This window comes from Cryptomeria japonica, chromosome 8 (genome assembly GCF_030272615.1).
Source record: "Cryptomeria japonica chromosome 8, Sugi_1.0, whole genome shotgun sequence".
NCBI lineage: Eukaryota > Viridiplantae > Streptophyta > Pinopsida > Cupressales > Cupressaceae > Cryptomeria > Cryptomeria japonica.
The window spans coordinates 421807597-421951775 of record NC_081412.1 but is presented as its reverse complement, the minus strand read 5'-3'; the positions used below and the strand labels follow the sequence as shown (position 1 = coordinate 421951775).

Below are 144179 nucleotides of genomic sequence, written 5' to 3'. Positions count from 1 at the left end.
CACCTTACTCTCAATCAATACCTTCTTTCAATAACATAACACCTCCATCACAATCTAACACGTCTAATATGAACTCTTCGATTGAAGTGACCATTAACAATCTTGCACAAACTGTCTCTTCTTTACAACAACAAATTGCCTCTATGAATCAATCTAAGTTTAGTGTGCCCACATTTGATGTTGCGAGCCCACTTTCTCTTGACATTGTTCGAGCTATCCCCCCTAAACATGTTGAAATTCTGCATTTGGAGCTTTATAATGGTAAGGGTGATCCTCTAACACATGTTAAGACCTTTCAAACAATATGTACTAATTTTGCTTATGACCAAAGGTTGCTTGCAAAACTGTTTACTAGAACATTAAGAGATAAAGCCTTACAATGGTATTGCTCGTTGCCTTCCTATTCTATTTCTTCTTTCAAACAACTTGCAAATGCTTTTATTCAACAATTTCAAAACAATATAAGTCCTAAAGTTACTTTGATTGATTTAATGCATTGTAAACAAGGTGTTAAAGAAAAAGTGACTGATTTCATTGGTAGATATAAGCATTTGTATGCTCAAATTTATTTTCCAGTACCTGACAATGACATTCAAAGAATCTTTATTTCTAATTTACAAAAAGATATTAGAGAAAAACTTCTATTTTCTGAGTTTACTTCTTTCCACCAGTTGTGCGCAACTCTTCACAATTATCAACTGACCGTGAGTCAAATGGAACAAGCAAATCCTATGGCTCCGAGGGATAAGGGTGATAGTAGTCAACAACCACTTGGGAAGTTTAAACCGAACAGAGAGTCCATTAAATTCAATGAAAACATCATCAACAACAATGTGAATGCAGCATCAGGTGTGCCTCCTATTTCTAAGTTTTTCAAAAAAGAAAGAAAGTTTACTCCTTTGAATGAATCATTGCATAGTATTATGAATAAGTTATTGGAACAAAATTTGCTTACTCTTCCTCCTATAAGGCAAATAGATCCTACAAAGATTAATTTGCCCTATTTTGATAACAAATCTTTTTGTCAATTCCATCGTCATCCTGGGCATGATACTGAAAAATGTTTTGCTTTAAAGGGTAAAATTCAAGATTTGATTGATAATAATACTATCTCTGTTTCTAGTGTGAATGATAAAGGCAACACATCTGTAGCTCCTCCTAACCAAAATCTTAAGATTTTTACTGATCCATTGCCTTCTCATACCTCTAATGCGATTGATACTAATGATTCCTCTGTCTCACCTGATGATCTTGTGTCTATGACTCCGAATGTGATTAACTTTGTAGAGCAGTAGAAAATCCCTAAAGAACCTTCCATCACATTTGATTCCAGTGAAACTATCAGGGCACCTGATGGTTCTTTATATATAGTTGCAAAAGTCAAGAATACACCTTGCCGTGGAGTGCTTATTGATCCTTCTTGTATGGTTAATGTCATTACTGAAGAATTTCTTTTTAATTTGCAATTGAATCAAGTGATCTATGATGAAACAAATGTGGTTGTGAAATTATTTGATGCATTTTCTTCTCCTGCAATTGGTTCTATTACATTACCTATTGAGGTCCATAGCAAATCCCTTGATGTGGACTTTGCTATTATTCCATCATCTGAACAATTTCATGTGAAGCTAGGCTATCCTTGGCTATCTTCCATGAAAGCTATTGCTTCTCCTATTCACAAGTGTTTGAAATTTCCCCATAATGGTGAAGTTATTACTGTCAATCATAGTCTCTTTAAACCAGCTGAAAGAACTTCTAGCGTTCCTATTGATTACTTTTGGCCTAAACAATTCCAATCTCTTCCTCCGCGAAGTGATCATCTTTTCAAATCTTATCAAAAGTGGAAAAAAGATATGATCCTATCTCTAAGTGAACCTAGAACACCCAAACTTGACATTCCTATCATCCTTGAGAAGGAAGTTCTTCCTTTGAAAGATAAAACTAATGTCTTTCCTCAAGAAGATTCCCAACCCATCCCTATGAATGTGACTATGCCTATATCTAATAAACTTTCTAAAAGTAGACCTATACCTCCTCGTCATGATGGACTTGGTCTCCTTCCTAAACCAAATATTCCTCCCTTATATGGAGTAGTTCCTCCTCCTTCCTCTTATGGAGAGAAGAGACCTTCCTCTTCTCCTATTGTTCAACCTAAGAGACCACAACCTAAACACCCAAGTGATAAGGATGAGAACATTCCTCCTCCTCAATCTTCTCAACTTCCTACTAAGACTAGATGAAATCGTTCTACACATGAACGCCGATGAAAATGTCATCTTAGAGCTCAGGCAGCTGCTTCTCAAACTTTGCAATCCCCAAAAACACCTTCAGCCAGTATTATACCATTTTCTCCTCAGCCGACGATTGAGCCAAAATCTCCTAAACATAAGATGCATGATGGTCTTGATCTTGTGCGAGTTAAAGATCCTATTTTTATAAATCTTGATGATGATATAGATGAAAATGTTATTCATGATGAAAATGTTATGCATGATGAAAATGTTACTCCTGTTCATTCTGATAGTGAATATGAATATGTTGATGTTGATATCCATTTATCTAACAAATTTTCTAAAGCACTTATCCTAGCTCCTAGACAAGAACAATGTGGCTCGGAACATGAACATAGCCCTTGTTTGGATCTTGTGATAGCTCCATCTGCTGTGTTGGATGTTCCTCCTCTAGCCTGTTTCTTGCCTTCTTGAAATATTGATCAGCAAGATCGGGGTGTAGATGACGTGCTAGACTAGTTTCATTAGCATAGCAGATTCTCTCCTCCTCTCTTGATCTTTTGTTACTTCTTCTATGTGTTATTCTCATTCTTCTATTTGTTGTCCTTAGTGTTGTCTACTTGAGGACGATGCAAAGCATTGAGATCTCTTTTGGTCTCTCTCATGTTGACTCAAAAGACACATGTGTTCCCTTCTTCTAGGTGACCTTCCTTGATTGGGGAATGAAGAACAATTATGCATACATACATATGATATACATGAATTATCATACAGCATACTGACCTCGAGGAAAGCGAAGTCACCTTGTGCTTTGTGTTTTGTGTCTCTTATCCTTGGGCTTATCTCACACTTGGGGGCTAAATCCTTGTGATAACATGCTCCTTTCTCATTTCTTATATGTATCACTACCTTAAAGAAATCACCCCCGGTGAGGCATGTGCGATCGCTTTAACGTAGGGGGGCATACATCCCGTTCATATCTTTTCAAGATACTTGAAATTTTCTTGGTGAATTTAGCTTTGCCTTGAAATTTTTTGATATCTTTCTTACATGACTCATAGTGAGGGAACCTTACTACTGACAGTCATGGTTCTCCCTCATGATCTTCCCTTTTACTTTGTCAATCGAAGTCGTAAGATCCTTAGTCCACTGGGGGCTTGGTGTATCTTGCCTCCTTGATGTGGTGAAAGTTTTTCAATGTTGTTTCCTTGTACTTTACCGAAAGTATGAGCATACACTTATACTCCCGCTAAAGTGGGGGCTAAATGTAGTGTCCTAAAATTGTGACACTTGCAATTTTGACTGCATTTGGGTCTTCACGACGGCGGCACAATGTTGAACCTGAATGGAGACCCCGAAACCTGCTTGTGACACCAAAAACTGCATTTTTCTGCACCCTGGCTTGATCCCTTCTTGCACCCTGCTGTCCCGGGAGGTGGGACCATGGCGCCCAGCGCCCTGGTCCCTAGCCCTATTTTGGGCCCGGTCTCTTTTGCGCATCGGGTCTTTAAGTTTGCAATTTGGGAAATAATGTTTCCTGGTTGGCCTAAGGTCAGAAAAATCAGTCTATCAGCCCTAATTGACAAGTATATAAACTACTTTTCCTCTCCTAGAAAGGGAGGAGGAAAAGAGGAGGACATATGTGCAAAAGGCGGAAGCGACATTCAAACATTCAAACATTCAAGCATTCAAGCATTCCTTCAAGCAATTGAGCATTCTAAATCTCCATTCAAGGCTAGGTGTTGCATTCAAGACAAGGATTCAACCATTGAAGAGGAGATCACTTACAACATACAACATACAACATACATTACACCTTCACATGTAAGAATACAAACATTCTTACAACAAGGTATCAGTACTTGTTTACATTACAAACATTTACATTTACAGCATTCTCATTTCTTGGTTAATTCCAAAACCGGGGTTTGACCTAAAGGCAAACCCCTCATCCCTAACCCCCCAATCGTCCTCTCTTTTCTATGTGTAGGTGGCAGGTACGCGGCTATAATTGAAGATCTGGAATCCTTGTGCAGAGACGAACATATCCCCCTTCGTTTTGCGGATTTTTCAGAGGACCATGTGCACGCCGGGCGCCATCGTCCTATCAACTTTCGCTCAAATTTGCAGAACAGCACCGTCTCGGCATTTTACTGCTAATTCCAGGTCCGCAGCTTCATCCCGTATCCCTATCTCCATTTATAAGTGAATCTTTCCTACTTTACATGCATTCCTAGTTCAATCATCCTATCTATATTCTTTACAAAAGAGGGTATCCTTGCTATCACAACCCTTGAAACTCATTTAGAATCCAATCTTGCATTGCGTGGGATTGGATCTTGTGGGTTTCAACCCCTCTTTTGAATGTAAAGTCTCTCCTAAGTGAAAACCATCAACCCTAGTGACTCTCCCTTCTCTCTCCTTGGAGTTGGGGAGGGGAGAACAACTAGGGTTCGATTTTTCCGCTTTACATATATAAGAGGGATTTCCCCTCTCATTTAGAGAAGGGAAATAAAAAGGCAATAACACGCACACATAAGAGATCAAGCATTCTAGCATTCAAGAACAATTGAGCATTTTTAGTCTTCCTTCAAGCTTTGGAGCAACAATAGAGTCAATATTTCAAGCGTTGAAGAGGAGATCATTATCCTAATTCATGAAGTCCTAATTCCATGTGGAGGCAAGCAAAAATTCACAAGGAGGTATAAGCATTTCATTTTCAGTCAATTCAACATCCCCTCAAAGAGGAGGATTTCCACTTTCACTCATTTCAATTACATCACTTCAACTACTTGGTTAATTCCAAAATGAAGGTTTGAATATAAGGCAAACCCCTATCCCCAACACATTTCCCTTTCCTTTAATGTGTAAAAAATAGGTTTGTAGATGTAACTCCTGGGATAAGCTTCAGACAAAGATGAAAAAACCCTTTTTGATGATTTGAAATTTCAGAGGACCAAGAGGGGGTATCTTGGTCCCTGCACTCGGTCCCTGCTACTTTTGGCATTTTTTGCAGAGCAGTTCCAAATCATCTCATACCTCTTAGATCTAGGTGCATGACAAAATCCTAAATTTACAACTCATTGCTTTCTCATATTTGTCTTCATTTCCAACACTTAGTCTGAATTCAACTAATCAACTTATAAAAGAGGGTCAAACACATTCCATTTCAATCAATCTACTTAGTATTTAGTCCTAATCTGATTAGTGACTGAATCTAGTGGATTTACCCCCCTCTTTTAAATGTAAAGGCATCTCCCCATTCAAGCAAAAATAAGCGATTGGGTGATTTCTCCTTCTATCTTGCAAATTCCCAAGTCACCTAATTTTCCCCTTTATAATTACTTTGACCTTCCAAAGTGGTGGTTGGGGTTGTAAGTCCGACCACCAGTACTTCTAATTTTTATTAAAATGGTTATCATGTTTTAAACCTTGATCACCACTTTCAATGCATGATTTCATCAATCAAGTGTAAATCGATGTTATACCCCTAAATTACGCTGATTTTTGTTCTTCCCAAGTGTAAATCGAGAATATAACCCCGATTTGCACTACTTTGGTTTTTATCATTCGTAAGTGCATTTCAGGAATATAAACCTGATATGCACTTAGCTTTGAGTTTTAGCTAATTTGCTAGGTGCAAATCAAACCTATAGGTTGAAAATGTAGTTGTTTTGATTTTACACTTAATAGTGTCAATCGGACTTATAGGTCCGATTTGCACCTATTTCACACACATACAAATTGGTTATTTTTAATCAATTTGTGATGGATCAATGTTTTTTTTTTTTTTTTGTATCAAGTGAGGTTTTATATGGTGTCTAATCATTTCCAATGATGATATTTTCACATTGCAGTGCATTTATTGCAAATGTCAGAGCCTTCTTCTAATAAGAGATCAATGAAGTTTAAAAAGCAAGAAATACATCTAGTGTTTCCATCTTCTTCAGTGAAGTCAACTATTGACAATATTAGGGATAGGGAGATCGGTCATGTGGATCTTGAAGAGTTTCTTAAGAGAGTAAGAGAGCCACCAATGTCATACCTAATATAACCTACTATAAACAGTGAGATACTGATGTAGAGTGGATTGTCTCTCACCGGTTTGTGCTACCTTGTCTAGGTATCTCCTCCAAGCTACAGAAGAACCATCCAATGATTCTACATCTCACAACCTCCAAGGGTCTACAAGACTTACCCTCTCTAACCTTCCCAAGGTCCTTAGGCTAGGATAAGCTATTTTTGTTTTGTGAGTTCCATTTTCTTGCCTCAAAGACCTTGTTTTCCAACTATCTTTCACACTGAAACTGAGAGTTCAACCCCTCTACCATAGGATCTTCATTCCCCATAATACACACATTAGGATGGATGAATAAGGATGGAATCCCAACCCTATTTCTTACTTAGGAGATTTTGACACTTACCCATTTGGTGTTTTACAAACAAACTGCACTTTTAGGCCTAACCAGTTCTAGTAGCCCTATCAACGAGGTATTCTGCATTTACCGGTTAAAAATCCTGAACAACCCTATGAATTATTTTACATTACAGATACCCTTTTGGGGTTTACATTAAATATCTCAAAACTTGAGGTGGGTTTGGTCACTAACATATCTAACCCTTATCAGTTAACTAGGTCTAATTTCCCCTTTTCAGGCCTTAAAGATAGGGATTGATCAAAAGTCATTCACTGGTCTGATTTCTTGAGTAAATTGAAGATAGTTTGGGGTATGTACTTCCATATGGAATTACAAACCAATCATACTTCTCCTTCACCCACCAGACTCACCCAATTAGGGCCTGTTATCCATGATTCCTAATGCTTGCCAACTCAACATGCCAAGATTAGGGTATGGTGGAAAATATCTGATTTGGCTTCCTTTGACTCAAAACCAAAAATAAAACATAAAATACATTGCAAACTAAAATTACACATGGTTTTAGAGACTAAATCCACCTTGGAACATTAGGCTGGAGCCGTTTTACTCTAAAACCTTGGTTTTTTAGGGCTCTTGGACCCGCCTGCAACAAAATGGAGTTTATTCACAAACTACAACACTTCAAGACTCCAAATCAAAAAAAAAATGAAGTTAAGACACCAAAATAATAATCCATGCCCCCATTTTGAGATGCTCGATCCGTACAGGTCATACAAACTTGCAAAGAACAACAAAAACTCGGTAGAACACACACAAATGGGAAACCAAAACTTGTTTATTTACTTCAGATCTTCAACAACCTCCAAACACTATTTGTTATCAGTCTTTCCAAGCCTTATACTGGCCTTGGAGTAGTTACAAACACTCACAACGAACTGTGACAACCAACTACCCATTGGTATATGAAAAATGTTGCAAAGTTGTTGTGAGAAACTTTTGCAACTTTTTTAATTTGTTGCATAGGTGAGCAACTTTGCTCAAACCCAAACTTGGTCACTTTCACACAACTAATATGACCTTAAAAACTTCAAAACAACATCAACCAACCTACATTAACCCAAAAACAACTTATCCTATTAAGTGCTCTACCTGGCACCCTTAAGAGCTCACATGCCAACATTGGCCAAACAAAGACTCTTAGGGCCCTTACAATCATTTGAGAACACACTCTATGGCCTCTTGGCCTTGTTACAAAACTAAAAAAATGATTCCAACATCCTGGAAACAAACTCAACAAAAAAATTGCCAAGTTCCCCTGCACCATACTCCCGGGGTAGGAAAATATCAAGTCCCTTGAGTGGATAGGGCTTGAATAATGGTTCCATGCTTCATTATATCTCCTTTAGACATCTATGTAGCTTCAAATTTAGGGAGACCTATCCATTTAACCAAGTAGTCTCTATAAACTCCTTTCCTAGTCCTTTTGACAATCTTGGAGTCCAAAATGTAGTCCAATGTCACTAGTTGTCTTGGAGGTAGGTCTTGTATCCAATCTACCGCTTTAGTAGGCTCTTATTTGTTTGTAGCTAACTGAGTTCCCTTATACTAGAACAAATAAAAAACATTAAAGATTGGTGATATACCAAATTTTGGTGGTAGTTCCACCTTATAGTCATTGTTGCCAAATTTATGCACAACCTTAAGATGTCCAATCTTCTTCATGCATAGTTTGCTAGGCTATCCCTTAAGAAGTCTTTCCTTTCTCATACAAGCCATAACCAGATCATCTAACTTGTAGTGTACTTCTCTACTTGTTTTGTTTTCTTGTGTCTTGCATTTCTCATTGTTTTGCTACAATGTTTTCTTGACTTGTTCATGGATCTCCTTCATATTCTCCGCAAAGTTTTCACCTTGAGCACTCCTATCGTCCATAGTGTTGGTATTTGCATGAAGATTGTATTAATGATATATTATGTTGTCATTGATGTTAATTGAACTGATAATGATATTTCTTGTATTGTTGTTATTATTGATGTTATCTTGTAATTGATATGAAGAGATTTGTGAAGGATATTGTAAACTAGTATGTAAGTTTGTGAGTTGAATCAGTAACCAGTGTAAAAGGTTAAACCCTTCTATGTAATGTAACCGATAAACCCTACAAGATGTTTTTGCTAAACCTTAACCGATTAAGGTTGTTGAATTAGTTATGTTGGTTTATGATTTGATGGTGACACGTATGGTCATTGTATGAAGACAAGTTCAAATTATTTTGGCGCATTTATTTGTTTGTCTAGGGATTGAGCAAAGTGTCTTGCATCTAATGCAAAGCGCGTGATGAGTTATTGAGATCGATAAAGCGGTAATCAAGGAGCGGTTGAGGTTTTCTTGATTGATTTGTAGAGATTGCTATAAAATCCAATGATCATACTTGAACTGACTTGTTTGTAATCTCGATGAGAGGATTATATTTTTGTTGTGTTACCGACCTAATTGATTTGTATTTAAGGTTGATGAAGTTGTGTTTTTTAGTGTTGGCAAGAGTTAGCTGAAATCAGTTGAGTGTGTGGTTGCCGAATCAGATAATGAGTCTGTAGTTTGAGTAAAGGCAGATAGAAGCTTAAATGGAATTGATCAAGCAAGTGTAGTGCTCTTCAGACAGATCAAGCAAACTCCTATTGTTTTCTAACAATTACAACAGAATTGAAATCCTCTAACCAGGTAAGTTCTAACAAGATTGGTTACTTTTTAAATCCTCTAACAAGGTGGTACATTATATTGGATTTTCAAATCCTCTACTGAGGTTACTCCTTATAGGGTATTTTCTTCTAATAAGGTATTTGTAGTCAATCCCTTGCCCGGGTGATTCCTAACAGGACGAGTTCTTAACATGACTTTTGTAAAAGCTTTATAAGGCTTGGCTCCTAACAGGGCGAGCTTCAGAAGAGCTTGGATATTATCTTATGAGTCCCATCTCACCATGGTTTTTACCTATTTGGATTTTCCACGTATAAATACTTGTGTCATGTGGTGAGTGTTTTTGTGGTTATGATCTTATGATTGATTTGATTAACTACTTTACTATTTCCGATAAGGCATGATAACTAGAAGCATTGAGAAATGAAGCATTGGCATATGATAAAGCATTTGGATGTTTACAAGTTAAATGTTTACTATTAATTTGTTGTAACAGTCAACTGATATTCTTATGAGTATTGATCTTCACAGTTATATTTCATTGATAAGTTTACTTTGTGTGATTCAGTTTGAGTTTGGAAAGTTTGTATCAGTTTTTATATTTACTGATTCACCCCCCCTTCTCAATAATCTACTGGATACTTATTATTTCATCATCCATCAATTGGTATTAGATCAACTCAGGTCCTCTAAGGTCTAGTCCTAACAACTTTAGGAAAAGATCTGCTCGATCATGATGAATAAGGAATGTCCAAAGTTCAACAGAGAAAACTATAGGATATGGAGCGATAGAATAAAGATTTACATTAAGAGTCCAGGAAGTCAGTATTGGGATCATGTAGATACTAAGTATAATGCACCTACTGGGACTCTGACTGATGATCAGAAGAAAGAACAACAAGAAAATCATCAAGCATTGGAGGCTATTAGCAGTTCCCTGTTTGATGCTGAATATGTAGACGTTCATGGTCTTGAAACTGCATATGAAGTATGGAAAAAAATGAAGAGATTTATAGTTGTGATGAACATGTTAATATTTCTAAAGAAGAGAGTCTAAGAGGAAAGTTTGATGACATGAAAATGTCTGAAGGTGACGATATCCAGTAGTATGGTCAATGGATAAAAGAGATAGTTGGTGAAATTAAGAGTGCAGGAGGGAAAGTGGAAGATGCCATAGTGATCAGTAAGGTACTGAGAACCCTGCATGGTTAAAGGTAAGGGATTTGTTTCTCTTAATGGGAAGAGCAGTGCAGATGATGTCTATTGGGTTGAAGGTCTAAAGCACAATCTTTTGAGTGTGGCACAACTCAATGACAAAGGATACCCACTAGAGTTTAGAAATGGTACGTGCAAAATCTTTGACAACAAAGGTGAATTGATTGCGACCGGGAAACAAACTAAATGTAGCCTGTTTCATCTTAATTATAAAGTTAGCAACTGTTTTATTGTAAAAATAGATGATAGCTAGATTTGGCATAGGAGATTTTGTCATATAAACTTTGATAACATTGTTAAAGTGAGTAAGTCCAAGACAGTGAGAGGTTTGCCTCAGTTAGACAAACCGGTTAATTCTCTTTGCAAAGAATGTCAGTTAGGAAACATGACATCTTCAACTTTCAAAAGCAAATCCTTTTTAGCAGAGCACTTGTTAGATTTGGTTCATATAGATCTTTGTGGACCAATAAGAACAAAAAGAATTGAAGGTGATCGATATTTCATGATTCTCACTGATGATTGCTCAAGGACGATGTGGGTCACATTCTTGAATGATAAGAATGAAGATTTTGGTAAGTTCAAGGCATTTAGGGCCTTAGCTGAGAAAGAGAGCGGTAAGAAGATAAAATGTCCGAGGATAGATCAAGGCGGTGAATTTACTTCTCAGGAATTCACTAGGTATTGTGAAGAGAATGTTATCAAATGACAAATTTCTGCACCGAGGACACCACAACAGAATGGTATCGCATAAAGGAACAACCAGTCAGTTGTTGAAGTTGCTAGGACAATGTTGATACATGGAGGTGCAGCGAAAACCTTTTGGAGAGAAGCTACCAGCACAACTGTCTACACAATGAACCAGGTTCTGGTAAAGATAGGCAAGGAAAAGACTCCTTATGAATATTGGTATGGAAGATCACTTGATGTAAGCTATTTTAAGATATTTGGAAGAAAATGTTTTATTAAAAGAGGTGATTACATTAGCAAATTTGAGGCTAAGAGTGATGAAGGTATATTTCTTGGGTATTCCATCGAGATTAAGGCCTACACATGTTTTAACAACCAGATAAAGAGAATTGTTGAGAGCGTTGATGTTTGAGTGGATGAATTTCCTAAAGTCTCAGAAGGAACTAGTTTAGAGAAAAAGGATGAAAATCCTTGCATTTTGTTTTTGGAACCAGAAATTGTGAAATTTGAAACTGGCAAAGCAAATTTTGATGCACCAGTCCAATCGAAATAGATAAATTTCAAAGAAGATGATGACAATGAAGAAGTTGAACCTAAAGATAATGATCATGTTATTCCTAGATATGTGAGACTGAATCACAATCCTGAGCAGATTATTGGAGATAAGGATGCTGGAGTACTAACTAGAAGAAGAATCAGAGAAAATTCTTGCATGATCTCCACCATTGAACCAAGAATTGCTAAGGAAGCATTTGGTGATGATCATTAGGTTAAAGCTATGGAGGAGGAATTGGATCAAATTGAGAAGAAAAAACATTTGGACCCTAGTACCCCGACTGGTAAATAAGAATGTTATAGGTACTAAATGGGTATACACAAACAAGTTGAATGAAGATGGTGTTGTAGTTTGCAACAAGGCAAAATTATTTTGCAAGGGTTATGCGCAAGAAGGAGAAGATTATGGTGAAACTTTTGCACCAGTAGCAAGATTGGAAGGTGTCAAAACTTTACTTGCATTTGCAGCCCATAAGAAGTTCAAGGTATATAAGATGGATGTTAAGTCTACATTTTTGAATTGGACATTGGAAGAAGAGGTATACATAGAGAAACCAAATGGTTATGCTTTGACTAATGAGAAAGACATGGTATGCAGATTGCATAAGGCTTTATATGGATTAAAACAAGTACCTAGAGCATGGTATGAAAGGCTTCATACACATCTGATGAAGATAAGCTTTCTGAGAACGAATGATGATAGTAACATATATCTCAAGTCTGAAGGAGATGAAATACTGCTGAGTGAAGTATTTGTTGATGATATTATATTTGGAGGTAATGATGTCATGAACAATAGTTTTGAAGAGGAAATGAAAAATGAGTTTGAAATGTATTTAGTAGGGGAAATAAATTTTTTCATAGGCTTGCAGATACAAAAATTGAAGAATGGTATTTTCATTACACAGGCTAAGTATGTGAAAGAGGTTTTCAAGACATTGGCATAAGTGATTGTAAACTAGTTGGGACACCAATGGCTATAGGTTGTAAGTTGTTCAAGAAAAATGAATCTAAGTCTGTTGATGAGAATGAATATAGGTCAGTGATTGTAAAATTGCACTATGTTGTTCACAACAGACCAGACATAGCCCATGCGGTTGGCATAGTTGTTAGATTCCAGAAGAATCCTAAGGAAACACACCTGATAGCAACCAAACCTCTACCTAAGACTACTTTTGAGTATCTTAGAAGTTAGTTAGGGGTTATCCCTCTTCATGAAGTTAGTTGAGCATGATGTTGACTATATCAGTTCACAAATTACTTGCAGAATTTTACAAGCGTTGATGTAGAAGTGGATGTATTCCACAGGGGGAGCATCAAGTTGTAGTATGTTGTTGATGCATAGTGAAAATTTAACATTACATGTTTTACTTTCAATTTAGCATTGCTTTCAAAGGGAGAGAATAATTATGTGATAATGGGAAGGAAGACCAGTGACAAACTGAAGACAGAGAGAGCATGTGAATACTTTCTAATGTAAACCAGGATTCCTATTCACAATCACAACAATAAGAAATGGTGTTGATATTTTTATTGCCATCAATGCCAAAGGGGGAGATTGTTGGTGTTTGCATGAAGATTGCATTAATGATATATTATGTTTTGATTGATGTCAATTGAACTGGTAATTATATTGCTGATATTGTTGTTATTGTTGACATTGTTTTGTAACCAGTAGGAAGACCTTTGTGAAGGATATTGTAAATCGGTATGTAAGTTTGTGAGTTAAAGCGACAACCATCGTATAAGGTTAAACCCTTTTATGTAATGTAACCGGTCAACCCTACCAGTTATTTTTGCTAAACCCTAACCGATTAAGATTTTTAAATTGGTTATGTTGGTTTATGATCTGATGGTGACACATATGGTCATTGTATGAAGGCAAGTTCAAATTGTTTTGGTGTGTTTGTTTGTTTGTCTAGGGAATGAGTAAAGTGTATTGCATCTAATGAAAAGCGCGTGATGAGTTACTGAGATCGATGAAGCAGTAATCAAGGAGCGGTTGAGGTTTTCTTGATTGATGTGTAGAGATTGCTATGAAATCCAATGGTCATACTTGAACCAACTTGTTTGCAATCTCGATGAGAGGATTATATTTTTGTTGTGTTACCGACCTAATTGATTTGTATTTAAGGTCGATGAAGTTGTTTTGTTTAGTGTTGGCAAGAGTTGGCTGAAATCAGGTGAGTGTGTGGTTGCCAAACTAGATAATAAGTCTACAGTTTGAGTAAAGGAAGATAGAAGCTTAAATGGATCTGATCAAGCAAGTGTAGTGCTATTCAGAAAGATCAAGCAAACTCTTGTTATTTTCTAACAATTAAAACAGAATTGAAATCCCCTAACAGGGTAAGCTCTAATAAGCTTGGTTACTTATTAAATCCTCTAACAAGGTGGTCCATTAGATTGGATTTTCAAATCCTCCACTGAAGTTACCCCTTATAGGGTATTTTCTTCTATTAAGGCATTTGTAGTCAATCCCTTAATTGGGTGACTCCTAATAGGATCAGTTCTTAACAAGACTTTTGTAAAAGCTTTAACAGGCTTGGCTCCTAACAGGGCAAACTTCAGAAGAGTTCAGATATTATCTTGTGAGTCCCATCTCACCGTGGTTTTTACCTATTTGAGTTTTCCATGTATAAATACTTGTGTCATGTGGTAAGTGTTTTTGTGGTTATGATCTTATGGTTGATTTGATTAACTACTTAACTATTTCTGATAAGGCATGATAACCAGAAGCATTGAGAAATGAAGCATTGGCATATGATAAAGCATTTGGATGTTTACAAGTTAAATGTTGTTTACTGTTAAGTTGTTGTAACCATCAACCAATATTCTTTTGAGTATTAATCTTGACAATTATATTTCATTGATAGGTTTACTTTGTGTGATTGATTTTGAGTTTGGAAAGTTTGTATCAATTTTTCTATTTACTGATTCACCCCCCCTTCTCAGTAATCTACCAGATACTTATTCTTTCATCATCCATCAGTTGGTATCAGAGCATCTCAGGTCCTCTAAGGTCTAAGCCTAACAACTTTAGGAAAAGATCTGCTTGATCATGATGAAGAAGGAACGTCCGAAGTTCAACAGAGAAAACTATAGGATATGGAGTGATAGAATGAAGATTTACATTAAGAGTTTGGGAAGTCAGTAATGGGATCATGTAGATACTAAGTATATTGCACCTACTAGGACTCTAACTGATGATAAGAAGAAAGAACAACAAGAAAATCATCAAGCATTGGAGGCTATTATCAGTTCCTTGTCTGATGCTGAATATGTAGATTTTCATGGTCTTGAAACTGCATATGAAGTATGGAAAAAACTTGAATAGATTTATAGCGGTGATGAACATGTGAATATTGCTAAAGAGGAGAGTCTAAGAGGAAATTTTGATGACATGAGAATGTCTGAAGGTGAGAATATCCAACAGTATGGTCAAAGGATAAAAGAGATAGTCGGTGAAATTAAGAGTGCAGGAGGGAAAGTGGAAGATGCCACAGTGATCAGTAAAGTACTAAGAACCCTGCATGGTTAAAGGCAAGGGATTTATTTCTCTTAATGTGAAGTGCAGTGTAGATGATGTCTATTGGGTTGAAGATCTAAAGCACAATCTTTTGAGTGTGGCACAACTCAATGACAAAGGATACCCACTAGAGTTTAGAAATGGTACGTGCAAAATCTTTGACAACAAAGGTGAATTGATTGCGACTGGGAAACAAACTAAATGTAACCCGTTTCATCTTAATTATAAAGTTAGCAACTATTTTATTGCAAAAATAGATGATAGCTGGATTTGGCATAGGAGATTTTGTCATATAAACTTTGATAACATTGTTAAAGTGAGTAAGTCCAAGATAGTGAGAGGTTTGCCTCAGTTAGACAAACTGGTTAATGCTCTTTGCAAAGAATGTCAGTTAGGAAACATGACTTCTTCAACTTTCAAAAGAAAATCCTTTTCAGCAGAGCACTTGTTAGATTTGGTTTATATAGATCTTTGTGGACCAATAAGAACAAAAAGAATTTAAGGTGATAGATATTTCATGATTCTCACTGATGATTTCTCAAGGATGATGTGGGTCACATTCTTGAAAGATAAGAATGAAGATTTTGGTAAGTTCAAGGCATTCAGAGCCTTAGTTGACAAAGAGAGTGGTAAGAAGATAAAATATTTGAGGATAGATCAAGGCGGTGAATTTACTTCTCAGGAATTCACTAGGTATTGTGAAGAGAATGGTATGAAACGATAACTTTCTGCACCGAGGACACCACAACAAAATGGTATCACATAAAGGAACAACTGGTCAGTTGTTGAAGTTTCTAGGACAATGTTGATACATGGAGGTGTAGTGAAAAACTTTTGGAGAGAAGTTGTTAGCACAACTGTCTACACAATGAACCGGGTTCTGGTAAAGAGAGGTAAGGAAAAGACTCCTTATGAATATTGGTATGGAAGATCACCTGATGTAAGATATTTTAAGATATTTGGATGCAAATGCTTTATTAAAAGAGGTGATTACATTAGAAAATTTGAGGTTAAGAGTGATGAAGGTATATTTCTTGGGTATTCCACCAAGAGTAAGGCCTACAAATGTTTTAACAACCAGACAAAGAGAATTGTTGAGAGTGCTAATGTTTGAGTGGATGAATTTCCTAAAGTCTCAGAAGGAACCAGTTCAGAGAAAAAGGATGAAGAACCTTGCATTTTGTTTTTGGAACCAAAAACTGTGAAATTTGAAACCCACAAAGAAAATTTTGATGCACCGGTCTAACCGTAACAGATAAATTTTGAAGAAGAAGATGACAATGAAGAAGTTGAACCTTAAGATAATGATCATGTTATTCCTAGATATGTGAGATTGAATCACAATCCTGAGCAAATTATTGGAGATAAGGATGCTGGAGTACTAACTAGAAGAAGAATCAAAGAAAATTCTTGTATGATCTCCACCATTGAACCAAGAATTGCTAAGGAAGAATTTGGTGATGATCATTGGGTTAAAGCTATGGAGGAGGAATTGGATCAAGTTGAGAAGAACAACACTTTGACCCTAGTACCCCGATCGGTAAATAAGAATGTTATAGGTACTAAATGGGTGTACAGGAACAAGTTGAATGAAGATAGTGTTGTAGTTCGCAACAAGGCAAGATTGGTCTGCAAGGGTTATGGACAAGAAGAAGGAGAAGATTATGCCAAAACTTTTGCACTAGTAGCAAGATTGGAAGGTGTCAGAACTTTACTTGCATTTGCAGCCCATAAGAAGTTCAAGGTATATCAGAGGGATGTTAAATTTGCATTTTTGAATGGGATATTGGAAGAAGAGGTATACATAGAGCAACCAAATGGTTATACTTTGACTGATGAGAAAGACATGGTATGCAGATTGCATAAGGCTTTATATGCATTAAAATAGGCACCTAGAGCATGGTATGAAAGGCTTCATACACATTTGATGAAGATAGGCTTTTTGAGAACCAATGATGATAAGAACATATAGCTCAAGTTTGAAGGAGATGAAATACTGGTGAGTGAAGTATTTGGTGATGATATTATATTTGGAGGTAATGATGTCATGAGCAACAGTTTTGCAGAGGAAATGAAAAATGAGTTTGAAATGTCTTTAGTAGGGGAAATTCAAATTTTCATAGGCTTGCAGATACCACAAATGAAGAATGGTATTTTCATTACACAGTCTAAGTATGTGAAAGAGGTTTTGAAGAAATTGGCATTAGTAACTGTAAACCAGTTGGGACACCAATGGTTATAGGTTGTAAGTTGTCCAAGAAAGATGAATCTAAGTCCGTTGATGAGAAGGAATACAAGTCAATGATTGGAAAATTGCACTATGTTGTTCACAATAGACTGAACACAGCCCATGCGGTTGACATAGTTGTTAGATTCCAGAAGAATCCTAAGGAAACATACCTGAAGCAACCAAGAGAATCTATAGATACCTAAAAGGCACTGTTGACTATGGATTATGGTATCCATATGGAGGAAACCTTGATTTGAAGGCATACACAGATGATGTTTGGGTAGGAAATTTTGATGATTGGAAAAGCACAACCGGTGGAGCATTTTTTCTTGGAGGAAGGCTTGTTTCCTGGAGTAGTAAAAAGCAGAGTTGTACTTCACAATGTATTGCTAAAGCTGAGTATGTTGCAGCTTATATAAATTGCACACAGGCTATTTGGATGAGGCACATTTTGGAAGGTTTTAAGATGAAGATTTCAAAACCTATAAAGATATTATATGATAATACAAGTGCCATAAATATTTCCACGAATCATGTTTTGCACACATGAACTAAGCACATTGAATTGAATTATCATTTCTTGAGGGAGAAAGTTTAGAGTAAAGATGTTATCTTAGAGCATGTTTTTACCAAGGAGCAGCTTGCAGATATTTTTGCCAAACCTCTACCTAAGAATACTTTTGAGTATCTTAGAAGGCAGTTAGGGGTTGTCCCTCTTCATGAAGTTAGTTGAGCATGATGTTGACTCCATGAGTTCCTGAATTACTTGCAGAATTTTACAAGGGTTGGTGTAGAAGTGGGCGTATTCCATAGGGGGAGCATCAAGTTGTAGTATGTTGTTGATGCATAGTGAATTTAACATTACATGTTTTACTTTCAATTTGGCATTGCTTTCAAAGGGGGAGAAGAATTATGTGATAATGGGAAGGAAAACCCATGACAGACTGAAGATAGAGAGAGCATGTGAATACTTGGTAATGTAAACCAGGGTTCCTATTCACAATCACAACAACAAGAAATGGTGTTGATATTTGTATTTCCATCAATGCCAAAGGTGGAGATTGTTGGCATTTGTATGAAGATTGCATTAATGATATATTATGTTTTGATTGATGTCAATTGAACCAGTAATTATATTGCTGATATTGTTGTTATTGTTGATATTGTCTTGTAACCGGTAGGGAGAGCTTTGTGAAGGATACTGTAAACCAGTATGTACCTTTGTGAGTTGAACTAGTAACTGTTGTACAAGGTTAAACCCTTCTATGTAATGTAACCGGTAAAACCCTACTAGTTATTTTTGCTAAACCCTAACTGATTAAGTTTGTTGAATTGGTTATGTTGGTTTATGATCTAATGGTGACATGTATAGTCATTGTATAAAGACAAGTTCATATTGTTTTGGTGCGTTTGTTTTTTTGTCTAGGGAATGAGAAAAGTGTATTGCATCTAATGCAAAGCGCATGATGAGTTACTGAGATCGATGAAGTAGTAATCAAGGAGCAGTTGGGGTTTTCTTGATTGATGTGTATAGATTACTATGAAATCCAATGGTCATACTTGAACTGACTTGTTTCTACCCTCAATGAGAGGATTAGATTTTTGTTGTGTTATTGACCTAATTAATTTGTATTTAAGGTCGATGAAGTTGTTTTGTTTAGTGTTGGCAAGAGTTGGCTGAAATCAGTTGAGTGTATGGTTGCCGAACCAAATAATGAGTCCACAGTTTGAGTAAAGGTAGATAGAAGCTTAAATGGATCAAATCAAGCAAACTTATATTGTTTTCTAACAATTATAGTAGAATTGAAGTCCCCTAATTAGGTAAGCTCTAACAAGTCTGGTTACTTATTAAATCCTCTAACAAGGTGGTCCATTAGATTGGATTTTCAAATCCTCTACTGAGGTTACTCCTTACAAGGTATTTTCTTCTAACAAGGCATTTGTAGTCAATCCCTTAACCAGGTGATTCCTAACAGGATGAGTTCTTAACATGACTTTTATAAAAGCTTTAACAGGCTTGGCTCCTAATAGGGTGAACTTCAAAGGAGTTTAGATATTATCTTGTGAGTTCCATCTCACCGTGGTTTTTACCTATTTGGGTTTTCCATGTATAAATACTTGTGTTATGTGGTGAATGTTTTTGTGGTTATGATCTTATGGTTGATTTGATTAACTACTTAACTATTTCTAATAAGGCATGATAAGCGGAAGCATTGAGAAATAAAACATTGGAATATGATAAAGCATTTGGATGTTTACAAGTTAAATGTTGTTTATTGTTAAGTTGTTGTAATAATCAACCGGTATTCCTATGAGTATTGATCTTGAGAGTGATATTTCATTGATTAGTTTACTTTGTGTGATTGAGTTTGAGTTTGGAAAGTTTGTATCAATTTTTCTATTTATTGATTCACCCCCCTCTCACTAATCTACCAGATACTTATTATTTCATCATACCATCACATAGAACTGATGTCTCTAACTTCTAAGATACCCCTTTGATGACATCCATGTACAATCTCAAATGGACTCCAACCTGTGCTTCTATTGACAGAGTCATTGTAGGCATACTCTGCTTGTCCCAATACTAGTTCCCAAACTTGACCATGTTGTTTGGTGAGACATCTCAGTAAATTAACCAAGGACCTATTTACTACTTCAGTTTGACCATCAGATTGTGTATGGTATGTAGATGAAAAAGAAAGGTTAGTACCAATTTTCTTCCACAAGGTTCACCAAAAGTGACTCACAAATTTTATATCTCTATCACTCACAATACTAAGTGGTAAACCATGGATCCTTACAATCTCTTTGAAGAACAACCCTGCTATGTAGGAGGCATCATTAGTGCATTTTCAAGGCACAAAGTGTGCCATCTCACTGAATCTATCCACTATGACATAGACACTTTCATATCCTCTTGGAGTTCTAGGTAAACCAAGAACAAAGTCCATAATCACACACTTCCATGGCCTTGTTGGTATGGCTAGAGGCTGATATAAACCTGCATTGCTGGAAGTACCCTTATCCCTTTGACAAATATCACATTTCTCCACAAATATTCTAACATCTGGCTGTAGTCTAGGCCAATGGTAGAACCTGCCAACCTGCTCTAAGGTCTTGTGAAGACCAAATTGTCCACTTAGACTGCCTTGATGCTTCTCCTTGATGACATTGTATCTCATAGAGCACTGTGGTATGCAAAGTAGGCATCCTTTAAACAATAAGCCTTCCCGCACAATATAAAATCAGAATAGGCAACATGACAAGCATCAACAAACTTTGAGAAAACATCATATGCTTCACCAAAATCTTTGTCACCCTGGTAGAGATCTTTGAGGTCATTTAACCCCACACTTTGTAGATGTACTTCTTGGATTGTTAGAACCCTTCTACTTAAGGCACCTGATACCTTATTAGTGAATCATTTCTTGTGTTTGATGGAAAAGGTGTAGGCCTACAAATACTCAACCCACTTGAGGTGTCTTTGATTCAAATTTTCCTACCCATTCAAAAAACTAAGTGCATGATTATCAGTGTAGACTATGAAATCTTTAGGTAACAAATAATTCCACCACTTCTCGAATGCTTGCACCGTAGCATATAACTCTAGATTATAGGTAGAATACTTTTGTTTTGCCTCATTGAGCTTCTCAGAGAAAAATACAACCGGGTGACCTTCATGGCTCAAAATGGCCCCTATAGACAACTTGCTAGCATCACACTCCACAGTAAAGAAATGACTGAAATTAGGGAGCCTAAGGTAAGGAAGTTCTGCTACCTTTTGTTTTAACAACTCAAACCCTTTGTCTATTACACTAGTCCACTTAAACTGACATTTTATCCCACCTTTGATGGTGTTAAAGATAGGTGTACACACATGGCTAAAACCTCTAATGCATTTACTATAAAAAGAAGCTAAACTATGGAAACTTCTTACATCTCCTACTAAATTAGTAGTAGATCACTTTACTATTGCTTCCACTTTTGATGGATCCATTTTTAAACAACCTTGAGAAACTACAAAACCAAGATACACCAATTTATTTTTGAAAAACTCACATTTATCCAAGTTGATCATCAAATTTTCTTGATGTAGCTTCCTCAAAAATTGATTCAGATGTTTGATATGCTCCTCCTTTGACCCACTAAAAATTAGAATGTCATCAAGATAAACAATGACAAACTTACCAATGAACTCTACAAGAACCTCATTCTCGAGTGTCATGAAGGTGTTAGGTGCATTTGTGAACCCAAAGGGCATCACCAACCATTCATATAACCCCTCATTTGTTTTAAAGGTTGTCTTCCATTCATTACCAGGCCTGATCCTAATTTGATGATAGCCTGATTTCAAATCCACCTTAGAAAAGTAGCAAGCTCCACCTAGGTAGTCCATTAGATCCCTAATCCTCGTCATTGGAAACCAGTATCTAATTGTAATTTTGTTTATGGCCCTTGAATCAATTCACACCCTCCACTTACCATCTTTCTTAGGTGCCAAAATAGTAGGCACTGCACATGGACTTAAGCTCTTCTTTATCAACCCCTTATCTTGCAATTCCTGCATTTGCTTTGCTATTTCCTCATTTTGAGTGGGTGTCATTTTGTAAGCAACTTTGTTTGAAAAAGTTGAATCAGATATGAGGTCTATTTGATGGTTAATATCTCTCATAGGGGGTAAGGCATCCGAAATCTCATTGACAACTATGTCTTTGTACTAGTCTAGTAAGGTCTGCATTTCTTGAGGTATCACTGGTTTGGTTTCAGTCTTTGTCTCTTCTTTGGGTTTCACTATAAGAGAAAATCTTTGGTTTTGTTTATGCTTCAACAATTTCAAGAACTCTTTCTCACCAAGAAACATAAAACTTGATCCAACATGTCTTTCTTCACCCTGATTAATCAAGGGATCCATTCAAAACTTTCTACCCTCCTTCGTGATAACATAAGAATTCTTCTCCCAAACATGTATGGCTTTGAAATCATACTGCCAAGGGATTCCTAACAGTAAGTGACATGCTTCCATGGGTAATATGTCACATAGAACACTATCATTGTAATCTCCTATTTCAAAATCTATGCTCATTTACAAGCACATGCTGACCCTTACTCAACCAAGATACCTTATAGGGGGTGGTATGTGGCAACCTTTTCAATTTTAGTTTATCTACTATTTCAACTGCTACAATGTTCCTAGTAGACCTTGAATCTACTATAACTTTATAAATATTATCATGAGATCTGCAGGTGGTTTTGAACAGTGTCTTCCTTTGTGTAGGTTCTTTGGACTATGGTACCTTCAACAAGGTCCTTCTTAGCATCATTCTCTCTCCATCTAGAATTGGTCCTGCCTTGCTGATTAGTGAGGTAACACTTTGACAATCCTCTTCTTGCACCAACTGAGTTCTCATGTCTCCCATGTGAGAGCTTGAATTTTTTTTAGGACACCGACTCATGGTATGCCCTACTTGATGAAAATGGTAGAATTTGCTAGTGAAGACTGTGGTTCCTCTTCCCGAATTGCCAAATCTGCCTCTATAGTTATTTCTCTCTCTAGAGTTGCCTCTAAAATATCCTCCTTTGTTAGAATAATCACCACTGTTCTCTGATTGATTTCCTTCATCATTCTTGCTAGGATTATAGCTCCTTCCAAAGGTTCCTCTTCCTCTATAACCTCTACCACCTCTGCCCCTTTGATTATGTTGACCTCTCCTTCTGATCTTATCTTCTGCTCTCAAGGCTAACTGAAAGCATTTATGGACTGTGCCAGGTGCTATCATGCTAATCTCATCTTGAATTTTTTGTCTAAGGCCATTTAAGTACCTTGCAACCTTCTCCATTTCTTCCTCTTGCTTCCTATCTCTTAGGGTAAGTTTGTTGAACTCCTTTGTATAGGTACCCACATCCATTTCTCTTTGTTTCAGATTCTGCAGCTTCTTGTGCATCTTCACCTCATAATCTATAGGTAAGAATTGAGTTTTAATCATCATCTTCATTCTCCCCCAAGAGATGATCTTCTTTCTCCTGGTTTGTTCTCTTTCTTCTTGCATCATGTTCCACCACACTAGGGATAATCCCTTCAATCTTGACTTGGCCAAATTGACCCTCTTTTCTTCTGCAACTTCCTTGTATTTGAAATGATTGTTCAAGGCTTCTATCCAATCCAATAACTCTTCGCCATATACGCTTCCATTGTATATAGGTAAACCTTCTATGTTGTGTTTATTGATGACTTGAGGGCATCCAAGAAGATTTGTTGATCTTTGCCCAACTCATTCTTTTCTATTATGACTCCTATCACATCTACATCTTCATCATCAGTTTCATCACTCCATTCAGTGACCTTGCCCTTGCCTTTCTTAGTTTCTTGCTCTCAGGCTTCCCTAAGCATATCTTGGACCAACTTCCTAATAGCCTCTTGGCTCATTGCCTTTGGTGGAATGCTGCTGGGTTGTGACTCTAACTATGGGTCTGACATACACCACTTTGTTCAATCAATTGGCTCTGATACCAATATGATGTAGAGTGGATTATCTCTCACCGGTTTGTACTACCTTATCTAAGTATCTCTTCCAAGCTACACAAGAACCATCCAATGATTCTAAAACTCACACCCTCCAAGGGTCTTCAAGACTTACCCTCTCTAAACTTCCCAATTTCGTTAGGCTAGGATAAGATCTTGTTGTTTTGTGAGTTCCATTTTCTTGCTTCAAAGACCTTGTTTTCCCACTCTCTTTCACACTCAACTTGAGAGTTCAACCCCTCTACTATAGGATCTTGATTCCCCACAATACAAACATTGGGATGGATTAATTTGGATGGATTCCCAACCCTAGTACTTACTCAAGAGCTTTCGACACTTACCGTTTTGGTGTTTTACAAACAAACTGCACTTTTAGGCCTAACCGGTTCTAGTAGCCCTATCAACGAGGTATTCTACATTTACCGGTTAAACTTCCTAAAAAACCATATGAATTTTTTTACATTACAAAAACCCTTTTGGGGTTTACATACAATATCTCAAAATTGGAGGTGGGTTTGCTCACTAACATATCTAACCCTTACCGGTTAACTAGGCCTAATTGCCTGTTTCCAGGCCTTAAAGATAGGGATTGATCAAAACTCCTTCACTAGTTTGATTGCCTAAGTGAATTAATGATAGTTTGGGGTCTGTACTTCCATATATAATTCCAAACCAATCATACTTCTCCTTCACCCGCTAGACTCACCCAATTAGGGCTTGTTATCTATGATTCCTAACCCTTGCCAACTCAACATGCCAAGCTTAGGGTATGGTGGAAAATCTCTGATTTGGCTTCCTTTGACTCAAAAAAAAAAAAACATAAAATATATTGCGAAATAATATTACACATGGTTTCAAAGAGGAAATCCACATTGGAACGTTAGGTTAGAGCCGTTTTACTCTCAAAACCTTGGTTTTTAGGGCTCTTGGACCCGCCTACAACAAAATGGATTTTATTCACAAACTACAACACTTAAAGACTCCAAATAATTAAAAAAATGAAGGTAAGACACCATAATAATAATTCATGTCCCCATTTTGGGATGCTCGATCCATACAGGTCATACAAACTTGTAAAGAACAACAAAAACTTGATAGAACACATACAAATGGGAAACCAAAACTTGTTTATTTGCTTCAGATCTTCAACAACCTCCAAAAACTATTTTTCATCAGTCTTTTCAAGCCTTATACTGGCCTTGGAGTAGTTCCAAACACTCACAACCAAGTGTGACAACCAACTAACCATTGGTGTATGAAAAATGTTGCAAAGTTGCTGTGAGAAACTTTTGCAACTTTTTTAATTTGTTGCATAGGTGAGCAACTTTGATCAAAACCAAACTTGGTCACTTTAACATGACCTATATGACCTTAAAAACTTCAAAACAACATCAACCAACCTACATTAACCCAAAACCAACTTATCCTATTAAGTGCTCTACCTGGCACCCTTAAGAGCTCACATGCCAACATTGGCCAAACAAAGACTCTTAGGGCCCTTACAATCATTTGAGCACACACTCTATGGCCTCTTTGCCTTGTTACAAAACTAAAAAAATGATTCCAAAATCCTGGAAACAAAATCAACAAAAAAAATTGCTAAGTGCCCCTGTACCATACTCCCGGGGTAGGAAAATATCAAGTCCCTTGAGTGGATAGGGCTTGAACAGTGGTTCCATGCTTCAATATATCTCCTTCAGACATCCATGTAGCTTCAGATTCAAGGAGACCTATCCATTTAACCAAATAGTCTCTATAGACTCCTTTCCTAGTCCTTTTGACAATCTTGGAGTCCAAAATGTAGTCCAATGTCACTAGTTGTCTTGGAGGTAGGTCTTGTATCTAATCTACCTCTTTAGTAGGCTCTTCTTTGTTTATAGCTAATTGAGTTCCCTTATACTAGAACAAATAACATACATTAAATATTGGTGATATAACCATGGCAAACTAATATTCCACATTTCTTTAGAGAGGAAATCCACCTTGGAACATTAGGTTGGAGCCATTTTACTCTCAAAACCATGGTTTTTAGGGCTCTTAAACCCGCCTACAAAAAAAATGAAGTTTATTCACAAACTACAACACTCAAGACTCCAAATCAAAAAAAAAATGAAGGTAAGACACCACACTAATAATCTAAATCCTTGATTTGGGATGATCAATCCGTATAGGTCATACAAACATCCAAAGAACAACAAAAACTTAGTAGAACACACACAAATGGGAAACCAAAACTTGTTTATTTGCTTTAGATCTTCAACACCCTTCAACAACTATTTGTCATCGGTCTTTCAAAGCCTTATACTGGACTTGGAGTAGTTACAAATGCTCACAACTAACTAACCATTGGTGTATGAAAAATATTGCAAAGTTGTTGTGAGCAACTTTTGCGGCTTTTTCAATTTGTTGCATAGGTGAGCAACTTTGCTCAAACCCCAACTTGGTCACTTTCACATGACTCACATGACCTTAAAAAATTCAAAACAATATCAACCAACATACATTAACCCAAAAACAACTTATCCTATTAAGTGCTCTGCCTGGCACCCTTAAGAGCTCACATGCCAACATTGGCCAAACAAAGACTCTTAGGGCTAGTACAATTATTTGAGAACACACTCTATGGCCTCTTGGCCTTATTACAAAACTAAAAACATGATTCCAACATCCTGGAAACAAACTCAACAAAACAAATTTCTAAGTGCCCCTTCACCAGATACATTTAGTAGCTGCTTTTCCCATGTCCATGCAGAATCCAAAGTTTGTGTTGGCTTTAGCCAACAGGTATGATCCTTCCACTAGATTTGTTACAGATGTGGGTGGAAATAAAACACTCATTAAACTAGATGAGGATTTCTTTGATACCATCTTCAAATATTCACCTATAGATCAATATGTAAATATTATTATGTAGTCAATAGTGGCATACTTTGATAATAATTCAGAGAAGTGTCAGAGGAATATAAATGATAATTGGTTGAAGACCCCTAGGCCTAGCATTTCAAGATGGCCTGAAACTCTTCATCGCTGTGACTTCATTGAGGAGGTCAATGATATGATTACTCTTCTTAGTAGAGTAAAAGGCCGTTTGACTTCCAATACCTACCACAAGTGGATGTATTAATACATCCATGTCATAAGGTGAAATAAGAAGAAGATCTTCTGGGGCAAACAAATTGCAAATTCCCCATGTGAACAACTGACCAAGGTGCCCACCACCTTGAAATTTTATATGACTTCTTATGTTGTGTATGCAGCCTCCTCAATGAGGTATTTTCTAGGGTTATTAACTATAGGTGACAAGAGTCAAGTTCCTATTTACAAGTACTTCTCTCGGTTGACTCTCTCAAAGAGTTACATCATTTCAGGAGGATAAATTATGCTTTCTTTTCTCATGACATGTGTTTGTTTGACAAGGAGCTTTAAAAAAAAGTGTCAGATGAAGCATGGAAAGTGGTGAGTGAATATGGTTGCATTTTCCTTTAGTTTCTTACTTTCACATATATCAAAATTGGGTGTTTTGATAGGGAACCATTCATGCTCCCAAGATATCCACCTAATAAGATCATCCTTATGGAGATGGCTCGTCAAATTATTTCCATTCATAAGCGTTAGTCTAGAGCTCATAAGACAAGTTTGAAATTCTTCATCTCTATAAGGAGATATTCTATCAATTCCATCTACAAGGCCTGTGCCATGGAGGAGGAAATGAGATGAGTGACCATGAAATTCATCAAAGGTCAAAAATTTCTTTGACTATAGGGGTATGAAAAATAAGATTAAGAAGAACTACACACATATCCACCAAATTGAAGATGTGTGGGTAGATTTTAGGACTAAAGAGGATATCTGCAAAATGGATTACTATTGTTTGACAGTAGAACAATTTGAAAAATTTGATCTTGTTGATGTTCCCAAAGATCTTGAAGAAGATGGTGATATACTAGATCTTGCATATGAAAGAAATAAAGTTGTTGGATTACCTCTACCTCCCATACAATGGTCCCAAAAGGAGAACACTTCTATAAGGAAATGATGTCAAAAAATTGTTGATAATACCATTGCTTCATTAAACCTACATGGTGTGCAGACAAAGCCTTTCCAAACTGAGTCATTTGAAGAAGATGTTGCAGGTCCCAAAGGAAAGACTTCTAAATTAAGGATCAAGAATAGGCAAGAACCTGTAACTCCCAAGGGTCCCAAATTCAAATTTATCATTGGAAAAGGTAAAGCTCAAGGTGAGTTTTAAACACAAGAGACTCAAATTCCTGATGAAGTTGACGAAGAAGAAGAAGTAAATGAAGATGAACAATTTCAACAAGAAGATGAGCCAAACAATGAACAAGAGCAAGAAGAAGGAGAGTTCAATGAGGAGGGATTACCTAAAATCCCAAGTACTTCCTTGTCTTAAGAGACACATGAAGGCATTCCTCCTTCATCATGTGATATCATAGGTACTAGTTCAATCTCCATCTCTGATGCAATTCCTTTAAGTACTACTATGTCAATGCCTTCATAAGTTCCTGAATTGCATGTTATTTCATCTACTTCCACAAGTGAGACAACCCTTGATACACCTCATGACAACTTAGAAACTGTGTTCCTTCCCAGTTTGTCTAAGGTCACATCTTCTATGTTGGAAGATTTTAATAAGTTTATGTCAGAAACCCATGTTCCTCCTAAGGTTTCTAATATTTCCAATCCACCCACTATTGTCACTACCAACATTCAGTCTTAGGAGTTGGCAACTCAGGTTTTGACTTCTGGAGTAGATGAAGACAATTATTTACCACCTTGACTAGTGTCCAATGCTCCTAAGAGGAAGAAGAAAACTATCTCCACTGATAACTTTGATTTCAACTAACTGGTACCAGTTAAGCCCAAGGTCACAAAAAAGGCCAAGACTTTGTGTAGGTTGAGGATAGATCAATCTAAGAACAAATATGTTGAAATGGCCATTCCTCCTCCAGATACAAACTTTGACAAAGTACAAGATAGTGATTATGTCATTAAGAGGATTGATTTGGGCAAGAAAACACATCAAGGTACAATTGAAGATGCTCAAACCCCATTCCAACATTTTGTGGCAATGTTCAATGAAGAGAAAGAGAAGAAATATAACTTGAAGAAATGGGTAGTGTAGACACCTAAAAATGTCTCATTGATCATGTACTAATTATTCTTCTAATTAGTTAAATAATTCTTTAATTCTTTAATTAATTTAATTTCATATTCTTCTAATTTCTTCCAAATTTAAATACATGTGCATGATTTCAAAAACCAAATTGAAAATCAAAGTTAAGTTCTAAATATATTCAAATACTAAATTGAATTAATAAATTCAATTATTTGAATAAATATCATGCAAAGATTAAATTGAAAATCTAAGTTAAAATGCAAGCACATGCTAAATTAATTAATTAATTAAATCATTTATCTCTTCAACTTCTATTTCCATCTTTTAGTTAGCTTTTTCTAAATTAAGCTTTTTGTGTCATCTTCTTTATTTCCACCAATCATTCTTTTTCTTCCTTCAATCAACTTTTTCTCAATTAGTTGACTCAATTAATCTATTCCATCTATTGAGTTTTACTCCTACAATCAGCAGTTCAACTATCAATTTTCATGTGAGCTCACCTGAGTTCCACCTCTTGATCAATCTGTTCCACCTTTCAATCAATCTTCTCCAAAAATCTATAAATTGAGAATTTAATCTCCATTTTCAATCCTCCTCAATCTTGAACAATTACTCTGAATCACAAACTTCGAATCTTTGTGTCACTTGCAGGTTACTAGTGCAATATCTGAGAGCCATAATACCATAGAGAAGAGAAGAGCAATGGAAGAGATATGCAATCTTGGAGTAGGGAGTTTCATTGAATTATTATAATTCTTATTTCTTGATATTTTCTCTTCTCCTCTCTGTGGTATGATGGCTCTCAGATATTGCATGGTAACCTGCAAGTGACACAAAGATTCAAAGTTCATGATTTAGAGTAATTGTTCAAGATTGAGGAGGATTGAAAATGGAGATTAAATTCTCAATTTATATATTTTTGGAGAAGATTGATTGAAAGGTGGAACAGATTGATCAAGAGGTGGAACTCAGGTGAGCTCACATGAAAATTGATAGTTGAATTGCTGATTGTAGGAGTGAAACATAATAGATTGAATAGATTAAAGGAGTCAACTGATTGAGAAAAAGATGACTGAAGGAAGAAAAAGAATGATTGGAGGAAATAAAGAAGATGACACATAAAGCTTAATTTAAAAAAAGCTAACTGAAAGATGGAAATAGAAGTTGAAGAGATAAATGATTTAATTAATTAATTTAGCATGTGCTTGCATTTTAACTTAGATTTTCAATTTAATCTTTGCATGATATTTATTCAAATAATTGAATTTATTAATTCAATTTAGTATTTGAATATATTTAGAGCTTAACTTTGATTTTCGATTTGGTTTTTGAAATCATGCACATGTATTTGAATTTGGAAGAAATTAGAAGAATAAGAAATTAAATGAAATTAGAAGAATTTAAATAAAATGAAATTAGAAGAACTAGAAGAATCAATTAGTTAATTAAATAATTTAAAGAAACTATTTAATTACGCTGGAAATGGACTTTAGTTAAATAATAAAGATTATTTAAATTAAAGGAATTAAAAATGGAGGAATTAACCATAATTAATTAAATAATTAATATTTAGATAATGATTAAAATGATTAAATGATGAAAGAATAGGAAATAGAATAACCATTCTTCTATCTTTCATCTCACATTTTTTTTTTTTTTGAGAGATCATTCATGTCTTTAATGCACAAACAATCTCTCGAGGGGGCATTACACCCTAAGTATCACCGGGGCATACTGGGGCAAAATTTTTTGTTTTCTTTGAAACAATGTCATTTCGACTTTGTCTCAAAGAGGGGCAAATGTAGACACCTAAAAATGTCTCATTGATCATGTACTAATTATTCTTCTAATTAGTTAAATAATTCTTTATTTCTTTAATTAATTTAATTAATCTTATTCTTCTAATTTCATATTTCCTCATCATCTTACTAATTATTCTATTTCCTATTCTTTCATCATTTAATCATTTTAATCATTTTCTAAACATTAATTGACATGCATGCTTTCACACTTCAATTTGGTGCTTAAAACAAATCTGGTTAAAATTGACATGCATGCTCCCACACTTCATCTTTTGGTGCTTAAAATCAACAACATTTAAAATTGACATGCATGCATCTCACACCTTGTCTTTTGGTGCTTAAAATCAACAAATGGTTAAAATTGACATGTATGCCTTCATATTTTGATTTGGTGTTTAAAATGGACACGCACATGCGTATTCAACACCTAAATTTGGGCTATAAAACGAACGTGAATTAGGCTGCATAAGATTAAATCATATTTCTTTTTTCTTAAGGTAAATTTTTTTTATCGTGTTTTGGGGTGGGCCTACTGTTGCATTAACTGACTTTCCACCCGCCTTCGGGGTCTTGGGAGAAAGGAAGAAGGTGACAACGACTCCCAATTTTTATTTTATTCTACGTAGTGAGGGGTATCTTTGACTAGGAATTTCATCACCCCACAAAGGTACTTCGAATTGGGATGCGTTGGGGATATCATCTCTCCCAGTGTACTCTCGAGCGGGTTTTTCAAGCCGCTATATAAGTATACTGGTCAGGTAGCTAGAGTGTTGAGTGAATTCGACGTATGTGGGGGCCTTCCCTGCACCAATAAGATCAACTAAAGTCTTAAGTGGCTTGCTTTGAGAATACGTCGTTGGATCGGGATCCCTCAAAACCTAATACTATGAACTAATTTAGTTGCCAAAAATCCTACATTCAGTGATTTCGGGAGTGCGGATCGTACCCCATAGATTCCCTTCATGTACCTTACACTATGATACAAGAATCCCTCAACTATAAGATCTTTGGATCTTCAGGGTAAGAGAGACTGACATGCCTAAGAAGTGTGTGCCGTGGAGTGGAGGTAATGCTACCAGACTCTCTATATGTTCGTCTTGTTTCGGTATTTTGCTGCGGGGGCCTCATTGAATGGTGTCCACTTTCCAACCTAAGATTGTATTTCATGATTTTTTATGTATCGTTGTGCTAGAACAGTATTGAGCTAGTCATTTGGGCTATTTCAAGCCCTATCCTACGTATCTTTGAATTTTTTGAGATTCTATGAAAATTGAGTTAGTCAGCTATACATACCTCCCAACAACTGTTCTCTGATTTGGAAAACTACAAAACATTGTCCCACACATGAAGTTATAGAAAACAAAGTCCATTTTGAAACCAAAAACTTAAAGTCCTTACATACTTGCCACCCTAGGCAGTCTTTTGCATAATCCCACTTACGTCCTCATTATCATCCTAAGTCTTTTGCATAGTCCCACTTACGTCCTCATTATCGTCCTACATCTTTTTCATAGTCCCACTTACGTCCTCATTATAATCCTAAGTCTTTACATAGTCCCACCTACATCCTCATTATCATCCTAAGTCCTTGCATAGTCATCATTCACGTCTTCATTATCGTCCATAGTTGTGGCATAGTCCTCATTATCATCCTCATATGCATCCTTGTCTAAACTTCATATACATCTGTCTTAGTTCATCATCAGTTGCATAATCATCCTAGAAAGTCATACCCCAAACGTCCAAAACACAATCAAAGGATCAGTCAAACTCAACCTCAACTCAAACAAGTTGGTCAAGTTCAATCAAACATTGTCACAATCAGAGAAATGGAGAAAACATCTTACATTTTTCCGATCCTAGGTCCAAACCAAACAAGAAAACATCATGGATTGGAATTATACATTTGGTAGGGAAGGTGGAGGATTCATCCCTTCCATTCCTATTCCATCACCATCATTAGAAATATTATCTCAACAAATCAAAACTTTGCAACAACAAGTGATAGACATGGCTAGTCTTGACAACCATAGGGGCTGGTTAGAAAACATGATGAGAGAAGTGATGAACACAAGGGGATTAGTATTAGACCAACCTTCTTCTTCTTGTGAGACCATTCAAACATGCCAACCTTCATTCTTCAATAAAATCATTCCTACCTCAGTTCAACCAACATTAGAGTCATGTAAACTTTCTTTTTCTTTCAACCCACTGTATCAATCATACCATTGACACCAACCCAACAATCACACCCCTTTCAACCAAAATCAAACCCCATTCAACCAAATTCCAAATCAAAATTCACACCAACCCAACAATCAAACCCCTTTCAACCAAATCAAATCCCATTCAACCAAAGTCCAAAACAAAACTCACAGCAACCCAATATTCAAACCTCTTCCAACCAAAATCAAACCTCCTTCAGCCAAAGTCCAAATCAAAATTCATTCAAACAAAATCAAACATCTTTCATCCGAAATCATACTCCTTTCAACCAAGATCAAATCTTTTTCAACCAAAGCCTAAATCAACCATATCTATCCACCATTTCATCATCCCCTGAAGTCACACAAGACCAATCCACACCATGTTTATCTAATAACACAACCTCCCAAGGGGTATCCATAGCACAAAACCAATCCAATCCAAGTCATGATTTAGAGAGTCTCATTCAAAATCCTTTCTCATCAAGTCAAAAGGTTGAAACATTCCAAGAATCTCCCATGAATATCCAAACTCCTTCCCCGTGTCAAGATGATGATCCAAAATCAGAAGAAATGAGTCTTGAAACAAATAAAGATCAAGAACAACCACTTCCATCCTACCCAATTTTTGATCAATATCCCACCGACAAAGAATCTTATGATGATCCCCTCGCTCTTTTCTATTCCATACATAATCAAACCCTTCCATCTCAAGAACAAAGTGTCATTTCAAGTCCCATCAAACATCCACCTCCTAAACAAGATTAGGACATCTCTTCCATCCTTCATAATAATCCTTTTCCAAGAAAAGATCAAAGCATACCTTTACCTTCATGTCCTAAACAAGATCCCATTATTTCTCCAAATCTTGATCAAGATCACTCCATCCCTTCATCTCCATGTCTTAATCCTCCATGTTCTTCACAATATTCCCTCTCAAATGAACTTACCATTTCTCCTAGTGATCTCAATCCCTCTACACAAGTTTTTCATGAACCCCTTATCAATAAAATCACCAATCCAGATCATACTACATAGAGCAAGTTGTCAACAATTGTATGTGTGGCATCATCAAATGCCAAAGTGGTAACAAAAACAAGCATGACACCAACTAATGGAATCAACACTCAAATTGTTTCATCTTCTTCTTCATGCACAAGCATAACACCAGCTAATAAGATCAACACTTGGTTGGTTTCATCATCCTCTTCAAGTGCATCAATAAAAACAGGCATAACACCCGCTCATGTCACAACTTCAGAACTAGAATCAATTTGCCTCATACACCCACACTTGATAGACTGGGGGCAAGAGAACCTATCACGATTGGATTTCTTTGAAAATGATAAGGCTATACCTGAATTCATGGGTTCTAGAGCTGGATTTAATTACAATGATCCACAAAATCGTAAAACTAATAAAATCGACATTGGAGATTTTGAACATATACACCCAGCTGAGTCCTTATATCCTATTGAAAAAGACATCTTTATCTGACTCTTCAAACAAAGACCAATGAACTACCTACACGATATTATACCTAAGGGCTGGGTTAGTTTAGGTTTTACTTCTCGCATTGTATACCATTTTATTCAAAACACTGCATTACATATAGTTTCTTTTTCAAGCACATCGTATTCATAGATTTCATGGCGTATAGTTTCTGCATTTTCATATAACAACATCAATAAAACAAGGTAACTGTCAAGATTATCATTTGTTGTCATTTAAGAGAAACAAGGGTCATTTCCTTTCTTAGATATTCAGACATGACATCTTTGAGGTCCTAAGGTCATTCATTTTTAACATTACCCTGTGACGACACTTTACTTATGGTTGGGTAGCAATTTCACTATTTGAGACTTGCTAACCCACAATCTATCAATTGCTCTATTTCACACATTGAGAAGATCTCTAATTCATTCTAGACACCTAGTTGATCATATGACTAGTAAAAATCTAAAATTCTACTTCAGCACCATTGTAATTGTTACACCCAAGTAGGTTTCATTACTTACAAGTCAAGGCAAGAAAATAAAAAGAAAAAGAGCTATGCCAAATATCCATCTCAAGGAAAAAGAGCAATGATATATAACTGAAATATCATGCATACAAATGCGATAAAAAGCTTGACTATGGGAACATACAAGTAACTCCATCAGGGCTATGAACGTCTACTGGCAATGGAGCAATATTTGAGAAATTACAGTCTATAACCTTGTTGGAGCTCTCAAGGCTTGCTGGCAGCGAGGCTCTATTTGAGATTCTTTTGAAGTTAGAATAATCCATGTAGCTAGTCATATAGGATGCTAAGGATCTTTAGTGAGCACAAGAGCAGAAATTAACTCATCTGCACACACATGGGCAAAAGAAGATCAAAGTTTCAAGAATTAATGGGGAAGTTTTCCGCATCTTCATTTGCAAATCCTAGTCACTAAGTGTGTTGAGTTGAATGTTCCAAAGAGCCTTAGGGATCAATTGACCGCTTATCTATAAAATGTTTTGCACCTCCATTTCAATTGGTGTATTATGAATGCACAAACAAACACAGTCAACCTTGTTCGAATAGGAAATGCATCTTTATCCTGCATATTGCATTCACATAGGTCATGTCAAAAATTCATTATCTCCAAATGCATTCTACAGATCATCATGTCATACAGGTCTGCACACTGAGGGCATAGCTGAAAAAATCCAAAAAAATCACATAATGTCCTGAAAAAATCCAAAAAATCATATAAAGTCCTGAAAAAATCCAAAAAATCAGTCAAAGTCCTGAAAATATCCAAAAAATCATATAAAGTCCTGAAAAAATCATCCAAAAAAATTCAGATAAAGTCCTAAAAAAATCCAAAAAATCAGACCTGAAAAAATCCAAAAAACCATATAACGTCTTGGAAAAAATCAACCAAAAACATTCAAATACGATCCTAAAAAAATCAACCAAAAAAATTCAAATATCGATCCACATAATCCAAAAACATCAAAAAAGCTCTTGGAAAAGAACTAAAAATCGAAAATCAATCAATCGGAAAAACTTGCAATAAAATAACTTGTGAGAAACAAATACCCTAGCAGATATCCAGCAAACACTTCACATGAAGTTAACAAAGGATACGACTATCCAGTCAAACATTTGCAATCAACTGATCAAACTGTCTTATCAAGCGTATCATATCCATATCAAAGTGATCATTATCTTGTCTTAAATAGAAGAGGATACACTCAAAATCAGACAGGTCAGTCTTAAACAGGGTCTACAACTTTATGAGATCAGACATTATCAACCATCACATCAAGCAACTAAGAACAAAGGCACAAGGTCAGTATAGCTACTGAATTTTGTTCAGGTTAGTCTTTATCTTTTATCATTTGGCGATAGATATTGTTCCTATGCTACTCAGGGATGTCCACAAGTGACCAGAGGAGCTATGATGGGCATTATCTTTTTCTTTGTTTGCTGCTTGTTTGCTACATGTTTGTTTCTACAATGAGATATCTTACATCTTGGTTCCTTATACCCTGATGTGCTAAGCTCCATTATTCAATAATAAGGCTCAGTGATGAATATATATTGTGCAATAAATAATGACACAGGTTTGTGAATCATTCAATTTCATTTTCATCTCATTTGCTTTATTGCTAGTTTGCTGATTCTTTTCTCATCATCTTCTTTCTAAATCATTTTCTCTCATATAACATTATTCTATCTCATTCTAAGGTTCATTCTCTCATATTCTATCTCAATATCATCTTCACATCACCTATCTTGATCTCTAATCAACTAACCATTCTTCTATCTTTCATCTCACATTCTTTTTTTTTTCAAGAGATCATTCATGTCTTTAATGCACAAACAATCTCTCGAGGGGGCATTACACCCTAAGTATCACCGGGGCATACTGGGGCAGAATTTTTTGTTTTCTTTGAAACAATGTTGTTTCGACTTTGTCTCAAAGAGGGAAAAATGTAGACACCTAAAAATGTCTCATTGATCATGTACTAATTATTCTTCTAATTAGTTAAATAATTATTTAATTAATTTAATTAATCTTATTCTTCTAATTTCATATTTCCTCATCATCTTACTAATTATTCTATTTCCTATTCTTTCATCATTTAATCATTTTAATCATTTTCTAAATATTAATTATTTAATTAATTATGGTTAATTTGTTGGCAAATGCACACTCCAATGAGACATTGTAGGTGATTGAAGGTATTGTCATTGATGGCAACCTTACAATCATGTGATACTGGCAGGCAAGCACATGCACTGGCTCCGACAGACTCTACACCGACATACAGATCACCAACACCGAAAAAGAAGATTACCGACACCCTGGCCAACACGAATTTTGTCTATATATATTTTGTAATTAATTATAAAATCTTTTGTAAGCCGACTTGGCAGATTGTAATATGACTCATATATGTATGAGATCATTGTAGATCATTTAATAGGCGATTGTTGGAAAGATGATAGCAGACCTAATATGCAAATTATTAGGATAAGGGTTTATGTATATTGTAGAGCTTAAACCAGTACTGAATTTGGCATAGTGGATGCTAATCTGAAGCAGTACACGACATTGGATTTGTAATATCCATTTTTGTAAGTTAGTGTGACTTCTTTTGTAATTGAGCAGTGAGCTCTAGGCACTCGGCCTTCCTGCATGTGCAAGCCCCTATTGTAAATAGAAATTTTCCCTTATTGGCCAGTAAGCGAATATTGTGGGTCAGAAATCCCATCGAGGTTTTTCCCACACCGGGTTTCCTCATTAAAATATTGTGTTATGGTGTGTCTCTTATGTTGTGGTTGTTGTTCTTATTTGCTGCATTATTTCTTGTTTACCGGTACACAGTTTTGATATGCTTTTCATGTTATAAGTTAAGAAAATTATCTAACTGGTCAGATACTGATTCACCCCCCCCTCTCAGTATCTTTGGGAATCCTAACAATTGGTATCAGAGCCTAGTCCTCTATTTTCAGAAGCCTAACAACTTGAGGAAGATCTTGACATCAGTAGAGATGAAAAATTTGAGAAAGCAATTGGAAACAACTCTTTCAGACTATGATGTAGAAAAAGTAAAGAATATCAAACTTGAAGAATATCTAAAGGCTGCACAGGATATCATTTAAGGACTTTAAGAAAATTTCACTATTGCAAGGAACAAGAGAAGAGAACTTTGTGAAAAGATGCAAAAAGATGCAGATGAAAAGAAAACTCTTAATGATCTGGTAAAGAAGCAGAGACAAGATAGCAGTACAATGAAGAATGAGATGCAAGATATGACTATGAAGTTTTGTAAAGAAATTGAAGATAGAAAGAAGAATGAAGAAGATTTGGTTAGAAGACTAAATGATGCTATAAATGAAAACACAAGACTCAGTCATGAAAATGATATGTTGAAAACATATTTGATGCATACACAAAATGACACAAATGAACTTATAAGACAGAAAGGAATCTTGAAAACTGAATTGGCTGCTACAAATCAAGACAAGGAGAAATTCAAGAAAAGTTCAGAAGAACTTGTTGACATGCTGAAAAATCAGAAACCTAATGGTGATACAAATGGCCTTGGCTTTGAAATTGGTGAAAGTTCCGGTACTGCAAACAATCATGATCATAGTAAACCGGTAAGACAACCTAATGCTTATAAATTCAATGGGAAATGCTTTAACTGTAACAAGTATGGTCATAGAGAAAATCAGTGTAGATCTAGAAATTATCAGAACACTAACACACCCACCGGTCAATGTTCTAAATGCAACAATGTTGGTCATAACTCAGAAAATTGCAGAATGAATGTAAGATGTTATGTTTGTGGAAGATTTGGATACCTATCTAATCAATGCAGAACACATACCGACATAGGATATGGGAAAGCTATTCAGAAAAATAATGTGACTTGTTATGCTTGTAACAAAATTGGACATATTGCAAAATTTTGTAGAAGCAAGACTTCACTGACAAATAACAAAGGTCCTAGTTTGAAAGGTAAAGAAAAGGTTGAAGAGGTAAATCAAGAATGCTCAAAACAATGGATCAAAAAGTTAGATCAGAATGTTGATGGGAATACTCCTCCACCAGTAGAACAAAGTATCACTCCACCAGCAGGAGACTCTTCATCTAACTAAAGGAAAATCCTTTGGGAGTTTAGCATCAAAATAAAAAACATGCTATTATTCCCTTAGTTGATGGTGAGAAGTTGAAATTACTTCTATACTGGAAAATAAGTTAAGTTGTGACTTAACTGACAAGCATTAAATGTGGTAGTTGGAGAAAATAACATTATAAAGCAAGTGTTTTGGCTCTTTTTCATTCACCGAGCATTCAAATCTTTGAGAGCACGAAAATTCCTGAGTGAAGGCATCCTTAGCGAAGAAGTGAAGCAGTTCATCCAAGCACTCATCCCTAAGGCAGATAGAGGTATTTATACTCATGGCATCCTCCTCTGCTCCTGAATTTATTGCAAACCCTACTGTGATTGAGGTTATTAAGCGCCCTAGACCCATATTCAAACTGGTTCTTGAAATAGCAAAGAAAGATGATACCCTAGGTGCATTTTCTCAAATTCCTAAGGGAGTAGTCTATGCTAAAGACCCTAGAATATGCATACATTGTCATATAGAGGAATTATATGATGATGAGATCAAAAACATGTATAGTACCGTGATTTATGATGAATCTGGAAATGTCAAGCTAGAACACAAGGTAGTAGAAACCCCAGGTTTTCTGGATATTCTTAGCATTCCTGATTTTCCTAAGGATATTATAAGAATTGTGCTAAGAAGAGTCCATGGTGAATTCTTTTGGTTGGATTCAATTCATAAGATCACCAAAGAAGCAATAAAAGCAGTAACAGGGTTACCTTCCACCGGTAGCAGACCTGACAGAACTAAAAGAGTCTCAAATGACACAGTGATAGATCTAATCGACACAACATTTGATAAAAGGTCTTTAAGGGTAAATGATGTGAAGGACATCAATGTCATATTTGTTAGTATGATTTTAGGCTACAAAGATACACATGTAAATAGGTTGAACTCAGTATCTAGCCTATGTATTAAAAGTGCATATGATATGGTTAACAACAATGCTAGAATAGATATGTGTGAATGGCTCAAAGATGAATTGATAGAAAATATGAAGAAGATAAAGGGAGATAAGAAAGGAACCTTTAGATTTGGAAATTTACTTGTATGTTTAATGCTGTATGTTACTAAACAAGTACCCGATATTGGTAAGAAAGATTTTGGCTTTGATATACCGGTAGGAAAGCAACTATTGGATCTACTAAACAACATGGGAGATAACAAAGAGAAAAACTTAAATGAACATTTTCAAGCACCGAAAGCTCGAATGAAGACAAGAATAAGACTGTCACAAGCAATTGTAGATAAATATCAGAAGGAAGTATGTTTTGTAATTAAAAAGGATGAAATCTGGATGGAGGCAGTTGTCCCTAGGACTATTTGGGTAACTGAAATGGGCTATGAAACAGATGATAACATCATAGAAACTTATGCAAAAGCCCTCCTTGAAGCATCGAAGGAACCCACTAAGAAAGTCTTTGGAAATGCAGAAACAATTGAAAGTGGAATTCAATCAAGAAAAAGGGTTAAGAAAGTTGAAGAAACAATAAGGAAAGGAACCCGTCCGATAAAGGCAATTAAGGAAGATGTTTTGAAACAAATTGGTATCAAAGAAAGTGAGTTGGAAGGACTTCAACCGGAAACTCATCTTTCACTGGTTGGAACTTCTTCTGAGAGTGATATATCGACGGTATTCAAAAGGGTAGAAAGAAAAAGAAAACCCTCATCGGTACCCTCACCCATTCCCAGGAAAACAAGACAAAAGCAACAGGCAGTAAGGCCTCCAGTAAAGAAAATGACTCCAAAGAAGAAGAAGATAAAACAAAACATTGCTCCACTAGATAAGCTACTTAATGAAATAACAGAGGATGAAAAGTTAAAAAACATTAGCAAATTGTATAACACACTTTCTGCTGATGACAAAGAAAGCATTGAAAATAGTGTAATTTTACACTTAGATATTTACAAGAAATTTTTGATGGAAATTATTGATGAAATACCAACTGATTTGTATAGAAGATTAGAAGCTAGAAGGGTAGCTATTGTTGAGCTGGACAAGAAGATAAAAATTGAAAAATTACTTGCAGTGCATCCAGTTGACTCACCTGATGAAATAGACCAATTAATCAGTGAGGCTAACTGGACAGTGTTTTCAACCGCTCACCGACATGTAGCACTAATGGTAGGTAGAGGGAATGAAGTCTCTGAAGAAACATCAGATGCATGGGACATATTCTTTATGGAAAACGAGAAACAAGAAGAGTTACTAAGACCTAAGACCATCAGGGTATATCAAAAGGACAAGGATAAGGGGAAAGGTAAGGTAGGTGGACCTCCAAGCCTAAAAATAACTGATAACTTAACCCCACCTCCTTCAGATACTCCACCGGTAGAAACTACAGACAATCAACCGACCACTGAGAGTATGGAGACTCCTTTAGAGGATACAAATCCTGAGTTTGAAGTTTTGTATACTATGAATATTGACACACAAGAAATAAATGTTGTGGTTGACAGAGAAACCACTGAGGATAAGAAGAAAGATGTGACTACTGAGTCATCGACTGCAGATGTTGAGGTTGAGGTTAATGATACTATAAACATAAGAACAGAAAAAACTACTCAGACAGAGCAACCGATAGAGGATACCATTGGTAAACCATTAGAAGAACCGGAAGATAAAACAGAAAAACCATCTAGAGAACTGGCAATGGACAGTGCAGAGTTACAAACTAAGAAACCAGAAATGCATACAAAGACTACATCTGAGAAACTGACAGTTGAGAGCTTTGAAAAACCTTCTGAGACACAGATGGAGAAACCGGAACAGAAATAGGTTGAGACACAGGTTCAGACCGAGATAGTGCCACTGGTGAAAATTGAAAAGCCTAAACCTTTGCTAATAGAAATGCAAACACAGACTGAACTACCAGAGGTCAAAACAAGCAAAGTTATTACTACAACCAACAACATGGATATTGTGAAAATAGTTGGGTAGACATCTGGTACTTCTATAACTGAATTACGACCTACAAATATAACAAAGGTCTTACTGGATTCAATAAAGAAAATCACAGAGTGTAATGCACAAGCCTATAAGGCTATCAATGACACTATTCCTATTCTTAGATTGGTAGCACCAAAGTGCATTGTAGACAATAAAGATTCTTTAGGACAACTAGACACATTGTCTAAATTTATCACTGGCAACATTTTAACAGTTGATCAAATAAATGAGGACACATTCAAAGAGGGGATGAATAAAGAGAAAGAGAAATTCTTTCAGGAAATAATGAAGAAGAACAAGGAGAAAATGGACACCTTATTACCAGAACTAGGAGAGACAATTTTGGATTTCAAGAAACTGTATAGAGATACTTGTAAAACAAATATTCTGACAGAAGACCTAGACAAGGAAATCAACAAAGCACAAGATGAGATTAACAATATTGTTGACAATCTGATAGGCACATCAGATTCATTTTTGAAGATAGAAAAGAAAATTGCAGATCTTGAAGAGAAAATAGAGAAGTTAGAAAAGGACAAAGAAAGAATAAAGGATAAGGCAAAGAGCTTAAAATGTAAACTTGGTCCTAAACCAGATTACCTCATTTCTTTGAGAAAAGAAATATCTAAGGCTCTGGTTCCTAGACTTAAGACACCAAAAGAGAAAATGCACATACTCACTAGTACAGTTCAGATAATACAATAGGCATTACAGGATAGCAAAAGATTCAACGGCAGTTTAAATTTGGTTTTGACATATATTTTTCAGATTGTAACCCACTGGTTACAAAGATATAGGCAGGAACCACACTCCACTGACAGTGAATGACAACCTTTGTCATTGATGTCAAAGGGGGAGTAATGCGATGAGAAAAATGATCAGAACAAGACATCATCAACTCAGAGGGAGCATACATTTTTGGCACACAGTTTTTGGTAAGACAATTTTGGCAAACCATTTTTGGATATACATTTTTGGATTTTTCTCATGAGTGTTGCCATTAATGCCAAAGGGGGAGATTGTTGGCAAATGCGTACTCCAATGAGGCATTGTAGGTGATTGAAGGTATTGTCATTGATGGCAACCTTACAATCATGTGATATTGGCAGGAAAGCACAGACATTGGCTCCAACAGACTCTACACCGACATACAGATCACCGACACCGAAAAAGAAGATTACCGACACCCTGGCCGACATGAATTTTGTGTATATATATTTTGTAATTAATTGTAAAATATTTTGTAAGCCGACTTGGTGGATTGTAATATGATTCATATATGTATGAGATAATTGTAGATCATTTAATAGACGATTGTTGGAAAGATGATAGGAGACCTAATATGCGAATTATTAGGATAAGGGTTTATGTATATTGTAGAGCTTAAACCGGTACTGAATCTGGCATAGTGGATGCTAGTCTGAAGAAGTACAAGATATTGGATTTGTATAATCCATTTTTGTAAGTCAATGTGACTTCTTTTGTAATTGAGCAGTGAGCTCTAGGCACTTGGCCTTCCTGCATTTGTAGGCCCCTATTGTAAATAGTAATATTCCCTTATTGGCCAGTAAGCGAATATTGTGGGTCACAAATCCCATCGAGGTTTTCCCACACCGGGTTTCCTCGTTAAAATATTGTGTTATGGTGTGTCTCTTATGTTGTGGTTGTTGTTCTTATTTGTTGCATTATTTCTTGTTTACCGGTACACAGTTTTGATATGCTTTTCATGTTATAAGTTAAGAAAATTATCTAACCAGTCAGATACTGATTCACCCCCCTCTCAGTATCTTTGGGAATCCTAACATAATCCCCCCAATTTAAATAATCTTTATTATTTAAATTACTAATTATTCAATTTCTATCTATCATCATTTAATCATTCAACTCTCTTCTAAATATTAATTAAATATTTATTATTTAATTAATTGTGATTTAATTTCTTTAATTTAAATAATCTTTATTATTTAACTAAAGTCCATTTTTAGCATAATTAAATAGTTTCTTTAAATTATTTAATTAACTAATCGATTCTTCTAGTTCTTCTAATTTTATTTTATTTAAATTCTTCTAATTTCATTTAATTTCTTATTCTTCTAATTTCTTCCAAATTCAAATACATGTGCATGATTTCAAAAACCAAATTGAAGATCAAAGTTAAGTTCTAAATATATTCAAATACTAAATTGAATTAATAAATTCAATTATTTGAATAAATATCATTTAAAGATTAAATTGAAAATCTAAGTTAAAATGCAAGCACATGCTAAAATAATTAATTAAATCAATCAATTAATTAAATCATTTATCTCTTCAACTTCTATTTCCATCTTTCAGTTAGTTTTTTCTAAATTAAGCTTTCTGTGTCATCTTCTTTATTTCCTCCAATCATTCTTTTTCTTCCTTCAGTCAGCTTTTTCTCAATCAGTTGACTCCTTTAATCTATTCAATCTATTCTCTTTCACTCCTACAATCAACAGTTCAACTATCATTTTTCATGTGAGCTCACCTGTGTTGCACCTCTTGATCAATCTGTTCCACCTTTTAATCAATCTTCTCCAAAAATCTATAAATTGAGAATTTAATCTTCATTTTCAATCCTCATCAATCTTGAATAATTACTCTGAATCATGAACTTTGAATCTTTGTGTCACTTGCAGGTTACCAGCGCAATATCTGAGAGCCATCATACCACAGAGAGGAGAAGAGCAATGGAAGCAATACACGATCTTGGGATAGGGAGTTTTGATTTTATTTGATTATTTTAATTCCTATTTTCTTGATTGTGTTATTTCATTGTCTTGTTTGTTAGATTCTTTGGTTAGAAGGGATTCATGATTTCCCTTTTGCTTCTAATTGATTACTTGTTTTAAGATAAATTTTACATGCATACACAGGTAGATTGGTTCGCAGAGGTCCTTATTAAGAGTACCAAATTATCAGAGGTAATCAAGCCAATCACTTCTTCAATGGATGAACAAATTTTCAAACAAGCTGAATAGGTGAATTCTCATGGGAGAACAGTTGGTGAATGGATGGATAGAGAGCTGAGTCAAGGAACACATCTCTTATGTTCAACAGTTACTCTTGTCAACAATCTAGAGGAGGTAAATATTGGAATTGATAAAACTTTAAATTTGTTTTCTAATGAATTAGAAACACATGAGATGGACTTCAAATCCCGATTGAAGTTAGAATATTTTCAGTTGGATGTTCTAGTTGATAATGGAGTGATCTCTTCAAGAGATATATATATTGAACAAAGAGAAATTATAGAACACCAAATGAATACAATTGAGGTCCTTATCAAAGATTTGAGAAATACACTAAAAGAATGTAATCACAAAGGTAAGGACGTCATTGACAAAATATCAACCCTTCCTTGTACTTTCCTTAATGAGAGTTAGAAGCCTCTTCATGAATACATCATCATCAAAGAGTTTAATTTGCTAATTGGCAAAGAGGTCGACAAACAAGATTTCTCACTATCTTCTATTGATAAGCTGGTAGCTATACAAGTGAATCTAGATGGTCTAACCTCGCTTATAAACAAACACAAGAAGTGTTAAATGAGCCTTGGAGATTCTATCACCAGAGTCAAGGTTATCACTAGGCATACCAAAGGACCTGACTAGGAACATATGAAAGCAGTTCTACAGAAGTTCAAGGAATTCATGAAGCAAGATCAGAATATATTGTTGCATGAAACTTAGTAGGTTTCATAAGTTGATACATTTTTGAGTAAGACATTGACACTTTTGTATGTAGTTTTTGCACTTAAATGATGCATGAGTCCAAAGTCAATTAGGACTCTTCTTTGAATTAGTCATAGTTATTTCCTAGTTTTATGTTGCACCTCTCTTCTATAAATATGAGGTTGCTCTATGTAATTTGGATCTATTATTTTTAATCTTATACCAAAACTTTGCTGAAGTGAAGAACTGAGAAGTGAAACTTTGTGCTCATTATTGTGATTTTGTAACTTGATGAAATAAGGAGAAAGCTTTTGGCATCCAGAATTTGTGTTGAATTATGTTAGAATATTTAATCTTTACTTGGCTTAGGTTTATTTGTATTTAGTTTAGGATATTCCTACATGTAATTTTGATTTCCTCCTTAAGAGGATGTGGACACATGGCACACACATTTTATGAATGGTGGCATTCATAGATTTGGGAGTTACTTTGTAACTCCTCTCCTCATCTCTATTTAAGAGATGTCTCCTCTCTCATTTCTTCTTAATGATATTATTGTAAAGAGCTTCTTGCTCTCTCTCTCTCTCTCTCACACACACACACACACACACACACACACACACACACACACACACACATAGGCATTGCCTCATTCATAATATCACAAGGGGTTTTTCTTTGCTTTTCCCCTTTCAAAAGTTCTTGTGCCTCTTTCTTCACATTTGGGTGATTTCTCCAAAGATTTCTGCATTTCTCTTGGTAACTTTTACTTCATCAATAAACTTACTTGGATTTTATTTTTCTTTCCTTTCTCTTGTATTTCCTTTCATGGTATTAGAGAAGGTTCTAATCCTTGTTTCAAGTTGAGATTGATGAAGGTTACCATTCTGTGGAGTTCACCTGCTTGGAGGCATTTTTGAGAGGAGAAGAAGTTCTTTCTCTAATATTTGCTACTGTGTAGGTTTTTTTTAATTTCAGATTTTAATTTTTTTTCCAAACTTGTTAACAATTTTGCCTGCAGGTTTAATCTTCTTAGATTCTAGTTTTAAAAAAAAAAAGCTTTGGAAGGCTTGCCGCCAAAGTCTTGTTTCTGGTTTGAGTTTTGGTTTTGGAAGGCTTGCCGCCAAACCCTTTTGATATAATTTGTTTTGGAAGGCTTGCCGCCAAAACATTCTCTATTTGCTTGTAGGTTCTAACATTTCGTGTTAGCAGGATTTTGTTAAAAATAAATTTCATATTGTTAGTACTCACCAGTCTTTTGTATTGTATAGTTTTGTTACCAAATGTTTAATATTGAAACGTATTCTAACATGTTCTGATTAATGCATTCCATTTGTTGTTTTCTTTTACTATAGAAATTGTTTCCCAAGCGCGCTGCGCATCTCAAACTCCTTTATCTTACCTCTGTAGGTTTTGGTTTCAGTTCTCAAAAGAGATAAATAACTTTTTCAAAAGGCATAACATCTCTGTCTTTTTCATTCTCTGCTCACTTCAACTTGCATTCTCACACATTACCTACCCTTTATTTTCTTGCCAGTAACGTCTTTCTGTCATAACGTTTCTGCTTATTCTCCCTTATATACCTATGCTCACTATCATTCTAGTTTAAATAATCCTTTTCTCCTACGTGGTCTTCTTTCCTTGCCTCTGCGATTTACTCTAAGATACTTTGCGTAATGCATTAGTTGATTATCACTTTCTAACTTTTAGGTTCCTTTGACTTTCATTTATTTATTGCTTGGAACACCTAAATTTACGTTTTCTTTCATTATAAAGGTTAATCTTTAAAAAGCTTAGCATTTAGTCTTACACGTATTAAAGTTTTATTTCTTAAGGTTTACTTCATTTAATATAAAAGTTTTTCTAATAAAGTAAAAGTAACATAAAGTAAAATTTGCTATTATTTAATGTAAAAGTTTAAATCTTTAAAAGTTTAGTTTAGTTTTATAAAAGTTTATTTAAAAGTAAAGTTTAGTTGAGTTCATTTTATTTAAATTTTTTATTTTTAATAAAATTTAAAGTTTTAAATAAAGTTATTAATATACAAAATTTTTATTTTGTTATTATAAAGATTTAAAGTTTTTTTAATATAAGTTTGTTTAATTAAAATTTAAGTTTTTTTAAAATTTAAATTTGTTATTTAAAAAATTAAAAATAATATTTCTTGATAATTTTTTTTAATTATTAAAATTTGATTCAATTTTTAATCAAGGAGGCTATTTATTTTTTTTCGTTTTTTAATAAAAAAGGGGTAATTTTTTCAAATACTAAACATTATTTAACTATCATGTCTACTTTAATTTTGGAAATCAAATTAAATAGTTCTAATTATCATTCATGGAAAACACATATTTCTTTTATTTTTCGTTTCAAGCATCTTTTGGATGTTGCTACTGATAAAAGTTTTGAGCCAGCTACAACTGCTCCTCAAGCCGACCAAGATAGATGGAAGGCTCAAAATGAGGAAGCACTTGGTTTAATTGGTATTTCAATGGCTCCTGATTTGTATGTTCTAATTGAAAATTGCACAAAAGCATATGAAGCTTGGGAAATTTTAAAAACAACTTATGATAGCTCAAATGAATCTCGAAAAATTTAGCTTCAAGATCAACTTGAAGATCTCAGGTATACAGATTTTAAAACCATGGATGAATTCTTATTAAAGTTTGATTCTATTAATAGTTAATTAACTGGTTTAGGAGTCACTCTAGTTGATTTACGTTTAATTCATCTTACTCTTAAAAAATGTCTTCCTCGTCAATTTCAACAATTTATTACGAATATTCATGCTCAACTTGCTATTCCTAGTTTAGCTACTCAATTAACTTATGATATTTTTCGTAATTTATTACGTCAAGAGGAAGCTAAATTAATTCAATTTGGTACTCTTAAAAGTAGTGAACATGCTTTTATGTCTAAAAACCAAAATCATAATAATAATTTTAGATCCAATAATAATAATCATAATCATAATAATAATCACAAATCTTCTAATTATCAATCTCAGTCTAAATCCTATCATAACAATTCTCATAATAATGCGTACAATAATCAAAGGAATAATTCTCAAACAAAACCCCATTGCACATATTGTGGGAAAGATGGACATATTACTAATAATTGTTTTAAGAAGCAAAATGGTAAAAATCCCATGAACCAAAATAATCAAAATAATCAACAACATAAACTTCATTATAAGAAAGGTAATAATAATGGTAATTCATCTCGTCATGCATTTACATGTACTTATAATGTTTCTCAACCACTTGAGTGGATTATTGATCCTGGTGCATCTCAGCATGTTACTTCTCATAAAGAATGTTTTGAATCTTTGCATCCCGATACTTCCAATATTCCTGTTCAATTAGCTAATAATCATAGTTGCAAAGTTGAAGCTATTGGTGACGTGAATGTCCCTAATGGGAAATTACATGATGTTCTTTATGTAGAAAAAATTAAAATCAAATTTGCTTTCAGTTTCTAAACTTTGTCAAGATTATAAAATTAACTTTTATAGGGGCATGTGTTCTATCATTGATCCAAAAACTAATTATGTTATTGCTACTGCTAAAATGGATAGTGATAACTTAATCAAGTTCTATGAATTTGCTCCTACAAAGTATTCCTTACTTACTACTGTTGATTTTACTATATGGCATGAAAGACTTGGCCATCTCAATTCTGATTATATTTCATTGATGCAAAAATAAAATATGGTTGATGGATTGCCTACTATTGTTCCTTCTCAAATTATTTGCAATGGCTGCATGAGTGGTAAGATGCATAGGGAACCCTTTCCTCATGGTCAGTCTTGGAGGGCATATACTAAATTGCATCTAGTTCATAGTGATCTCTTGGGTCCCATGGGGAATCCCTCCATCCAAGGCTCAAGGTATGCTCTTACCTTTGTTGATGATTTTTCAAGGAGAACATGGATATATTTCCTTCATAGTAAGGATCAAGTGCTTGATGTGTTTATTGAATTTCATATGTTTGTAGAAAGCAATCTAGTTCTAAAATTAAGATTCTTCGCACTGCCAATGGAAGAGAATATGTCAATAATGCATTTAATGTTTATTTGAAGTCTTTTGGAATTAAACATGAGCTTACCATTCCTTATACACCACAACAAAATGGTGTGGCATAACAAAATCATAGGACAATTGTTGAAATGGCTAGATGTTTATTGGATGCAAAAAATATGGATTACAAGTTTTGGGTTGAAGCTATGGCTTGTGCAACTTATTTAATTAATAGAACACGTACCAAAGCCTTTAAGGACAAAACTCATGAAGAAGCTTGGTCTGGTAGAAAGCCCAATTCGCATAATTTAAGAATTTTTTGTTCCATAGCTTATGTTCACAAACCTAAGGAGAAAAGAAAAAAATTAGATTCTAAATCTCCTCCTTTTATTTTTGTTGGTTATGATGAAAATACTAAAGGTTATAGGGTTTACAATCGTATTACTAACAAGGTAATAGTTGCAAGAGATGTTTGTATTGTAGAAAAAGGCATTCATGATTGTTCTAAAGTGGAGGATGATGAACTTGCTCAAAGCAAGGTTGTGCTTGTGGAGGAGCAATCTTCTTCTCTTAACCCTACTCCTAATGCATCTCTTTCTATTCCTTCTAGTGATAGTGATGATGATAATAATAACTCTACTCCTCATGACTCTTCTTCTAGTGATGAATCCATTACTTGTAAAAGAAGACCTAAATGGTTTAAATTTTTAATTCAAGATAGTGATGAATACTTAGCTAGAATGGATAAACTTCAAGCTAGAAGAGTTAATTATTGTAATTATGCTTTAATGTCTACTATTATGAATTCTAATGATCCTAAAACTTTTGATCAAGCTAAAAATCAACTACATTGGCAAAAAGAAATGAATGAAGAATATGCTACTTTAATTTCTAACCAAACTTGAGATTTAGTTCCCTTGCCTCATGGTAAAAATCTTGTTTCTTGCAAGTGGCTTTATAAAACTAAATTGAATGCTAATAATAAAGTTAGTAAATTTAAAACTAGATTAGTTGCTAGAGGTTTTTCTCAAATTGAAGGCTTAGATTATACTGAAACTTTTGCTCCTGTTGCTAAAATGCCTACAATTAAACTTGTGCTTGCTTTAGCTTCTAGAATGAATTGGCCTATTCACCAAATGGATGTTAAAAGTGCTTTTCTTAATGGTGATTTACATGAGGAAATTTATGTCTCAACCTCCTGGTTTTATTAAACAAGGTAATGCACACTTAGTTTGTAAATTAAAGAAATCAATTTATGGATTAAAGCAATCTCCTAGGGAGTGGTATTCAAAGTTTAATGCATTCTTTCTTTCTCAAGGCTTTATTAGAAGTAAAAATGATCCTAACTTGTATATTAAACATAGTGAAGATGATATTATCATTATTGTCTTGTATGTAGATGATTTTATTCTTACTTCAAGTTCCAATACTTCGAATTCTGATATTAAGTTTCAAATTAATCAAAAATTTCAAATGACTGATTTAGGTCTTTTACATTATTTCTTAGGAATGCAAATTTGGAAAACCTCTAAATGATTTTTCTTATCTCAAAGTAAATATGCTCAATATCTCATTGATAAGTTTAAAATAAATGGTCCTCACCATGTTTCAATTCCCATTGAGTTAGGCACTAAGTTAATGCTTGATATGCAAACTCCACTTGTTGATCCTACTTTGTATAGACAATTAGTTGGAAGTTTTAATTATTTAACTCTTACTAGGCCAAATATTGCTTATAGTGTTGGTTTGGTTTCAAGATTCATGTCTAAACCTCAACAAACACACTTTAAAGTTGCTAAAAGAATTTTAAGATATATTAAAGGAACTATTAATGTAGGTTTGTTTTATGATGCAAATTCTGATTTTACTTTAAAAGGTTTTACTGATTCTGATCTAGGTGGAGATCCCAATGATGGGAAATCTACTTGTGGTTATTGTTTTTTTGTTGGTTCAGGAGCAATTTATTGGAATAGTAAAAAGCAACAATCTACCTCTCTTGGATCCACTGAAGCTAAGTACAAAGGATGCACTAATGCTTCCAAAGAAGCCTTGTGGCTTAGAAGACTACTTGAAGATTTGGGTCTACCTCAACACGAACCAACTCCATTGTATTGTGACAAACAAAGTGCCATTTCCTTGGCTAAAAATCCGGTTTTCCATGCAAGGACAAAGCACATTGCTCTCCAACACCACTTTATTAGAGAACAAATCGAAGACAAACAAGTTTCACTCCTCTATTGCAAGGGAGAAGACCAAATTGTAGATATTTTGACCAAACCACTTTGTAAAGAAAAGTTCCAATTTCATTGTAAAAATGTTGGATTGCAACCCATTGAAGGGTTTGATGTAAACTCCCCAAGTAAAGCTTAAGGGGGGGGTGTTAGAATATTTAATCTTTACTTGCCTTAGGTTTATTTGTATTTAGTTTAGGATATTCCTACATGTAATTTGTCCTCTAGTACATGTGTGAGGACATGTCATTTCTTTATTTTCCTTTATTAAGGAATTTTAGATTTCCTCCTTAAGAGGATGTGGACACATGGCACACACATTTTATGAATGGTGGCATTCATAGATTTGGGAGTTACTTTGTAACTCCTCTCCTCATCTCTATTTAAGAGATGTCTCCTCTCTCATTTCTTCTTAATGATATTATTGTAAAGAGCTTCTTGCTCTCTCTCTCTCTCTCACTCACACACACACACACACACACACAAACACACACACACACACACACATAGGCATTGCCTCATTCATAATATCACAAGGGGTTTTTCTTTGCTTTTCCCCTTTCAAAAGTTCTTGTGCCTCCTTCTTCACATTTGGGTGATTGCTCCAAATATTTCTGCATTTCTCTTGGTAACTTTTACTTCATCAATAAACTTACTTGGATTTTATTTTTCTTTCCTTGCTCTTGTATTTCCTTTCAGATTCATTTGTGGTTTGTGGTGAGAGTGTTCTTATGTCACTTTTGTTATAAATTCTTATTGTACTTAAGTGAAGACAAGTTGAGAATATTGTTAAAGTGTAGAGGTAGTTGTTGATTTATGAACTTTGTGTCATATCTTGGCTATTGTTGTTAAAATAGGAGTTGGTGAGCTTTATAACAGTTTGAAGACTTTGTGCTTCACATTGATATTTTCTACTTAAGATTAGATGAAATATATTGAAGTGGTGTAATAAAAGACTTTGTGCTTTATTGCATTATCTTGGGAAAAAGAAGATTGTGATTGGAAGATCTTGTACTCTTATCATTGTTTTTAGAAAATTGTTATCATTAGTATAATCATAAATCTTGTTAAAGATTTTATTCTTTATTTTTATTTATTTGTTAACACATTGGGTTACAAAAAAAATTATTAGAAGAAAGGTTGATAGGAGAGTGACAGCTTCTAGACTTTGAGCTTGAGCACTCTTTCTTGTCCCAAAGAAGCAACAAAGAACTTTTAACCCTTCATGGAAACTTTGCTTCTTTCCTTATCCATTATTTTACTCATTATTTCTTTTTAGAGTTAATTTATAACATCAATATTGTAAGAATTATCGCTGCTCTATGTTCGAAATTCTTTCCCGAAGTAAGAGGAAAAGAATAATATCTATCTTGAAAAAAGAAGATAGGATAATGCACCACCCATGCTTAGAATATAAATTAAAGGTTGTATCTTGTTTTAATAGAATAGATTAGATAGTTAAAGGGGGAGCCTCCCCTCAAAAGAATAGGAGGGATTATATCCCATGTTGTTATGTTTAAAATTACAATTTTGTGAGTTCACATAGGTTACAAAATTTTTAACCAACACACCGGTAAGTCTTGTTGTTTGTAGTATATCCCATCATCAACTCTAGTATCAAATTTTCTGAGGTCATTCTCATCTCTTCTAATATAGCACTTACTCCCAAATATTATAAAATATTTCATAGTAGGTGGTCTTCCATACCACAACTCATAAGGTGTCTTTGTATGATTTATCCTTATCTAAACCCCATTAATAATGTAAACAATAGTATGCACAACTTCTTTCCAATACACAGTAGCCAAGCTAGCATCTTTCATCATAGTTCTATTGTAGTACCCCTACTCGTTTGAACTCATTGGACTCATATTTTATTGGTTGTTTTCAGTGGATACATTACCATGATTTGTTATTCAAACTTATATGACATTATTTAATGCTTTATATGGATATGAGATGCATACTTTATTTGTACTATTTCAGTACTTGTGATTTATGGCATTTTATGGATTATTGCTATGTACTGACACTTTACTTTATCTATGCAATGTGGAATTATATGTTGTGTGTTTGCGAGTGTATTGGATGCAAGGGGACAATTTTCCTTCACTCATTTTGGTGAGACAGGGAATGTTGCGATTATCCTTCATCAGTGTGTATGCCGTGTTTTCTATATTGTATATATGCATGTGTGGCTCGGTGATGCAGGATAATTGCAGGTACAAGTACCGGGTAGGTAAGGGGTATCATCTCCACCTGGCTTCACAGGTCTGAGCGTGCCTTATATTTTCCAATGGAAGTGGAGGAGATAGTAGTTGAACCTATTTTATTTAGTTACACTCGGGTGAGTGTTGTCAGTTGGTCGTCCTGTCAGTTTGTTCGACCTTCGTATTTTGTTGTTTGACCTTTTGGGAGTAATTGCTTGAGGTTTGCTTAGTTTGTGTGTTTAATGATTTTAATTATTGCATGTTACGTTCTATTTATCTATGAATATTGGCATATATGTGAATGAGGATTATATATTATAGGCACGAGGGTGACCTTTAATTATGTGTATTTATTTTAAATTGTGCTTAAATGATTACTTCACCATTGGATAATTGTGTCAATTCAAGATATTATGTTTTTGATTACGCATGTATATAATTTGTAATTTTATATATATATATATATCCTATTTTATTAGGTTTTTTTAAAACAAATCATATATTATAAGTCATGTATATTATTATTTACCATAATGTGAAGGTGGCAAGTGAAAGAAGGTTATTAAAACAATAACTAGGGTGGCCGATGGTAATATCGACCACCCCCCTTATTTAAAGGAAGAGGCCGGTATTACCACCAACCACCTCGCTCCCTTTCAATTAAACCAAACACTACTTGGAAGTTAAACACAAACCACTCTTCCCTTGTGATGAAACATACTCCATGTTACAACTTAGGAATCATGGATTCTATTGCTAAGAAAGCCACGTTGCAAGTCACATAAACCACGTGCAACCACTTAAGCTTTATGGTTGGAAAGTTAATGTGCAAAGTATATTAATGGAGGGAGTCAACACCACCGATTACCCCCCAAATCACGGTGAATTAGAAGAGAAGTCAGTTGTCAACTTAACTCTACCACGACCCTCAGAAGGAAGTGATCGACCTAGCATTCCACCACTACAAAGAACAATAGGTCGATGGTCAACAGATCAAGAGACGTGTCGACAAAGGCAAATAACTCGAGAGGTAGGAAGGTCTGTAATTATATCATGCTTTGTTGTTAAACAGAACTGTGGCTAAGACAATGAATGGATTAGACGTGGGCAACAACGATCGGATTTGTCAACTATAGAAGCCAACTTGGTCGACACATATGCAAACCCATAGAGCTCTAAGTTATTGGAACTAAGAGAACCTTGGATGATTATCATAGGTGTCGATGTCATGGCTAACTTAAAGCCAAGGTTATAGCAACCGATGTAGAAGGAGAGTAGTATACATAATAGTGAAGGCTCAAGTGAAAGGATGGTTTTTAGGAAGAAAAAGGTGAGATGCAACGAAGGATTAATGGAATGAAGAAGAGAAGGTAGGAAAAGATATAGAGGAAGATAGAAAATAGCAAGTTGGAGCAGAGAGAAATAAAGAAAAAGAGAGCAAGATAGAGGATAGCAAGAACATATAAGAGTGACAAGAGATTAGGGAGAATGGAATAGTGGAGATTTTGACGTGTTTACGATCAAGTCGTAAAAGATCAACGATGATCATCTCTGATTTAGTGTCAAACTTAGGGGTTACACTCTTGAATGAGTGCTAATTACTTATTATTATTAGAGAAATTCTCAAAATATAGAAAGGGTAAGGACTTGGAATAGAGATCTCGTGAGATAGAAGAGCGCCAAGGTGGAAAGTATTGGAACCTGGATGTATTGGAGGCTGTTTGAAGTTATCAAGGATCGTAATAGCCATGGATCACGTTTCTTGAGGTAGGCTCAAATCTACTATGTTTTGTTGAAAGGATTTAAGAGATTAAGAATGATCTAGATTTATATTTATGAAATAGTTAGAGTCACAATATCAATCAATTTATTATGATCATGCAAGTATAGATGCATTAATGATATATTTCATGAAAGTTGGTAGATTAAACTTAGTGAAACTCTTAGAAAATTAGATCACCCAATCCTTTAGAAATAGAGTCAGAGGATAGAGAGAGAAACTTTGGAATTGAACTACAAAAAAGATGAAACATTAGGTTTATGACTTATTAAATAGTGTATTAATATAGTTGTAATTATTATTTTCTGGAAGTCTTAATTTGAAAGCTATTTATGCATTTTGTTGTTTTAAGAAAAGATTGCCTATATTAGGTTCTTGTGTAAATGGTGTTTTTAGTCAAGTTTAAATTCTGTTGCAATTCTGGTTGAGTTGTCATTGTGTCCTATGTTATTATATTTCCTTGGTCAGGTGTTGATGTATAACCTTATTGATGTGAGCCATTGTGTGTTTTGTCCAAATGGTCAATCTTTGGTTAGTGATTGTGTATCCTTCACCTGTGGTTTGTCAGGATTAGGTATGGCTGTCTATTTCACCATAGAGTTCTCGTAGAGAAACCTTTCCTATAGTGTCCTATGAGAGAGAGTGGCTTTTGAGCGGGGGCCATGTCCGAAGTGGATGACAGGATAACCCCTTGGAAGTCAGATAAAAAGTGATAACCTAATAATTGATTAGGGGGTGGTTAGAATAAATATTAATTAAGATAATGTGCCTAGTGCATAGGTGTAGTGCTTGTACATGGCTCATAATGTTACGAGAAGGCCTGGAATGGCAAACTTACCACCTTGGCTTCATTAAAGGATTGGTAGGGTCCACATGAGACTTAGTTGGAGCCAGAAGCTGGGAGAGGTTACCATGACAGAGAGTTGGGACCTAGGAGGCTGTACCATGGTATCCATCTTAAGCTATGCGATGACACTCTCTCCTTAGAGTCACTAGTGTTTGTGAGTTGAGTCACATGGATGTTTACGGAGTCTTGTAGTTCTTTTGTACTTGTCTTACTTTGCTTGCTTGAGGGTTTTCTACTATCTCCTAGCACGGTGGTGTGGTTCCATTTCGGGATCACATGGTTGGGTGGTAGTGCCACTTCCCATCAGATGTTCTGGAATATATCTTTAGGCGAGGAAAGGCTTCGTTGGTGTTTCTGGGTTCGTGGTTCATGTACCATCACATGTTTGTGATCATTGTTCAGTTGAGACCTTGTGGTCATTGTATCAAACTTTTATGGAACCTTGATATTGTAACTTTGTAATCTGTGGCATTTTTGGTAACCATGTATTTATGGATGTTGTAAAAGGGAGTCATTGGAATGTATGTTAATTCAGTTGCTTTAAACTTCTGTATATATGATCTATGGGAAATGAATGCATTGGAGTACTTTGATTCTTTCATTATGGAATTTAGATGTATGTGTAGATTTTATCTTAGGCATTTAATTTTCCTAATTAGCTAAACAACTAGATTAACCATAGTGTTAATATAATCTATGAATTAATCTTCGTTGGTAACCCTTAGGAAATCATGTGCTAGTCTTCCGTTGTGTCATTAAATGTGCTATTGATATGATTATGCACTTAATCTTTAAAAAAATAATTATTACACCCTTTTAGTTGCCTAGTTGTATTGTTTTCCTTTAGGGTTTTTGGTGGGGCATTACATTTGGTATCAGAGCTTATGTTTCAACACTGGGTACTCTGGGTTTGTAGTGTGCCTATTCAACTTGACCTTTTTTCTTAGGTCTTAATGTTTGTGTTTCCCTTGTTTATCCTTGCCATAGATCTGAACCATTTTCTCTTTGTAGTGCTAGGTCATGGCTAAGAAAACTAGGGGAGGTGGCTAGTAGAGTTGGCTACAGGTGTCCGTGTTTTTGTAGATGCCTTTGTTCCTAGTTGTGAGTTGGACCTAGGAACCATAGTTACTTCAGTTGACCTTTGAGTCATTCCTTTGGGTGCTTATGGAATTGTGTTGGGAATGGATTGGATATCTTCTCACAGTGCTCACGTAGACTGTCGCAAGAAGATAGTGGAGTGTTTAGATGACCTTGGTAAGAAAGTGGAGATTGTTGGAGTTAAGAGACCGATATCCCTACATATGATCTTCGCTATGAAACTTAAGCGGTGCATGCGTAGAGGGTGTCCTCTTTTTGTAGTTACTCTTGAGGACGTGGATGAGTCAGAGAGTCAAGAAATCATTCTTGATAGTCACCCTATTCTTCGAGAGTAAGCTGATGTGTTTCCGTTGGATATTCCTAGTATGCCTCCGAACCGAGACATAGACTTTCACATTGATTTGGTTCCTGGTGCAGAACCTATTTTGAGAGCCCCATATCGGATGACTACTCAGGAGTTGAGTGAGTTGAAGTTTCAGCTAGAGGAATTGTTAGCCAAGGGATTCAGTCATCCTAGTGTCTCTCCTTGGGGTGCACCTGTTATCTTCATTAAGAAGAAGGATGGTTCTCTTCGGTTATGCATTGATTACCGACAATTGAATAAGGTAACCATCCGGAATCGATATCCATTGCCTCGTATAGATAGGTAAAGGGAGCCAAGGTGTTTTTAAGATTGACCCAAAATCTAGATATCATCAGTTGCACATTCAAGATGCAGCGAAGATAAGAGAGTTGTACTCTTACTTATTTTAGGCTTCCAGGAGTAAGCCTAGTTTTTTGGGGGAGAAAGTAGTACCCCTACTCATTTGAACTCATTGGACTCATATTTTATTGGTTGTTTTCAGTAGATACATTACCATGATTTGTTATTCAGACTTATATGACATTATTTCATGCTTTATATGGATATGAGATGCATAATTTATTTGCAGTATTTTAGTACTTGTGATTTATGGCATTTTATGGATTATTGCTATGTACTGACACTTTACTTTATCTATGCAATGTGGAATTATATGTTGTGTTTCTGCGAGTGTATTGGATGCAAGGGGATGATTTTACTTCACTCATTTCGGTGAGACAGGGAATGTCACGATTCTCCTTCATCGGTGTGTATGCCATGTTTTCTATATTCTATATATCCATGTGTGGTTCGGTAATGCAGGATAATTGCAGGTACAAGTACTGGGTAGGTATGGGATATCGTCTCCACCTGGCTTCACAGGTCTGAGTGTGCCTTATATTTTTCGATGGAAGTGGGGGAGATAGTATTTGACCCTATTTTATTCAGTTACACTCGGGTGAGTGTCGTCAGTTGGTCATCCTGTCAGTTTGTTCGGCCTTCGTATTTTGTTGTTTGACCTTTTAGGAGTAATTGCTTGAGGTTTGCTTAGTTTGTGTGTTTAATGATTTTAATTATTGCATGTTACGTTGTATTTGTCTATGAATATTGGCATATACATGAATGAGGATTATATATTATAGGCACGAGGGTGACCTTTAGTTATGTGTATTTATTTTAAATTATGCTTAAATTTTTTCTTTATCATTGGACAATTGTGTCAATTCAAGATATTATGTTTTTGATCACGCATGTATATAATTTGAAATTATATATATATATATATATATATATATATCCTATTTTATTAGGTTTTTTCTAAAATAAATCATATATTATAAGTCATGTATATTATTATTTACCATAATGTGAAGGTGGTGGGTGAAAGAAGGTTATTAAAACAATAACTAGGGTGGCTGATAGTAATATTGACCACCCCCCTTATTTAAAGGAAGAGGTCAGTATTACCACCGACCACCTCTCTCCCTTTCAATTAAACCAAAAACTACTTGGAAGTTAAACACTGACCACTCTTCCCTTGTGATGAGACATACTCTATGTTACAACTTAGGAATCATGGAGTCTATTGCTAAGAAAGCCACATTGCAAGTCGCATAAACCACGTCCAACCACTTAAGCTTTATGGTTGGAAAGTTAACGTGAAAAGTATATTAATGGAGGGAGTCGACACCACCGATTACCCCCCAAATCAAGGTGAATTAGAAGAGAAGTCGGTTGTCGACTTAACTCTTCCACGACCCTCGGAAGGAAGTGATCGACTTGGCATTCCACCACTACAGAGAACAACAAGTCGATGGTCGACAGATCAGGAGATGTGTTGACAAAGGCAAATAACTCGAGAGGTAGGAAGGTCTGTAATTATATCATGCTTTGTTGTTAAACAAATTTGTGGCTAAGACAGTGAAAGGATTAGACGTGGGAAACGACGATTGGATCTGTCAAATATAGAAGCCAACTTAGTCGACACATATGCAAACCCGTAGAGCTCTAAGTTATTGGAACTAAGAGAACCTTGGATGATTATCAGAGCTGTCGATGTCATGGCTAACTTAAAGCCAAGGTTATAGCAACCGATGTAGAAGGAGAGTAGTATAAATAATAGTGAAGGCTCGAGGGAAAGGACAGTTTTTAGGAAGAAAAAGGTGAGATGCAACGAAGGATTGGAGAATGGAATGAAGAAGAGAAGGTAGGAAAAGATATAGAGGAAGATAGAAAATAGAAAGTTGGAGCAAAGAGAAATAAAGAAAAAGAGAGCAAGATAGAGGAGAGCAAGAACATAGAAGAGTGACAAGAGATTAGGGAGAATGGAATAGTGGAGATTTTGATGTGTTTACGATCAAGTCGTAAAAGATCAATGATGATCATCTCTAATTTAGTGTCAAACTTAGGGGGTACACTCTTGAATGAGTGTTAATTACTTATTATTATCAGAGAAATTCTCAAAATATAGAAAGGGTAAGGACCCAGAATAGAGATCTCGTGAGATAGAAGAGCACCGAGGCGGAAAGTATTGGAACCTGGACGTATTGCAGATATTTTGAAGTTATCAAGGATCATAATAGCCATGGATCACGTTTCTTGAGGTAGGCTCAAATCTACTATGTTTTGTTGAAAGGATTTAAGAGATTAAGAATGATCTAGATTTATATTTATGAAATAGTTAGAGTCACAATATCAATCAATTTATTATGATCATGCAAGTATAGATGCATTAATGATATATTTCATGAAAGTTGGTAGATTAAACTTAGTGAAACTCTTAGAAAATTAGATCACCCAATCCTTTAGAAACAGAGTCAGAGGATAGAGAGAGAAACTTTGAATTGAACTACAAAAAAGATGAAACATTAGGTTTATGACTTATTTAATAGTGTATTAATATAGTTGTAATTATTATTTTCTAGAAGTCTTAATTTGAAAGCTATTTATGCATTTTGTTGTTTTAAGAAAAGATTGCTTGTATTAGGATCTTGTGTAAATGGTGTTTTAAGTCAAGTTTAAATTATGTTACAATTTTGGTTGAGTTGTCATTGTGTCCTATGTTATTATATTTCCTAGGTCAAGTGTTGATGTATAACCTTATTGATGTGAGCCATTGTGTGTTTTGTCCAAATGGTCAATCTTTGGTTAGTGATTGTGTATCCTTCACCTGTGGTTTGTCAGGATTAGGTATGGCTGTCTATTTCGCCATAGAGTTCTCATAGAGAGACCTTTCCTGTAGTGTCCTATGAGAGAGAGTGGCTTTCAAGCGGGGGCCATGCCCGTATCGGATGACAGGATAACCCGTCGGAAGTCAGATAAAAAGTGATAACCTAATAATTGATTAGGGGGTGGTTAGAATAAATATTAATTAAGATAATGTGCCTCATGCATAGGTGTAGTGCTTGTACAGGGCTCATAATGTAATGAGAAGGAATGGAATGGAAAACTTACCACCTTGTCTTCATGAAAGGATTGGTAGGGTCCGCATGACACTTAGTTGGAGCCGGAAGCTGGGAGAGGTTACCAGTACAGAGAGCCGAGACCTAGAATGCTGTACCATGGTATCCATCTTAATCTATGTGATGACACTCTCTCCTTAGAGTCACTAGTGTTTGTGAGTTGAGTCACATGGATGTTTGCGGAGTCTTGTAGTTCTTTTGTACTTGTCTTACTTTGCTTGCTTGAGGGTTTTCTACTATCTCCTAGCATGGTGGAGTGGTTCCATTTCAGGATCACATGGTCAGGTGGTAGTGCCACTTCCCATCAGATGTTCTAGAATGTATCTTCAGGCGAGGAATGGCTTCGCTGGGGTTTCTGGGTTCGTGGTTCGTGTACCAACTCATGATCGTGATCATTGTTCACTTGAGACCTTGTGGTCATTGTATCAAACTTTTATGGAACCTTGATATTGTAACTTTATAATCTGTGGTAGTTTTGGTAAGTATTTATGGATGTTGTAAAAGGGAGTCATTGGAATGTATGTTAATTCAGTTGCTTTAAACTTTTGTATATATGATCTATTGGAAATGAATGCATTGAATTACTTTGGTTCTTTCATTATGGAATTTAGATGTATGTGTAGATTTTATCTTAGGCATTTAATTTTCCTAATTAGCTGAACAACTGGATTAACCATAGTGTTGATATAATCTATGAATTAATCTTCGTCGATAACCCTTAGGAAATCATGTGTTAGTCTTCTGCTTTGTCGTTAAACATGCTATTGATATGATTATGCACTTAATCTTTAAATTTTTTTTTATTACACCCTTTTAGTGTCATAGTTGTATTGTTTTCCTTTAGGGTTTCTGGCGGGGCATTGCATCTATCCATTTGAATAACATTTTTATCTTCCTTTCTACCACACCATTTTGTTGAGGAGTTCTTAGAACAAAAATATGTGTCCTAATGCCATATTTCTCATAGAAATTATCAATTTATTTTGAAGTAAACTATCCACCTTTATTAGATCTCAAACATTTGATTCTGGCATCAACGCGATTCTCTACCATTGACATGAAAACTTTAAATCATTAAAAAGCTTCAAACTTTTCCCTTAAAAATGTAACCCATGTCATTCTAGAATAATCATCAGTGAGTAACATAAAATACCTTTCACCATTAAGTCTGCTTGTCCTTGTAGGACCACACAAGTTTGTATAATTATCTCCAATGGATGTGATGTAGAATAATCCTTGTTCTTAAAACTTCTTGTTTTCTTTCCTATTTGACATTCCCTCCACACAGTGTCATTAGGCTTAATAATCCTTGGTAACTCTCTTACTGCTTTATAGTTATTGATGTTAATCATGTTATCAAAGTTAACATGTCCCATCCTTTTATGCTATAACCATATTCATTACTTCAACTTAGATAACATATGTTTCCACTTCTATCCTTTATGTAATAAACATTTCCACTTCTCTTGATTCATTCTACTACCAACTTTTTGGTTCTACCTTTTCTAATCACACATCCAGTTTCTGTAAACACAACTTCATAATCTTTATTGCACATTTTACTAACACTCAATAAACTATGTCTCAATCCTTCTACATAATAAACACCATCAGTTTTATGCTTACCATCAATTGAGATACTTCCTATTTCACAAATCGGTGCAACTTCATCTCCTACAAATTTTACAAATCCACCATCATACTTCTTTAGAGTGATAAATTTGTCTTTGTCTTTGGTGATCTGATTCGAGCATCCAGAATCAATGATCCATGATCTAGGTTCAACTTTAGCATGCAATTCAATCTTCTCTTTTGATCTTTTGGTTCTTTCCTGATACTTCTCCTCTATAGCTAGAAATAAGGATTCTTCATTCGAGTCTTCAATGTCTTCTTCTTCAGATGAATGTGTCTCCATAGAGTAAAACCTCCTTTTCCCTTTATCTCTATCATCTTTTCTTTTCTTAAAACTTTCTATATTTACCTTTCTTTTCATCATCCTTAGGATTTTTATAATCTTCTTTGTATATACATTTAGAAGCATAATTGACCAATTATTCCACAATTAAATCATTTCAAGGGCAACTCACCTTTGTACTTTGCAGTTCCTTGCTTCAGTCTTCTTACAAAGTTTTCTTCGATCTCGTCTAGGTTCTCACTTGTTTTCAATTCATCTCCCGATATCCTTGAAACGTTGTATGTAGCTTCTCTTTGATAAGACTTTATATATTTAATCTCTCTTATTTCATAGGTAGAAAATGTACCAATGATCAATTGTTTAGTTGTTCAAATTATGACATTCTTCAAAAGCACATTTCTTTGGTTTTTAGGGTTTTGTCAATGTAAACAAGATCTTCCTGACTAACATCATTTTCTTCAAGCACTCCTCCAACAACACAAATAGCTTTGGCTATATCATTCACTCTATGTATGGGACTTTCAATGGTCTCATCAGCAACCATTCTAAAACCTTCAAATTTCTACTTCAAGTTCAAAAGTCTTTCTTGCTGAGTCTTCAAATCACCTTCATATGCATAACATAGCTTGTTCCAATTTCCCTTAGCTTCTTTTATTCTTTTAACTTTGTGAAATATTTCATCACCAAGACAACTGATAAAAAATATTTTAGCCTTTGCATTCATCTCCTGAGCCTTAATCTCATCTAGAGTTGATGGTCCATTATGAGGTTATTGATAGCTTGTCTGGATAATCTTCTAGATTCTATTTTGCAATGCTTCCAAATAAGATTCCATTCTTTCCTTCCAATAATTAAAGTTTGTTTCATCAAACATTATAGCTTTAACATGAAGTTCCTAAACCATTTCTTGATCTACCTCGAGTGGTTAATCTTTCCAAAGAGTAACCTTGCTTTTATATAGGTTGTTGAAAACCCAATAGGGCTAAGAGGGAGCGAGGGGGGGGGGGTTGAATCAGTTTGGAACTTCAAATTTTTTATTAATCAACTTATTTAACCATGGTGATAAAACATAAACACATGAACACTAGATTTATGTGGAAAACCCAAACATGGGAAAACTACAGTGAGAATCTAACTCACAATATGAATAACAATGTTTACAACAATTTAGGCTTGCAATCAAGGAGCACAAACACCTGAAGGACTTACATAACTAAGTTGCATTCCCTTAAGAAAGATACAAGAAGGACTTGTATAGCTAAATAATACTTATTTAGGACAAGATACAAACTATTATCGAAGGACTCATTGTCAATCAACAATGAATGAAATAGTTGAATTGAAATTGAGTTAAGGATTCTCCTAATCATGAAATTATCCTTAAACAATAATCAAGCGACCAATAACATGGCAAACATATTCGATAATATTCATTGTCACAACACACTATCTTGCATAATATATTAGCTTCAAAGCTCTTCTCAAACTGACTTTCTCATCACCACAAACTCAAATCTATTTGAAAATCATTTGCATATACTTCTCACACAATTCACTTCTCATCCACACTCAATTAATTCGTCTGCACATCTTAAATATGAGACACAACATGGAAATTCTAATTAAGGTTCGACCAACATAGAATAAGCAATATTACACAAAATAAGCCACCTAGACCTAAAATACTTATATTGGTCCACTCTGGGAGAAAGAGGGAACCAAAACATATCATAATGCATCATTTCATAAATGATCCAACAATCCACACACACTTACACATACTTTGAAAGACGTTACAAAGTATAAAGTGTAGACATAATCAACTAGTCGGCCACATAACCGCTTCCAATGCTAAAAACTCCATGCAAAACTCCACACACCAAAGTGAGAGCCAAAAAAACATCTCAATGCATCTTCCAACACATATCCAGACAAAAATAACATGATCCACTAAACTGCAGTACAATTAACAACATATCTGGATGACACCAAAAGCATTCCAGACCATCTTGAATACAAGATGACACAATCAACACCAAAAGAGTATCCAAACCAACATCCATCCAGATAATCAAGGTTTGACAAAGCATGTCTGGACCAATATCCATCTGGATAACTAGGTTTGAAATTAATGATCCAACCATACAATCTCCAACATGATGTGGATGATATAATTCATGTATATAATCAACAATAAGTTGGACAATTAACCGATAAGATTGCAATAGATTGATGGGAATAAGAGATACCATCTTAATTTCATTCTTTTATAATAAATTTGATATACTATTTTAATATTTTAATGATCTAGTACCTAAAACTAATGATCTAAGTGTTTGGATATAATTGTTATGGAATGTTCAAATAATATAATTTTTTTTTGAATCATATCTTTGCATTTATCGCTTCTCAAATGTACTAATAACAACTCTAGAAAACATCTCATGTGACAATTGGTAATTTGAATTAAAATCCTTTTGAGCACACTTTAGCCTTTGGATGACTTGGATGCATATCTCTAGTCTGTTTTTGAGTTGGGATTGTTTCCCACTCGCAAATTATTATGGAACTCCTTGTTCCATTAAAAGCAATGTTAATTCCTTAAATGATCTAGATGTCTCTAGATGTTCCTTGTATCCTCCAAATTTGATTATGTAGTGCCACTCTTAGTTCTACTGAGTTGCTAGATAGTTTGTTAGTTAGATTGTTTTTGAAATAAGGTCATTATATATTCCGGCCAAGTAGTTAGTCTTAGGTTAGCTTATCTGATTAGCAGTATGAGTTTGAATTTGTAATTTCCCACTTTTGAAGAACATTGTTGTTTGCCTCCTCCTAGGGCCAACTTGAATGCAAATAAAGAGAAAAAGTTTATGAGTTAGTGAAGCTTTAGATCTCTCTAGAGGAAGAGCAAGGCTTTCTCAATCGAAGGGAGGTGATATTTCTTTTGTGTTTTTGTTCCTTTATTTACTTTATGAAGTTATTTTTAAATTGAATGCTTAGGTCAATTCAACATTATTAAGTTACATTTATAGATTGATTGTTTATTTCATGTTAAGGTTTATCTCATTTTAGTATTAATTTACATTGGATTGTGATCATAATAGTTGTTATATTAATATGGCTGAATGTGTAGATAGATCAATAGTTTTTTGTAGTTGAATGCATTGTGAAGGTTGAAGTTGGAAATATGATAGAGTATAAAGGAATGGATTTCTTTATTTTGTGAAAAGCATGAGTTTATTTAATGCAAACACAATCTATATGTCCTTGAATGCAAGTGTAACATAGATTTTAATTTCTACAAGCATAACATAAGCTTCATTTCTACAAAATAGATTAAATTTCATTTTCTCGCAAGTGTGTTGCAGTTTAGGAAACTCCATTATCCTTAATACCAGCTCAAATTAAAACAATGGTCATACTTTAGAGTCAATTAGTTAAATAGATTTAAGAAGGTTCGAGTTCAAATCCTCAAGTAGTTTAGGATATAATAGAGTAGTTTTGAGTAGCAGAAATACTGCTCCTGACAAAGCAAGACTAAAAACATCCAAAAAATGTATAGTCAAAACACCCCCCAAACAAATAACTCTTACCGCATACAACTTTAGACACCCTTGAGTTGACATTAAATGAATGGAATGATAAGGGTTGTGATATGCAATGACCCCTCTAATCATTTGCGGTGTTGTTGTCAAGGATATAATATGAATAAACCCAAAACTGAGCCTTAATGTTGGTAAGAATCCATTTGTGGGAAGTTGATGAGAAGAGAAAGAGACCCTTTCAAAATATTTTTTTCAAGGATATTTGAAGACAATTTTGAAGACTCTTTGTCTTTGAATTCTAAACCATCATTTTGAGACAACTTCTGAGAAATCAAAAAGAATGGGTAACTAGGTAGAACAAGTAGAACAAGTAGAACAAGCATAAGAAGTTCCTCCCAATAAAATTTTTTCCTATCCAATTGCCTTAAACATAGAAGGAAATAAACCACCTATGAAAACATCTCTCCTTCTATTTTACCGACCTTTCATGGGAAAACTTGTGAAGACCTTGATCAATTTTTGTTTGAGTTCAAGGTATTATGTTAGACCTATGATTACACCATAGATAACCAAAACTTAAAATTATTTCCATCCACATTAAAATAATTAGCTTCGCATTGGTTTATGGGCTTAAATGTTGACTCTCTTTCCACTTGGAATGAGATGGAAATTGTTTTCCTAGATAAATATCAATTTTATTTTAGAGTTAAGACTAGGAAAAAAGAACTCTTTAAAATGAAACAGATGGAAGATGACAATCGAGAAGATTGTGTGGATCTTTTTGTCTACAAGTGATGTGGAATAAGACTAAATCGGGAGATAAGTAAAACTATCTTCCTGAGAGGAATTTATGAGGATTCCAAAGAAACCCTAAACCTGATAGGAAAGGGTGGCATCAATAAATTTATTTCAAGGAAATCATTGAGGTTTATAGGAATTATTCCAAAACTAGGGCAGGCACTAGGAACCTAAGAAAAGGGAAGAAATCCTCCTCAGATGTTTCTAACGTTATGGAAGAACTGGATAATCTAAAAATTGACATCCTTCTTCACCTTAACGCACAAATTGATAGGAGAACTACTGATCCTTTAGCAATCTATTGCCTTAAGTGTATGAAGAGGCATTCGTTGATGGAATCTCCTTTGAACCAGGTGGATCTCTATGAAATATGTGAAAATGAACATGCTATCAGTGCATGTAATCTCCTTCCTAAGATAAAGAACCATCTAAAAAATACCCCTATAGTGGAGGAAGAATTGAATTTCATAGGCTAAAAACAATAAAGTTTTAGCTAAAATCCTTATTAGGGACAATATACTCCTAGAAACAATGCCAACCAGGGCCAAAAACCTAGAAAAAATCAATGGATTCCTCCTACAATTCCAATGCAAATACCTCACAGATCTTCATGGGGACCACCAAAAATGACAATCTAATCAGCCTCAATGGCAACCTAATTAGGGCCTGTTGGGACTATTTAAAATTGAGTCAAGTTTTGAGGCCCAATTCAAATTTTTGCTTTGCATTTCCAAATGAGTCAGTTTGAATGGCCCAATTAGAGAGGGGGTGAAATGGAGCCAGTTGATTTTCAAGGGGTAAGGCTCGAGATTCATGTCCTACACCTTTCATTTGGCCTATTAAGTGATGTGCAACTTTTAGAATTTGGTTTGGATAAGTTTTCAAGGTACCCATTTCGAGGGGTGAACTGAAAGTGCATTTTAGGCACAAATGCATATTTTATTGAGTAGCCTTCTTTGAGCAATTATATCTTTTTCCCTATTGATCGTCATGGATAATTTCAAAATGGATTCAATTGTATACATAAATTTGAGTTAGCTTGCAAATTTTCAAGTCCTAAAAAATCCATCTGCTCAGTTTTTGAAGATCAATCCATTTGCAGTTAGTGTGTTTTGACTAGTCCCTGTTTCGACAGCTAGTTGGAGCCCTGTTTTGCACAAGTGGAAAATTTGCCTCACTGAGCATCATGCCATAATGTTTATTCTGGGTTAATGTTGGTATAAATGATGAGCTACGTTTCAAATTTCAAGCCTCTGTCAATCCGTTTGATTGGTTTTCAAAAGGGTTCATTTAGCCATCATTTTCAGTCTTCCGTACTTTCAGTGTTATATCAGTTAATGTAGCCATTTTCATGAGCATGCCGTTTGCATCCTGTTAGTCTTGTGATTGAACTGAGATTTCTAAGTTTTAGTATGTACTTCAAGGTACCTGTGTTCCAAATTTGAGTGTCCATGGAGGTCGTTTGATATTTTTGAGAAGGACATCATGTGTTGCCAGGACATTGACTTCATCAGGTCCGCAGTGTCAACAAAGCCAATTGGGCATTTTTGAAAATTAATATATCTTTGCTCGAGACTTGTCTTGAGAAACCGTTTGGTAGATTTCATGCTTGCATATCAGAGTACATGCCTGTCAGACGACGAGATCCAGAAAGGTGTTTTGACAGGTTTGAAAATTATGTCTTTGCGATTAAACGCGAAAATGTGGCGTAATTGCCTGAAGGTTGTAAAATGCAGATTAATGATTCGAAAATGATGCCGATCATTTCTAGAGATATGTTTGAGGTCCGTGAAGCATATCAAAGGTCATTTATGTGACAACCAAATTTTTTTTAGTCGGACCCACTTTGGGGCCCGACCTGGCTCAACTGCAATTCGCTAGTGGGATGGTGAGAGATGATTTCAGTTATTTGTCATTAATGGATTGATGGATGCATATTTTGCATACTAGTTTTAAACATCAAACATTTCAGAGAGATACCAAATTTACCAATGTATTATTTAGTGAAAAATGGAAGCAAAAATGGCAGATTTTGGGTATTGAAGGGAGGTTTTAAGAAAACTTCAAAGAAAATGTGGTAGCAGGCACAGAGTTTTAAAGAAAATTAAAACTCCCCAAGATAATGCAAATACCAATGTCTCTACAAGAGTGGAGAAAGCATTTAAAACTTTATACAAAATCAGAATGTTATTTTTCCCCTTTTGCTGTGCGTGGTGTTTGAAGGAGGACTGTAGAAAAGTCAAAGCAAGTATTAACAAATGGCAGATGTCTCCCTCCTTCAGCGTGGTTTTCTCCATGCCCAATGACAGTCTTCCTTTCTTTCCCTCTGCATGGATAATGGAGGAAGATCTGCAGAGACTTTCAACAAGTGCATGGCCTGCATGGATGGCATGGGCAAGGCCACTAAGCTCTCAAGTTAATGCAAATTGCAAATGTAGTAATGTTTCCCCCTGCTGTGTGGAAGTGGCAACAATGGTTTATAATCTCCAAGCAATTGCAACAAATTTCCCTCTCACGTTTTCTCCTCATCCTTCCAATGCTGGACGTGGTATCTATGAAGGGAGGCATATAAACCTACAACAAATGCACATTGGTAGTGTTGAAAACCCCAAGTGTCTTCCCTGTGCATGGTATGCTGGAAGGTATGCAGAGGATGTCAACGTGGATGGCGGAGGAGGCATTTGAAAGGTCTTCAAACAAATGTTTTGCTGGCATCTTTTCCTCCCTCACGTGCTCTCCCTTTGGTTGTAGTAGCAACAATGGTTGAAGCTTTCAAGCAAATACAAAATGCAACAACCAAGTCCTAGCGTGGAATGACACAGGGCGTTGAAAACCTCAAAACCTCCATAGCCAATGCAAACAATTACCAGCCAGCTCCCCTCTTCTGTGTGACATGGAGGATGCTGAAGGAGCATTGGAGTCTTGAGGAAATGCAAGTAGCAGTATCCTTCCTCTGCATGGCTATTTGGAGGCCACACTAAGCATGTTTTAGCAAATGCAAATTGGCAGATGGCAAATCCTAGTGAAAACCCTACGCAGAGCATGATGGAGAAAGGGGCAATTAAAAAATTTCAAGCAAATAAAGTTAGCAGATGTAAAACCAACATTCCATAATTTCTACAAACATCCTGCTCTGCGTAAAAATAGAGGCATTCAAGTTTCAAAAGGAAAATCGCCATTAAAACTCAGGAACAACTCCAAAATTTGCAGTCTCAGGCATGAAGCATTATCCCACATTCACTAGGAAATGGTCTATTTTGGTGTTTATATGCAAAATCACACACATCTATAATGTCAAATCCATCTGGGCTTTTGACGGACAATGCTGTTGGGCGCCCAAGGTGGACCCCATGCGCGTGGGTGCGGATCTCGAGGTGATGGAGGAGGTGACTGAGTAGCGACCAGGTGGACCCCACATAGGCACACTTCTCGAGGCAAACAAGCAAATTTTGCATAGAAAGGTTGGCTTAACCAGTGAGCAGGTCCGAGATGATCCGACGAAGCGTGTTGATTCGCAGGTCGAAGGTGCTCGCCAGTTAAACCCTGCGAAACAATGAAAAGAGGTAAAGACCCTGCAGGTTCTAGATGATCGGACGGCTCGCGCGACTTCATGAAGGAAAGTTGCTCACCGGTTAAGGTCCGCAAAATAGTGAAAAGCATCTCCAAAAATGAGAAGGTTAAAGGTCAAGCAAGTTCCAAGCAGATCGACGGTGCGCGTGGTTTCTTGAGGCGAAGATGCACAAAACATACCGTCTGTGAAATGGCGAAAGCCAGGTGGCGATGATGTGGCACAAAGGTGGTGCCTAGGTGGCAATGATGTGGCATTGAGGTGGTGTACATGTGGTGGCCAAGTGGCAGTGACAAAGCAGATGACATGGTGGTGATGAGGTGTCATCCCGGTGACGTCTAGTCAACCCCATTAGCCAATCAGGTCCCACCACGTGGCAAGGCGTCAGGCCAAAAGGGAGGCAAAAATTAAAATTAAAATCATCTTTATTATATAGTGTAGACTATATCGAAAATTCAAAAATTTAAATGATGTGCACACATAAATGACTAAATCGCTCAGGGTCTCATTTTTGCTCAAAATATGAAGTGTTATATATCGCCAGAAAGCTCTTGGAATGAGGAATCCGGTCAGGCAGTTAATTTTGACAAATGTGGGATATTTAGAGAGCATTTTCCATGAAAGTGAAATTCAGTTAGAGAGGAGATACTTGACAATTTCAGTTGCAAATTTGATTTTCTTCCCTCTCCTTACTCCCAATTCTTCTCATTTTGTAGGGGTTCCAGAAATTTGGAGAAGGGCTCCATATTTTCATGGCTTCCAATTTTGAGTTCTTTTCAAAATTGTACAGGGCAATGTCCTTTTCCATAGAATAGAGTTTGATTCATGCTATAGGTGTTCTTTGTTGCAGGTTCTTGTGTATGTAAGGCATACATAAATTCACACAAGATTGTCTCTAGATTTGTATTTCCATTTTATCAAATCGGATTCTCAAGGAGGATGAAATTTGTTATCTCAAGAAGATAGTTATGATTGTTTGTAGGGATTCTTCAAGGAAGGATTTAAATTTTGAAATAAATCATGAATAATGGAATATAGTTTCAAGATCTGATGATTTTGTGAATGATCTTAGTAATGCATTTATGCAAGGTATTAATGCATGAATATTCAATAATGAAGATGGATTTGCAATCGAAGCTTCCACTTATAGTTTGATGTATGAATCTGTTGCCCTTGGATAAGGAACTGATCTTACAATTAAGGGGGGTTCTCAAACCAATTTAAAATCCAATCAGAATATCTTTAGTTTATGTTATGTTTTGAAATGTTTCATCTATCTCATGCTCAAGCATAGTTGAGTTTCATGTGTAGATCTAGCCCATCTGCAATAAACTACTTGTTTTAGAGTGTTGGTGAGATCTATCTATTTATGTTGATGTTGTCATAGGTGTGTAATAGGTTTAATTCTAAGCATCAAAGGTATACCCGCCTAGGTTTTGCAGAGCCTGAAGAGTAGAATGATTCATATCCTTGTCATGTTGTCCAAGCCCTAAGGTTCTTCATAGATTGAATTGGCTACTTCATAGATCAATTGCAGGTGTTCTTGGGTTATCACTTTTGGTGAACAACAGGGCCAATTCTAATCATGGAAAGATCAAAGGCCAAAATGCACTTGGAATCATAACCAACCTCTACTTATTAGTCTTACATAAACCATTGTAAGCAATGAATAAATCAACTAGCCTCAAATTCATGCTCAACCTATTCCAAACCTAAAGAATATTTAATCCCAACAACTATCCTATAGTATTGATCACAATACTATTGGGTTGAATGTCATTGATGCCAATGACATTCATTTGAGAACTAGGACAATCCTAATAAAACTAGTGCTTAAAGAAAAAAAGGTGGAGGAATATTTTGATGAACAAGATGATAAACCTGAAAATGAAGGAATTAATCTCCCCCTTAGGAATGTACCATTCTCTAAATGTCTTAAACAAAAACACGAAGCTTCAGGACAACCAGACAAAAAACATGACACCCTGAAGGACTCACAACTCCTGAGAGTTCATTAAAAAAAATTTGATATTGAGATTCCCCTGTTATGAGCTATCAAAGATATTCCTAAGATTAATTGGGCTATCAAGGTTCTTTTTATAAAGACTTCCATAATCCAAGTTGGAGGGAAACTATTTGATATTTTGTCAAGTAAGCTAATTTCTTAGAAATATAGTGATCCTAAAAGTCCAATGATCACTTTGAGCATAAAAGGAATTGAAATCTCAAATGTGCTAATAGATTTGGGAGTTTCCATCAATGTGATTAGAACTATAACAACTGAGATATTAGGAATGACTGATGTCCAACCAACCACAATAGTTTTATAGCTATTTAATTAATCAATAGCTAATCTAGTGGGAGTCTTAGAAGATATCCTTATCATCATAGATACACAAGGTTATAATGATTATTTCCTTGTCCTTGGGGACAAAAAAAGAGGACAGGTTATTCCATAATTATGAGAAGATCTTGTGTTTCTTAGGGGTAAATTCAATCATCAATAATCAGATTATAAGAGTGAATCACAACTCTAATCTAATTATAAATACTCCCAAAAGACAATGAAATAATGCTAAATCAATTGACTATCAAAATGAAATCTAATTAAACTCCCTCAATTGATATAACAAGGTTTCCATTGCTCTTCTTTGAATTGTGTATGTAGGTGGCTCTCAGGTGTTGCACTGGGATTTCCTACATGAGATAGACAATTGTTTTGAAGATTATAATTCTATGATTCTAGGTTGAAATTGGGAAACGAGGTTTGCTTTTATAGATTTTCAGGTGAGATGGGGAGAGAAATTGAACTGAAGTGCTAATTGATAGTTCAATTGATTTTGATTGACCAGTTAAGTGAGTTGATTGATCTGTTAATAGGATATATTGATTTGTTAACTCATTTGATTGATCAGTGGATTGAATAGATTAGCCAGTTGACTAGATTGATTGAGAAGACTGAATTGATTGAGTAGTCAAAAAAGGTGATTTGGAGTGAAAAGGGAGGATGAAAGAGTTAGTTGAGTTAGCTCATTAGTTAAGTGATTTGATCAATCAGTTATGATTTTCAACATGTGCTATAGGACTTTGAATTTGAAATCCAATTTCATTTTGATTTTTGAATGCTGAAATGCACATGAGATTTACTGAAATTTATTGAAATTCAGATTTGGTGAAATGTGAATTTGGGAAATTGAAATTAGATGGAATGAGTTGAAATTCGAATTTGGGGAATTTGGAGGAATTAATTAATTAATTTAAATGAAATTATTTGATAATTAGAAATTTGATTAATTAAATAATAAATATTATTTAATTAGGGGAATTTATCACAATAAATTAAATAATTAATGTTTAATTAATATTTGAGAAGGGGGTTGATGATGAATTAATTAATAGATAGAAGTTGGATAATTAGTAAGATTGAAATTGATGATTAAATTAGTTTAGAAGAATAAATTAGCTTAATTAAATAATTAAAGAATTTTTTAACTAATAAGACGATAAATTAGTACATGATTGACAAGACATTTTTAGGTCTCTACATTTGTCCCTCTTTGATACAATGTTGAAATGACGTTATTTCAAAGAAAACAAAAAAAAATATGTCCCAGTATGCCCCGACAATGGAGGTAGGATGCCTCCTTGAGAGATTGTTTGTGCATTAAAGGCATGAATGATCTCTTGAAAGAAGAAGAATGTTATATGAGAGATGGAAGAATGATTAACTTGATGACATGAATGAGTCTGATTAGAGAAAAAAAATGGTTGGAGTGATTTGTAAATTGATTGATTCATAAGATTGATCGAATTGATAAGATAAAGATCAAGTCTGGTTTCAAGAAGGAGACAACCTGTATAAGACAAAGATGATCAAAACGTTTGGTTTTAGGGAGGATACATCTTGTATAAGAAAAAGATAGATGATCGTGTTTGGTTTCAGGAAGGATTAATCCTGTATAAGAAAAATGATTGATGAAATATGATGAAAGATGAAGACATTATGAAAGTAAAGAATGATAGGAAATAGAATTGATTGATGGATAGAATAGTTTATGTGAGGAAACAAAATGGAATTAGAAAGATGTGAGTAGAAGCTGAAATGAAATCATTGATTATAGAATATGTTAGATGAGAAAATGATCTTTGAGATAAAATCAGCATGATGAGATGAGAAAATAAAATGACATGATTGATGAAGATACACAAACCTTTGTGTCTTTATCCATAGTGCAACACATATTCATCACTGAGCCATATTTTGTAACAATGAAGCTGTGTACACCCATAACACCATTTCCCCATAACTTCATTGGTTCACACCACAAACAACAACCAAAGAAAAGGACCATGCTCATCATAGCTCCTCTAGTCACTTTTGGACATCCTTGAGTAGAATAGAAACATGATCTTAACCGATTGATAAAAGATAAAAATCAAATTAGACAAAACTCATCAGCTTTATTGACTATGCCTTTGCTTTGATTTGTTTGATGTGGTGGTTGATAATGTCTGATCTCAGAAAGTTGCAGACCCTGTTTAAGACTGATCTCTTTGATTTCGAGTGTATCATCTTCTATTTAAGACAAGATAATGATCACATTGATATGTATATTGATATGATTGATAAGACAACTTGATCAGTTTGGTTGTAGATTTTTGATAAGATAGTTATATACTTTATTGAAATGTGTGCGAAGTGTTTACTAGATATCTGCTAGGGTATTTGTTTCTCGCGAGACATTTTATTGCAAGTTTTCAAAGTTTTTTAGACTTTTCGATGTTTTTGGATTTTGTGGATCATTTTCAAATGTTTTTGGCTGATTTTGTTGTTTTTCGACGTTTTTGTGCCTTTTTCAAGATCGTTTTTTGAATGTTTTTGATTTGTGTTGTTTTGGAAATATTTTTGGTATTTTTCTTTTTAAGATTTTTAGGAGTTTTCTCAAGACTTTTATATGTTTTTAATTTTTTTTTCATGACATTATATGATTTTTTAGGTTATTTTCATGATTTATATGATTTTATGGGTTTTTCATGACTTTTTACAATTTTTTAGGTTTTTTTCATTTTTGTATTTGAATGCTTAGGATTTTTTTAGTTCTACCCCCAATATGCAGACCTATGATGATGTGATGATCTGCAACATTCATATGGAGACAATGAGTTTTTTGCATGGCCTATGTTAATGCAGTATGCAAGATGAAGATGAATTTCCTATTCGAACACAGATCATTGCATGTGTCTTTCATTATGAAATGCACTGATTGAATTAAAGTTGTGAAAGGTTTCAGAGATAGGAGTTCAATCCATTCTCAAAAAACCTTAAACCATCCAGCCTAAGACACTATGTAACCAAGATTTATGAATGGAGGTGCATAAAAATTCTCCATCAATTCTTGAAACTTTGATCTTCTTTTGCCTATGTGTGTGCAATTGGATTTACTCTGACTCTTATAACCATTAGAGACCCTCAAAATCCCATGTGACTAGCTACGTGAGTTATTCTGACTTCAAAAGCATTCTGGATAGAGCCTCTCTACCAGTTCAACATCTATAGCTCCGATGAGGTTATACACTCTAATCTCTCGAATATTTCTTCATTCCTAGTAGGTGTCCATAGCCCCGACAGAGCTACTCACATGTTCCCTTAGTCAAGATTTTATTGCACTTGTATGCATGATATCTCAGTTATATATCTTTGATATTTTTTCCATGATATTTTGATATTGATTTTGGCATAATATTTTTTTTTGTTATTTTCTTTCCTTGACTCGTAAGTAATAAAACCTACTTGGGTATGACGATTACAATGGTGCTGAAGTAGAATTTTGGATTTTTCACTAGCCACATGACCAACTAGTATCTATAATGATAGAGTAAACGACTAATGTGTGATATATAGCAATTGATAGATTTTGGGTAAAAAGACTTAATAGTGAAACTTCTACCCAACCATGATAAAACTCAATCACAAGGTGACGTTGAAGATGAATGACCAAAGACATCCTAAAAAATTCATGTACCAGTATCTAGGAAATGAGACAACCTTCACTCCTCTTCGTGCAGATAGGTAAATGACTGAGACAATCTCCTTGCTTTATTGATGCAACTACATGAGAAAGAAATAATGATATGTAGCTATATGTCATGCAATGGTGATATGCAAACAACTATGATGCACTCTGAAATGGAGATATGTGATGCAATGCAACAAAGAAATATGTAAATGCAGTACCAGAATTTTAAATGAGCCCATCCCTTAGATGTAATGTCTTGTTAGTTGCATGTTGTTCATAGGATCAGGGAGTTTTTTGTATGTAGTTCATTGGTCTTTGTTTGAAGAGTCAGATAAACCTGTATTTTCTAATAGGATATAAGGACTGAGCTGCATGTACATGTTCGGTATCTCCAATGTTGATTTCCTTAGTTTTTGGATTTTATGGATCACCAAAGGGAAATCCAGCTCTCGCACCCATGAATTTAGCTATAGCCTCATGATTTTCAAACCAATCCAACTCTGGTAGATCCTCTTATCCCCACTCTATCAAATGTAGGTGTATGAGGCAAATAGATTTTGGTTCTGAAGTTGTTACATGAGCAGAGGCTATGCCTATTTATATTGATGTATTTGAATAAGATGATGAAGCCAACCAGGTGTTGATCTCATTAGTTGGTGTTATGCATGTTCTTCAAGAAGATGATGGAATAAATTAGGTGTTGATTTCATTAGCTGCTGCTATGCTTGTTTTGGTCACCACATTTGCATGTGAAAATGGTGCACATACAATCATTGATAAATTGTTCTTTGTAGTATGATAAGGGGTTCATGAACAACTTGTGTAGAGGGATTGGGATGATGAGGGGGACTAGGAGAAATGGTAAGTTCATTTGAGAGGGAATCTTGTGAGGAACATGGAGGATTATGACATGAAGATGAAGGGATGGAGGGACCTTGACCAAGATCTATAGAAATAATGGGATCTTGCTTAGGACATGAAGGTGAAGGAATACTTTGATAGTGACTTGGAAAGGGATTATTAGGATGGATGGAAGGGATGTCCTGATCTTTCTTAGGAGGTGGATGTTGGGTGGGACTTGAAAGAACATCTTTCTCTTGAGATAAAAGAATGAGGGGATCATCATAAGATTCTTGGTTGGTGGGATCTTGATGAAAAATTAGGTAGGATGGAAGGCTTTGTTCTTGATCATGATTTGTTTCATGACTGATTTCTTCTTATTTTGGATTATCCTCTTGACATGAGGAAGGAGTTTGGATATGTATGGGATATTTTTGGAAGGTTTCAACACTTTGGCTTGATGAGAAAGGATTTTGAATGAGACTCTTTGAAGTGGATTTTCTTGGAAATGAAATATATGGTGGCATTAGATCTTGAATTTTTGAAGCATGGAAAGGACTAGCATCATGACTCAGATTAGATTGGATTTGTACGATGGATAGAGATGGTGTGGAATGCTCTTGTGTGACTTTAGGGGATGATGAAATGGTGGAGAGATATGGTTGATTTTCACTTTGGTTGAATGGTATTTGATTTTGGTTGAAAGAGGTTTGAATGTTGGGTTGATGTGATTGGTATGATTGATATGTTGGGTTGAAAGAAATAGAAGATTGAAATGACTCTAATATTGATTGAACTGAAGTAGGAATAATTTTGTTGGAGAATGAAGGTTGGCATGTTTGAATGGTCTCACAAGAAAAAGAAGGTTGGCCTGATAATGATTCTCTTTTCATTAGAAGTATCGTGGCTGTCACTTCCCTCATCATTTTTTCTAACCAATCCCTATGGTTGTTAGGACTAGTCATGTCTATCATTTGTTGTTGCAAAGTCCTAATTTCTTGAGCCAAAATTTCTATGGATGACAATGGAATAGGAATGGAAGGGATGAAATCTTCACCTTCCCTACGAAATGCATAATGCCATTCCATGATGTTTTCTAGATTGGTTGTTGAGGACACTAGATGTTGTAATGTTTTTCCTTGAAGTTTCAAACTATGTTGGTGGTTGAAATATTTTTGACAAGATCTAATTTTATTTCACTTTGTTTTGGCAATGTTGTGGATGTTGAATCTTTTGAAAGTGTTGCATAAGACACAATAGAAAGAAAGAAAACAATTAGATATAATCAAAGAGAGAAATGTTGCTTGCAGAATATAGTGGTGGCAGTCCTTTCATCTCCTTAGTAACATCAAATGATCCTTTCAGAACATAATCTTGCTCTTGAGCTTGTCTAGGGTGTGTTCCTTGGAAATCCTAAGGAGGACGAGGGTTGTTGCTTGCATTAGCATCAGGAGGTACAAACCTGCCTGTCATTGGAGGTGGGTCTGTTAATGGAGCCTTGCCTTGACTCCTAAGATTGTAATTGTTCCTAGTCTGAAAGGCCTGAGCATCATATACACATGGTTCACCTTCTGCTTCAGCCTGAAATTCTTTACACACGAAAGTATCGACCATCATGGCAGTATTAACTTTATCAGGTTCATCATTGGAACAATCTTTGGGTTGAGAGTCATCTTGAGCAATTCTTATGATTTTCTCAAACTGAGCACAATTAACCTTAGAATGGGCAGCTGCATCATGCAACCTTCACCAATTTGTTAGAAAATTCATATCAGCAAGGTTAACACTTTATGTGTGGTTTGGGTTATCTCGTGCGTCCGGGTGATCATGGTTCACCCCACCATTATTTGGACTTGTATTCCACTGCCTATTATAAGGTTTGTTATTGTACCTTTGATTTTGGTTCTGGTTATTGTAGCTCCGCTGATTATTATATGGTTGGGATTTATTATACCCTCCTGGAGGATTCATCTTTAGCTGGGGGGTGAACTCACAATACTGCTTCCCACTTTTTGACCAACTTTGACACTTAGATGAACATTTTGCAAAAAACCTTCACTTTCTGACACCTATAACTTTTAAATCATTAAGAATTTGAAGATGATGTAAACTAGTGATTTGTAACATGCTTTTTGTAGATTCTAAATATATTTTTTTCAAATTTTTTTGAATAAAATTTTATTGATTTTTCCATCTCCCTCAAAAGTAGTTTTTTACAGGAAACAACATTTTTTAAGAGTGATGTGCATCCCGAAACGTATAAATTTTTTTTTATAAATGATAAAAACTTATCTCTTTTAAATTTTGGTTTGTAACATCAATACCCAAGGCATGCAGTTGGTTTGATAGTGATATGTTGAATATTTTTTATTTTATTAAGTTTTGAAGTCCAACTAATTATAATTTAGATATAGGTGTACGTTTGAACACATAACTTGCTCTATATATATCAAAATTAAGCTTTATTTTTTTTGTTAGAAAGAAGACATCAATACCTAGGGCATAGATATTTTTTAGAATTTTTTTGAATTAGTTTGCTATTTTTCCCAATGCATTGAACAAAGAAGTTCATGTTCGGTGAAAAACCTACATTCATAAAAAATAAAATAAAAATATATTAATAAACTTAAATATATTAAAAATTATACTATTTGGAAAGCTTATAATAAGGACTAAATCTTTAATAAAACAAAACTTCTAAATGAATTCGTTTGACCCCTCAAAAGCTAATGTAAAATTGGTTTTTTATCAGCATTTGATAGATGCAAAGGAGACTCCATTGCAAGTATGATTTAGAAGTAGAGAGGTTCTATCCAAGAAATTTTGATCTAAGAGCCTTTGATCTAACTGTCTTCAATTAATTACTTCAAATGGGACCTCTTAAAGCTTAAATAATTATATTTTCCAAAAAATGTATGATTTCAGCAAAAATCAGGATGTACCAAAAAGTGGGAACCAGCTTTGTGAGTTCACCCTGGGTCAAGTCTGAAGTAACCTGTGAGATCATTTTCTTTAAGGCTTCTACTTCAGCAGATATATGGGATCCTTCATTCTCAGGTGTTGTAGTTGGAGGTTGGTTCACTCGATTAATGTTGTCAAATTTTTGATTTTCAACTTACGCTTGACCAACATATTGTGTTTGAGTGGGGGCGGTATTGGTACCATTTTGCCAAGTCGAGCAACAAACTACTGATTCACCTAAGGTTGGGGTGCATAGATTGACACGGGGTTCATCATTGGGGAACCTATAGGTAGAGATGAGGGTACACCTAGGAGTTGATTGTAGTTTCCTTGATTCACCCCTGTAGGTAAATTATATCTGATCCCTCCCAGGGTTTGATTTAGTTCATGATTCATGCTAATTGCTAATGTGAAGACTTTTGCCAAGGTGTCCCTTTGATCTTGAGGAACACTCTTCTTAATAAACATAGCAGTCTAAGGGTCAATAGCTCTTAGATATGAGTTAATGGATACGTTAGGCGCTACTTGGTAAGGGGCTTGCAGCCTCTTGAATGCCCTTTGGAAGCTAGTATTAAAAGTCATTAATGGCTCATTTGGCAATTTCTTAAGAGAAGCAAACTGATGGTGTAGTGTCTGGGGTCTACGTACACTCGTAATTGATCAATGAAGGCCTTCTCCAAGAGGTCCCAACCTATGATGGAGTTAGTTGGTAAGGTTAAGTACCAATAGTATTAATTCTCCCCAAGTGAATATGGGAAGAGTCTACATACTACATCTTGGTGTTCAGTATGATTACGAACAACCGCATCTTTGAATGCTTCAATATGTTCATCAGCTATTCGTCCCCCTAAATAGTAAAATTTGCTGCAAAATTTATGCAAGTTTCTAGGTAAGTCATGTATACCTCCTGGTATGGTTACTAATGGTGTGGTGTCTTAGTTGAAGTAGGTCATCGAAGGTGGTGATGGTGGACGTTGAGTCACAAAAGGTGCAACGATAGGTTGAGGACTAGGAATCAGTTGATCTCCTATGTTGGGTATGAATGACTGTACTAGTGAGGATATTGAGGGTTGTTAGCTTTGTTCTTCTTATTCCTAGTGGGAGGCCCTAATTCAACTAAGTTGGATGGTGAAGAACCACTCCTAAGGACTCGGTGGAATCTCTTAGGAGAGAAAGATGATATACGATCCAGGTTAGTACCTCAATTTTCTGGTTGAGGAGGTGGTTGTGGATTTTCTCATGGGTTCACCTGAGGATTGAGCTGTCTTTGTGCCTTTGCTTCTATACGTGTAGCCTTTTGTCTCTCATTGTCTAAGACTTGTCGTGTTTGTAACCAATCATTGTAATTCCTTGTATTATCCCAAGCAAAGTCATATAGTTGGGTAAGAATGTCGTCTTACTTGTTGTTGAGGTTAGGTTGGGTAAAGGGCATCAATGCGTCTCCTGGGAGTACCATATGTGGTTCACCAATGAGGGGATTAGTCTTGGCCCTCCTTCTAGCATTAGTTTCTGTTGACGGGTGTTTTGACACACTCACCAATAGTCAGGTAGTTTATGCAAACACTCACCACCTCTCCTGAAAAGTAATGAGTCCGGAAGAACTCACTACTCCAAGGTCTCTATATTCAGGTCTTGATGGTGATGGGCAACTCAATGGTTGATGTGGTTATACCTGTAAAGGGGCTTGCTGATTAGAACTAAATCTCATTGGTTACAGATAATTGCACTTACTCTCTTTTTGTATTTTTATGGTTTAAGATTCTCTGGGAAATAAAATACGAATCGTAAAGGGGAACAAGAAAATAACAATAAAGACCAATATAATGACAACTTAATGAACTACTCAATTAGTTCCCTGCAATCCAAGCAATTATCAAATATTATCCAAGTTAGCATTCAACAACAAACCTCCAGAAAACCTGCAAAATCATCAATTTCATAAGTCTATGGAAATAAAAATCATCAACAATATGGCCTATCACAATAGTTCTCATACACCAATGATATGCACAATATGATTCATAGAGTGATAGACAAAAAATATTAAACCACGTTGCTAACTCAAAATAATAGATGTTACCAGATTACACAAAACAATTTGGTAGAATATAAATGTAGATCAGACAATCTACAAGTTGCTTTTCATATTAATCTCCATGAATGTATAACAAAAATAACTTAAACTTTGTAATCAATCTACAAAATATTCTAAAATCTCTAAGTAGGCCACAAATCATCAATTTGGGACCCTTACAAATGAATCCAACTTCTCAATTCATAGAAGTTCTTTATCCTACTATCTAGGAAATAACTCTATTCTAATTTAAGAACTGATCCTAGGAGTCGCAGTTAACTTGCAAGTTTCTGCCTTGATACTCCACTTAACAACTACAAAATGGGGATTGCATGAGCACTATGAAGACCCTGCTAGGTGAGCCACATTTTTGTAATCATGTAGAATTTCTCTCAAAATTGGAACTGGAGTAGGAGCAGCAGTTTAAAATACAAGAAAAAGCTTTGCTATCTTTAGCAATTGTGTGCTTATCTTTTATTTCTTGGTAAAAGCTTTATAATTTTCAATTATACATGCAACTTCTTGGACTGGAGGATTAGCTACATGCTTAATTCTAAATTTATATTTCTTCAAAACCTCATCCGCATGTGCTCCCTGTTCCTCTAACTCCTTCGCCGTGTTTGCCACCTCTTGACATTGAGTGATTAGATATGTGTATCTGTCCATAAGGGCAACACCAAATTGGGCTGCGGATCCTAGGTGTTGTGCCTCATATGCATCCCACTGATTCAAAACTTGTTGTTGGTCCATTATTCCCGTATCAGTTATTCGGGGGCCAAAAGGTCCCAGTATATTCATCACAAAACTCTTGTATGACAAAATTTCCCCGAGGAGAGGGTCCCGAATGTCATTCATATCATTGATATACTGCTGATACATTTCAATCTTTAGCTCCAAAGTGTATACATAGGACTGTAAGTTTTTATAGCTATCACCTCCTAAGAGTTCTTTTATTACCATCTCTTCTCCTAGCTACAATATGTTTTTCAAAACTCAGAACTGTTTATTGAAAGTGTTTGCCTTCCGCTCCCATTGTGTGGAGCAGGTTGCCAAAGCTCCACCTGTCTGTACCACCTTACGGTATATTTCTACTGTATTTTGCAAGAACAACCTAATCTTGGCTGCATTTACCTGGGTCCAAGATTTGGCGGTAGCAACCACCCATCTCACCTCTACTAGTGCCTTTACTTCTCCCTCTGGGAGTGATGAGGTTGAGGGTAGGTCATTATCTCTACAAGAGTGTAGAGGTTTACTCATTTCAACCAGGAGCTATTTATATTGCCCAAGTTGTGCCTTAAGCTCCATATTTGAGGTGTGCTCCTTTTCAACATGCCCTCTGACAACACTTGTGGCTAGCTCCAAATTATCTAGCTCTCCCCACTTGGTTTGCTTACCCAAATTTACCTGGAATAATTGATACTTGGGAGAAACTTGTCCTTCAAATTCATGTGGAACTGCCACATCTGCAATCACCTAACCGGAATCTATTTTTGACAAATGATGGATGGTTTTTAGACTTTTAACCTTTGGTGGTTCCTCAGTGATTACTTGTTGTAGAGTGACCTCTGGGAGTTCTGCTTTTCTCTTTTTCTTCCCGAAGGTAAACTCTAGCCATTGTGGTATATCTACATCTTTATCACCTTGATGTGACACTATATCTAGAGTTATGACATGAACCTCTGCTACTCTTCTGCTTTCATTTGCCTAGGGTCTTGAGGTGGTATAACTTGATGAGCTAAATTGGCTTGGAGAGCTTGTTGTTTGTGCAACTCTCCTAGTTTGCTACTGACCTCCTCATTGAATGCCATTTCTTCCTCACCTGCCTCTGTTTCTCCTTGCCTAGTGGCTATATCTTTGAAGAGGTCTTCTTGATCTTGAGGGGTTAGGATTAGTCTTTCATTCAATATATCTTCAGTCTCATCCCCCTCTTGCTCGCCTTCCAACGACCATTGTTTCTCAAGATCCTCTTCTTCCTAATCAAAATCAGACTCAATGTTTCTAACTTTCATTGTTTTAGTGGTAGATGTGAAGCCTTGCACTCTGTGTTGCCCTAGGGATATATTGACTAATGGTGGTGTAGGAGTAGTGGTGCATGGAGCATTTGTGGCATCTGTTGAAGGTGGTTGAACGGGTATCTCCTCAGTAGCTTCTACATTCTCTTCTTGTTCTTGGGTACCCTCTCCTTCAGTGCTCCATATAGCCATCCTAGGTGGAAGAACTTTGGCTAGTGGTACCGCTCCTAATCCATCGGTCACTCCCAGGTCTACAACCTTTTTCAACAGTTCAGACTCCCTCATCTTCTCTTGGAGTTTCTTTAGTAAATCCTTAATGCTTTCTTGAGGCTTGTCTTCTTCACCAGGTCAGTGGACGTGTTTTGCCTCGAGGCTGATCTTGTCTTTTGAGCATACTCCTTATGGCTCCTTAACTGAGGTACCCCTGAGGTGGATTCCTTTTGTTTTATCTTTGAGACACTGGGCCTTACCCTCTGGCGTAACCATTGCTTGGTCCTATTGATGACTACTTGGGAGACCTTTTCCATATTAGTGTCTTCACTTGTAGACCATTTTATTGGGGAAAAGGGCTCTCTTATCTATCCCTGATTCCTTATAAAATGGATCAAGTAACTCTCCATCATCCCTCAGGTCTTTAGAGAGGTTAGTCTCGATACCAAAATCTCTCACCTATGGGACATATAATCGGTTATAGTTCTTTTCCCTAACCTCAAAACTATCTTGCAAGTTGGCCCAAAAGTCTTCCAAGATGGGCCTGTGCCCCTCGTATGCCTTAGGCATAGCTTGCTTAAGTTTCCCGTAGGGATCATAGAACTCCCTAGCATGGTCATACTCCTTTAAGTTCAAATCTTGGAGCTCTCGTTCTGCTAACTTTGCCACTTGTATTTTAAAGCATTCAAAGTATCCAATAGATACCAAGAAATCGATACTTGTTTTATGTTTTGAGGACAACAGTGACTGGAGGCCCACTAGCTGCCTCACATACTCCAACAAGATTATCCTATCATTATAGTACCAGGGTAGGAGCATTGGGTTACCTGTGAATCCGCTAACCCGGATGTAAGTAGAGCATGGGTTTTGGATAAACCAACATGCCCACTCTCAGATGATAGCCATGGCCTCTGGGCTAATCCGATATCCCACATCTCTTGTCAATTTGATTACTATTGGAAAAATGAAAGCATCATTCACTCTCTTGAAGTGAGTCTTGGCATTGGCTAGAGTGAGTTGAGGATAATACCCCCATATCTTCTTTTGTCCTTCCTCCTCTCCCAATTGACCTTCTACCCGCAACCTTGAAAATTTTCCAGCCGTAGCAGCTACCTAGATGACATATGAAGTGAAAATGAACCTTTGGGTATGATGGACTTCCTTCATCTGTTTGCAGATATTGTCAGAGAGGATTTGTAGCCAGTCAAATTATTGTTTCCCTATTAAAATGGTGGTCATGAATTGGAACATACACAGATGAAAATGCTTGCAATCCGACTTGCCAAAGGCCCTGCTAAGCATAATGATTAAATATATTTGAGGCTCTTTGAAGTCTGCCCTCAGGATCTCCATGGCCTTGAGACTTGTCTTTCTTTCTTCTCCTAGCCAGTTTGTATTCATGTACCTCTTACTTGCCAATTTCTTGTCATTCCATGCCTTCAAGGGCTCTTCTTTAGTCGCCATAAATACTTCCTCTCTGGTTGGGATTCTAAAGACGAATCCAAGAATATCTGGAGACAAGTCTATGACTATCTTTCCTTGTGCATCTGTGCACTTTCTAGTTTTCAGGTTATAGAATGGGGCAATGGCCATCATGAACTTTGGTGTTGGTATTGACTATGGGAAAAGAATGGCTTCAACTAGGTCGAACCTCTTGATTCTTCGATGGAGGGCCTCTAGACTAGGTTTGTCCAATTGAGTCTTAATATCCTCAATTTCTATGTGGCCTATTTCAGTATCTGTGACCCATTTGACTTGATCTTCCAACTTTGAAATGTATACATGTCCCTGATACTGATACTTCATGGTGGCTGGGAGTCTATCAATTTATTTGCCTCTTTTGCTGGAGGATGAGTCCATCTAACCACTTGAACCTGCAAGCAAAACACAAATATTTAGTCTTCAATATTAAGCATAAAATTTAGTTTATTTTGGGACTTTGGGGTCCCAAGGTCCCGGGCTAGGCACAAGTGGAGAAGAGTCAGAACTCCAGGATTCTGGGGTTTTGAGATTAGGTGTATGCAAAAAGGTAATCCTGGAACTCCGGGGTTCCGGGCTCATGGAATGGGGCCACCTAGAACTCCGGGGTTCTGGCCTCATGGAATGGGGCCACCCGAAACTCCGGGGATCCGAGGTTTTGGGCTCAAAACTAGGGCACACAACAAAAATGAAGGCACGCGCAAATGAAAGAAAAACAATAAAAAAAGAAAGAAAAGGAAATCTAACCTAGAAATCACAACAAGGGCAAGAAAAATTCACCAACCTGGTGAATCAAAATGCTCGAAAATGCCAAGGAAAGCTCGGAGGTCCGAAAGTTCGCAACTTGGAGCTAGGGAGGAGGAGCTCTGAATGCACAAAATGAATTTTTTAAAAGTCCATCATCTTATTTATAACTCCCTAAACTTGTCTGTACGAAAGCCCTAAACACAACCTCGGGACTCTTGGGTCCCGATATTCTGAGCTTAAAAGAAAACACCCTACCCCGAAACTCCGGGGGTCCGAGGTTCCGAAGCAGGCAAGCAAAAGATGACCTCGAGACTCTGGAATACTGAGGTCAAAAACAAAATGACCTCGGGACTCCGGGATTCTGGAACACCAAGGTAAAAAACAAAAGGACCTCAGGATTCTGGGACTCCAGAGTTTCGAGGTAAAAACCAAAAAAAAGACCTCAGGACTCCGGGGTTCCAGAGTTCCGAGGTAAAAACCAAAAAAGGGACCTCGAGACTTTGGAGTTCTGAGGTAAAAACCAAAAGGACCTAAAAAAATAAAAAAAGGGGCCCACATTTCGACTCAAGGAGACTAATGGGGAAATAGATAAGCTAGGCATAACAAATGGTGATTATTTGGGAAAAATGACTATAGGCAATTTAGAACTTGAGAACCTCTGGTTAACCCGACACCTAAGGCTATTATCATTAAAAAGGATGTATAAGAGAAAAATATGAGTGAAGAAATGAATCAAACAACCAAGAAGAGAAATAGACATGATTAACTCTTAAGTGTGTGTGTATGATTTGTTACTTCATCATTTCAATAATGCAGATAATCAGAGGAAACTAGGTGCAATCTACATAGGTGAAGTCATTAACCGTGTTTTGTGCAAGGTTATCCTGAGCATAGTTCTGCTACTAGTTAGACATCTATAGCCCCAACAAAGATACCTTTGGTACCTATCAAACTGTGCTCCACTACCAGTCAGGCATCCATAGCCTGGTGGAGATTACTTGAAACACCCACTTGAGTTGCTTAAGAGGATCATTTCTTCTCTTTTTTTTTCTCTCTCTTTTAAATATAACATTACAGGATATAAAGAATGACTTCTTTCTTCAATAATCTTTGAAGAAACTTTCAAACATTGAAGTTTGATAACTGGGTTAGGAGCCACGATGGATAACATGAAACACCTTGACTTCGGATTTTTCACTTGAAAACCAGTTTATCTGATATCACATAAAACTTTCTGATGTATCTTAATGTGATGTTAGTGCTAAGTTTATCAAGCTATCCTTTTCCAATTGAAGGTAAAAACTAACATCATATTTAAATGATTATATACCACTTTGAATGAGTATAGACAAAATTTTCAAACTAACCAAATGATAATGAAGTCGTAAATAGCAGAGAGTCGAAGTCTCTCAGAATTTGGCAAGATGTCATGCAAAGGATATCTATTTCCTTTTAGAATCTTTGAGAATAAAACACGCATACCCTGACTCAACAAACAAAAGAACAAACAAGCAAAAACAAAAACAAACGAGAAAACACACACCAAGGCCCAAAAACATGAAGCACCACCAAAATGAAAACAACTAACTACTATATACAACAAGTCAAGCTACATTGAAGATTTAATCAAAGTAGTGCTTGAGGAACTGACCATTGATGGGCAATAGTACTAGTTCTCTAGTCAAAGAGCTGAACCTAAAAGTGTTCTCACCTAGAATTTCAGCTATTTGGTAAGGACCTAACCACAGCCTTTCAAACTTGTGATGATCACCTTTCTTTTCCTTGGCCTTGTCCCATAACAAGACTAGGTCAGAGATCTGAAAAGCTTTCACCTTGGCCCTTTTATCAAGCCATCGCTTAACAACGGCTTGGTGCTTGGCAAAGTGTTGTAGTGTATTAATCCTTTTTTCATCGAGTCTTAATAAATTTATGAGGCAAACCTCTACCTGATCCTCAATGTCAAGTTCTTTCATTAATTGGAGGACTAGTATTTGCAAGTTGATTGGGAAAACAAGGGTCTGGCCGTAGACAAGGTAATATGGAGAAGTTCCCAAGGTGGCCTTTACTTTGGTTTGATCAGCCCATAAGGTGTATCTCAGTTGATTATGCCAATCCTTGGGGTTTTTCTCAAGTAGCTTCTTGATGACATCTAGGATGTTCTTGTTCGTGGATTCAACTACCCCATTACCTTGTGGGTAATAGTTGGATGAAAATTTTAATATCACTTTATATTCGTATGACCATTGCATCACCTGTGTAGAAGTAAAAGTAGGACCATTATCACATACCAGAGCGAATGACATACCAAACCTGGTGACAATATGCTCTTCAATAAATTTCAGGACTACCTCAACAGTAGCAATTTGACATGCAATGAATTTTGTCTACCCAGTAATATAATCTGTTGCTGTAAGAATAAACTTATGTCCTACAAACGAGTTAGGGTTAATAACACCTATGAAATCCAGTGCCCATTGAGCAAAAGGTCTTACCTCGAACACTGGTTGGAGATGCATAGCGGGATTTATTTGTCTGGAGGCTATAGTTTGGCACATATGGCAATGTCAAACATGCTCATGAGTATCCTTAAATATGCTAGGCCAATAATATCTAGCCTTCAAGATTTGATGTGCAGTGGCATTTGCTGACCCATAACCTGTACCATATTTCCCATGAAATTCCTCAATCATATTATGGGCTTCTTGATGATCAAAGCACCAAAGGTAGATACCCTCATAATTTTTTCTATAGAGTGTCAAATCCTTGATCATATAGTTAGCACTTAATTCTCATCTTTGCGCGGTTGTCAATCCCTCAGGACACCTATTATTCAACAATACAAATACCAAATCCGTGTACCAAGGGTCCTGAGTGAATGACTTTGATGTATACTGTTGGCACTGGATTTAAGAGATGTCGGTCACCATGGTCTGAGACAATCCTTGACCTCAGACCAACTTCATTGGATGCATCTCTAAGTCAAATTCTTGCAATATTTCCATCCATTTCCCTCGTCGTTCTCCCATTTCAGACTGCATGAGTAGTGACTTCACTGCTTGGTCAGGAACAATCGCATAAATTTTACTCCTCAAGATGTAATGTCTAAACTTCTTGACTGCTCTTACTAATGCAAAGGCCTATTTTTCAAGAGTAGAATATCTAACCTCAACACTTTTGAAAGGAGAGCTCATAAATGCAATAGGCTTCTCATCTCCTGATTGCCTCTACGTCAAAATAGCCGCTCCTGAGTGTAGCAAAGTAAAAGAATATATATAAAATGACAATGTGTAATTAGGGCTAGTTAGTACAGGAGCTTCGACGATGGATTTCTTGATCTGGGTGAAAACCTCTTTTGCTTCAGTTGTCCATTTGACTTTAACATCCTTCTTCATCATTTCATTCAATGGCTTAACTATTTCTGCAAACCCAGTAATAAAGTTTCTAACAAAATTGATCTTCCCAAAGAAAGACCTCATCTCTTTTTATTGTCGGGCATTTGTAACTTCAATAATACTTCTACCCAATCTGGGGCTATAGAAATCCCCCTTTCATAGATTATGTGGCCAAGTAGCTTTCCTTCAGCCACTCCAAACACACATTTCTTGGGGTTAAGGGAAATCCCATATCTACAACATCTCTCCAATACCTTTTTGAGGTGGTCTAGGTGGTCTTCTCTGACCTTGGAAAATATCATCAAATCGTCCATATAAATAATAATGCATTTTCCAATCAGTTCTTTGAAGGTTGTATCCATCGCTCGCTGGAAGGTTGCCCCAACATTAATCAACCCGAATGACATTCTTTTATATGCATACGTTCCCCACTTTGTTGTAAATGTTGTCTTCATATGATCTTCATAATTTACCAATACCTAGTTATATCCTGAATAACCATCTAAAAATGACATCATTTGCAAACCATTCACTATTTATAGTACTTCATCCAAAGAAGGGAGCGGGTAATTATCTTTCTCAGAGGCTTTGTTGAGATTGTGAAAGTCCACACAAAGCCGTATTTCTCCATTCTTTTTCCGCACTGGTACCAAATTAGCAACCCAAGTAGAATGTCATACCGAAAAAATAATCTTAGCGAAAAGTAACTTTTGCACATCCTTGAAAATCAAGGGTTCTATTAGTGCATTGACCGAACGTTGCTTTTGCTGGAATGGCTTTATGTTACGTTTTAGGGGAATCACATGGGTGATAATTGTTGTATTGAATGTCTTTAAATCTTCGTACCCCCATGCTATTACATTGATGAATTCTTTCAAGATCTATATCAGTTTTTCTCTTTCATTTTGAGTGCAAATCTTCCCAATATAGACATTTCTCTCTTGTCCTTCAAGACCAATATTGTGGGGCTCGTATTTTCCAACATCTGAATCTATTGTTAATCTCTCTTTTACTCTAGGGTCTGAATCAAAAAGTCTCTCCAGGGTGACCATCCCTTTTGGAATAATGTTAGTCGGTAAATCCAAAATATCCACATTACCTTCGTTGTTAAGATCATCCGATTTGTCTTCCTCATCAATAATTTGATCTTCAAAAGCCCCTAAATTGGAGAGAAAGGCTAAGATGTGGGCATCATCCTGGAAGACTTGGAAATGTTTGATATTGTCAGGTACAACAGGTGCAGAGATTAATTCCACCGAGAACTTCTTTAAAGGGGATTGGCTTACTAGTTCTAATGTACTGGCAACTATGGCCAGCCCATCAGGTATTTCGTTGACTTTCCTAGATACCAGTTGAATATTGAAAGCATCAAAATATTCAATTAGATCCCACACTCTATTCCGATATGCTGCTAACCTTTTGTCATGGCATGCATATTAGCTTCACACTTGTTTAACCACTAACTCAGAATCTCCTTGCACCTTAAAACACTTTTCCCCTTTCTTATGAGTGAAAAGTAATCCTCTAATTAAGGCTTCATACTTCATCATGTTATTAGTACAAGGGAATTGGAGTTGGTAAGAAGCTAAAAGGGTTTTCTTTTTTGTGTTGGTTAACTCTATGCCTGCTCCACTGCCTTGCTTGGATCTTGACCCATCAAAATTTAAAAACCATATTCATCTTTTGGTCTCTTCATATTTTTCACCTTTGGGTCAATGATTAGGTTAGCATTCAGAGAGGATTGCTGCTTCTCAAGCTTGAGACCTTGTGATAATTGAGATTGTTCAATTTTGGGTTGGATAAACACTTCAGTAGTGTTAAGAACAACCTGTTTTGGTTGAGGTTGAAGTTTGGATTGTGTTTCTTCCTTCTTAGGCTCTAGAGGAATATCCTCCTCTTCATTTTGAACAATCTTGACTGCAAGAATCTTCTGGCTATATTCTTTGGGTAAGGTAGTCTTGTCTATAGGGTCAATTGTCTAGGGCTCTAATCTTTCACAAGTTAGACCTTGAACTTCCTCCATATTGGTGGTATGATTATCCACTTTGTATGGAACCAGATACATGGGATACAAGAGACTTTCGAGTGCTCCTCATGGTGTATCTGACACCACTTCGAAAGCAGCAACTCTTGTATCTTCATAGTATTTCCCAATAAACACATTCCTTGCTATACTAGTGTAGCGAACTCTTTGAACTTCCTTCTATATGCGGTCTTGTCAGCTTGAAATAGTTGAAGAGGAGCTAGTGTAGAGAAAGTAAGAATCTCATTGACCTTATAAACTCCTGGGCTTACTTCAACAAACACCACTTCATTGAGAGCACCATAATCCATGACTAATTTCTTCAACTTAGGCTCACTATCAATTCAGATCTGGTTGCTTACCCCTTCCATGGCAGCCATAAGTACGTAAAACAAGTTGAGAAATATCCTCCCAATGTCTTGGACCAATCCCTACTGAGGAGCATCCCATATACTTTCTAGAATATCCACCACTTGAATGTAAATATAGCGAGATATTTGAGGATCAATGCCTAACTGGATGTATACATCTTTCAATTCTCCAATGACGTTAATCTCTGTTTTGTCTAGTTGCACTACCTTAATATTTGCATGTACAGGTTGAAGTCTGAGTTGTTGGCATATCTTCAAACTCAGTAAAAATGATGGATTTTCTATTGCATCACTACTGATGTTAGCGTTGACTTCATTAAAGTCTGCCATCTTAACCTAATTGCTCTGTGATTCTAATATTTCCAACTTTCTAAGGAGAGCCCTCTTCTATCTAGGGCAATATCTCAATACTTCCATTAAAGATATAGTGGTGGCAGTCCTTTCCATCTCCTTAGTAATGTCAAATGATCCTTTCAGAACATAATCTTGCCCCTAAGCTTGTCTAGGGCATGTTCCTTGGAAAGCTTGAGGAGGATGAGGGTTTTTGCTTGCATTAGCATCAGGAGGTACAAACCTGCCCGTCGGGGGAGGTGGCTCTGTTAATGGAGCCTTACCTTGACTCCTAAGATTGCAATTGTTCCTGGTCTGAAAGGCCCGATCATCATATACACATGGTTCACCTTTAGCTTCATCCTGAAATTCTTTACACAAGAAAGTATTGACCAACATGACAGTATTAATTTTATCAGGTTCATCATTGGAACAATCTTTGGGCTAAGAGTCAGCTTGAGCAATTCTTATGATTTTCTCGAACTAAGCACAATTAACCTCAGAATGGGCAGCTGTGTCATGCAACCTGCACCAATTTGTTAGCAAATTTATATCAACAAGGTTAACACTTTATGTGTGGTTTGGGTTATCTCGTGCATCAGGGTGATCATGGTTCAGCCCATTGTTATTCAGACCCATATTCCACTACCTATTATAAGGTTTATTATTGTACCTTTGATTTTGGTTTTGGTTATTGTAGTTCCTCTAATTATTATATGGTTGGGATTGATTATACCTTCCTGGAGGATTCATCTTTAGTTGGCTCAAGTCTGAAGTAACCTGTGAGATCATTTTCTTTAAGGCTTCTACTTCAGCGGATATATGGGATCCTTGATTCTCAGGTGTCGTAGTTGGAGGTTGTTTTGCTGGATTAATATTGTCAAATTGTTGATTTCCAACTTGCACTTGACCAACATATTGTGTTTGAGTGGGGGCGATATTGGTACCATTTTGCCAAGTCGACGCTTGAGCAACAAACTGTTGATTCACCTAAGGTTGGGGTGCATAGATTCGCACGGGGTTCATCATTGGGGAACCTATAGGTCGAGACAAGGGTACATCTGGGAGTTGATTGTAGTTTCCTTGATTCACCTTTGTAGGTAAATTATATTCGATCCCTCTCAGGGTTTGATTTAGCTCATGATTCATGTTAATTGCTAATGTGAAGACTTTTGCCAAGGTGTCCCTTTGATCTTGAGGAACACTCTTCTTAATAAACATAGCAGTCCAAGGGTCAATAGCTCTTAGATATGAGTCGATGGCTATGTTAGGCGCTACTTGGTAAGGGGCTTGTAGCCTCTTGAATGCCCTTTGGAAGCTAGTATTAAAAGTCATTAATGGCTCATTTGGCAATTTCTTAAGAGAAGCGAACTGATGGTATAGTGTCTCGAGGTCTACGTACACTCAGAATTGATCAATGAAGGCCTTTTTCAAGAGGTCCCAACCTGTGATGGAGTTAGTTGGTAAGGTTAAGTACCAATTGTATTCATTATCCCCAAGTGAATATGGGAAGATTCTACATACTACATCTTAGTGTTCAATATGATTACAAACAACCACATCTTTGAATGCTTCAATATGTTCATCAGCCATTCGTCCCCCTCAATAGTAAAATTTGCTGCAAAATTTATCTGGGTTTCTAGGTAGGTCATGTATACCTCCTAGTATGGTTCCTAATGGTGTGGTTTCTTGGTTGAAGTAGGCCATCAAAGGTGGTGATGTTGGACGTTGAGTCACAAAAGGTGCAGCGATAGGTTGAGGACTAGAAATCAGTTGATCTCCTACGTTGGGTATGGATGACTGTACTGGTGAGGATGTTGAGGGTTGTTTCTTAGCTTTTTTCTTCTTCCTCCTAGTGGTAGGCCCTAATTCAACTAAGTTGGATGGTGAAGAACCACTCCTAAGGGCTCGGTGGAATCTCTCGGGAGAGAAAGATGATATACGATCCAACTTAGTACCTCAATTTTTTGGTTGAGGAGGTGGTTGTGGATTTTGTCATGGGTTCACCTGAGGATTGAGTTGTCATTGTGCCTCTTCTTCTATACATATAGCCTTTTGTGTCTCATTGTCTAAGACTTTTCGTGTTTGTAACCAATCATTGTAATTCCTTGTATTATCCTAAGCAAAGTTGTATAGTTGGATAAGAATGTCGTCTTGCTCGTTGTTGAGGTTAGGTTGTGTAAAGGGAATCAATGTGTCTCCTGAGAGTACCATATGCGGTTCACCAATGAGGGGATTAGTCTTGGCCCTCCTTCTAGCACTAGCATCTATTGATGGGTGTTTTGACACACTCACCAACAATCAGGTAGTTTATGCAAACATTCACTGCCTCTCCTGAAAAGTAACGAGTCCAGAAGAACTCACTACTCCAAGGTCTCTATAGTCAGGTCTTGATGGTGATGGGCACATCAATGGTTGATGTGGTTATACCTATAAAGGGGCTTGCTGGTTAGAACTAAATCTCGTTGGTTATGGATAACTACACTTCCTCTCTTTTTGTATTTTTATGGTTTAAGATTCTCTAGGAAATAAAATGCGTAGCCTAAAGGGGAACAAGAAAATAACAATAAAAACCAATATAATGACAACTTAATGAACTACTCAATTAGTTCCCTACAATCCAAGCAATTATCAAATATTATCCAAGTTAGCATTCAACAACGGACCTCCAGAAAACCTGCAAAATCATCAACAATATGGCCTACCACAATAGTTCTCATACACCACTGACATGTGCAATATGATTCATAGAGTGATAGAAAAAAAATATTAAACCATGTTGCTAACTCAAAATAATAGACATTACCAGATTACACAAAACAATTTGGTAGAATATAAACATAAATTAGGCAATCTACAAGCTGCTTTTCATATTAATCTCCATGAATGTATAACAAAAATAACTCAAACTTCTTAATCAATCTGCAAAATATTCTAAAATCTCTAAGTAGACCACAAATCATCAATTTGGGACCCTTACAAATGAATCCAACTTCTCAATTTATAGAAGTTCTTTATCCTACTATCTAGGAAATAACTCTATTCTAATTTAAGAACTGATCCTAGGAGTCACAGTTAACTTGCTTTTTAACCTTTGGTGGTTCCTCAATGATTACTTGTTGTAGAGTGACCTTTGGGAGTTTTGCTTTTCTCTTTTTCTTTCTGAAGGTAAACTCTAGCCATTGTGGTATATCTACATCTTTATCACCCTAATGTGATACTATATTTGCAATTATGACATGAATCTCTTACTGCTCTTCTGCTTCCATTTGCCCAGGGTCTTGAGGTGGTATAACTTGACGAGCTAAATTGTCTTGGAGAGCTTGTTGTTTGTGCAACTCTTCTAGTTTTCTACTGACCTCCTCATTGAACGCCATTTCTTTCTCACCTGCCTCTGTTTGTCCTTTCCTAGTAGCTATATCTTTGAAGAGGTCTTCTTGATCTTAAGTGGTTAGGATCAGTCTTTCATTTAATATATCTTCGGTCTCATCCCCCTCTTGCTCACCTTCCAATGGTCGTTGTTGCTCAAGATCCTCTTCTTCCTGATTGAAATCAGACTCGATGTTTCTTACTTTTATTCCTTCAGTTTTAGATGTGAATCCTTGCACTACGGATATATTGAACAGTGGTGCCTGGAGTATTTGTGGCATCTGTTGAAGGTGACTGAGCGGGTATCTCCTCAGTAGCTTCTACATTCTCTTCTTGTTCTTGAGTACCCTCTCCTTTAGTGCTCCCTATAGCCGTCCTAGGTGGAAGAACTTTGGCTAGTGGTACCATTCCTAATCCATCAATCACTCCTAGGTCTTCAGCCTTTTTCAACAGTTTGGACTCCCTCATCTTCTCTTGGAGTTTCTTTAGTAAATCCTCAGTGTTTTCTTGAGGCTTTTTTTCTTCACCCAGGTCGGTGGATGTGTTTTGCCTCAAGGCTAATCTTGTCTTTCGAGCATACTCCTTATGGCCCCTCGACTGAGGTACCCCTGAGGTGGATTCCTTTTGTTTTGTCTTCAAGACACTGGGCCTTACCCTTTGGCATAACCATTGCTTGGTCCCATCGATGACTACTTGGGAGACCTTTTCCATATTAGTGTCTTCGCTTGCAGACCATTTTACTAGGGAAAGGGGTCTCTTATCTATCCCTGATTCCCTTTAAACTAGATCAAGTAACTCTCCATCGTCCCTTAGGTCTTTATGGAGGTTATTATTGATACCAAAATCTCTCATTTTTGGGACAGATAACCTATTATAGTTCTTTTCCCTAACTTCAAAACTATCTTGCAAGTTGGCCCAAAAGTCTTCCAAGCTGGGCCTGTGCCCCTCGTATTCCTTAGGCATAGCCTGCTTAAGTTTCCTGTAGGGATTATAGAACTCCCTAGCATGGTCATACTCCTTTAAGTTCAAATCTTGGAGCTCTTGTTTTGCTAACTTTGCCACTTGTATTTTAGAGCATGCAAAGTATCCAATAGATATCGAGAAATTGATACCTATTTTATGTTTTGAGGACAACAGTGACTGGAGACCCACCAACTGCCTCACATACTCCAGCAAGATTATCCTATCATTACAGTACCAGGGTAGGTGCATTGGGTTACCTGTGAAGCCACTAACCCGGATGTAAGTAGAGCGTGGGTTTTGGATAAACCAACATGCCCACTCTCGGATGATAGCCATGGCCTCTGGGCTAATCCGATATCCCACATCTCTTATCAATTTGATTATTATCGAAAAAATGAAAGCATCATTCACTGTCTTGAAGTGAGTCTTGGCATTGGCTAGAGTGAGTTGAGGATAATACCCCCATATCTTCTTCTGTCCTTCCTCCTCTCCCAATTGACCTTCTACTCGCAACCTTGGAAATTTTCCAGCCCTAGCAGCTACCCAGATGACATATGAAGTGAAAAAGAAATTTTGGGTATGATGGACTTCCTTCATCTATTTGCAGATATTGTCGAAGAGGATCTGCAGCCAGTCAAAGTATTGTTTCCCTATTAAAATGGTGGTCATGAATCAGAACATCCACAGATGAAAATGCTTGCAATCTGGCTTGCCAAAGGCCCTGCTAAGCATAATGATTAAATATCTTTGAGGCTCTTTGAAGTTTTCCTTCAGGATCTTCATGGCCTTGAGACCTATCTTTCTTTCTTCTCCTAGTGAGTTTGTATTCATGTGCCTCTTACTTGTTGATTTCTTGTCATTCCATGCCTTCAAGGGCTCTTCTTTGGTCAACCAAAATATTTCCTCTTTGATTGGGATTCTAAAGAAGAATCCAAGCATATCTGTAGACAAGTCTATGAGTGTCTTTCCTTGTGCATCTGTGCACTTTCTAGTTTCTAGGTTATAGAATGGGGCAATGGCCATCATGAACTCTGGTGCTTGTACTGACTGTGGGAAAACAGTGGCTTCAACTAGGCCTAACCTCTTGATTCTTTGATGGAGGGCCTCCAGACTAGGTTTGTCCAACTGAGTCTTAATATCCTCAATTTCTATGTGGCCTATTTTAGTATCTATGACCCATCTGACTGAATCTTCCAACTTTGAAATGTATACATGTCCCTGATACTGATACTTCATGGTGGCTGGGAGTCTATCAATTTATTTGCCTCTTTTGCTAGAGTATGATACCATCTAACCACTCGAACCTGCAAGTAAAACACAAATCTTTAGTCTTCAATATTAGGCATAAAATTTGATTTATTTAAGGACTTTGGGGTCCCAAGGTCTCGGGCTAGGCAAAAGTGGAGAAGACTCAGAAATATGGGGTTTCAGGGTTTCGAGGTTAGGTGTATGCAAAACGGTAATCCCAAAACTCCAGGGTTCTGTGGTTCCAGGCTAATGGAATGGGGCCACTCAGAACTCCGGGGATCTAGGGTTCTAGGCTCATGGAATGGGGCCACCCGGAACTCCGGGGATCTGGGGTTCCGGGCTCATGGAATGGGGCCACCCAGAACTTCGGTGATCCAATGTTCTGGTCTCAAAACTAGGGCATGCAACAAAAATGAAGCCACATGAAAATGAAAGAAAAACAAATAAAAATGAAAGGAAATAAAATCTAACCTAGAAATCACAACAAGGGCAAGAAAAATTCACCAACCTGGTGAATCGAAATGCCCGAAAACACCAATGAAAGCTCGGAGGTCTGAAAGTTCACAACTTGGAGCTAAGGAGGAGGAGCTCTAAATGCAGAAAGTGAATTTTTTAAAAGTCCATCATCTTATTTATAGCTCCCCGAACCCATCCATACAAAAGCCCTATACACAACCTCGGGACTTCGAGGTCCCGAGATTCTGAGTTCAAAAGAAAACACCCTACCCCGGAACTCCGGGGGTCCGGGGTTCTGAAGCAGTCAAGAAAAAGACAACCTCAGGACTCCGGGACTCTGGAATACTAAGGTCAAAAACAAAATGACCTCAGGATTCTAGGACTCTGAAACATCGAGGTCAAAAACAAAAGGACCTTGGGACTCCAAAGTTTGAAGGTAAAAACCAAAAAAAGACCTCGGGACTCTGGGGTTTCGGAGTCCCGAGGTAAAAACCAAAAAAGGGACCTCGGGACTCTGGCACTCCGGAGTTTTAAGGTAAAAACCAAAAGGACCCAAAAAAAGAAAAAGGGGGCCCACATTTCGACTCAAGGAGACTAATGGAGAAATAGATATGCTAGGCATAACAAGTGGTTTGGATTACTTGGCATTAGTCATTGGCAGTTAGGTCATTCCCTCTCACTTGGCCTTATGGGCTTCTTGGGAGGCAAGCCTACTAAGGGTTTTATCCTATTGAAAAATTGACAGAAAGCATAAAATGTGGGTCTGGATTTTTGGTCACCCAATTAAGGGGAGAGTATATTCCTATCACCTTGAAAACATGGAAAACAAGAGTTCTTTTTATCCCTTCATTGCAAAATTTTCTAAACTATTTGGAGATGTTGCTCCAAAACAACATGGTGTTAATTTTGGCCAACAAAGAAATGCTGAGATAAATAAAAGCAGGTTTGTTTTTGTTCTTTTTAAAGAGCACCAAAGTAAGTGTTAGCTAAACTAGGTCCAACTATCCTTGCAAAAACTCATGAAAGTGTTAGCACATTATGCGCTCACAAGCCTAATTCTTCTTTTCTGGTTACAGAATTGACTTCACAGTCTATTGGAACAGATTATTATAATAAAAAATAATCGAGAACAAACATAAAATAAATCCTTTGTTAGCCTCTAACAAATGTGAATCAGGATCTGTACAAATATGAATTACAATCTGCACAAATGCGAATAACTGTGTAGACAAATGTGAATTTTTTTCTACACAAATTTTGTCTGTGCAAATGCAAATTGCCCTCTGCACAAATGGGAGTTAAGTATATAGAAATAAAAGATAGAAGATATAATTAATCAATTATGAAATAAGATGGATCCATTATCATATTTGCCATGTGTAGTATCAAAAATGTTATCCCTTGTAATTAATGTGACAAATGTTGTTTTCCTCCATGTCATCGGAGGTCAGAATCCACCATCATGTCCTTTTGTCCACTCAAACCATCCATGTCAACTCTCGCCAAAGAATTACCAAATTCGCCAACCTATCACCTTCGGGGACATAAGCACATTGCAAAGACATCTGCGCGGCGCGCTAGCATCCCACGAATCTGACAGTCCACAGGTGGCTGTTTAAGCATTACACTCATGCCCAAAAGAAATCCTAACACCTTTGCATGCACCCACCGATGTCCAAATTCCTTTCTGGCTCTATATCTCTCACTTGGGAAGCATTTGGGAGGATCTTTTGGCAATTTGGTTAATTATTTTTGCAAGTTGAGCTCTTGGAGAGAACTTGAAGCCATTCCACCAATGTTGCAACACTACCAAGCATTTCAAGTACACCATTCCAAGCACTTCCAAGCATTCCAATATCCATTCATGATAGGGTAGTTATCTTAATACTCTCTCTTGTATATTTATCAACTTTATTTCCAATTTCACGTTACATTGTTATTCTCTTTATCATTTATCTTTTCCATGGATTTTTTGGGTTGTTCATGGAGGTGGAAACACCAAAACGGGGGTCTAACTTAGGTAGGCTCTAGAACACAATACCAACATTTTCCCTTCTTTCTTATGTGTAGGTTCACGGAGGTGAGAGAATCATTATTTAGCAAGAGGCTTCAATCATGGACCGATTATGAGTGTTTTCATCCTTCTCCTTTCCTTTTGTTTTATTTCAATCATTTCACATCTCGCAACTTTTAGCATCCTTGATTCGCTTTCTATATTTCATTGCATTATTCTCATGTTCAAAACTTCCCATACCTACTTTGTACTTCATTTGTACAGGACGACAACGCACCGCATTGGTGTCCCATCCTTGCGTGCTCATCCTCGGGACAGGGGCTTGACAGAATCATGGGTAATTATCCTAGTTTATTATTTTATCCTCCGGCTCATCTTAACGCCAATTTGTAGAGGTAATCGAAAGAACAATTTGTCCTCGAGGATCCATCATCTTTGAGGTGGCAAATTTTTTCCATTACATTTTGGTGAACTCGACGTGAAATAGGATTATCTTTGCATTAATTGCTTTCTACTTCATCTAAGTGCATTTAGTCTTTTAAATTGTCAAATGTTTAAAAAATCCGAAAACAATCTAAAGAAAAAAGAAGAAGAGAAAAACCAAAAACAAATTTCCATTTGCATTTAGTCTAAATTTATGTATTTTTTCGTTTATCATTGAAAATAAAATTTAGTATCTGGTGTCCCTGTAGTGTGGTCCTGAACGTCATGTAGCTTGTTTATGAGCTTTATGACTCAGACTGCAATAGGAGTCATAGTTAAGAGGTTGTCTAGGTGGAGTTTTCCCTCTGATCGCTACAGTCCTCCTCTACCCGATGCCATGCAAGGTGAGAAGTCATCCGATCCCAATGAGTTCTTGATCTCTCATAGTTTGAAATCTATTATGACTGGGGGGCCTTCTCCTTCTAATTGACAACCTAACTCTCCTAGGAATTCTACCTTTTCTTCCCCTCATGTGGTCGATCACAATTCCGCAATCACTATAGACTTTGAGAAGATTAATATGTTGGAGTAGAATCTAAGAGACTTTGAGTATTTCTTAAACAAAGAGAATGTCCTCCCTAGGCAAGAATGTCATGAGTACCTTGAGAGACATGTTAATCTACAACAAGAGAGGCCTGGAGATCTTGAGGACCTTGTCCATGATTGTTAAAAGCCATGTACCCCTAGAAGATGCACCTCCTATGGACAATCAATATGACCCTTTTAGTTCCCAGGTTAGTGTTAGCATTCCAAGCCTTGGCGCACACATGGTAGACTCCACCATACCTAGTGTTTGTGCTTCACTCACTCCCTTGGGTTACATAGGCATGGCTAGTAGTTTGGCCTTTGTCGCTGCTCAGGTTTTAGTAATCAGAACTAGTACTACATTTTTCGGTAGCAATGGTCCTTCTAAAGATTTTGTTGGAGGTGGCAGTGGATCTGGCCCACCTCCACCTCTTTTGCCTTCTAATCCTATCTTGAATACAATCTTACAAAACATGGGGTAGTTGCAGTGCAGTTGATGAACTTAGTCTCTGCCTCTGGTCAATCATTTGTGCTTGCATGTTATAGGAAGAGTCCCCTTGACATTAGCATCCTGAATACTATCCTTCCAACTTCTACTGAGTCCCTAAAGTTTGATAGGTTCAATGGTGATGGGGATCCAAACGTGCATATAGATTCCTTCATGACTATGTGTAGTGACTACCATAGTCTATATTTCTTGTTGTTGAAACTGTTCTCGCGTTCCCTCAAGGGGACAATGTTCTAGAATGATATAGCTCCTTACTTGACCACTCCATTTGTACCTTTTATCAACTCATTGATCTTTTTCTTAAATTCTTTCAGGTGAACATTGGTAGCAGGGTCACTATCCTTGACCTTGTTCATTGTAAACAGAAGCCCAATGAAAAGTTCACTGATTTTATTTCAAGATATTAAGCTATCTTGACCAAGATCCCCTTTGCCTTGCTAGATAGTGATCTGTAGAGGATGTTTACCGGCAATCTGCAATCGATATTGATGGAGAAACTATCTCTTAACCAATATCAGAACTTTGCTAACATGTGCTCTTCTCTCACTGATTACCAACACACTGTGTCATAGTTCAGAGATACTTCTTTGAGCCCTCGAGGTGGGTCCTTTGCAGGAAGGACCATAGATGGGTCCCAAAAGAATAAGGTTGTTGATAATGTTGTGGTTGTTTCTTTGATGGATTCTATGCAAGCCCCACAACAAAATAGAGTATTCACTAAGTTGAATGACTCATACTTGAGCATAATGCAATGGTTGTTGAAAGACAACCTTATTACCCTTTTGAAAATAAAACTGTTGTCTGATAGTCGACCTTATCCATGTTGGTATGATGGTTCAAAGTTTTGTCATTATCATTGTGTGCCTGGTCACATCTTTGACATGTTGTCCAAGACCATATCGATAGTGGTGCAGTCAAGGTGGATGTACAAAAGGACAAATCAAACACATCTATTGATAAAACCAACAATGACCTATATATTTATACAGACCCTTTCCCTTCGCATTTGGTAAACTTTATTTCTACATCATATCCTTCTTTGGATGATGGTCCATATGTGACTATGGTCACCATCACCCACAATAGCTCACCTCCAGCCCAGAAGGGGAAGGTATCTAATTTGTCCTTGTCATTTATCCCTCTCGATGCTCTATATTACAAAGAGCTTTCTCCTCTTTACGTCCGTACCAAGCTGAATGGTCAAACTGTCATAGGTGTGATGGTTGACCCATCTAGCAGAGTTGATGTTATCACAAAGGAGACTCTCTTTGTGAATGACTGGCATAGACCAGTGTATGATGAATGCCACAACACTTTGAGGATGCATGATGGGTTCTATAGCTACCTTTTGGGTAGTATCACCTTGATGATCCTTGTAGGGCCTAAGGCGGTGTCCTCTATATTCGTCATCATTCCTGAATCGAACCTCTTCTAAGTTAAGCTCGATATTCCTCAGTTGATTGCTATGGAAGCATCCCCCTTGGTTGTTCATAGATGTCTCAAGTTTCCCCATGAGGGCATGGTGCATGTCGTCCAGGACACTGGATTGATGGTATGATGAAAGAATAAGTATTCGATAGATTACTAAGCAGGGGGGTTAATCAGTAATTAGAAAAACTGATACAAACTTCGCAAACTCAAACTCAAACTCACAAAGTAAACTTATCAATTAAATACCACTGTCAAAATCAATACTCATAAGAATACCAGTTGACTGTTATAGCAACTTAATAGTAAACAACATTCAACTTGTAAACATCCAAATGCTTCACTACTTCAATGCTTCCAGTTATCATGTCTCATTGGAAATAGTTAAGTAGTTAATAAAATAAACAATAAGATCATAACCACAAAAACATTCACTACATGACACAAGTATTTATACGTAGAAAACCCAAATAAGTAAAAACCACAGTGAGATGGGACTCATAAGAAAATATTTGAACTCTTCTGAAGTTCGCCCTGTTAGGAGCCTAGCCTATTAAAGCTTTTACAAAAGTCTTGTTAAGAACTAATCCTGTTAGCAATCACCCAGTTAAGGGATTGACTACAAATGTCTTGTTAGAAGAAAATACCTTGTAAGGAGAAACCTCAGTAGAGGATTTGAGAATCCAATCTAATGGACCACCTTGTTAAAGGATTTAATAAGTAACCAAGCTTGTTAGAGCTTACCTAGTTAGGGGATTTTAATTCTGTTGTAATTGTCAGAAAACAATAGGAGTATCTTGATCTGTCTGAATAGCACTACATTTTCTTGATTAGATCCATTTAAGCTTCTATCCACCTTTACTAAAAACTACAAACTCATTCTTCAGTTAGTCAACCACACACTCAACTGATTTCTGCCAACTCTTGCCAACACCTCACAATAACAACTTCATCGACCTTAAATACAAATCAATTAGGTTGGTAACACAACAAAAATCTAATCCTCTCATCATCGAGACTAAAAACAAGTCGTTACAAGCATGACCATTGGATTTGATAGCAATCTCTTCACATCAATCAAGAAAACCTCAATCGCTCCTTGATTACCGCTTCCTCGAGCTCAGTAACTCATCACAAGCTTTGCATTAGATGCAATACACTTTTCAACTTCATTAGACAAACAAACACACCAAAAAAATTTGAACTTGTCTTCATACAATGACCTTAGGTGTCACCATCATTACTGCTCAAATCATAAACCAACATAACCAATTCGACAACCTTAATCGGTTAGGGTTTAGCAAAAACAAGTGATAGGGTTTACCGGTTACATAACATAGAAAGGGTTTAACCTTATACACCGGTTCAACTCACAAACTTACATACCGGTTTACAATATCTTTTACAAAGTTCTTCCTACCGGTTTTAAGACAGTATTAATATTAACAACAATATCAACAATATCATTAATATCATTACCAGTTCAATTGACATCAATGATAACATAACATATCATTAATGCAATCTTCATTCAAATGCCAACAATCTCCCCCTTTGGCATTGATGGCAATACAAATATCAACACCATTGCTTGTTGTTGTGAATGTGAATAGGAATCCCGGTTTACATTACCAAGTATTCACATGCTCTCTCTGTCTTCAGTTTGTCACCAGTTCTCCTTTGCATAATCACATAATTCTTCTCCCCCTTTGACAACAATGCCAAATTTAAAGTAAAACATGTTATATCAAAATTTCACTGTGCATCAACAACATACTACAACTTGATGCTTCCCCCTATGGAATACATCCACTTCTACATCAACCCTTGTAAGATTTTACAAGTAATTTAGGGACTAATTCATGATGGTATGATGAAAGAATAAGTATCTGGTAGAATACTGAGAGGGGGGGGGGGGTGAATTGGTATATTGAAAAACTGATACGAAGTTTCCAAACTCAAACTCAGTCAAACAAAGTAAACATATCTCAGTCAAGATCAATATTCATAAGAATACTTGACATAAACCAATTTAACTGTTATGACAACTTTAACAATAAACAACTTCAATCTTGTAAACATCAACAATGATTAATCATAACTCAACCTATTCATCTCTCAATGCTTCTACATAACATGTCTTATCAGAAATTAACCACATCAATAACTAAGATCACAACCACAAAAGCATTCATCACTTGACACAAATGTTTATACGTGGAAAACCCAAATAGGTAAAAACCACAGTGAGATGAGACTCACAAGGATAGCTATCTGAATTCTTTTGAAGTTCGCCCTGTTAGGAGCTAGCTTGTTAAAGCTTTACAATAAGTCCCCTTAAGAACTAATTCCGGTTAGGAATCACCCGGTTAAGGGATTTACAAATATGCTTTGATTAAAAGCACAATACCCTATTAGGAGTAACCTCGCTGGAGGATTTAAGAATCCAAGCTAATGGATCACCTTGTTAGAGGATTTAATGAGTAACCAAGCTTGTTAGAGCTTACCCGGTTAAGAGATTTTACTTCTACTTTAATTGTTAGAAAACAACAGGTTTTCTTGATCTATCTAAGTAGCACTACATTTGCTTGACCAAATCCTTCTAAGATTCAATCTGCCTTCACTCAAAATGCAGATCCATTCACTGGTTAGGCAACTACACACTTAACAGGTTTTCATCAATCTTGCCAACAACCTTTTACAAACAACTTCATCGACCTTAAATAGAAATCAATTAGGTCAGTAACATAATAAAAAACCTAATTCTCATCATCGCTATTATAAACAAGTCGGTACAATCTTGATCGTTAGAAATCATGACAATCTCTTCACATTCTTCAAGAAAATTCCAACCACTCCATGATCAATGCTTCATCGGACTTTGTAACTCATCACACATTGTGCATTAGATGCAATCCACATTTCTCCTTCCATAGACAAAAAAAAATGCGCCAAAACAATTTGAACATATACTCATTCAATGATCACACATGTCTCCATCATTATCACTTATCAGATAATAAACCATCAAACTTTGTCGATTAGGGTTTAATAACTGATAGGGTTTACCGGTTACATTACATAGAAAGGTTTAACCCTTTACATCGATTCACACAAACTTAACATACTAGTTTACAAAATCTTCCACCAAGCTCTTCTTACTAATTACTAGTAGATATAAAAAACAACAATATCAACAATAACATGAATACTATTACCGGTTCAATTGACATCAATGACAACATATCATTAATGCAATCTTTATGCAAAATACCAACAAACTCAAAATTCCAACAATCTCCCCCTTTGATATTGATGGAAATACAAATATCAATGCCTTTGATTGCTGCTGAGATTGGTGAATAGGAATCCTGGTTTACATTACCAAGTATTCACCTTGCTCAGACTGTCTTCAGCCTGCCACTGGTTCACCTAATCAGACACATATTTTTTTTCCTCAATCACATAATTCTTCTCCCCCATCACATAATTTTTCTCCCCCTTTGACAACAATGCCAAAGTGAAAGTAAAACATGTAATTCTTCTCTCACTGTGCATCAACATCATTCTGCAACTTGATGCTCCCCCTTGTGGAATACATCCACTTCTTCATCAATCCATGTAAAATTCTACAAGTGGTTTAGGGGTTGATGCAATCAGGATCATGCTCAACTGATTTCATGAAGAGGAACAACCCCCAATTGACTTCTAAGATACTCGAAAGTGGTCTTAGGCAGAGGTTTGGTAAAGATATCTGCAAGCTGCTCCTTGGTAGTAACATGCTCCAAGATAACATCTTTACTTTAAACTTTTTCCCTCAAGAAGTGACATTTCAATTCAATGTGCTTAGTCCTTGCGTGCAAAATATGATTTTTAGAAATATTTATTGCACTTGTATGATCACAGAAAATATTTAGTGGTTCTGAGATTTCCATCTTCAAACCTTCCAAAATGTGCCTCATCCACATAGCTTGTGTGAAATTCATATAAGCTGCTACATATTCAGCTTCAATAGTAGATTGTGAATTGCAACTCTGATTTTTACTACTCCACGAGACTAGTCTTCCTCCTAGAAAGAATGCTCCACTCGTAGTACTCTTTCGGTCATCAACATTTCCTGCCCAGTCAACATCTGTGTATGCTTTCATATCAAAATTTCCACCATATGGATACCATAACCCATAGTCAACACTACCTTTTAGATATCTAAAAATTCTCTTGGTTGCCATTAGATGTTCCTCCATTGGATTCTTTTGAAATCTAGCAACAATACCAACTGCATGGGCAATATCCGGTCAACTGTGAACAACATAGTGTAATTTTCCAATCATTGACTTGTATTCCTTTTCATCTATAGACTTAGATGCATCTTCCTTGGACAATTTACAACCTGTAACCATTGGGGTTCCAACTAGTTTACAATCACTCATATCGAAAGTCTTCAAATCCTCTTTCACATACTTGGATTGAGTAATGAAAATACCAATCTTCATTTGCTATATCTGTAAGCCTATGAAATTTTTTATTTCCCCTACTAATGATATCTCAAATTCATTCTTCATTTCATCTACAAAACAATTACTCATGTCATAATTACCTCCAAATATAATGTCATCTACAAATACTTCTATTAGTCTCAACTTTTTATTTCCCTTCTATCCTTCCTGTAAGAAATAAATCAACTTTGTCTACATATGAAAAGATCAGGGAAATAGAACTCAAGAGTAACATATAACAAGGTTTAAAGACCTTCTACACTTTGAACTTATCCAAAGTTCAGGTGGGTATACCTTCTCTGAATATCTTCACACTTTAAAATTGAGATCCACAGTAAACCAGTGCTAAAAAACCTGTGGACTTCATCACCTCAATGAAACTGAAACACTAAAGGAAAAACTTGCATTCATTTTCAGTATTGATCTTCAAGAAAAGATAGAAAGAAATCCTACAATCTAATATCAGTGCCTTATCCGGGCCACAGAGTCACCTAAATCAAATAATAATTCTAAAAAATGAACACTCTCATACATCTCATCATTTCGGCTTTTATGAACCCATACATGCCTAGCATATACATAGGTCCTCTCTGACTTAACTAAAACAATTCATTAGATTCATAGCAAAAAAAAATAGACTTGCTGATAGAATTATTTCATGTATATTTAATCCCCCTCCTGAAGAGAAAATCTAGAAATAACATCTATAAGATTTCCTTACAATCCATGCTCATTCGAACAACCCTAGATTATCCAAATGAAACCAACAAACTAAAGAATGCACACTAGAAGATAAAGGAATTTTAGGCCTAAAACTTTGATCTGTATATTCATATTCATTCTTGAAAATATTACATAACTCAAAGCAATCTCCTTAAAACCAAAAAAAAGGTCCTAAATATATTTTTCTAGAGTTTCTTTACAAAATTCTTGTGATCCTTTTCTAATAGTCCTGGTATCCATTTATAACATTATGGATGCATACAAGCTTCGGAGAAACCTAAGAAAAGTTTGTTACAAATCGCAATTTTCTCCAAGAAACAATTGCAAGTCCTTTTCGGTATCAACGACCTCTTCAACTTGTTGTCCCGCTACAACATCTTCTAACTGTTTGGGAATTTCTTCTTTTTGTTCGACATATTTATCCTTCCATTCCTGGAAAATGTCATCATTCGGCCAAGAGAAGTTGCTAATCTTTTTCTTCATTCCTTCCAGCATTTTCCAAATAACCCTTAATTACTCAATTTATATTTCTATGAAACTATAATGTGATTTCACCTTTTCAATCTCTTCAATTGTCTTGACAAATAAGGATGTGTCATCAGTGTTAATGATTTCATTAACCCTTTTGGACAATTTGTGGTCCATATCTTCTAGCCATGTTTTCTCCTCTTTTAACTGAGTTGGACCAACAAAACCTCTTGGAAACATCTCATACTTGTGATCATAATATTCATTTCTATATAGTTGGGCCTTTCTTTTTACACCTGCCCTTTCCTCTAATAGTATATTCATTTCTTTTATGAATTCATTAGTGGACCTGTGATTGTCATTTGCCTCTTCATCTACATGGGATGAACACATGAGCTCTAACTCCTTACCTATAGGCATCCACTTATTAAGAATTGGTTCCAAGGTGGTTTCATCCTCTCTTAATTTGGTCAAAATATTCAGAATCCTCTTCATAGAAATGTGAATGACAGAGGGCCTAACTGAATCAACAAACTTCGAAATTGTAGCTTTTACCTTTTCCTCATATTTTCTTGCAAACAGGGCTTGAGCTTGTTTCAATTTCTCCAACTCATGTTAAAAAGTTTTAGATGACTGGAAACTAGAAGGCATTGGAGAAGAGGGATATTCTATGATAGGACTTGTAGGTGGAGGTCTTGCTAGAGAAGAAGTTATCATAAGAGTGGAGGATTCACCTTGATGGTGCTGACCTGCCAACTGACTCTGAGGTCTAGCAATAACACTGTCTCTGTTGGCTACTCCTTCTTTAGCCTCATTGTAAGCCTTTAAGATGGTTTCCAATTTTAATTGGAGATTGGCCTTTTCTTTTGCCTCTTTTTCTGCCACTGCTACATTGAACTTTGCAGTTTCCAAGACTGTACTTGCAGCTTCCACCACTCATGTATCTTGGACTCTTTTTACAATCATGCCTCCTAGGAGACTAGAATCTGATACATCTTTCCTTCTTTTATTTTCATCCTTCCTTAGTGACCACATGACTAAAGCAACATTATCTCTGTTGAAGGTCACTCCTTCCATGGGTTTAGTTTCCTTCCTGACTGCCTCCAGTACCAGAGCATCAACTATATCCCACTCAGGGAGGATCAAAACACCAGCCTTTCATACCATCTCTCTTCCCTTTTTAGGGGTAATGGTCTTGAACTATTCAATCATCTCTTGTTTCACCTCTTCCTCTACCTGAGTTACATCTTTGTGAGGCTTCTCACTCTTCCTTTGTTCACATTTGGCTTTGAATTGTTCCATGTTTTGCTTCCATACAAACTGCATGAAGGCCCCTGTTGTAACAAAGTTACTATCAGCCAGGAACTCCTCACTGGCTTGCTTGATAGTAAGGTCTAACTCTTTACCTTTGAGCTCACCATCTGTCAAGTTCATTTCAGCACTAGGTGGCTCTTCTGGCATACCCTCCGGTGTCTCCTCATATGTGTAAGAAATCTCCTCGAGACTCCCTAGCTGTAACAGTTGTTTGGCCACTGCCTGCTCATCTCCTATGTGGATGGGGGATTGAGATGGAGAATACAAAGGCTTCTTGTTTGCACTTCCTTCCCCACTCTTTTCCTTTTAGGGGTCTTGGATGTCAATGACATCCTCAATTTCTCTTTTCCCTCTTGAAGTGGAAGGCTCACCTGTCACTGGCATCATCACAGTGTATCTTGATTTCTTGTGCATTACATAATCACCAGGTGGGATAGCCTTAGCAAAGGTAGGATTAGCTAGAACCAATTTAACCCTATCATGATCATTTCTCATTATAGCCTCCCTCTTTTCTTTCAAATTTTGCATGAGGTCTTCAAAATAAAGAATAAAGAATTTGATTTTCTCCTCAAAGGGATTGAAACTAGAAAGAGGGTCATAACTACTATCAAATTGATGAATGAAGTCAAGAGCCCTTTTATATGAAACCCACTTCTCTTTCCTCAATTCTTGCTCATCCAAACTGAATTCATTCCTAATTAGATCTTCAGGGAATTGAAATTGGTGAGGCCTACCTTTACAAACTACTCTCTTCCTAAACATGCTGTTGAAAAAGTCTTCAGGATCTGCACATCTTGAAACGACAGTTGACAATCTTTATGGTTTAAAGAATCCTTCAAAATACCTCCAGCCACCTTTAGTGATCACAAAATGATGTGCCATGGTAATAGTTGGGAAAATGGTCCCTTTACCCCTATTTGTCAGCTCTGCCTCTTGTACACCTCCAATTCGCCTTAAGACTTCAGCAATCCCTATCTTTAGTGGGACTTGATAAGGCAATAAATATGGAGTGCCTCTAAAACCATATACTCTGAAAACTGTAGAAACAGGGTACAAATACATATCTCCCCAATTATGAACAATCTTGATACCTTCTGTAAACTCCTTGGGCCCGAGGAATTCCAAGAGAGCCTTAGGAATCCTAGGGTTTTCTGTGCACAAAAGAAATCTAATCTTAGATGCAAAGCATCTATCAAACTTTAGATAGCTAGCATCCTCTCTGTCCCAGGACAAAACAGTACTCCAAAGTTGAACAGGCATCTCTTCCTTATCTTTCACCTTGACCAAATCCATTTCTTTTGCAAAATAATCAGCACCCTTGAACAAAAACATGTGCATTAGAAGAGAATACCATCCAAACGGTCTATCCACCTTACCATTTTTTATCCCTACTAGCCTTGCATGAATTGCATCAGTAAGGTATGGTGCATAATCAAATGTTATTGCTAGAGAGGGGTTTAGAATTTGTGCAATCATCAACATGTAATGGGTTGGCATGTTTTTCTCATCATCTTCTCCAAAAATCTGACAAAGTGCCCAATACATACCCTTAGCTCTTAGAGTAAACGGATTCAGGGAGAAGGGTTCCATTGTACTGGGGCCTACAACTGTTAACCCTCCTATTTTAACAAAGAACTCTTTCAATGGGCCACTCCTAAGGTGATCCCTTTGTGCATCATAAACCTAGGCCAGTGATTCAAAATCAATAGGCTCTAACAAATTTGAAGCTTCACTAAGCTTAAACACACTTCTGAATTCATCATCTTTAATTTCAATTAGAGCTGATCCTTTCACATTTCTGATACATCTAGCTATAGGGTCATAATTTTGTGCAATCAAAGTCAACAAATCTACATCCATGAATACACCAGGAACTATAAGCTTCCCCACATCCAATTCCCATATGCTATTTAAAGGGGCAAGGGAATGTCTCTGACCAAAACCTACTTTGAACAATCCTAAACCTAACATCCCTTTTTGTGGATCCCTTAACCAATTGCCTTTGTCATATAGGCCATCCCTGATTCTTAAACAAGGGTTCTTTGGTACCAATTCTTTAGCCTTGGCCCTGACATTGGTAGACATAGTTAGCTATTCTAGAAAATCATCACAAATATTCCTATCTTGGTAATTTACTTTTCCTGTTAACTCCCTTCTTGGCACCATCCTGTTAATGCAACTATATCAATTGAGATTTTCACAAAACTCTAATGAAACAATTCACATAGCAACACTAATTCTCGAACTGCAATTAGCAAGGAAAACAGAAAAATCTGGTTATTTGCCTGAAGAAAATCGCTCTGCACCAGCTCCTCTACAAAAAACTTGTTGAAATGGTACCAATATTCAATTGATACGGACCTTAATATGTCAAGTTGGCATTGAATTTGGAAATTAATCCCGCATGCTTTGGCCATCACCTCAGAATTGAATTCGTAAAAATTGAGCTCAAAAACAGGCTCCAACGGACCACAAGTTCTCTGAGTTTTTCTTTGTTTTAGTTGTTTTGCCATTTCTCAGAGCTTAAAACCCTTGCACTTTTCTTTCACGAAGCAACAACGATCATTGGATCTCGAGAACCTGCACTGCTTTTACTCCTTCTGGTCTTTTTGTGTTAGTGACAGGCCCTACCTTCTTTTCACCATTTTGCGAACACTAAACCATGCACACTTTTACCCTATGAAACAACACCGGCCATTAGATCATCATTTACTTGCTTGGTCTTTACTTCCTATAGTGACCACCAGTCTTCTTAACTAACCACGCTTAACCATGATGGCTAACGGTTTTCGCCATTTCGCAAAGACTAAACTGTAGGCATCTTTGGGCTGCGAAACAATGACAACCATTGGCTCGACAATGAGATGAACACCACTTAACATGCTTTAAACCTTCCAAGTGGGTCCTTTAACTTGGAGACCACTTGCTTTATTGCATCACCGGCTAGCAAACTCCATGTGGTAGTCGACTATTTTCTCAGGAAGTTCCACCGGGTTCCATTCTGAAGCCGCCACGTGTTTTACTTCACCATTCTCAACATAACTGCCGGTTGAACAAGGTAGGCCCTCAACTACCCTTAAAGGCCACATGTATCTAACAAGTCACTAATTATTTCCATGGAACAACCCATCTATCCTTCCATGTCATCCGTCGTGTGATTGCCACATCATTTTTCTATTTTGCGAACATTAATCTAACACTTGACTTTAGGCTGCGAATCCATGACAACCTTCTGATTAAATCCTAGTTAATTGGCCTTTAAAACTTATGACCTGCCTGTCCTTTGGGCCCACTGACCCTTTCGCTATTTCGTAGAGCTTAAACCTCAGTCCACTTATCTTCGTGAAGCAGTGACAACTGTTGGATCTCGGCAACTTGCCCGGCTATTACATTTGTCATGACCACCTCACTCGGGCCCTCCACCTTTTTGCAAATTCATGAAAGGTAAACAACATGTATCTTTAGGCCGTGAATCAACGCGAGTCGTTGATCTTTTCTAAGCTAATCATCCTTTAACCAATTACCTTACACACCTTTGGGACTCACCAAGTCTTTTGCTACTTCGCAAAGGGTAAATCACGTGCACTTTGGGCTAGCGAATCAACGTGAGCCATTGGATTTAAAACAAGATGCAACCCTTTAATTTGATGGTCAATCCATTTGGTCGGGCCCACCTAACCTTTTCCCTATTTCGCGAACATTAACCTGCTAGCATCTCTACCTAGCGAAACAACGACAACCGTAGGATTAGCAATGAGTTGCACACTTATTAAGGAGCCCGACAAACATTAGAACAAGACATAGGTGAAGGCGTAAAGTTTGAAAATATTTGAAAGACTGCCTAGGGAAAACCTATGGGGGAACACTTTTAACAATAAACCGACCCTTCTTTAAGTGAAAAAAGTAAGACAGAAATAGAACATAAGGTTTTTTCAAACATAGGAACGGTTAGAATTTCAAAAACCTTAAACCCTCATTTGACCCAAGAAACTCAAAGGTAACAAGGCCAATCTAAACACATTTTTTGCAGACTTCTAGCCAAATATGAGACAAGAATACCCAATTTTTTAAATAGTGATAACAACTTCACTGGCCAGTATTTCATCTCCTTCAAACTTGAGATAAATGTTGTTGACATCATTGGTTCTAGCAAAGCCTATCTTCATCAAATGAGTATGAAGTCGTTCATACCATGCTCTGGGTGCCACTAATACATTTGGACTAGATTTTTGACTGAGGTTTCTAATGGCGAAGGTATATTGTGGCCAAATTTGATTTTTTTTTTTAAAATGGCCGAATTTTGTAATTCTGACGACAATTTTCCATTCGGTTTCAACGAAGAAGACACTAGCAATGAAATTTATTTTTTTTCAAAAAAGTGCTCGAGTTCATCATAATTCCGATGACAATGACCATTACTTAAAAAAGAAGAAGAGGGCAATTCATTTGTGCATTGCAATCCCACATAGGCGTTCGTGGTGACTTCAACTCCCAACAACATCAAACCTGCATCGAAGGCATTTGTGGCATTGCTTGCAATCCTGCGCAGGAGGTAGATTTTTCACCTTAATTTCATGTTGCAATAAATATACCATTCAAGAGATTCCTTTTTTGTGCAAATTTCCCTAGTTTTTAATGCAAATTGGTCAGTCTCGTATTCATATTGATTATCCAATCTTAGGCCGGATGGCTTCTAGTCAAAGGTGTGGTTCCCTGAATGTGTAATACGTTGTAGGAATCCACTCCTTGTAAAACCATAGACCTATGATTGAGGAGTGAGCGTTCAATTTTGTCACAACAATCCCTTCCTCTCGTATACACGTGTGTTGATTGTTCACATGAGATCACATCTCTTTGCGGCATCGTATCAAACAATTCACGAGACTTGTCCATGTTTCCACATTTTTCATACATGTCAAGCAGGGCATCTTCAAGTACAACACCTAACAAAATTCCTCTATCCATTATGCTTTGATGGATATCCATACCCTGCTCCAAAGCTCCCATTTTTGCACAGGCAGTGAGGATGCTGGCAAAGGTTGTGGAATTTGGCTTTATACCTGCCAATTTCATTTTCTTGAAAGTGTCTAAAGCCTTTTTGACAAATCCATTTTGTGCATATCTAGCAATCATTGAAGTCCACGAGACAACATTTCTTTCAAGCATTCTATCAAATAGTTCAAGTGCCTTGTCTATGCTTCCACATTTTGCATACATGTCTACCAGGGTAGTTGCAACTAGAACATTTGACAAAATTCCTCTATCCTTTATGCTTCAATGAATGTACATACCCTGTTCCAAATCTCCCATATTGGCATAGGCAAGGAGGACAGTAGCAATGGTCATGGAATTTGGCTTTACACCTACCGATTGCATTTTCTTGAAAGTTTCTAAAGCCTTCTCAACAAATCCATTTTGTGCATATCCAGCAATCATTGCAGTCCAGGAAACAACATTTCTTTGAGGCAATCTGTCAAATAGTTCTCATGCCTTGTCTATGCTTCCACATTTTGCATACATGTCTAACAGAGTAGTTGTAACTACATCTGACAAAATTCCTCTATCTTTTATGCTCTGATGGATGTCCATACCCTATTCCAAAGCTCCCATTTTGGCATAGGCTGGGAGTATGATGGCAAACGTAACTAAAGAAATGCAATGATCAGCTCCAAAGACATCAAACCACTACTAACAAAACCGAGAGTCAAAAATATGACAGGGAATAGTGTGAGCTGTCCTGAAATAAAATATTTTATTTTCAATTTTAACTAAAACATAATTACTCAACCATTTATTAATGTTATTAATAAATATTTAATTTATGAAAGAGATAAATGGTTGGACACAAGTACATGAGTTACTAAATGCACACAAATAAGTGAATTTGATATTCAAAACTATCTACAATGAATTCAATTCTTGTCCATTAGTCATTTATGTTTGCAATAAGCATCTTTCTTTGTTTTCCTTAATCTTTATTCATAGTTATGTGCATATTTCACATTCTATAATTAGGATATCAATTGCTATGGATGAACACTAGCATGATGTCTATGTTGTGGTATAGATGCATGGAAACATAATTATGGGATTGTTATATTATAGAGATCATAAATCTAGAGATCATAAACACAATAGAGATACCGATGGAGACTTAATTGGATGTAGCATGTCGCACCAAAGTTGTTAGAGTATGCTAAGCTAGTACATAATGTTTCCTAAAGCCACATTAGTATTTTACCTAGATCATTATCTACCAAAACTAACTATAGTAATCCTTTTGAGGATTCATTTCATGGTGCTAGATCTTCATTTAGTTCCACTTCTTGTTGGAGAAAAGAACAGTTATTTCTTGAGGTAGATGAATATCCCATCAACAAAGGACAAGACCCTTTTTAGAATATAAAAAATTATACTCCAACAAAAGATCATGGGGGTTTCACTAGAGATATTGAATACGAGATAGACTTCTACTGCTGCATTAAAAGCATTGGCATGTTCTTCATTTATTGATGTAAACTCTCTGTGATGCCACCACAAGCAACAAAGGTGTAAAAATTTGTTTGCAATGCATGGATTTTTAGGATTGTCCTTTGAGAAAACAAAATTAAAGTATGGAAGCAGGATCTGCCAGCTCTTGAAAGAATCTTGATGAAAAATAACTTTAAAATATTTGGGCGAGCTTATATGCAAAAACTCATGCTTCTTGATGGGTTTATGTATAGAAATAAGCATGAATTAAGTGGTAAAGGGGCTTCTAGAAACAAGAGGGACAAAGAGGAAGTGGAAGTGAAAACTTATGGTGTTGTGTCTGCTCCATCTCATAATAGGAATGGCGAAGGTGCTATAAGAGGAGCTGAGAAGGGTGTTGGAAGAAGTTGGGGTGTTTACATTCCCCCATTTAAGCTGGCTCAAATGATGAAAGATGTGGAAGACAAGAACAATGTGGAATACCAGTGCATGACATGGGATGCCCTTCGGAAGAGTATCAATGGGTTAGTAGACAAGGTAAATGCATCTAACATCAAGAACATCATTCCAGAGTTGTTTGCAGAGAATCTCATCTGTGGGAGGGGTCTATTTTGTAGGTCTTGTATGAAATCCCAAATGGCATCCCCTAGATTTACAGATGTTTTTGCTGTGTTGGTTGCTATGGTAAATACAAAATTTCTCGAAGTTGGCAATCTGCTTTTGCGAAGAATTATTTTGTAGCTTAAGAGGGCATACAAATGCAATGACAAGCACATGTTGATATAAGCAGCCAAATTCATAGCTCATTTAGTGAATCAACAAGTTGCACATGAGATCATTGCCTTGGAACTTCTCACCCTTTTACTAGAGAACCCCATAGATGACAGTGTAGAGGTTACTGTTGGGTTTGTGAAAGAATGTGGTTCTTTGTTGCAAGACCTTTCACCCATAGGTCTCTATGGGATTTTTGAAAGATTTAGAGGTATTCTCCATGAGGGGGAAATTGACAAACGAGTATAGTTTTTAATTGAAGGCCTTTTTCCAATTCTCAAAGCTAAGTTTGAGGCTCATCTAGCTGTGCGTCCAAAATTGGACCTTGTAGAGCAAAAAGATAAGTTAACACATGAAGTTTTCCTAGAAGATGAACTTGATCAAGAAGTTGGTTTGGACGTTTTCAAGCCAAATCCTAATTTCTTAGAGCATGAGGCAACCTATGAAAAACTGAAGAAAGATATCCTTGGAGATGCTTCTTTAGATGAAGCAGAAGGGGAGAATGATTCAAGTGATGATGATGATGATGATGATGATGATGATGATGATGATGAAGAGGAAGGTGAGGAAGCACTGAGAATATAGGATGAGACAGAGACAAACTTGGTCAATTTAAGACGTACAATTTATTTGACAATCTTGTCAAGTGTTGATTTTGAGGAAGCTGGTCATAAGCTACTAAAGATCAAGCTTGAACCTGGTCAAGAGATGGAATTATGCATCATGTTGTTAGAATGCTGCAATCAAGAGAGAACATACCTTCATTATTATGGTCTTCTTGGGACAAGATTCTGTACGATCAATAAAATTTATCAGGAATTTTTTGATAAGTGTTTTGTACAACAGTATTCTATGATACATAGATTGGAAACAAATAAACTATGTAATGTTGCAAATTTTTTTGCCCACTTACTTGGCACAAATGCTCTTCCATGGCATTTTCTTGCTTATATACATCTGACAGAGGAAGATACTACTTCCTCTTCCCGTATTTTTATAAAGATTCTCTTCTAGGAGCTGGCAAAGCAGCTTGGTATATTGTTGCTTAATGAAAGGTTGAACGATCCAACAATGTAGGAGTCTTTTGATTCAATTTTTCCAAAGGGCAATCCCAAAAATTCATGGTTTGCTATCAATTTCTTTACTTCTATTGGTCTTGGTGGTATCACTGAGAGTTTATGTGAGTATTTGAAGAATATGCCAAGGCTTATAATGCAGCAACAAAAGTCTATTCTTGAGTCAGATGAATCTACCTCTAATGACGATTCTTCTAGTTCATCAGGTTCGTCAGATTTTGATACATCAGAATCAGATTTTGAGAGTGAAACTGATATTGAGAGTAGTAAGGAGTCACCAAGAAAGAAAAATAATTCAAAGCATGACAATGAGTATGAAAAAACAAGAAGAAAGAAAAGGGTGAGGGCATCTGACTTGGAGGATGAAAGTGATAGTGAAAAAATCAGAAGGAAAAAGAAAAGGAATTGCACTTTAGAAGGTCTAAGAGAAAGAACATTCATTGAAGGCCTAATTAAATGATGCAAAGAGGCTAGGGTAGTCATATAGAAGGCCTAAGAGAAATAAAATTCATTGACATTTCTTGAGAATTTCAAAGGGGAAAATAATAGTGATGGAGGACTGATATGTGACAATCATTGAAACTCATATCAATAAGGGTCAAAGCACATAGCAATGATGCCTAAGGACAGTAAATAGTAAATAGCTCTGTCCACAATAGCCAAAATAAATCATACAAGGCAAAACATGATTCTAGCCTTCCAAAACAGAGAACAACATTCTTTTCACAGTTGTAGTAGTAGTTAACTTGGCAATCATTATCAATAAATACAGTCTCCGTACAATCTCAACGCATGGAAAATAAAGTATCATATAATTGCAACATCAAGATCTAAGATAGTGGACAACATGAAGGGTAAAACAAGGCACGTATATTAACTCATATGATTGTTATAGTGTTATTATAATAAGGTGTTCATAGTATTATCAAAAGAGAAATTATAGGTCCAAAATTAGAGACCAATCTTAAGACACCCCTGTCTAATAAGGGAGTAAATCAATAGCTGAAATGAATCAATAAGAGGCCACAAAATAAGAAGGTATAAATAAAAGGGCTTATTTATAAGGAGAAAAGAAGCATTAGAGAAGATTTTTGCATCAACCAAGGGTAGAGATAAAGGAAAATAAACTTTTCTATACAATCCAAGGTCACCATTTCAGTGATATAAAGATAGAATAGTGCTTATGGATAGTTGACAACAATCACGAAGAATGAGAAGAAAGGATGTAAAAAAGATTGTCCTAAATCACGTTGAAGAGAACACAAATATGTAGTCTATGTAGTAGCACAAAGGGACAAAGCCAAATAAAATCTTCATTTTCTAATCCAAATCAGTCTATGTAGGGCATTGAATAATAAATGTCAAGAATGTTGTTATTTTAACACATAAAGACACTAAGACATACAGTCCTTAGGTTTGCAAAGATCTCATCATTAATATACACATTTTTTTTTATTAAGGTAAAATTAGGTTTTGAAGGGGCCCCAAAACCCTTTACAATTCAAGCTTTAATAGAAAAAGCAACAAGAAACAAAAAGGAACAGGCCACTGAAAAGCCAACAGAAAACCAAAGAAAACCAGTGAAAGCCCCACAAAGCCAGCAAAACTGGCCAGACCCAAGAAGAAAAACTAATTGATTTTTTTTAGGGCATTATCTAGGGTGTTGCTAATCCCATGCAATTCTTTGATGTTATCCTTGAGATTTGGGAGATCCTTTGCAGAAGCAACCACAACTTTCTTGACACTCGCCCTAGTCCTCTTGGCAGCACCACCAATCAGAGTAGCTTCACCACTACCAATCTGGATAGTCTCATCATCCATGCCAAGTTCCACCACCAGCTTAGGAGAGCTGGTATGATCGAAGACCTTAGCAATATCCTCCAAATTTTTAGTGATAGCTGATAGGATATTCAGGATAATACCCATCAAATTTTTCGTGGCCTCTCTCCCTTCTTCCAGCAATTTAACCTTCTCCTCCATATCCTACTTCCATTTTATTTGCTCCCTGTTGTCATTCTCCTTCTTCTCATCTGTATTTTCCCCCTTTTTTCCAAGTTCTTCAAGAGTTCATAAGTCCATCTATCATAATCCAGTCTCGCCTTGGTAAGTTTTTTGATATTATCCAGGAATAAACCGTCATTTTCCTTGTCCTCACCTAAACTTTCCTTAGTCATATTCTTCTTAGGTTCCTTGTTCCTTTTTCTCTTAGAATTCACATCTATTTCCTCGTTATCCTTGTAATCCACATCCTCCATAGGATGGTTGTTGTCCTTGCTAGGGCATTCGCTGTGGATAGGGCTTTCATTGTCAGACTCATTATCATCGCTTTCCTCCTCAATACCCACCTCCTCATCTTTCTAGCTATCATCACCATTAGAATCATCCATCTCCATTTCACTACCTTCTTTTTCAATTTCCTCTATTTCCATCCTAGGGGCTTTCTTTCTTTTTTTTCTTGAAGATGCCTTCTCCTTGCCAGAATCGCCTCCCTCCATCTTTCTCTTCCTCGGGGAGGCGGACAACCTCTTGTTTTCCAGCAGGGTGAGGGTTTTGCAGTGCTCATAGATGAGCAACAAGAGCCCACAATGGAGAATCAGACTAGAGGGATTCTTACTATGTTTATTAGGGGACCTCGAAAGGGACCTAAAAAGGTAGTAGAACAGGGATACCTTTTTGTCGTGTCTGAAATGGTTTAAAAGAACAAAGTGGTAGGTGTGGGCCCTGGAGAAATGACCCTCAACCATGATATATTCCATTATAGCATTCAAAACCCAGCCCCAAATTTTCTTGATATTAGTAGCTTCATAGTAACCTCCTGTGGCTTTGCCGATTCTGTCCCTCTCTTTTTCCTTCTGCAGGAACAGATTAATCGCGTTGTTGGAGACTTTAAGGTCTCTACAAAAATCAAGCCCAGTATGGGGCATGCCAATTAGGGTAGCTATGAGGCACGCATCCAGCTTGAACTTAACTCCATAGATTTTAAAGGAACCATTACACTAATTTTTAGAAATTTTGGTAATGACGAGATTTACCCTACCTTTATCATAATCCACAAGCTTCTCCATAAAGCTTGTGAGGGATCCTTTTTCCAGTTTTGCCCACACCTTCGGCATCACTTTCCATGTTGATGGATTATCAGGTTCCTCCCTCCTTAAATCTCCTCCCATCTTTGAATTCTGATTATCAGCTCTGTTCCTCTACAGACTCAGCACTCCTTTTCTGTAGTTGCTCAAGATTTTGAACTGGGTGACCCACAAAGCGTGCAACGTATTATAAGAAATGGTTGGGGATCTGCCGCTCTGCTAGGTAATAATTACCTTTCATCAAGGCAAGAATTAATCATATGCTTTGTCATGATTATGTGGTCCTTCCCTTCCCATATATCTCTCCCTTCTAAGGAGCTCTTTAGTGTTTATGTTGACATCTTCCTCGTGCCAAATCATTTGGAAATCAGAATTAACCCCTAGGTTTGCCAGACAATCCACCACCGTATTTTTTTCTCTAAAGGCATGTTAGTTATAATATCTTTAAAAATAGCAATAATTTCCCTATCTTTCAAGATGATATTTTCAATTGACCATGATGGCTCGGACTCCCCCTTCAGACACTTAATAATATTAAGTGAGTCTCCTTCGAGCCATAATTTATCATGATTAAGATTCTTGGCTATAATATACAGATTAATTTATCATGATTAATATATAGATTGTTGATGCCACATTCAACAACAATAAAGTTCCAAACACATAGATGTCATCCAAACATAGAGATCATGACATATAGAAGTCATCATAACAAGACATCATGAGTAGCTACAACCATAGGACTCATAATGCAATGAAGATTTTCAGTCCCAAAGCTTCTTTACAGTCATAAGATCATAAAGACAATTAAATGTATAAGAAAGAGTATTATATCAGTGGAAGTCACAATGAAAAGGGACATAAGGGTAGCTAATAACATGAAGTGGAGGATTCCAAACAATGATTAGTACAACCTACCCTAGAACTACAATCATAGCACATGAACAATGCCACATTTTCAACAAGTGCAGAGATGAAAAAATATTTGTGTGCCTTAAGAGTAGTGACCTGTCACAAGTTATGCATAAAGGATCAATGCTAAGTATAGCCATGAAATGGTCACTGAAGACCTTATTCATGACAATGTCAACGAGCTTCTTGAGAGACTAAAGAAGAATTGAAGGATATCTCAAGAAACAATCTTTTGACTATTAAAAGGGATAAAATTATGGTAGTAGTCATTGTCAAAGATGCCAAAGAAAGTATCATAGTGCATCAAACTATAATGATAGTGAGACAAAGAATCACAAACAAAGACTAAAATTTTCAGTCAGAGTGATAACAAATAGAGCAAGCAACCCATATTTGTTTTAATAGTTTGAAGAGAATTCCTTGAGAGAGAACAATGCAAGCTCAAGTTGAAGAAGGATACAAGCATCAAGGTACTTAACATAAGCTAGGTAAATAGCGATTCTAAGCCTTTGATAGTAAGAGAAACCAAAAGGAATGTTGTGACAAAGATGTGTGATCAGAATAGGGTCTTCATAAGATTTAATAGTCATGACCAACATTGTAAAAATTCATCAAAGTAGCCTTAGTATACTTCAAGGACAATCAAAGAATCCTATGATAGTATTGAAGGGATAGTGACAACATGTGTATCTAGTAGACAATAGCCTTTTAAAGGTCATAGAAGTCATGTCATGGTTCCATGAAAGATGGAGATAGCTCTGTGATAAAGAGTCTCATTCATACCCAAGTTCAAAATAAAGTTTGTAGCCTCAATAAAAACATACATCACTGTGAACTTTTCCATAAGATATCTCTATGAATGATCAAAAGACAATGCTCACAATATCATGACACTATCACAAATTTTGTAATCATGAGAACGGATATAAAGATCAAAATATTGTTGCCCATATTAGTTAAATAATAGTCTATTTGACTGTCATGGGTTGAATAGAAATATAGGTCTAAAAGGGCTTCAAGGAGCAATCATCCATAGTAATTATGCAAGATGATCATGAAGGTAATTTTCAAAATATGAGGAAGAGCAATCCTTTCATCTTAAGATCAGTCCCTTGTTATTTAAGATTAAGCCTTCAATGCTATTACCAAAAGAGCTTAAAAGGACATTGTCACAAAGAAGAATAGTGTGTTGGATATTGCTACTGCTAGGATATGTTGTTGTCATTGATATCAACAAATTCCTATGTTTTGGTGTTGCACAGAGTTGTTTGGTGTTTTGGTGATTGCATGGAGTTGATTTGGTTGGTTTATCTATTTAGGATATTGGAATACTTCATTCCTTATTGTTTCAATGATCCAAAAGTTTACATGATCATATCATTTAATCTGGTTTGAAGTTCAGGCTTTTTGTTCAGTGGTTGGCAGAGTTTGGTATTTGATTCGATGAGCTTCGGTGTGATCATGTCTTTGGTTGTGTATTTGGGAGAATGTTTTGGATGTTCATGTGTATCTTCATTTCAGATGGTTTGTGATTTGGTACTTCGCAAGCTATCTTTCTAGTCTAGATTGTTGTTGTTGAGTGTTCTTGAGTTCTATTGTGTTGATCGATGAAGATTTAAATAAGTGGTGTTGGTGCAGCTATTGTGGATGGTTCTAACATGCTTGTTAGATATGTTTTGAGATGAAAAAGAAGAGTTAGATGGTTTTGGTTCAATGATGATAATTTCTATTTTTAAGTAATTTGATTCGGTATATTATACTAAAACGTGATTTCATAACTAACATTTCAACTTCTATATAAGTAGTTCTATAGCACAATTTTGTTGCCTGTGAAGAAAGACCATGTCAAACAATATCAACGAACAACAAAATAAGGAGACAATTGCTAGATTGTGGTCTAACTTGAAAAGAAAAGGTGATGGAAAATGTTATTGTTCGTGCAAAATTTGTAAGGGGTTAAAGACTAGAAGACTTCTAATCAAAACAATGAAGAAACATTGTAGGTTGCATGGTCACATTGAAGGTGGACATGATAATCATACATTGGTAAGTTTTTCATTATATCATTTTAACAATTTATATACATAATAAATCATGTGATGATGAGATCATGATCATGGTTTATTTATGTTTATCAATTTTATATAGGTAGAGCACCCCATAGTACATGGTATGGATCAACACAACCCTGAGAATATGGATTTTGAAGTGGATGAGCATGGAGGTGTGAATATCGAAGTTGAAGATAATGATCCCATTGAAGATGACGATCATGAGCCAGAAAACACAATTGAAGATGATGGTACAAATAAATTGATCCATGAATCATTTAGTACTCGCGCATCTGATCATGATGATGAAGATGACCTTGATGTTGTTCATGATGTCCCTCTACTTGAGAAGGCATCTGAGGCCCTTTACGAAGGCTCGTAGGAAGCTCTTCTCTTTGTTGTATTGTTGTTGGTGAGCTTGAAGGTTATGAATGGTTTATCCAACATAACAATGTCACGCATGTTAAGGTATGTCATATATGTCATAATGTTGTACCATTAATATTCTTTATATTAACAATTTTATTTTTTTTTGTAGATTGATAGGTGATTTTTTGTTACCACCATCAAATATTCTACCTCGCTCATACCGAGAATTATCTGTCGTTATGAAAGATATTGGAATGGAGTATCAAGCAATAGATGCTTGTCCCAATGATCATATTATACATCACAAACACCATGAATTTTGAATTGAATGCCCTGAAATGTCATATCAGTAGATATCGAACAAATCAAATAACAAAAAGGGTTCCTTGCAAGGTTCTTCACTATATTCCCATTATTCCATGTATGCAATGATTATTCAGGTGCACTAGCTTGGCACAATTTATGGATTACCATGCATGCAATAGAAGTCGAGATGACATTATTCAAATGCCTATGGATGGCTCAACATTTATGGACTTAGAGGAAAAGTGGCCACACTTTAAAGAAGAACCTCATAATCTCAGGCTTTTATTGGCATCGGATGATGTCAATCCATTTGGAGAGATGAGATCTGTTTACTTAGTGTGGCCTATTTTTGTTATCAACAATAACATTCCTCCATGGATGTCAATAAAGAGGGAGCACATAATGTTGGCAATGATTGTTCCAGGTATTTTATCATTTAAATATAGTCATCTAAATTTAATTATTAATATTGCAGTAAAATGGTCATAATAAATATGTAATGTTTTTGTTCATTCGATTAGGTAAGTACCAAGTTAAAGATATGAATGTATATATCGAGCCTCTTATTGACGAGTTTCTGGAGTTATGGAATGGTGTCACTATGTATGATATCTCTAGACCGATAGGACAAAGACAATTTCAATTCCATGCAATGCTTCTATGGACAATACACGATGCCCCGGGGCTAACACATTTTTGTGGTATGTTATAGTGTTTAAGTTGTGCATGAATATTATAATTCAAAAAATTATCATATTTAATCCAATTATACATTATCTTGTAGGTCTTCAAACAAAGGGAAAATTTGCATGTCCTGTTTGTGGTCCAAAGATGAAATCTCATCATTCAAAAAGTTTAGGAAAGTAGGTCTTTGATGAGTATAGGCACTTTCTCCACAAAAATCACAAGTATCGAAATACTGAAAAACATCTTTTCAATGGGAAAGAAGAGAATAAATCAAAGCCACGAAGAATGACACCTCACCCGTGGAAGTTGGAATATAATAGAATTAATCATTTAGGTAATGCCATTCCATCTATTGGTTTGTCATAAAACATCTTTTCTATTTTGTTTTGTTTATTGATGATGTGATTGATGGTCATGAAGGTCATGAAGGCATAAATGACCACCTTCCTAAGGGACTAAAAAGTTATCCTCGATAATTTAGTAGGTTGCCCTACTACGAGCAGTTATAAATTGTTCATTTGTTTGATAGTATGCATATTGGAAAGAATATAACAGAGACAGTATGAAAAATATTGGATGGAAGGCGTGACAAAGAAAAAATTGTCAAAATATGTAGTGACATTCAGGATTCCAATCATGCAATGATAAATGTCATTCAATCAAATAGCCATGGATACCAGATTAATATAAGTGATCTTCCTTGGTTATTAACGGACCAACAAAGCAATGCTATAAAACAAGTCATATGAAAAATTTGATTTCCCACAGGATTTGCTACGAACATAAACAATCTCATATCAAAGAAAAGTGAATTTGGGCTAGGGATGAAAATGCATGATTGGCATACCTTCATTAAGGTAATTCATGTTCTTGTGTTTTTAGTTTGTATTTAAATACTGCACGTACGTGTACTTTTCATTGTATTATGTTACAAAAAAATGAAAAGATAATTTTATAATTGTTGCCGTATGTTCTACCTCTATCTCTCCCAGACGACTTCGACAATAATGTCAAGCAAGTCATATATGATCTTGGAAAATACATGAGGTAAGTAGTGATATTTGTTTAGTTCATTGTATAGATATTATATTTGCGATTTGTTTTAATTGTTATGTAATATATTTTTTTGTGTCTTGAATACCTTGTAGGTGGTTGTCATGTAAAGAAATCCATAAAGACGATATAAAATATTGGAAGAGAAAAATTCCTCATTTAATGTGTGAAATGCAAAAGTGTCTACCTCCAGCTTTTTTCAATGCACAAGAACAATACCTCATACACCAAGTTGAAGAGATTGAATGTGTGGACCTGTACACACTAGGTCAAAGTGGATGGTTGAGAGGCACTTGAAATTTTTGAAGGATTTGGTTCGACAAAGAGCACATCTTGAGGGTTCTATGGTGGAGGGATATATGTTATACCAGACTATGGTGTACATTTCTGAATATCTTCCTAAGTTTACAACAAAGATTCACGTGGATCGCATTTGGGATCCCAACACCATTAACAAATTTGAAGGGGAGTACTTGACGGGAAAAGTTAGAGGTAATTATAAGATTTTATTATAGTTAGTTAATTCTTAATCTTCAAAATAAATTGATTGTAAGACGTCTACTTATTTTTTGTATAGTTGGTCGAGAGTGGGATGCACTACATTTGTATATTGCAAACAATCTTGATTGGATGATGGTATAGATTGAACGTTGTCAACATTTTGGACGCATGTTAACATGGGAAGGTGCATCTTCATTGGTTAAAGAAGCACATCGTAATAGAGATTCCAATGTTACACAAAGGGAAATTGATTTAGCATATGGTTTAAGAGATAAATAGGTACGTATAAATTTATTAATCACCCATATGTTTATCAACTCACAATGCAATAAATTTTACATGTTTGACATATTGCAGGTCAAACACCACACCGCTATGTGCTACAATGGTCATAAATTTCGCATAAAAAAGTTGGATGACGAAGAAAACTTGTGATTCTGGCATCACTACAGTCTTTGAGGTGACAAATATTTCATTGAGAAATGACATACATCCTTAATAGTATCAAAATCAATACTATGGCATTTTGGATGATATACTTGAGTGTGACTTTAATTCCTTCAAATTAGTTTTGTTCATTGTCAAATGGTATAGGCTACGATTGAATAAAAATGATCCTGATAGAACTGTTATTGAACATGATAATGGTTTTATAATGCTAAATACAAGGTCATTTGAACCAGCTGGTGATGAGCCCTATGTTCTTCCAAGCTAATGTGAGCAAGTATTTTACTCAGGGGTTCCACATAAACTGATTTGGTCATTTGTTGTTAGACATGATCCAAGAGGAAGGTCGATAAAGTATAATGTGATGGAAGAAGAAGATACTGAAGAAGTAGAAGATGAAGTGGATGATGATCACGATCGACATTTTCTCAATGAGGATGAAGAAGAAGAAGAAGAAGAAGAAGAAGATGATGATGATGGTGGTGGTGGTGGTGGTGGTGGTGGTGGTGATGGTGATGGTGATGGTGATGGTGATGGCGAAGACGTTGGTGATGGTGATGATGATGATGATGATGATGATGATGATGATGATGATGATGATGATGATGATGATGATGATGATGATGATGATGTTGGCGATGATGACCTTGATGTTCATGATGATGAAGAATGAAATGTATGAGGTATGTGATTAGTATATTATCTATTTAATATTGACTTCTTGATAGAATTTTTTTTACATAATTAATTCATTAGGTTTTGAATTCTAATGCCATTACATAATTAATTCATGATGCACCTTTTATTATGGAGATGGAGATAGGGAGAGTGACTATTTATGTGACATTTTTTAAACTGTGTTTATTTATGGAAATTGGATTGTTTATTACCTATGTGATGGATGGTGATTTATGATACATATGTGATGGATTGCATGTTTATGATGAGACATGATATGTGATGCTAATTGTGATGCTCAATTACATATATGATGACACATCATGTGATGCTTCTGATGCTTATGATACGTATGTATTTATTGTTTATCAACTTACAAATGTAGTAATGCTTATGATGCTCAATTGATGGTGTTGATTTTAGGTATAGTCCCTATGTGATGTTGTCACCCTTGATGGGAACAGGTCATTGACTACAGACATCGTCAACCATTTAGTTGAGGATCCTGCATAGTTTACATAAAGTAAAGGTAAGGAATTAAAAAATTTACAATGATTTTGATGACAACATCTTTTTATTATTTAATACTCTTTTTGTCTACAAAGTTCATGTTGTTCATGTGGTGTACTATGTAATTTTTAGCTAACATAAGATAATTGAATTACATTGTACAAGACCCTGAACCCCTTTGATGAGGATCCTACACAGTCTCATGGATGGACATGTATAACTAGTCAATACACCCTATAGAAACAATTTATTTTTTTAAAATTACTTGGAAAACAAACTTCCTTAGTTTTTCAAACCTCGACATTAGCAACAAATCTAATACATATCAACACTTGAGGCCCCGGTTGGATTTATTCCAATTTTCATCCCAAAATAAACTTTAGGGCTGACTTCTTCATCAACATTACCCTCATTTGCAAAATTTCTCTCTCATTACCAATTAACTCTCTCATTTTATGGAATGTAGGTACCCCCAAATAGGTATTTGTCAGATTTGTCTTCGTTGAGTGAGGAAAATGGAGGAATAGAAAATGAAAGTGACACATTTATTAGGTCTACAATAGGGAGATCAACAAGAGGTCAAAAGATTAGAAGAAAATTCAATAAATGCATGAAAGTTTTCCTTGCTCAAGGGGGGTCATGTTCTTATGATGATGAGACCAAAGGCGACATTGAGGTGCCACTGAGGTACAAACATCTATAGAAACAATGGGTGCCCAAGGAACTTCCTCCAACAAATACCAATTTTTGTGTTAATGATAGGATATATCGCATAGCACCTTCGTCGTTACATGCTTTAGGCTTATTTTCCATGGACGACATAAAGGTCTATTACAATAGAGTTGCTAAATTGATGGATTTTGTTGGACCTTGTTACAATTACAATAATTGGATGAAGATTGTTAAATATAAAAAAAAGTATATGTAGGTATGCACTGTCAACAAATTATATACAACAGAAAGATAATGATCAAAGTAAATGAGTGGCTATATACATTGATGGTCGGCCAAAAGCAACAGGGAATATTGTAGGTTTTATAAATAGTATGTGACCTGGGTCAACTAATAAACAACCCAATTGCATATTTGAGGTGCGCGAGGGAAATTGTGTATTTGTATGTGTGATAAAATCAATAAGTGCAGGCGAAGAGCTTCTAATTGATTATAGTTTGAATCGTGTAGATACAAACAAAGTTAATATCATGGGGGTTGGTACATACTATATACCATTTAAATTAACCAACCTCCAATTAATGAATCCAATATACTATTTTATTATGAAGTGTTTTTGCTAAGTCTATTAGTTTAATTTCGCTATTTTTTATATTTTTTCTTTGTCACAGGCTGACATGGATCCATCACATATCACAAACAGGGATGTTGCTTGCGACACTTCTACCGAGTAGGTAAACCTCATTGTAATTGTACAAATTAGATAGAAGCAAACTGTTACATTATTATGTTCTTTTTTTTAGTGATTTATACTAATTTTGTAATTGTTAATGATATTCTTGACACAGATGGATGTTCAGGGAAAGGGAAAGGGAGTTGCAGTACTTGAGTACCTTTATAGGGATGTGGAATCATTAGAGTTAAGCGATGATGACCTTGAAGATCCCACACACCTTATGAAATTCTTTAAAATGCCTCTTAGAAAAATTAGAAAAGAGATTGTTTCTTTGGTAGCCGTGCATCCTATTACTGATGAGATACGAGAGAGGGTGGAATTATTGCTTCAGACAACATAAAACTTGCAAGTAAGCAGTAATGAAAGCTTTAATTATAACAAAAGTTCAATAATGGTTTATATTTTATTCTCTTTTATGTCATTAACTAAAATATGTACGTATTGTTTTTACAACAATTTATCCGCCCTCATGAAAGTCATTCCCACGATCAGGGTGTTGCAGGATCTTCAGGTGATGATGATTTTCTTGTATTATTGCTTGCTTGGCTTATCACTTTGAGTACCCAAAACACATCATACTTGATACTGTCAATTTTCAAAATAAAGGTTCATCCTTGTTTACAATTCTTGCACTTTTCATATATTTAATGTTTGATATATTTAATGTATTATTCTTTAGGTGTTGTCAATGTTACTGTGCAAATGTCATCGCCGCCTCATCAGAGGTTACCCTCACCTATATTTCCGACTGCAATGTCAGCAACCCGTAGCATGTAGACATCCTCTAGTGCACGTCATATTGGCCCGCCCACTGTTGGTAGATCCCTCTTTTGCTCTATCTTCTGTCATGTGTTTATTTCCCTTCAAGCGTTCTTTCTTGAATTCTAATGCCATTTTATAGTGGATTCATTTTTTGCAGGAGGAGATGCACATGAGGACATGTCAGAGGCGATTACTGTTGATAACATACCATCATTTCCTGGATCTTCTCGTATTGCTAGTATGGGAATGTTGCAGACCACATTGGTGGTGAGTGATGAAGAAATGATTCCCTTAGAGATACAAAAGGTTCCAGGTACTTCAAAATTATTATTATATATACTCTAATTGTAATTTACTTTATGATCAATCGTTTTGGACTAATGATCCCATGAATTTTTTGTAGGCAATGATATTTTCTATAAACATCTTAGTGACATTGCATTGCAAATATTTGGGCCCACCATACATAAAACGTGGTACATCATATGTGAACTAACCCTAATCCACTATTTTGATTTCATATCATTGCTAGAATAGTTTTCCTTTGATCCATTTCTTGAAGTGTAATAAATGTAGCTTCAGTTCATTTTTGAATCTAACAGGTTTGTTTTTGCTTTAAAAGGTGGAATGACCAAGAAAAAAGGTTAAAAGATGAATTGACAAACCAAATGGCTGAGTGGTTTGGAAATGACACCTTTGACAAAACCAAGCTCCTTGAAAAAGATGGCACATATCCAAAGTATGTGAGGGACCAATACAGGACCCATTTGGAGAGGAACTTAAAGTACGAGCGTTCCCCCATGATTCCAGAGAGGGAGTGGAAGGACCTGATTTTGGATGCCAAGGAGAGAATTGAAAGGAAAAAAGGAAATACACCACTAGGTGCCAGAAGAAGGTACAGGATACTATTAATAATGTAATTATCTACTATTAATTACTCTTTATATTTATATAATCTAACATATTTCAAACTTTTTATAGACTGAGTGACACGTCAAAGGCAACCAAGGCAAGGCAAGAAAAGCATGGGCAACACAAACTTGGCTCTAGTGGTTACTTGAAACTTGTTGCATGAATTGCAAGTATCTCATGTAAATGAAATATTGCATCAAAATATTAATAAATTGAAAACGTTTTTTTTAATCAAACAATGCAAGCAAAATTCACGATACCAAGCAAAAATGTAGGGCTCTGAATTCAATAGAGTGCCCATTGAAGATGACAAGAGAATTGCCTACCAACAAGGCTATTCAGTCATGGTTGATCGGCTATGAGAATTGAGTGGGCATACACAACATTCGAGTGCATCCATCACATAGGTAAATATGCTAAATGGAAGTTGTTTCAAATTGAATACTTTACCAATAATCTAATTGATGTTGAGTTCCAACATAAAGTGACTAAATTTGTTTTAAATAAGAAAGCAATGATAACAATGTGCATGTCATTGGAATGCAGTCTGCTAATCGTGAAACACCACCTGCACATGAAGGTCCGGATGTGCATCCCAGTAGTGGAGGTATTCATTTTCTATTTAAATTTATTTATTTAGCTATTAATACAATTAAACATCTTAATTTTTAATTAGAGTAGTATTTAATGTAACCTTTTTTGTTAATATTTTAGAGCATGTAGTCAGTGGTGAGCAAGTGGAGCATGATCTGGCTACACAACATCAAGAATGTGATGTTCCCCACTCAGGTAAAGAGGACCACTGTTATTGCTTTAAACAAATATAATTGCAATTGGTGTTCAGCATTAATGTAACCTTTAGTATTTCAACTCCAGATGATCTAGAGGGTGTTCAACATGTTGAGGTTGAGGCTACACAAAATGATGTGGCCCCATCAGGTAAAGAGCACAACAATTATGTTCTCTAAATTACTGAAATACTTGTAACAATAATATTTTGTTTTTTTGAATTTAACCCATTTCTTTGTTATTGTAGAGGACCCCCCTTCGCTTCAGTGTCCTCATCCTCAGTATACGACTAGGCATACATCGAGATCATGAGCAGTTGGTGGAACATCTACAGAGGGGAGAAATGATGAAGAAATTGATGTTTCACTTAGTCTTTTCATAGCTTCAACGAAAAAATAAAGAAATAAATGATTGTAATCTAACTTATTTGATAATGACTGATTTTTAAGTGTTAGTGAATGTAATTATGTGCTAATTAATGGTTATGGATGATATGTGTTAATTAATATTAATGAATGTTACGTGTTAATTAATGTTAATCAATGTTATGTGTTAATGAACGTTATGTGATATTAATGAATGAATGCTATATTTTATTAATGGTAGAAAGAAAGAAAGAATGAATGTTATAAGATGTTAATGGGGAATTTAGAGTGATGTTAGGGGGGGGGAGGGGCCAAATGAGATTACACCTTCACATGGTTGGCCCTGTTAAATAGAGAAAGCTAAACTATTCTTGAAACCAAGCGAAGCTCAATAAGACAACACACTTTTCAATATTTCATTATGTTGCACAGTTAATCTTATTGAATAATGTATATTCAATCTTAATTGCAGGGTCCAATAGAGCCAACATGAACAACAACACCAAAAGTTACTGGGTATAATGAACTCCCATATTGTCTTGTTTGTACACGAACAATATGAGTTGCTTCTAGTGTTGATATCTAAGGCGGGACTGCAAAAGTTATGACTATGCCTCATCCTTGTAAGTTTTTTTATTACTTGTAAGTAATGAATATGCCTCATCCTTGTAAGTTTTTTTATTACTTGTAAGTCATGAATATTGCTCTTTAGTTGATTAAAATCATTTCAGTGAATGCAAATCTTGATTATTATAAAGTGATATTTGCACTATCAATTCCAAATTGAAACCCTTTCGGTGCATGCATGTTGTTTTTTAAAATGCCATCTCAAAAGTATCAACAAACAAACATTGGCATTCACAAAATCAAGAAAGACAAACTGAAAATTAGTAGTAGAGCATTCAAGTAAACTGTTTGTCAAGAAGCATAGTTGAAAAGGTGCAAAAGAAATTGGTTTCAAAACAGGGGTAGACCATTACAAATTGGCAACTTGGCATCACTTCTCTTCTTACTCTCCTCAACCCTCTCGCTCTACACTCTCACTTTTTCACTTGGCACCTGCAACTCTCACTCTCACATTCACAGTTGTCAGCTTCTTGCTCTTTGTTTTTGTGAGTTGAAACAAAAATAGGAGTCAGTTTTATAAAGTTGGTGGGGTTTGGGTGGGGCCCATAGGCTGTGACGGTTTGACCTTGGCCATGGAGTTTGAAAAAAAGTTCTAATTTTTTTTAAATCACTTATGGGCTATTGGGATGGTCAGGAGGCTCTTGGGAGTCCCTCAAATGTCTCAAGGATGTCCTAGAGATGTCTCAAAGATGATGGCATTGGATTTCATTGGGGTGGCAAGGGGATGTCCCATCCAAGTCCCTATATTCTGAAGGTGTCCCCATTTCAAAAACAAATAGTTTTGGGCGAGGAAATATCCTTGTGGAAACAGGAACCCGGTGAAGACATTAAGAGGGCATGAAGGCACAACCAAGGGCCATTGAGTAGAAGGCAAAGGAAAAATCTTCGAAACAAGAGGAGGAGCACTTGGAGAAGAAGGTAGGGAAAATAGTATTCTAACCAATAGAGAAGCTGAACTCTGAGGGAAAACTACCAAAGCAGGGGAGACAAAACCAACAATCTCTTCTTAGGGAGAAGCTCTAGACCCCAAATCTGAAGAAAGAAATAGAGCTAAAGTAAGTGAATTGGATAAAAACAAGAATGTAAAGTGCACCCCTGATTTGCTAACCAAAATTCTCAAAATTAAATGAAAATCTTTAATGAATACACAAAACTAAATACATATGCAGGTGCACCATGGTTGAGATGGTCCAACTCCCTAGTCTCACTCTATGACTAAGCTCATGCCATATCTAAATCAAAGACATCTCAAATACATCGTTGGTGGAAAGATGCAAAATGCCATTTTCATACATAAGCAAGACATACACAATTGGGCACAATCACCAAGAGAGCGGTAAAAAGTGTGTTTGAGATCATTGTCCTAATTGTGGTGTGGTCAGGAAGAGATCACTGCAAATTCTCAAAATTAATAAATTTATGATGATCTCTTTGTGACCACACCACAATTAGGACAATGATCTCAAACACACTTTTTACCACTCTCTTGGTGATTGTGCCCAATTGTGTATGTCTTGCTTATGTATGAAAATGCCATTTTGCAGCTTTCCACCGATGATGTATTTGAGATGTCTTTGATTTAGATATGGCATGAGCTTAGTCGTAGAGTGAGACTAGGGAGTTGGACCATCTCAACCATGGTGCACCTGATCATACTAGCTTGAAACCATACGCCTCATATTAGCCTCAAACCTATGCTCCTACTGGTAAGTGGTGGGGATAGAATATCATTCATTGTATATATCAATGACTGGACAATAATAAAAAAAATTTGATAAAAATGATCATCATCGGAATTACGACAAAGACCAAGCTTTCAACGGGCGATATAATCGATGAACACACAACGTTCTCGTCGGTGAAATGTTCTAGAGTCGTCACACTTCTGACTCAAACCACACAAATGTCCAACGAGGATGTTGTACATGCGATGATACTTCATAGTCGGACGATCATCGATGTCTCTAAATGGACCGACGACACAAGCGTCAGACAAACACCATCACCATTGGCTTTGTGACACAATCTATTGATTCTGATGACTTTTTTGACTGGAAGAGCGTTCATGCCCACCGTTGGCAGAGTCCATGGGATTGTCGTATTTCTGACGGGCAGGGCATCGTCTTCCAATCCAACGATGAGTTTTTGATGGCTACTTTTGTCGGCACTCCGATGAAAATTAGTTGCAATTCCAACAATCGGTCGTCGGAAATCAGTTCCGAATGTACTAGTGTGCCTTCTTTAATCCATACAAGGCTTTATGTGATTTGCATACCATGTCTTCCTCATCTGTCAATGCATAACAATTAGGCTTCTCTATATAAACCTCTTCTTCCAATATCTCATTAAATAATGTAGACTTAACATCCATCTGGTATACCTTGAACTTCTTATTAGTTGCAAATGCAAGCAATGTTTTGACACCTTCCAATCTTGCTACTAGTGCAAAAGTTTCTCCATAATCCTCTCCTTCTTCTTGCGCATAACCTTTGCATACTAATCTTGCCTTATTGCGAACTACAACACCATCTTCATTTAATTTGTTTCTGAACACCCATTTAGTACCTATAACATTCTTGTTTATCGGTCGAGGTACCAGGGTCCAAGTGTTATTCTTCTTAATTTGATCCAACTTGTCCTCCATAGCTTTCACCCAATGATCATCACCAAATGCATCCTTAGCACTTCTAGGTTCAAAGATGGAGATCATGCAAGAGTTCTCTCTTATTCTCCTTCTAGTTAGTACACCAACATCCTTATCCCCAATTATCTGTTCAGGACTATGATTCAGTCTCACATATTTAGGAATAACATGATCATTTTCTTCAGGTTCAACTTCTTCATTATCATCTTCCTCTGAGTTTATTTGTTCTGGTTGAACAAGTACATTAGGATTTTCTTTACCAGTTTTTGATTTAACAGTTTTAGGTTCCAAAAGAAAAATGTAAGGATCTTCATTTTTCTTCTCAGAACTGGTTCCTTCTGAAATTTTAGGACATTCATCTACACGAACATCAACACTCTCAACAATTTTATGTGTCTTGTTGTTGAAGCATTTATAGGCCTTACTCTTGGTGGAATAGCTAAGAAATATGCCTTCATCACTCTTAGCTTCAAACTTGCTTGTGTAATCACCTCTTTGAATAAAACACTTGCTTCCAAATATCTTAAAATAGCTAACATCAGGTGATCTCCCATACCAGTACTCATATGGGGTCTTGTCCTTACCCCTTTTCACCAAAACTCAGTTCATTGTGTACACAATTGTACTCATAGCTTCTTTCCAGAATTTTTTTGATACACCTCCTTGTATCAACATAGTCCTAGCAGCTTCAACCACTAACCGATTGTTTCTCTCTGCTATACCATTCTATTGTGGTGTCCTTGGTGCAGAAAGCTACTGCTTGATACCATTATCATCACAATATTTAGTGAGCTTTGTAGAAGTGAATTCATCGCCTTGATCTGTTCTTAGACGGTTTATCTTTTTGCCACTCTCTTTCTCAGCTAAGGCTCTAAATGCCTTGAATTTACCAAAAGCTTCATTCTTATCCTTCAAGAATGTGACCCACATCATTCTTGAACAATCATCAATGAATATCACGAAGTATCTATCGCCTTGAATGCTTCTTGTTCTTATTGGTCTACATAAGTCTGTATGAACCAAATCTAACAAGTGCTCTACTGAGAAGGACAGTCTTACTGTCTTAGACTTGCTTACTTTAACAATATTGTCAAAATTTATATGACTTGCTTACTGTCTTAGACTTTCTTACTTTCTTACTGTCTTAGACTTGCTTACTTTTACAATATTGTCAAAATTTATATAACAAAATCTCCTATGCCAAAGACAACTATTTGTTAGTTAAGATGAGAGGGGGGGGGGGGGTGAATCATAAAAACTCACAATACAATATATTCACTAGATTCAACCTTAATAGCCTTTATTGATATGCAACTATGACTGTAAATCATTCAATACTCATAAACAGACATACTTAAAACATCATAACACATTTGACACCAGATTTAACGTGGAAACCCAAATAGGGAAAAAACCACTGTGGGATTTCGGACCCACTAAGAAATATACACTTCTAGAGTATGCTCGGTTAAAAGCCAATCCTGTTATAGATTACAGAAACACATTGCTAGATGTGACCTGGTTAAGGGATTTCCCTCAGACTTGTTAGAGTCTTGCACTTTGTTAGAAGTGACCTTGTCAAAGGATTTCAAATACTCATTTAGAATGTTACCTTGCTAGAGGGTTTACAAATAAGACTGTTAAGTCCACTCGGTTAAGAGATTTCCTGTCACTTACAAAATAAATAATAGTAATAAATATATCTGCAACTTCACATTTGAAATGCTAAAGTAGATTCTATGTGCTCAAAACAATCTTGTCATAAGACTTATCTTGCTTCTTGTTGGGCTTCTCAATCTGTTCTTCAATCTTCTGTGCTTGGTGATCACTACTGTAGTGTCACTGATCTTCTATTTTGCATGCATACATTGTTCATCAACAGTTTCTTATTTATGAACAATACATAACTGCTTAATCTCCTTGATCATATTTCCCATGATCAATCTTAGCCATCAGATCTTCAAACGTGACTAGGTTCATTGTATCCTTCGATCTGAAAACATTTTACCCTGCCTTGGAACTTGTGCTAGGTTATGACCGTTCAATCTGCGCTGTAGATCTATCTCTTGTATTTTCGATGTTGTAGATCCTCAACAAACTTCTTGCATGACATACCAATCATCTAATCAACTTCAGCTCCTTGGCATTCTACATTTAATAATATATTTATCCATCCAATGCATTCTATTCTTACTCAGTTGTTACTCAGTAAATACTGAACTTCACTCGATAGATATTCTGCCTTCTTGAACCGATAGTGATAACCTTAGGTTTTACTGACTAGCATCTTGCTCAGTAACATAGAATAGTATCAAGCCTTAACTAATTCTATAGCTTGAAATCTTTTCTCCTTCTTGTTCAGTATTTGAATACTCATATATAGGATATCAAAACAATCAAAACAGCATAATCTCATCACTATCTAACTCAGTAATAGTTTCCCATTGAATAACTTATTATTCCCCTTTTATTTTTCCATTCATTCTATGTCTCTTACCGACATCTTTATACTTATCAAAACATACTCATTAAGATATGGCAACATCATACTGAATCAGAAAATCAATTGCTTGACATCAATGACAAAATAATATTATTAAGATAGTAATCATCCTTTCTCCATTATATCAACAATCTCCAACAACCTTCTCAATATCCTCATACCAAAAAACTTATTGAAATGCTAACAATCTCCCTTTGTGAAAATGCTAACAATCTCCCCCTTTGGCATTGATGGAAAAACCAACTTTAATGGCAATACCAACATGATTTACTGCAATTGATTCGGATTCGGATTGCTGTTTAAACTTCTCTGAAATTTTTGGAAATTTTTTGGAATTCTCCCTCAGTCATTAGTCTTCTCCCAGCTTCTTTTGTTGGTTCCTTACAATTTATTCTTCTCCCCCTTTGAAAACAATGTCAAATAGAAAAACTAATTCATGATTTCTTCCTTTGTGAAGTAATTTCCTTGCAATCTCATTCACGGTCAGAGCATTTTTTTCTTCAATCACATTTTCTTGCACAACTTTAGGCAACCTCCTAAAGTGTGTAAAGTAGCATCAACTCATAGATAGTTATCCTTTAGATTCATAGAATTGATGCTTTCACCAAACTCTGTCAGTGAGTGCTAGATAGGGGTAGGACCCCTAACTGACTTCTGAGATACTCAAAAGTTTCCCTTGCCAATGGCTTTGTGAAAATATCTGCTACTTGTTCCTTTGAACTAATATATTCCAGCACAACTTTCTTCTCTTGAACTTCTTCTATGAGATAATGATACTTTATAGAGATATGCTTTGTCTTAGAGTGCATTATCGGATTCTTTGAAATGTTAATGGTACTAGTATTATCACAGAATATAGTTACTGGCTCGGTAACTTTCTCATTCATACCTTCCAACAGTTGTTTGATCCATGCTATATTTGTACAATTCAATGTTGCAGCGACATATTTAGCTTCAGCCGTTGACTATGAAATGCATCCTTGTTTCTTGCTAATCCAACTTACTAGTCTATCTCCCAAAAAGAAAGCTCCACCGCTTGTGCTTTTCCTGTCATCAATGTTTCCTTCCCAATCAGCATTAGTATAGACTTTTAAGTCAAAAAGATTTCTCTTTTGATATACTAAGCCATAATCTTCAGTGCCTCTCAGGTATCTGAAGATTCTCTTGATTGCTATCAAATGAGTTTCTTTGGGATCTACAGAAAATCTTGCGACTATACCTACTGCATGTGCTATATCTAGCCTACTGTGAACCACATATTGGAACTTTCCAATCATAGATCAGTAAAGTTTCTCATCAATAGATGCAGATTCATCACTCTTTGATAGTTTACAATTGGTAGTCATAGGAGTACTTACAGGTTTAGAATCCTCCATTCCAAATTTCTTCAAGATTTCCTTTATATACTTGGATTGAGTAATGAAAATCTCATTTTTCATTTGTAGTATCTGTAAACCTATAAAATTCTTTATTTCACTGATTAATGACATCTCAAATTCTTTGCACATTTCATTTCCAAAGTTCTTGCATAAGGAGTCATTTCCACAAAAAATAATATCATCAACAAATATGGCTGAAAGCAGTATTCCATTGTTTTCATCATTTTTCATATACATGTTGTTGTTTTCACTTGTCCTTATAAATCCAATCTTGATCAAATAAGAGTGCAATCTTTCATACCATGCTCTAGGTGCTTGCTTTAAACCATATAATGCTTTGTTCAGCTTACATACCTGATCTTTATTCTTGTCCTCAATAAATCCTTCAAGTTGTTCAATATAAACTTCTTCTTCTAGTATACCATTCAAAAATGTAGATTTAACATCCATTTGATATACCTTGAAATTTTTGTAAGCAACATATGCCAACAATGTTCTCACTCCTTCAAGTCTTGCCATAGGTGCAAAAGTCTCACCATAATCAATTCTTTCTTCTAGAGCATATCCTTTGCAAACTAGTCTTGTTTTATTTTGAATGACCTCTCCTTTTTCATTTAGCTTGTTTCTAAAAATCCACTTTGTACCGATTACATTTTTCTCTTTTGGTCTTGGGACCAGTGCCCATGTTTCATTTTTCTTGATTTGTTCAATTTCTTTTGTCATAGCATTTATCCAATCTTCATTACTAAATGCCTCTTTTACTATCCTCGGTTCAAATTCAGATATCAGACATGTGTTTTGTCTCAGTTTGTTCCTTGTCATCACTGGATCATCCTTATCTCCTATAATCTGACTTGATGCATGATTTCTTCTAACATACTTGGCTAATATGGGCTTGGTATGCTCTGTTTGATCTTCTTCATCACTCGGTAACTGAGTATTTTCTTCATTTTCTTCATCAACTTTCTTAGTAGGATTTCTCAGTTAAACATAAACAAATTCTTCATAATCTTCTGGTTCTTTGGAATTTCCTTCATCATTTCTTTTTGCAAATTCATCAATTTTCACATTTGCACTTTCTACTATTTTGTTAAATGATTTGATCAGACATTTAAAGGCTTTACTTCTAGAAGAATAGCCAAGAAAAGTTCCTTCCTCGCTTTTCTGATCAAACTTTCCATTTCTATCATCTTTGTGAACATAACATCTACTTCCAAATATTTTAAAATAACTTACATTAGGTTTCTTATCATATCAGATTTCATATGGTGTCTTCAAAGTTCCTTTCTTTAGTTGTACTCGGTTCAGGGTGTAAACTGCAATGTTGGTTGCTTCTCTCCAAAATGTTTGAGGTACCCTCTTTTCTATCATCAGGGTTCTGGTACAATCTACAATTGATCTGTTTCTTCTTTTAGCTATCCCATTTTGCTAAGGTGTTCTCGATGTAGACACTTGTCTCTTTATACCATGATCATTGCAAAATAGGTTAAATTCATCAAAAAGGAATTCTCCTTCTCTATCAGATCTTAGACATTTCAATTGTCTTCCTACTTCTTTTTCAACTCTAGCCTTATACCATTTGAACATTTGAAAGGCTTCTGATTTTTCTTTTAAAAAC

The 144179-nt window shown here is 36.1% G+C and overlaps 1 pseudogene; it reads left to right on the top strand.

Annotated features, from left to right (window-relative positions):
- The first annotated feature begins 70575 nt into the window (after window positions 1–70575).
- On the top strand, window positions 70576–121035 carry LOC131075626 (uncharacterized; annotated as a pseudogene).
- The last annotated feature ends 23144 nt before the right edge of the window (window positions 121036–144179 follow it).